At 39.7% G+C, this 143,271-nt stretch overlaps 5 protein-coding genes and 1 long non-coding RNA gene across 14 annotated transcripts; 2 read left to right on the top strand and 4 right to left on the bottom strand.

Moving 5' to 3' along the window:
* Positions 1 to 9,007: 9,007 nt before the first annotated feature.
* Positions 9,008 to 12,646, bottom strand: siva1 (SIVA1, apoptosis-inducing factor). Its single transcript, XM_066686697.1, has 4 exons — positions 12,424 to 12,646; positions 10,621 to 10,815; positions 9,639 to 9,792; positions 9,008 to 9,218 (listed from the first exon to the last, which is right to left on the bottom strand). The coding sequence occupies exons 1-4, from the start codon at positions 12,542 to 12,544 to the stop codon at positions 9,170 to 9,172; spliced, it is 519 nt and encodes a 172-aa protein (XP_066542794.1). The 5' UTR covers positions 12,545 to 12,646; the 3' UTR covers positions 9,008 to 9,169.
* Positions 12,647 to 14,843: 2,197 nt separating this feature from the next.
* On the bottom strand, positions 14,844 to 24,610 carry adss1 (adenylosuccinate synthase 1). Its single transcript, XM_066683718.1, has 13 exons — positions 24,346 to 24,610; positions 22,121 to 22,223; positions 20,517 to 20,579; positions 20,131 to 20,181; positions 19,975 to 20,041; positions 19,734 to 19,841; positions 19,558 to 19,639; positions 19,332 to 19,458; positions 19,091 to 19,245; positions 17,643 to 17,767; positions 16,805 to 16,902; positions 15,872 to 16,021; positions 14,844 to 15,705 (listed from the first exon to the last, which is right to left on the bottom strand). The coding sequence occupies exons 1-13, from the start codon at positions 24,532 to 24,534 to the stop codon at positions 15,653 to 15,655; spliced, it is 1,371 nt and encodes a 456-aa protein (XP_066539815.1). The 5' UTR covers positions 24,535 to 24,610; the 3' UTR covers positions 14,844 to 15,652.
* A 1,837-nt stretch (positions 24,611 to 26,447) lies between these two features.
* inf2 (inverted formin 2) lies at positions 26,448 to 65,145 on the bottom strand. Of its 5 annotated transcripts, none has more exons than XM_066673448.1 (23): positions 65,005 to 65,145; positions 44,619 to 45,041; positions 43,338 to 43,453; positions 42,799 to 42,958; positions 41,402 to 41,435; positions 41,129 to 41,270; positions 39,601 to 39,733; positions 38,770 to 39,510; positions 37,481 to 37,623; positions 37,331 to 37,392; positions 37,115 to 37,217; positions 36,897 to 36,982; positions 36,623 to 36,723; positions 35,518 to 35,588; positions 35,285 to 35,392; positions 34,972 to 35,042; positions 34,692 to 34,812; positions 34,132 to 34,296; positions 33,820 to 33,922; positions 32,621 to 32,773; positions 31,033 to 31,827; positions 29,058 to 29,139; positions 26,448 to 28,301 (listed from the first exon to the last, which is right to left on the bottom strand). In XM_066673448.1, exons 2-22 carry the CDS (start codon positions 45,016 to 45,018, stop codon positions 29,081 to 29,083), a joined length of 3,867 nt encoding a protein of 1,288 aa, XP_066529545.1. In that variant the 5' UTR covers positions 45,019 to 45,041; positions 65,005 to 65,145; the 3' UTR covers positions 26,448 to 28,301; positions 29,058 to 29,080. The 5 variants fall into 5 exon arrangements, with proteins under 5 accessions (XP_066529545.1, XP_066529543.1, XP_066529544.1 ...); XM_066673446.1 differs by having other exon boundaries at positions 26,449 to 28,301; positions 31,033 to 31,830; XM_066673447.1 differs by lacking the exon at positions 29,058 to 29,139 and adding an exon at positions 30,551 to 30,607 and having other exon boundaries at positions 26,450 to 28,301; positions 31,033 to 31,830.
* Positions 41,231 to 51,791, top strand: LOC136698748 (uncharacterized). 2 transcript variants are annotated; one of them, XR_010803328.1, is made up of 3 exons: positions 41,231 to 41,542; positions 42,836 to 42,886; positions 51,408 to 51,791. It is a non-coding gene; the product is annotated as an uncharacterized lncRNA (long non-coding RNA). The 2 variants fall into 2 exon arrangements; XR_010803322.1 differs by lacking the exon at positions 41,231 to 41,542 and adding an exon at positions 41,623 to 41,767.
* A 6,172-nt stretch (positions 65,146 to 71,317) lies between the features above and the next one.
* Positions 71,318 to 141,635, top strand: dnajc17 (DnaJ (Hsp40) homolog, subfamily C, member 17). 2 transcript variants are annotated; one of them, XM_066683667.1, is made up of 11 exons: positions 71,318 to 71,494; positions 78,774 to 78,843; positions 84,277 to 84,335; positions 86,724 to 86,811; positions 87,018 to 87,100; positions 89,508 to 89,622; positions 92,278 to 92,321; positions 98,207 to 98,284; positions 102,519 to 102,599; positions 105,583 to 105,711; positions 141,427 to 141,635. In XM_066683667.1, exons 1-11 carry the CDS (start codon positions 71,417 to 71,419, stop codon positions 141,547 to 141,549), a joined length of 948 nt encoding a protein of 315 aa, XP_066539764.1. In that variant the 5' UTR covers positions 71,318 to 71,416; the 3' UTR covers positions 141,550 to 141,635. The 2 variants fall into 2 exon arrangements, with proteins under 2 accessions (XP_066539764.1, XP_066539773.1); XM_066683676.1 differs by having other exon boundaries at positions 105,583 to 105,726; positions 141,427 to 141,475.
* LOC136708837 (cdc42 effector protein 3) lies at positions 117,634 to 126,872 on the bottom strand. Of its 3 annotated transcripts, none has more exons than XM_066683689.1 (4): positions 126,579 to 126,872; positions 126,090 to 126,211; positions 122,475 to 122,806; positions 117,634 to 121,787 (listed from the first exon to the last, which is right to left on the bottom strand). In XM_066683689.1, the coding sequence occupies exons 3-4, from the start codon at positions 122,803 to 122,805 to the stop codon at positions 121,489 to 121,491; spliced, it is 630 nt and encodes a 209-aa protein (XP_066539786.1). In that variant the 5' UTR covers position 122,806; positions 126,090 to 126,211; positions 126,579 to 126,872; the 3' UTR covers positions 117,634 to 121,488. The 3 variants fall into 3 exon arrangements, with proteins under 3 accessions (XP_066539786.1, XP_066539802.1, XP_066539794.1); XM_066683705.1 differs by having other exon boundaries at positions 122,505 to 122,806; XM_066683697.1 differs by lacking the exon at positions 126,090 to 126,211.
* Positions 141,636 to 143,271: the final 1,636 nt, after the last annotated feature.

The following is a 143,271-nucleotide window of genomic DNA, read 5'->3' as shown; positions in this document are numbered from 1 at the left end:
CTCACCCAGTCATTCACACACACACAAACACACACACCTGTGGACAATTTCACACACTCATCCAGTCATTCACACACACCTGTGGACAAATTTACCCACTCACCCAGTCTTTCACAATTACACACACACACACACACACCTGTGGACAATTTCACACACTCACCCAGTCATTCACACACACCTCCTGTGGACAATTTCGCACACTCACCCATTTACTCACACAGCCATTCCTCCTCTCCACACACATCTTTGGATTATGAGAGGAAAATAGACGCAGGTAACCCACGCAGACACAGGGAAAACACACCAAACTCCACACAGACAGTGCCCTGAGGCCAGGATTAAACCAGAGACCCCAGGGCCCTGGAGATGGGAGGCAGAGACACTATTTGTTGTTTGGAGAGAAGTTCTACATATCAACTTTAATCCAACTGTTGTTTTAGCATTACACTACTGTATATTTCATTAAGGTCCATATAAAATATGGGGCTACTACCTAACCATTCTGTCCCATTCTCTTACAGGTTTTGTGTTGTGACCTCTTGTTGGTCGAGAGATGGTTAAAGGACATATCCGAGGAGTGTCCTTGCTCCAGTGCACAGCTGTCACTTCTTCAACTGAGCCTAACCCATATTTATAGCATCAACATCACCGAGGCAGGCCTACCTCTCCCTCTCCCTCTCTCCGGGCACAGCTGGTCCCTACGTGATTGAGGGAGACACAAAGCCGCACGCCTGGACTTAAGTCCATCCAGCAGCCAGCAGGGCGGGGCGGGCCTTAAGGGGTCCCTGGCATGTGGCAGAGGGTAAGAGGAGCCGGCTCGGAAGTTACGAGCGTGACCTTTTCCAGTAAAACGCCAGGCCGAGAGGAGGCCACGATGAAAGCCTCAACAGCTGCAGCAGAGCCTTCATAAAAGAGCCTACAACTGACTGGAACATTACCATATACATCGAGAGGAGGGGGGCCAAGATAATGGAGAGTAACGAGTGAGCTAATTGTTTTGGCCTAAAGAAGAACAGTAAAAATGATGCAAACCACAGTCTGCCACTTAACAATGTGTGCTTTGGGTTAGCTTATTATCAGCTTGCCCTCATAAACATTCATTCATTCATTGTCTGTTACCATTTATCCAGTTCAGGGCTGTGGTAGGACTGGAGACTACCTGGAATCACTGGGCGTGAGGCTAGGAACATGACCTGGATGGGGGCCAGTCTATCACAAGGCACCATAAACTCACCCGGTCACTCATACACCTGTGGATAGTTTCACCATCTTGTCCAGTCACTCACACACTGACAACTGTGGGCGACACACACTCATCTAGTCACTCACAGCTTTGGACAGTTTCACACAACCAGTCCACCTACCAGCAGGTTAATTTTGGATTGTGGTAGGAAACCCATACAGACACAAGGAGAACACACCAAGCCACACTGAAGCAGGGCTCAAACCACAGTCCCAGGACTCTGGAGTTGTGTAACAGTGACCCTACCTGTTGCACCACTGTGACACACCCTGTGTCAAATATTCGTGATAAAACATTTTCAATCACCTTCACACTCTGGGTGCTCTGGTTTCCTCCTACAGTCCAAAAACACATGTTGGTAGGTGGAATGGCTACACTAAAGTGCCCACGGGTGTGAGTGTGTGAGTGTATGTGTGAGTGTGTGTCGCCCTGTGAAGGACTGCTGCCCCCTGCAGGGTGTGTTCCTGCCTTGCACCCTGTGATTCTGGGTAGGCTCTGCGAACCTGCACGGGTTAAGCGCTTGCAGAGAATGAATGAATGGTTGGAGAAGGCAGATGTGTAACAAGGTTATAATGGTTTGTCACTGGCAAGAGCCACAAAATTACAGTTTTATAGAAAGCAGAGGCAGGGAGTCATAAGAGATTACTATTCGCTTTGCTCTCTTTGGGTGGGTGGGAGAGGCTTCCAGTGCAGGTGTCTACCAGTTGATGTGACAGACCTGGGTAGTTGTCCCATGACATACTTGTTCTCACCCTCCCATTGTCAGTGGCATAGGGAGAGTTCAGCTAATATGTAATGTGGCAGGGGCGTGGCTACAGGTGCAATCATCTGCCTGCCCAAAGGAATCTGCCCATTCAATCAAATTAAATGATTGAATTAAACGAAAAATGTCATCATCTACGACCCACACCCTCTTGTTTAGCAAATTGAAGTCCGAACTGAGCCCCACAAAAACACCCCAGAATTCCCACCCAAATATGACATTCCAGTAACGCCTCTGTAATGGGGTGGAATTGGAGACGCCTAATGATTGGGTCAAAATTCAGCAAAAAATAAAAATAAAAAAATAATATTTTTCATAAAAGGTTACTTCTTCAACACCCAAAGAAAAACAAGTTACTCCAATGGATCAACAGATATGCTCCAAATTTACTTGGTATATAATCTGTTAATGGGGGCAGCATGGTGGCGCAGCAGGTAGTGTCACACAGCTCCAGTGAACTGGAGGTTGTGGGTTCTAGTCCTGCTCCGGGTGTGTTCTCCCAGTGTCCGCATGGGTTTCCTCCTGGTGCTCCGTTTTCCTCCCACGGTCCAAAAACACACATTTGTAGGTGGATTGGTGACTCAAAAGTGTCTGTAGGTGCGAGTCTGTGTGTTGCCCTGTGAAGGACTGGTGCCCCCTTCAGGATGTATTCCCGCCTTGCGCCCAGTGATTCCAGGTAGGCTCTGGACCCACCACGACCCTGAATTGGATAAGCGGTTACAGACAATGAATGAATAAATGAATTAATCTGTTTACACTGACTTCTAGAGTTAACAAGTTGTTCCTTCCTTACAGGTTTTGGCAATACATCAACAGCGAAGATATGTAATAAGTCACTGGCAAAAAAATAGCATACATAAAACCCAACCACAACTACTACTTTTCAAGCACTTATCCTTTTGACAAATGAACATAAAACTCATTAAATTTAATCTGATACTGTATTTGCTATCATCTATTATATTATACTGTAAACACAATAAAGTACCTTGCAGTCATTGAGGTTTGATACAGCTTAAAGTCTGGCCTAACTAAGCTGAAGAATTGTCGATAATTTTTGTGCCATTATTTCACTCTGAAATATAAACATGTTTACGGGGAATTTCTTAATGGTTTGACAAGTTTGCAGTCACTGCAAATCAAACAGTAATGTTTAGCGCTAAACAACAATGGCAATTTATCTCAGGGTACCTCTTGTCATTTAGTCACACCTGTATGTTTGGCATATAAACAACCAATTTTAAAATAAAAGTTCAACCTTAATATCTGCAGTCAAAGATGCATCTGTCCATGACGCCCCCTGATCAAATGTTTCCACAACATAAACCTAGTCTACACGTAAACTCACGTTTGTCAAGTGTGACTGCAGTCTTACCAGCTGCCAGTCATTTTGAACATTTCTAACATCCTCCAGCTCTGATGGATCTTCCCCTTCTCGTGTGGCAGCTTCTGAGTCAAACAGTGTGCAGTGTATCACCCTAGAGGAAAGTTTTGTTGCTCATAGGGTGCTCTGCAATGGGTCAGGAGACATTTTGGTGATTCTACTAAAATTCCATAAAAGAAAAAATGAGGCAGAAATGGGTTATGAGACATGAGAGAGATAATGGCAATTCTGAGCAGGTTGTGATTTTACTGAGATCTCCACTAAAACTTAAGAGGAGACACATGTGAGATCACTGAGGTCTTTATCTCAGGAGACACATTTGAGCAGCAGAAGACTGCAATAGTCTCCTTTGTTTTTCATTCCTAACTAATTGCTGTCTAGGAGGAACTGCAGAGACATTAAGGAGAGTTTTTGCCCTCTGGGACACTTCATTACAGTGATACTATTTAACCTGGAATTAATAGCCTAATTTGTTGATAACACAGGTTTGAAATTACTTTTGCATAAAGTCCCCAACACCTCTAACATGTAGCAAAGAAATCCCCACTGCTCAAAATAAAAAGTCTACAACAGCATCAATTTTTTCTCAAGTCAGGAACAGGAACAATATAAAGAGACCTACTCTAACGTTTTTACAGCTGTGGAAGGATTTTCTGCTGGAGTCGAGACCCTTCAGATGCCTCAGTGCTCTTACCAACTGCTTTTTTCGCCTGAAAATCAGAGCTGCCTGCAGACACCAACTGCTGCCAATCACTAGGAAGCACTTTGCCTGAGCAAGTGTGACTCCCTCACCGACACAGCCCCAGACTCAATTCATGCTGAGGGATTCTAATTGTGCTGATCTATGAAAATACATTTCTAAGAAACCAGGTCAGTTGCAACGCTATTTTTGGTAAAACTTTGTGAATGTAGCTTGTTGCACTTAATAAATTCACCCCCAGAAGCCAAATATTTTCAGTCCCCTCCAAGAACAGAATTGGCTTTATAGATATATAAAGAGATAAATAAAAACACAGATGGTGGCACACTGGGATTGCAGGTAGTGTCACTGCCACACAGCTCCAGGGTCCTGAGGTTGTGGGTTCAATCCTCACCTCTGGTCAGTTTCTGTGCGGAGTTTGGTGTGTTCTCCCTGTCTGCTTAGGTTTCCTACGGGTGTGTTCCCAACTCAAACTCAGTGTTTCCAGGTAGTGGCCATGATCAGGATAAAGTGGTTCCTGAAAACAAATGAACGTAATACAGACAGCATGAGCATATTCCACCCTGAGAGACTTCTTGTTTCCAATATAGATTCCGCCTTAAATGACTGCTGGTGTGATTTTTTTTTTTACTCTCATCATGGCTTCTTGCTATAATTATCAGTTCCAAATTCAAATATTACTTGTTTGAATATTTGACCTTTAACATTAAAGAACGGAGGGGGAAAAGACTAAAAGTGAAATGCTTTATTTTAACAGTAACAAACTATGTTGTGTGCTTCAGATAGAAGACATTTTCTCACAAGCCAAATAATGCTAACGGTTACCACTCTAAAATGACGACACTGAATCTAGTGTAAAACCCCATCTGGTCACCGAGTAAACCTCTAAAACTCATCTGTGTTCAACAAAATCCCCTTAAAAGTGTCTTACATGTAGCAAGCTCTATTCTTTTGCCTTCATTCGGTGCGTGTGAATCTATGAATAAGCAATAGTCCCTGCCTCTATTTTCACTTAGACCTCCACCACTCGCCTGCAGCTTGAAAGCCCCTATGCACAGTTTGACAACAGTTTCCTCAGGTTTATGATTTAAGAAACCTGGGAACACGAGTGCTAAGCCATGGCGTTGACTGCTTATTTCGCTCATGATATGTCTTATATAAACAACACCACACATAGAACAAGGTGAAACTCTTGATGTTTACTGGAGGACGTCTAGGAGTTAACGTTAGCTTTCGGCTAAACATTTTTTGCATTTAGCCTAGCCACTCGTATTTTAACTTGCCTTGAGCGCTTTTGAAAATGTATTTCTCAAACAAGTATACAGAATTTAATCATTTAACCAAACTAAACGCATTGAACTCGCCTTCAAATGAGTCAGCTAACTGCATTCTGACATCTTTTCAAAATAAATTAAGGTATGAGAATGACATTAAAATGTGAAAAATGCTTAATAAATGATGTGGTGAACATTTAAGGTGTGGGAGTGAGATATTCATTCATTCATTCATTGCCTGTAAGGGGGTCGTGGTGGGTTTGGAGCCTACCCTAGAATCACCGGACGCAAGGTACACACCCTGGAGGGGGCGCCAGTCCTTCACAGGGCAACACACACTCACACATTCACAACTGTGGGCACTTTAGAGTAACCATTCCACCTACCAACATGTGTTTTTGGACTGTGAAAGGAAACCGGAGCACCCGGAGGAAACCCACATCGACACAGGGAGAACACTTCTCACAGACAGTCACCCGGAGTGGGACTTGAACCCACAACCTCCAGGTCCCTGCAGCTGTGATGAGAGATGTAATATTTTATTTCATTCTGTTCCCACATATTGTTTTTCACACACCTTTATTTAGAAAGGATATCACAAGTAGGTCTCTAGTTAAAGAGGGTTAGGTTTCCATTAGAAACAGAAGCCTCTTGGCTTTGAAGTACAGAAAGTTTGAATGGACCAAGCTGCATGCTCTTGTTTAGTGGGTTAAGACACAACTGAATGAATATATAGTAACTGGGATGGAAGTCCAAATCTTGCACATTAACGTTAGACTCTCAGACATTTAATGTCCTGTGACTGGGTTACTATAGAGGCATGGAGGAGGGTCTATACGCATCAGTACATTTGTGTGTGTTGTTGTACTCTGTCTTTCCTTGTGGTACTGTCTCTGGAGAGCACTGTCCTGCATACAAAATATGCTGCAGGTCTAAGGGGTAAACTAAACTTAGAAGAAAAAGAGCTGAAGTGTTTGGTTTAACACTGATATATATATATATATATAATTAGGGTTCAGTTCCCTTCCTTGAGGTAAGCCCTTGGATATGAATACATGAACATTTGCCCACGTCTGTGGTATAATTGCAAAGGTAAGGTGCTCTGGAGTGTACGTAAAAAGACATCAATATAAATTCGGAACTTATAAAGATAACAAAAATCTGCAGTAATTAATTGTATTGTTGTTGTTTTTTTCCATCAGAAGAGTCTGGTTAGAGCCATGCATGATTTGTAGAAGTTATGTTGAGAAAACATCAATTTGTAAGACAAGGCATCCCCTATTACAAAATGAAAACCTTCCTTTTCGGCTTTTTAACAACCACAAGCCTTTCAGAAGCATAGTAATAAAACACGGACTCTATAAATTTCTCCCTCTGCTCTGGGGTGCAGATATTCCTGCTCATTATAAACCTGCTACATAAACATCAGTTTAGCAAGGTGAATACACACAGCTTTAGTTTACACTTTTTATTTATTTTTTTTTAAAGGAGCACTCTTATTAAGTGTCTGTCCCAGCCTGTCAGTAGGCCCTGGCTGGTGATAACTACTATCCTGAAGCACTTTCTCCTGGTTAGGCTCTGGCTGTCAGGATTTTTGACACTGTTTTCCCTTGACACAATAAGACACATGCAGTTTGTTACCAACACCATTTGAGAAGCAATGGTTTTTATTTTTTTCCCTGTTTTAGGAATAGTGTTGATTTAGATAGAACTAATAACATTGTTTATCACTATTATGAGTTCTCCTGAACAGTAAATTGCATAGTAATGTTAAAACAGAGCTGACATTGCCTTTGGGTCTAAGATCAGGCCTAATGCATGTCCAGAAAATTTTAAGATTTAATCCAGGACATTACTTCATTTTGTCATGTGTTGTTTTGCTTGCATTCTATGTATTAAAATGTCGTAGAGAACTGGAATAGGCGTAATGCACCTATTAGGCTCTAATGAATGAATGCAGTATCTTGCGCTAATCCTCGTAGCCTACACAGGTGCTGCCCTCTAGTGGCCATTTGAGTCATTACATGAACTCTTTGGAGCGCCCTCAAAACACCTTGAGGTTTTTAAACGGGCGTTTGATCTACATTTAATATGATCTTAAAGTAGTAATCTTAAAGCTGAAAACACCTATGCATTACTTTATGGACCACCTCAAATGTAAAGAATATCTTGTCAAAATATCGGTTTGGTGCTGTTTATCTTTTGAAAGCGGCATTCTGTGAAAACAGTAAGCAGTTAATGTCACTGTAACCCAAACAACTGAAGTCCAAAGACTAAGCGGTTTCTGACATCACAAACCTACAGAACTGTTTTGAGAGCTGCAGACAAATGCAAGATATTTGGGCAGAGAGGAGTCAGATCCCTGGACCTAAATGTTCTGAATGAAGGAGGAGGAGTAGAATTAATGCCCCACTCATTAATGTTCCTTCATGTGTCATTCTGATGGAGATTAGTTTTAGGAGTTTAACTGATGACTGGAGAGAGTTGTTAAACAGGTACAACACTAAAATGGCCCAATTTCTGAAAAATGAAACCTAAATGCTCTCATACACTTGGAGAACCCTGCCAATCCCATAACATTAGTTACCAGAACCCAGTCTTGGACGTCATGCTTTTTGAAAGCATATTTGATATCATTCATTTCCTGGAATTTTATTTTATTTTATGTTCAGGGATCCAGAGCCAGTCCAAGGACAAAAATATTGTCTTAAATAAAATGTATTTAAAAAAAAACTGTAATTTTTTAACTTTATAATAACAGCTTCTGAATATTTGTGATGCCCTATTGAGGTGCAACATTGGATAAGAGCCTCTAGCTCTGGGGTCAGCACTGCAGATACTACACTGCAAATTTTCAAGATAGATAGATAGGTAGTGGGGCGGCACAGTGGTGCAGCAGGTAGTGTCGCAGTCACACAGCTCCAGGGACCTGGAAGTTGTGGGTTTGATTCTGGTACTGGGTGACTGTTGGTGTGTTCTCCCAGTGTCTGCATGGGTTTCCTCCCAGTCCAAAAACACATGTTGGTGGATTGGCAACTCAAAGTGTCCTTTGGTGTGAATGTGTGTGTGTTGCCCTGTGAAGGACTGGCACCCCCTCCAGGGTGTATTGCCACCTTGCACCCAATGATTCCAGGTAGGCTCTGGACCCACCACGACCCTGAACAAGGGTTAGAGAAAATGAATGAATAGATAGGTAGTAGAAAACCAAAGCCCTGCCCCTCTGTCTCCACATTAATTTTTAGAGCACTGCACTCAAATGAAATACATTAGTCCCTGGAAGGGAAAAAAATTCTTACCTAGAAGAAATACTGCCCTAGCCCAAAACTAGAGGTTATTGTATTTCTCAGCTTACACGAGACCCAGAACAATAGCCAGATATAATACTGGGTCTCAAATTACAAGTCTGGGGTCAAACTTAGTGCAAACTCCAGCTCCCATTCACACAGAACCCCTTTCCATTTAATGACTGCCAAATACCCAACAGAGAGAGAGAGACAGTGAGGAGACTTTTTGAAAGGTAGTTTCTAACCCGATGAACTCAACCTGTTTCTGAAAGTGTTAACCCAGAACTCACACATCCCTTTGTGTCAAAACAAGCTCATGTATGAAACGATCCAAAAGTATTTATTTCAGGAAGCAAAAATTACATATGTACAGGAACACTTGAGTTTATACTCATAAAATGTATATATATATATATATATAAAACATTTACATAGTGGAATGAATTAAAAGTTATCACAAGCTGAAGCAGCACACTTCTAGCCAGCGACAGTAATGTCAAATATTAGTCCTATCCACTTCATGGAGAACAGCTGCAGCAGAGGGTTTTGTCATAGCGGTCTGTGTAACTGCAGAGACAAGAAAAACATCCAATCAAAACAAGCCCAGGCGAGTGAGCAGCCCTGAGAGATAAAGTCCTACTACAGAATTGTACCGAGTCATTTCCTGTTAGAAGTAGTAACTCTAGGACCTTGGACCATCAGGAATAGTGCCTCAGACTGCATAAAGCTGAACTACCCTTCTGTGGCCACCTACTGGACAAGTACTAAGTAGTATTTTCTGATAATGACAGTAGTGTCATTACTGAACCAGTAAAAATGGAGGAAACTGCACTGGGGCTGTTCAAAAAGCAGTATTTCAAATTTTAGCACTAATATATATGTTTTAAAAAGGGTAAGTACACTTTGTAACAGGGGATAAACTGATCCCAGGTCACCTTTCTATATCCGAGAGACACAAGTTCACACTCAAGCTGCAGTTTGACTTACTCAGTGACAGTGCATATGGAGCAGCAGTGGTTGGAGCAGCTGCTGCACTGCTGAGTGCAGGAGAGACACACAGGGCGTTCACACTGTGAGCACGGCCTCCTCGCTCCAGACGGCCTCTGGCACACGCTGCACACTGCGGGAGCGCTCGCGGAATCTGAGGAAACATCAGCCAAGCTTGTTTAGCGATGTATTACAATGTCACCGTTAAAGCGTCCCATAAAACTTCGACAGCAGCCTGACATCTGATTTCAGTACGGAGATGTCCATACAAGCAGAGAACAATCAGCTAATTTTTCCTTTTCCTAGACTGCTCAGCTGACATGGCAAACAATTGTGTGTGTATGTATGTATATAATCTTTTAGACCCTTGCATTTTAATAATTACCCTGCAACACCACTCACTCAAGTCTTCCAGAAAATGTAAAAATATGTTAAATATATAAAATTATGTAAAAATACAAAAATTCCAATTAGTTATTAGTTGTTGCTCCTCTGGATTTAATGTCACTTATGACGTAGGCTCCAGTAGGATCTCTCAGGCCAATCATCCACACTCCTGTCATCACTTGTGTGGTGTTCCCATTTTTTTGGCTAGCATTAGCAGCAAACATAACTGAGCTAGTATCCTAGCTCACCTTTGCACCCATGTCCCAGCCACTGTTCACTTAGCGGTGTACCATACTGTGGTGTTGCAGGGTACTCATTAGAATGCATTACGAGTTCAGACTGTTTAGTCCAATTTAACGTCGCTCTCTTCAGGATGGTGTTACTGCCGTTTTCCCTTCAGCTTTTTTTAATGTCTAGATTTTATTAGCTTTGTTGCATATTTTCAAGCCAAGTCTCACAGCTTAAGGTCTGTAAACACTAATTTTGACAGCAGACTAAATTGCATGTTTAGACTCATGAGCTTGGTCTCCACCACTAAGACCAAGACTGAACACAATGATAAATAATGGAAGGCAACAAATCCCCATTGATTTACCTGGAGCACACTTTGCTTTCTTTAGCTTGCCATCAAAGCCAATCAGAGTCTGTCCCTTGAGCAGCATTTGGTTATTTGTGGGCACATGTCCCTGATTAGTCATGTCCACATCAGAGCACTTGCCCTCTGCATCCACCTTCCAGATCCGCTCCATTACAGCCTTGGTTCCATTGAAGAGCAGGTTCTTGGTCTTTTCTGTAGAACACAGTGTGAGTTTAATTTACTGTTAAACAAAAGCTTAACACATTCTGGAATAAAATGTTTGAACAATGATTCATTGTTAAACATTAACAGTAAAGGTTAAAAGGGGTGTGCCCGCCTCTAGCGACACTCAGCAAAACTGTTAGCTAGATATGTCTTACATCCCTTACGTACTCATTCTCATTTCAAAACAGTAACAGTTTCAAAAACAGCACATTTTGCATTCTTTATGTTATTAAGGTTACAAAAAGAAATGCATTAGCTTATTTGTACCAACTTATAGTGGTGAAGGCAACCCATTTGCACTGAGGTTAACGGTTTTCATTCTGAACTAGGTTTCAAATGTGTGACAAGAGAGATCACTTAAAAGACTCTTCAAAATGTATCAGCAGAAACAGTTCAGTAGCAAATCAAAGAAGAAAAAACCATAACGCAGTGATTTGGATCATTTAAAGACCCCCTCCACGGAAAAATCAAGTGTTTAAACATGTTTATATTCCACATGGTGTTACTTATATTGCTAGAAGATACAATACGAAGTACTGAAGTGAGCAGTCAATGCCAAGGCTGAGCTTTGTTTTCAAGAGCATGTGAATGATAACTGTGTTGAGATAGAGAACGGTACTTGCTGCATATTCATAGAGCTGTGTGCTCTGAACAAAGATGATGGGGCTGTTGGGTCTATATCTATATGACAGTATTAAGGAAAAGAAATGTTTTGTAAATGTCATTTTGATGAACAGATATGGGTTTTAGGGGTTTAAATCAATGAGGGAAGCAGAAATTTAGAGATATACAAAGCACTATGACTAGTGTCTGTTTTTTTTAAAGTTCACCTATTACCAGAAGTTGTGTCGTGTATCCGGAACAATGTGCTGTTCTTCACTGAAGGCGCCCTCCAGCGGCCAAAACAAGGAAGCCACTACCGAGACAGCAACTCCGTCCTGGGGCGGGTTATTTCTAACGTTTTCTGAGAAGCGGTATGCCCTTGTGCTGATACTATCCGCTAAGACCACTCTTTAAATGAAATTCTCCCGTTTACAGCTCATCTTTGGCAGTTAAATGAGGAAATAAAAATGCATAGTGCCTATATTCACATAATAACCTATATTCACTGCTGAAGAAAACCCGAGGTTGCAAAACTGAATACAAACTACTGTGGGAAACAGTGTTCAAAATGCTTCTATATTATATATTATAGTAACCACATGTGTAAACGAGTATGTTTAAACTCAAGCTGGGTTAAATTACCCAGTTACTGAACTTCACGTTCCACCTTAAAACGAGGGCAACATTCCTAATACATTCTGGCGCCCACATTTAAGGTGGAACTGGAACGTCGAACGATAACCACAGCGTCGTCTTTTACTCGAGGTATTATCGCTCCCTAAATGTGTAGTGGAGTTTGTGCTGTGTGCAGTTAAAAGGACGCAGTGTTTTATTCGAGATTTACCCTGCAAATCTTGGCCTACTTTAAGACATAACATTGCCCAGACCATCAATAAATAATAACACATTCACAAGAGAGTATACGTGTGTATGTGGTTAAGTCCCGAGTCTTGCTTCACCGATGGGGGCTTAAAAAACAAACGTAGGTCTCACCGTAGACTTCCTGTCTGTATCTGTTCCCGAAAACTCCGTGAAGACTTAGCTCTTTCTCTCCCACATGGATCTTATACTGAGAAGAGAACGAGTCGCTGAACGGACACGACCTCTTTGGCATCTTAACCAGCAGGAGTACAAAAAGCAGCACGTTAAACAGTGAGTAAACAGCGCAGCGGACGGAAGAAAAACAGCGTGGAGAAGCTGCGCAGTTTCGCGCGAAATATCCTCGCTTTAATACAACTCTCCGAAAGTCCGAACTGAAAATACTCTACCGCCCCCTGGTGGCCCGGCATCGCAGAGTGAGCTGTATATCTTTCGGTATGACTCTGTAGCTCTCAGTCCCATTTACACTTTTAGCCTTATTCCCGTTATATATTCTCCCCTAAAGCGAGCTCTGACCCTGCTCCAGAGATTGCACTGAGAACTATCATCTTGGTAATGCACAATCCTTGATGTCATTGAATGGTGAACAACGGGAGTAAGTGTTCAAGTTGCCAGAATCTTGAAAATAGAATTGAGATATATTCAGCTCATACAAGGTTTTTGTAAATAAATTAATCAATGAGGCATTATTTGAAAGCATTTAAAACACCATTTCTTGGTCTTGATGAAAAAAAATACACTATAAAGAAAATAGTATACATTTTTAAGCAATAAATGAACATTAGTTATTAGTTGGATCAGACACAGCAGTGCAGCTGGATGTTTAAACACTGCCCACTCTTTGGTCCCTCTATTAGACACATCCGCCTCGTTGTCCCATCATGCTACTCACAGGACAATGGATGTTTTTGGCTGATGGACTTTTCTTTTGTATATTTTTGGACATTCATTGGAGCGCAAAATGGTATTGTATGGTGTGGTATTGTGAGCTTTTATGGGCCAAGACCCGAATCCTGTGGCAAAGGATATAACATCACAGCCTTGTGTGTACAAGACCGGAAAGTATTAGGGATCCATGTTTACAAGCTTACATCTTGTTTGGAATTTGTCCAAAATTTGGGTAAAAAAAAAAAAAATCTATTTGGCCACTAGTGTAACATTACCCACTCTTTCTCACATTAGAGCTCTTTGGTTCACAAAAATCTGAGGAAATTGCTCACAGCTGATTAGCAAATCATTCATTCATTATCTGTAACCTCTTATCCAGTTCAGGGTCGCGGTGGATCCAGAGCCTACCCGGAATCATTGGGCACCAGTCCTTCACAGGGCAACACACACACACACACGGACACTTTTGAGTCACCGATCCACCTACCAACATGTGTTTTTGGACTGTGGGAGGAACCCGGAGTACCCGGAGGAGACCCACACGGACACAGGGAGAACACACCAACTCCTCACAGACGGTCACCCGGAGCGGGAATCAAACCCACAACCTCCAGGCCCCTAGAACTGTGTGACTGCGACACTACCTGCTGCGCCACTGTGCCGCCCATTAGCAAATCAAATGAAGCCAAATCTGTGGGAGAAACTGAAGTAAAACCTCTTGAAGGTCAGGACTGTTTTCACCAGACATTATCTTGGGTGGGCCACAGTTCTGACTGAAGTCTGACTTACTATTAGCTTATTATAGGTTCAGCGCCTCAGGTAGTGCCCTACTCCCTTTATTGTGCACTGCGTAAGTCATAAAAAGACCTTTATACCTAAATGGTGCAGTGTGCTCAACAAAGCATAACTTGGTATTTCCCAATTTCCAACATCACTTGAATGAAGAATTTCCCACATATTTTTCTAGTAGAGCAGTAAATATGAAAAGTAACCATTGTTAATGGAGGAGAAAGTTGATGACACAGCACCTTCACAATTTTGGCACCTTTTATATGTTCCACTTGACGGTAGAACTAGCAACATGATTATTCCTTTTTATTTTTTTATTGCTTTAAACTGATCAAGACACTAAACTGTCAGTTTGATCCCTAGTGATGCCCTCTGAGGCCAGGAATCCAAAAGGGCAAAATTGGCATCGCTGTCTGGATGTGTATTGTGGTGCAGCTCTTCTCCTATCACACAAGCGTAGAGCTAGCCAGCATGGGCATCTGTTGGCTGATGTACCAGAACAGAACATTTGCTGATTTATAGACTCCAGCCAGCTTCTTTTGTGGATTCTGCAGTTCTGTGAAGCTGCATGGCACCAAATGCTGCTAGTTTGTAAACAGTCATCATCAAATCATTATCTTAAACCTTGAGAACTCCTTAAATTTGAAATCCTAAACCTCCAGTAACTGATGCATTATTAATGGATACCTTTCTAAGACTATTGCTTTTCTTCTTGTGGCTTGTTCCAAGTAAGATTCCCTTCAAGTGGTGCTATTTTGGGAAACCTTTGGTTTTTATTTGGACCTGTTGTTCAGACGACAGAGACTTAAGTTGCATCTGGTCTTTTACTGCAATCATTAGGGTCAATGACAGGCCAGCTCAGATAATCTTGGCAAAGGACAGTGGAACAGACTGTTCTGTCAGTATCTATTTCTGAAGCAGCTTCAGTGAAATCCTGTCTAGCCTAAAATCGGACATGGAAAAAAACAGCGAGAAACGTTTATTTAAGAGTAAACAATGTCAGGAAAATGACTGAAGCAAAACTAGAAGAGGCAGCAAACATCAACTCATACAATCTTCATGCAGTCGCACTCAAAGTGGCATAAATGTAATCCTGAGATTGCAGACATCATTCTGAAATGTCAGTGCTGACATGATAATTTAACACTTGACATGATGTCAGTAGATTAACTTTGAAAAACAAATGAAAATAAGTGTGATGATAATAATAATACCATAAAATAACCATGCAAAAGCTTATGAAACAGGGTCAACAGTACCCCTACGTTAAAATATCTTCTGCATCGAGTCACTTTCACACACAGACAATCAGACAAACACACACACACACACACACACAAATTTTACGTGTAAACGGCCTTCACTTTGATCCAAAAAACAATAAATTGCACAGTATCTGAAAGCAATAATGACAGGACCCCTGATAGCTTAACCCTCATCAAGAGAAAGGCTTATCAAGTGAAAGATTTCTTGTCAAATATGTTTATCAGAAAATTAATGCCAACTACTGAGACAAAATCTCACTCTTCTGATGCATTTAACCAACGGTCTCATGTCTACACACAGCAGTTGTAAATGACAGTCCAGATGCTGTGACATTAGTGAGATTGCCAGGGAGATTCCTGAGAGGAGACGCATGTTGTAGACTGATGTTCCTGATGACACTCTAGAACATCTGTATCATACATTCTCTGGACTTGCCCACGCCCACCCATTTAACTGCAAAGAGACAGAAACAATAACACCAGACTGAACAAAGCTTCTTTAAGAAGATCTGGACATATTTTTAAAGATAAACCAAAATAAACAGTTTTTGTATGTGTATTTGTATTCAGTGCACCACTATATTACACGCTTACAGCTCTGTCATGTGTGTTTGTCTTACTTGGAACACCAATGTGGTTCTCCACAAAGCGGATGTAGTTCTGGGCTTTGGGAGGTAGGTCATTCCATTTCCTGGCTGCAGAAGTGTCGGTCTTCCAGCCAGGGAAGGTCTCATACTCCACTTCCACCTTCTGCAGGACCTCCATGTTTGCTACGTGTGCAGAACACAAAAAAATGACAGAACAAAATCTGTTTGCATCTGGGGATCAGTTCGGCAACAATCAAAATGTGATGGAAGTCAGAATTCACAAGTTCTTTCTGTAATATACTGCATTTAACTGATTCTAGCCAATAGAAGCCCACATTTGCCTGAAGATGACGGACATTTTTTGAAAAATTCCTTCAATTTTATTTAAAGGCAAACAAGTGCTTCGCCTTAGATAAGTGAAGGCAATCAGCACTTCTTTTTGAGCTGAAAAGTTCACACATCAGAGGAAATTGCAAACCTGGCCATATATTAGCTGACAAACATTGGTGCTAGCCAGCATCATGAGCAGTCATAGGGGGAGAGTGGCTCTCCTATCGACCCAGAGAGCAAAGAAATCTGTTCTCTCTAGCACTCCCTGTATTGGCTGTCTGAGGCATCACCTAGATTTGAACTTGTGATCTTCAGGTAACCGGTCGACACTTAGACAGCTATGCCACTCATAACTGATAGCTGTAATATTTAAATATATTTATCACACCCCATCCCAGAAGTTAAAGTTGTGATTAGAAGATTTGTTTTTGCTGTATTTGAGCTCCAGTTTGTGAAAATATGCTTTAAAATATATTTAAAATATTTGGAAAATAAATACAAATGAGTTGTCGAAGCAGTTAAATGGTTACAAAATTAAGTTTGTGGGTCTTGGGTTAAGGAACACCAGTAGAATGATAGTGTTAAATGAATCCCTGAATGCCTAGCACTAGATAATACACATTTAGATTCTTTTACCTGGGAAATGTGGAATTCTTTTGCCATTGAGTCTGTAGGCAACACCCACTTTAATCTCATCCAGTACATCAAGGATGTCCAGTTTAGTTAAAGCAATACTGTGAAAAAGACCAACATTAATGCAGTCATTATTAATAAGCATGTGCTCTTTAATTTGAAGTTACATTTCAATGTGGTTGGACCAGGTTGGGTTAGTGTATAATAAATCTCAATAATAATAAAAAAACATCCATAATTTGAAAGGCAGATAAAACCTGTTATACTCTGAGAACTGATGCTTATTATGAACTTCATTGTTTTTTGGAAAATATTCACCAATGCTGAACAATACCTGCAACACTTTGTTAGAATCATTTGTGGAATAAAGCACAAACATATCCACTTCTGAAAACAGGATTTGTGTCATTCATAATGTTATCAAAGATGTGCAATTTACCAAGGGTACTAAAATTTACTGGTACCAATCAGGTCATTTTCTTCTTTGCCCAGAGAACATGACATCCATTCATTCCCATATATAAGTGTTGATTGTTGAGCCTCAACCGATCCTTCTTCATGAAGGTCTAGCTTATTCTTGATGCTCCTTTAATTCTCAGGCATGATTGCATTACCTTTTTTAAATGTTAGCATTTTAACACTTGATAAAAACATTTTGTAATCTCAAAATGCTCCCATTCAGACCTTTTTGGAATGTGTTGAAGTCAATAAAGTAAAAATATTAGACATTGTACTCTTTTTGTTTTAAAACAGGTCTGTGAGGTTTTACAGTTCTTTTGCATTTCATTTGCTGTTCCACCACTTCAACTGATATATTTATACACAATTCTAAACAACTCACGCTGTGAATCCATTGATCATGTGTGCATATCTGAGGATGACCAAGTCTAGCCAACCACAGCGTCTCTTCCTGCCTGTGGTAACGCCCACTTCATGACCTCGTGTCTGCAACAGCTCGCCAGTGGTCTGCACAGAGGACAACGGTCAGACATCTTAAGGAAGACGTCACTGATCTTTACAAACCTTTAATGTCTCAAGTGTTTGGGTTGAGGAGGATCATTGTAGTTTCCTAGTATTAATATCAAAACAGTAGCATCCATAACAATTTTGTGTTCGTAAGTGTTCTTAACATAGTAGGGCTTATCAAGAATCCGTTCTTATTGGTAAGGTCATTGTAAATCTGATCTTTCTGAGTACAGGCCCAGGCCTCCTTCTGCCCTATTCAGTAGTATGTAAAAAAGCCCTTAAACTATCCCAGATCAGGATTCTTATATTTTATGTGCTAAAACACATTAAATATAAGCCCATATATATATGGAGCCAACCCAGAATCACTGGGCACAAGGCAGGAACACACCCTGGAGGGAGTGCCAGTCCTTCACAGGGCGACACACAAACACACACATACATACATTCACTCACACCTATGGACACTTAGGTCCGTAGCAACCGGAGGAAACCCACGCGGACACGGAGAAGACACCAAAGTTCTCAGAGTGTGCTAATCCAGTGTTAAGAACTTAATTGATAACATTTCTCTTGTATTGTAGAATTTTTAGAACTTAGTACTTTAGTGGTATTTTAGAAAACATCACCTTTCACTTTGTTTAGAACAGAAAAAAGTGTTTTGTGCATGGGTTTAAGGTCAACCCTGGTTAAAAGGGCCACTGTCACATTTAGAAATCAAACCCGTGGCAGAGTGACAGAGCCTAAATTTATCTTCTGTTCATGTGATGGTTATTAGAGTACTGAAGTACTCTATGGGACAGCTGCTCCAGCAGGATAATCCCTCCTCTCTGTGATGTGTGAAAGTCACAAGTATGTATACAAGCACAGTATATACAGTACGGTATGTATGCAAGTACGCAAAGGTCATATGTAAATAGCCATATACTTGGGTACTGGACAAAAGTTGGCAATCACTGGTCATATGCATTTGCTCTATTAAAATTACTTAGAGTGGATTAAAATACTAAAATGTAGATACCAGAAGGTATTAAAACACTTTTATACAATCCCTTTTTTCATGTTCTTTCTCTTCTATGTTTCAAATATGAGGCATTTTGAATATTCATTTTATCACACAAAATGGACTAAAGTTTGGGAACACCTTTAACAATCTTCAACAAACTGGCGATTCCAAACTTTTAAATTTGCATATATATATGGGGGCCAAGAATATAGAGGTTGCCATTTGTTGCTTTCTGGGTTCTAATCTGTGTCAGCTATGATGGCATTTTGACACAAATGTGTACCTGTGGTTTAAGTGATGCAGACATGCGCTCTTACATTAAGCTGTTCTGTTGGGAAGGCCCCAATGCCCACTCTAGTGGTGTAAGCTTTCGACACTCCATACACATCTCCAATGTTTGCTGGTGGAATGCCAAGCCCAGTGCACACCCCACCAACGGTGCAGTTGGAAGATGTCACAAATGGATAGGTTCCTAGACAGAAGATATACATGGACTTTCTAAGCACGGTGCTGTTATAATGAAATAGATATAGCTCCAAGTCCCAGAGATGTCCGTACCAAAGTCGATGTCCAGAAGGGCAGCATTTGCACCCTCTACGAGGATCTTCTTCGGGGGTCCATGGATTGCATCATACATGAAATACACACCATCCCTCACCATGGGCCTTATTCTTTCGGCATACTCCTGTAATATAAACAAAGGTGTATTAGGCCAGAATGTCCTAAAATAAATACTGTAAATATACATGAGAAATAAGTGCAGAATTTCCCTAATTCAACTGACCTTCAGTTTTTTTAGTTCACCATCTATGTCCACTTTTAGAGCCGGGTACATGGACTGGTACTGCTGTACAAGGTTTTTGAACCTAAAAGAAGACGTAAAGAAACAGAACGTATCAGATTCACTCTCCTTATATTCAGAATGAGCTCATAAATGCTGGACCAAAGCTGTAACTTTACTTGGAAGAAAACTCTTTGAAATCTGCAAGCAGGTCACAGACGCGAAGTCCAGTTCGAGATGCTTTGCAGGAGTACGCAGGTCCAATACCTTTCTTGGTTGTTCCTATGCTGTTATAGCAAAAACAAACAAACAAACAAAACTTTATGAGTGTACCAGTGGGCCCAGCGATTCTTGGTATGTTCCTGATGTAGTTTAGAGTTTATTTAGCCAAGGTCTGAAATCATCCTCGTCATTGCTTACGTTTTGCCTTCTTGCGCTTGTCTCTGGACTTCTTGCATTCCATCCACAGCCTGATGGAAGTCAAATACTAAAAGAGAACACTTGCTTTAATCTATTTCATAATCACCATTATATTTAATATATTTAATATTAATTGTATATAAAATTCATACCTACCTATATGAGCTCTGTCAGATATGATGAGTCTTTTCTCCCATCCTTTCAAGCCTATCAAAGAAGACAAGGATGATGATGGTTAATATTATTATTATGCAGGCTCTGAAACAGAGAACATCAAATTAATTTTTCATTCGAGCTCCTGTCTTTGAGACTCAAATTATATAAAGAGACATCAAAGGGCTCCATGTGGCTCCACCTGCACAATGTAGATCGAGGCCCAGCCAAACACACCTGATCCACAGATGCCTCTCAGAATGGGACTCTAATTAAACACTACAAATGTCTGGTTTATCTCAGCTGTTTGGCCTGAGGACAAAGCAAGCATGTTGCCACTTTGCTTCAGCAAATAAATTCATCACATCACATCGCTGCCTCTACTTTACCTTTCTTCTCGTTTTTGTCAATCTCTTCAAATAACCCAGGAAGGTGTACAACTACTCCATTACCTGTGAGTGGAATAAGCAAGAGGAAATGAGTAAAAAAAGTTTTGGTTTATTTGAACTTGACAAGCCTTACAGACAACGAATGAGTGGGTGTTTATTAGTTCTTCCTGTTGAGAATACAGGAATCCATTTCAGATTTAGCAGTGGAGTGTCCCACTGAAAATGATCACTGATCATCAGATAAACTGACTTGCAAACCTTGCACCTTGATGACAACCGTGTTTCTTAGTTTCCTTTTTTATTACAGCCATAAAATGTAATTTCCACTTTCTTTGTGAGATCCATCAACAAATGCTCAAATCCATTTCCAGAAAAACTGGGACATATAGTAAAATGCTGTTGCAAAGAAGTGGCAAGTTTTGTTATTAACTAACTTGGTTGCATCTTGTAAATGTAAACAAATGTGGAATTTCTTACATGAGTTAATGATTTGCAAAGTGAGGATATGTATATATGTTTTTGGTGGATGTTTTTTTTAAACCATGATATATTTACATGTCACCAGTTCACCTGGTTTGGCTTGAATATATTTACAGGGGTGTTCAAAATTTTCTCTGTACATTTTTGTAAAACACATGAATGTATTATATTTCTATTTAGCTGTGCAATCACCCTTAACTTCTATACATTTGTTAGATCTAGCAATTAGCTATTCAATTCCCTTATTCAATCACTTCCTTATTCATTCATTCATTATCTGTAACCGCTTATCCAGTTCTGGGTCCCTGCAAGATTAGTAGATTATATCCATACAACAAAATGGAACACCCCTTGTCTAAATCTCTGACTTTTATTTTGCCCATCGCCACATTTAAGGCCACATTTAACTCACTCACACACGTTAAACTCACTCACAGCTTGGAATTGCACCTAAAGGGGCATTATTTTCAATTCACTCCTTCACTCACATTTAGGGACTGCTCCACAGTGACACTGTGCTTCACATCAGTGACACTTGGTGCCCTTGTTTGAATGTGTTGCAGATTACTATGTTGTACATTTGTTTATATTTATGAAATAAAACCACATTCAAAACATTCAAATTCATTTCTTTGTACATTTATCAGTTAAATGAATGATCAAGAGAATGAACAAATCACAGATTCTTGTTTCTATTCCATTTTACGCAACGTCCCAGCTCCTAAGGGAATGAGGTCTGTGTGCCTTTCTAATACTTACAAAACTTGAAATCACCAGCTGTCTATTACATTGTGTGAAAATGTAATGAGAAATGAATAAATGCTCCAGTTACCTGAAATAAAATATGGTTCAATTTTTTCCTTTTGTTGGAACAGTGTGTTAACAGAAGACAATCAGAGATAATAGTTTGTCTTCATGAGGATTTGGTCCAACAGCAATGACATTTTACTTGCAGTTTAATAAATCGTAAAATAATCCTTAGAACTCAGGAAACAAGTTTGCAATAATGAAAGTGTTTAACTCTGTATTTAAAATATTTTGTTTTTAAAGATATTTTTTAATTAAAACTTAAATAAATTAACTAATTTTCCATGTAGATGACTTGGCTAGATTTTGATACCCACCGATAAGTGATATGCATTTAGTACTGATGATGCCACTAGGAAGGAGATGGAAGTCATACTCTGTCCCTTCAACCACCACTGTATGGCCAGCATTGTTTCCCCCCTGCGAAGACACATACACTGAAATGTAATTTCAGATGCTTCAGAACGGTCACCTACAAAACTAAGGTTTCCTTGTGAATACTGTGCTGTCTGCAATTGTGCGTATGTCGGGGGAGTCCAGACTCTGCAAACTGTAGCAGTGGTATAATTTCCTTAAGTGATAAACATGCAAATAAGACTGTGCTTGCCGACAAACAGACTGGCATGCCCTTTACCCCAGCCCAAGGTATGCCCAAAGGAAAAGGGTCACCACCAAAGCAGTCAGCACTAACCAACCAGTGCTCAGAGTCTTCAGCAGCAGCATCTATTTTGAACTGCCTTTGGAGAGGGAGCTCACTTGCTGTCTGAGCTAAGTAAGTGACTTGGCCTTCTCACATGTCAAGCCTCCCTGAGAATGTGAGCCAACCTCTGTTGGGAGGGGTGAGGCCCAATCCTGTGACTGACCATGGGGTTATGAACATCCCCTTTGGAGTAAGCATGCAACACTCCAGATCTGAACTTTCCGCTGAACACAGTGAAAGTGTAAAAGAGACATCAGAAAGTTCAAAGGAATGGCAACCACAGAGTGAAGACTAGCCTTAGGCATCTTTTCCAACACAGGATAAAGGGGAAACATACCTGATTTCTGAGAAATATAATGAAGAACACAGAAAAGGCATGAAGACTTATGATTTGACACAATTAGCAGAAAACAGCTCAAATTATTAATGCCTGCTCTAGCTTTCCTTGTGATTTTTCTAAAACATTAACAATGAAATATCATAAATTAATCTGTTTTATCCAGTACATGGTTGTGATGGGTCCAGAGAATCACTGGGCACAAAGCAGGAACTTCCCCTGGAAGGGGCAATAGTCCATCACAGAGCATCACACAAATTAATGCACTCACTCACACCTATGGGCACTTCTGAAAAGCCAATCCACCAACATGTGTTTTTGGACTGTAGGAGGAAACAAGAGCACTTGAAGGAAACCTACACAGACACTGGGAGAACACACCAAAATCCCTGAGGCTGTGTGACAGTGACACTACGTGTTGCGCCACAGTACCATCCTACCACCACACATGATTTAACTTAATGATGCTTTACTCAGATACACCAAGTATTATATGGTTACTACATATAATGCTGGACCTCCTAGAAGACTCAGGAACAGTTAAGCAACACAATGACATTAATATAAATTAAGGAATATCACAATATACTTTATTAACACTGTATTGTATTTGATCTAATACTGCTGGATTTCTGAGCATATTCAATATAATTTCCCCAGCTGCCAAAATATTACACAGCTCTGTACTCAGCACTGAAGTATTCCAATAAAAGTAAAAATTCAGGGCAAAGGAACACAACTAAAAAGCTAAAAAAAAAAGTATTCTCACACAATCGAGATTTCATATCATTTTTAAACAGTGACTTTTGTGCAAAATTGTTATTATGCATAATAAAGACCCTTCCAGGTAATATCAAGACTTTAACCTTGTTAACATGTCCAAGTGGTGTTGTTTATAAGCTAGAATATCATGAGCAAAACAAGCATTCAACACCATACCTGAGCATACTTTGAAGCTGCAGTGTTCCTAAACAGTCTTAAACAGGCGAATTCACACAGCCAGGGCTTTTTATGTCATAAATCATAGGAACCAATCCTGTCAATATTAACTTTATCTCACATGAGCCTTTGTTAAACCTTATGTTTAATGTTATGTTTACGTAATATTTTTTCATTTAAACGTTGTTAAAATAAACGTTGCTGGAATAAAGTCCTTTTGAATAAACGTTACTAAATTTCCCTCAGTTAGCACTATAGCCTACGATTTTATCACTACATTTACTCAGTTAAACGTAGTTAAACGTGTAGAGTTAAACATTATTAAACACAATTTAATTCGATTTAAGTTACTAAACTAACCGTTATTAAAGATCATTCGGTTAAACGTCGTTGTTAATTTATAAGTTATTACGGATGTTAGGGTTCTTTCAATTAAACTTATTAAATTTCCCTCAGTTATACGTTTAAAAATATAGTGCCATCGCTCGGTTAAACGTTATTAAATGTCCCTAAGTTAAACGTTATAAACTTACTAACATTAATTCGTGAAGTGCTATTGACGTTACCTGACATCTACAGACGACGTCGGACTCGGTGGCGAGGAGGTCGACCAACTTCCCTTTCCCCTCGTCCCCCCACTGAGCGCCAAGAACCACGGTCACCCTGTTGGGGCTCTCGGTTCGGGGCCGCTTGCCCCCGACAGCGGGGGGGTTGCTGTAGCTCTTGTGGTCGTTGGCTGACCAGCCCGAAGACATGATGATCACCGATCTGGAGTTTGGACTCCCACGAATGAACGTGAACAACCTCTAGGTCCACACTCCGCCGCATACCTCACACCTGCTTCCAGACAGACCCCGCCCCCCTAAACCGGGATTGGCTCTCTCTCTCTCTCTCTCTCTCTCTCTCTCTCTCACTCTCTCTCTCAATCTCTCTCTCTCTCACTCTCTCTCTCTAACGGTTTTCGTGTTGATATCATTTTCGATTTTATTCGCAGATTTATACTTTAGTTTAACAATAATACTCTCGAAATCTTACTTTTGAATGGGAAAATAAACATTATTCTATATCACATATTATTAAAAAAATAACTATATAGCGATATAGTAGGCTATGTTCAAAATACTCACTTTATTTTCAAAGAATCACAGCTGTATTTTTAAATGTACAAGGTTTAATCAGCGAGGGATTCATGGTGTTTTTGGCAGTTTAGTGTCTGGTTTTAGCAGCATTTCGGTGGGCTCTTCAGCAGTTTTGTCCAGCTTTCTGGCCGTAGCTACGACTTGGTGGGGCAATTATCAAGCAGTGCAGTAATTTAGATAGCTGTTGGGTGGTTTGTGATGTATTTACAGTTGCTGTTTTTAAAGTAATTCCACCATACAAAAATGGTTCAAAATGTAAGGGACAGTACGTAGACAAGAAAATACAAAATGGCACCAAAATATTCCCATGCTCTAGACTCGTATGCTTCTTATATTTATAAGTGCGTCACAGGTTGGTATCCTCTCGGGGTTGGTAACCTTGTCTGACTGATTTACCGAGCGTGATGATTCTTTGTACATTGGGACAATTACGTAATCTCTGCCTATGACAGAGTTAAACCTGAGGGGGCGCTGCAGCGGTGGAACTGACCATTATAAAAATGCTATTTTGACATTTTGAAAAAATACTTTCAAATTTTACGCAGGCATGTAATATCGCGTTAACTCTTAGTAATACATTACTGATGTTAATTAAAAAATAGTATCAGTGTAAATACATTTTAAAGCTGTTTGGTTGTAATATGTTTTTAATATGTTCTATTAGTTGTTTGTGCTTCCTCCATTTATACTATCCATTATCATGCTCTTTTATATCCCCATTGGTTGAACCCCTCCAGTGTTAGGCTGGAGAGTCTTGGTCAAGGTCCACTCAGTACTTGCCCGTCTCAGTATCTATTTCGAAATCATTACTTTGACAAAACAGTGACTTTCTTGTTGAAATATTGACTTTGTTATCAGTCTATTATTTCTTCATTTTTAACAGTATCCTAATATTCCAGAGGTGGCTACAGTAACTTACAAACTCCACTTATAGAAACGTTGAGACAATTTGTAAAATGCAATAAAAACAAGAATCTGTGATTTGTTAATTTTCCTGAATGTGTATTGAATTGAAAGGTGCACAAAGATTTCTAATGTTTTCACTGATCAACACAATTGCATTTTTTAAGAAAACTAATTAAGAATTTTAGGACGTCAGATTCTATTCTAAATGTAAAAGACCATCCAGTCTTTTACCAAAAATAAACGCAAAACAATAAATGTGGTGGCTCTTGAAGCACAGACTCCAGCAGCAGTCCATTCATTGTGAATCTACCCCAAATTTTTGAATGTACTTTTCTTGACAATCCTTTCAAGGCTGCGGTTATCCCTGTTGCTTGTCCACCTTTCGTCAGATGCTTTTGTAATAAAGTAGGCTTATGAAATATTACTTCTACTAGTGTGCTACCAGAATAATAAAAAAATATCAAAACCATGTGTCATAAAGACTGCCTCATCAGGACGGCAAAGTGGAGCTGCATGACTCTATCTCAGAGTTCTGTGTTCCTGGTCCCTCAGGGTCAATACTTGTAAAGTGTTCCTCTATCTGCATAGGTTTTGCCCCATAATCCATTCATTCTATGTAAGTGCTTATCCAGTTCAGGGTTGCAGTGGGCCCAGTGGAATCATTGGGCGCAAGGCAGCAATACACACAGGAGGGGGCACCAGTCCTTCACAGGGCACCACACACACACCTACGGACACTTCATTCATTATCTGTAACCGCTTATCCAGTTCAGGGTCGTGGTGGGTCCAGAGCCTACCTGGAATCATTGGGCAAGGCAGGAATACACCCTGGAGGGGGCGCCAGTCCTTCACAGGGCAACACAGACACACACACATTCACTCACACCTACGGACACTTCTGATTCGCCAATCCACCTACCAATGTGCGTTTTTGGACCGTGGGAGGAAACCAGAGCACCCGGAGGAAACACACGCAGACACAGGGAGAACACACCAACTCCTCACAGACAGTCACCCAGAGTGGGACTTGAAACCACAACTCCCACAATTCAAACTAATCTTGTTGGTAAGTGGACTGGGTCTGTGTGGGAAATTGTCTATTGGTGTAAGCCTGAGCTTGAGTGACTGGGTGTGTGTGAGATCAAGGATGTCATGGGTGTGTTTCTGCTTTGCATCCCTTGATTCCATGTAGGCTCAGAACACACAGCAACCCTGATCAAGAAGAAATGGCTGAAGAAAATGAAGGAATACATGACTGTGTCATCAGCATTACATCGTAATGAACATAATAGTTTCACATAGAAGGAATAGACCAAGTATTTCAAGGTTATGCACTCTTCTTGTGGCCTGTAAAACAAACAGAGTAAACTACTTCAGCAAGTGCTCCAGTCCTGTCCTCTGACAACTATAAAACTCACTGTAAAAATATCTGTTAATGGGAAAGTCAATTCAATGCACAGAATACTTAGCACAGGAGAACAATGTCCACAATGACAATAACCACACCATGTTTGACTATCACAATCAATTGCTGTCTTTATTTCAGTAAGCACTTTGGATCCTTTAAACTAAAATATTTTTTTCATTAGGTCACATCAAACACTTCTATAAGGTGCCTATTATAAATAGTACATTGACATTATTAACAAAACAGATAGACATTATGGCACCAGTTTTCCAGACAGTTTAGCACAAGCCTAAAGGGTATTTGAGGTGGACCTGCATCACTGATTGTGTAATTCAGTCCAAGGTTAATATCCTTAAAACCATCTATGTAAGACACATTTATGAAATTCTGGGCTCTGAAGATTCACATTAATTATAATAAACCATAAATCAATAAACCATAGCCAAATATGGAATATTTCCATTTGTAAGTGCCACAACTACTTGAAACATCATACTGAAATATGACTACACTGTAACAAAGTTTCCTACAAAATACTGCATTATTCAATATACATACATCTATACTGCGATTCATCATAGACACATACACACTTTCAGTTCATGATTAAGTCATAAATAATCTGTGTCTGGAACTCTGGCCCATTTCTTTGCCATTCTGATAAACTCATGATAATGTCATTTTGTTTCCCATAATATGCCTGTAAGGTATGTAAACAGCCATTTTGTGCACCATTGTATTAATATCACGTACAAACTGGTAACTCAAAGAAATATTTGGTCAGAGCTCTAAAGAGCAAAAGTAAGCATTTCCAAAAATAATCTTTTTTGCCATTCCTAACTCAATATAGAAATCTCTAGCAATCGTCATCACTTGGTCCATCCACAAATGTACAAACACAGCCTGGTCAGACTGTTTACTGGTGTGTGGCTTCGTCCTTGTTCAGAGGGGAGTGGGTGAACAGTTAAAGGGTGCTGGATAAGCTAATCACAGACAAGCCTATTTGATTATAGAGTCTTGGGAGCAAATCTTCATCTCTTCCCTCGTGTTTTCCTTTTCCGGGTTCTTCCTGCAATAGCAACAAATTATAAATTAGTAAACTTATGTGAATTTGATTATAGTTTGCATCTCTGTAAGAAATTAACCCACTTAAATTAATCACTTATTTATTTTAAACAAAACATGCAAAAGCCTTGATCTAAAGCTACTAAATGTCTGAAGAATACAGAAGAGAACCACAATCACCACTTAATCAGATTTCTGTTCATCAGTTTACAGCATATTCTTAAGCATGTATAGCCCAATAGCCAACTCGACAGACAGAATATATAGAAGAATGCACTGGCAGGCAAGCAAAAATTCTTGTAAGCACATGTCATACACTGATGTTAAGCAAGTGGCTCAGTGTGTGGATCCTTTCTGGAGCCTGTATTTGATTAGTGCCAATTACTTGATTTAAGAAATACCTTGATTAAAATTGTTTCTCTATTATTCATCTCAGCAATTAGTTATGTGAATGATAACCAGCAACCAGATATCCATTATGACACAGCTGTGTTCAGCAGTGTGAAACCTTCCTCAAAAAAAGGTGCTAGCAGCTCTAAGAGTCACATTCCTTGGAGACACTGAAAAAGAGTAGACCCACACCAGCAGGATCTCCCAAGCACATGCATGTTTATAGTTACCTTTTTCATGCATATGAACTAAGTTACAGTATTGTTTCTGTAGGTCTAAGATGAGCAGCCAGCAGCAGAAAGCTCTAAGAATATTTAGATAGGCTTCAGCCAATGAAGTGTAAAACAAATATGTAAAGTAAAGAATATACCACTTAAATGTCTGTTACAAGCTTCATATTCTTTCAATGCCCATGTAGAGTCCAGGTAGAGCATCCTGAGTAGTTTGAAACCCTGCATGGGAAGTGATTGTACATGACTATGAGCCTGGTATGCAACTTTATACTGTTTTACACGGTTTATACTTTACCTCATTCAGTTTTACACTGTTTATACACATTATACTGTTTACTGACTCAAGTGGCATTAAACTGAATTGTCTGAGGGAAACATTTGCATTTTTCTTACATCACTTTCTTGCAGAACCCCATGGGGTTTTCAAAGCTTAATTTTGGTTTTTCTTTTAAGTAATTTTTTTAGTTTTTAAAAGCTATTTATTTAGTTATTTATACTTTTAAAAATGTTTTTACTAAAAACTGCATATTTGTGGCAGAGGGGTGGGTGGAGATGGAGGCATTTTCAATGAGGAGAAGTAAGGAATGAAGGCACTGGTTTATAGTTTTAGGGATTTAAATGATGACCATGAGGGGACAGGTACTGGTGGTGGTGGGGGGTATGTATACATGTATGTACATACATACGTTCGGTCACTGTCCAAAGAAAATCATGTATGTCCAAAATAGCAACTTTATAATATAAGGAAACCACCTTTTCTCTTTCAGTGGAAGTCAATGTATTGCTATTCAGCCATTCATCAGGAATAACAGCTGTTGTGTTCAAATGTAGTAAACTGAATTAAAAATTTTTTTGAACAGCAACTAATTTTAAGATTCATCACAATTAATTACATTATAGCCCCCTCTAGTGCTGAACAGAACCTCACACTGCTTTATTATTCTTTCCTAATGCTCATAATCATCACTGCTGTCCTCAGACTATCCATAATGGTTAGATTCTTCCTCCTAAAACCATCCATAAGATCTTAAACTGTACCTAGAGTCTACTAAACAGCTGTGACACATCATCTTGCTTTCTCAGAATATTTGTTATTTGTCTTTTTCTTCCTTCTGATGAACACACAGGATAAATACTATAAAACAGCGAAACATCAGTGTATGACACATGCATCCAAACACTTCTGCCGGTCGATTGCCAGTTTGCAGAGATGTTAGTGCAGACTTTACTTGATTCCATAAATGCCCCACAGTTATAACAAACACTTATAAGCAATCACATGACCCAGATTGATTTGTGACACAGACACCACAGTAGACTAGACGTTGGATTTAAAGATGAAATGGTGCAATACTCAGAAATGTGAGTTATCTCGCACAGCGACTCCAGATAACTGAAGTTCATGTCAGCAGACAAAGGTCTTCAGAGGCTTTGAAAATGTTACAACAGATTGATTACTCTCAGTTCCACAGACAGTGTTAATGAAGTCAGACGACGGCTGGTTAAACACACATCGGTACGCAGACAGGCCTTTGGTTAGACACGGAATGGAGTTGTTTATAAAAAAAGATGGGTTTGGACGCTTATCCCTTTGGTCCCTGTTAGTTACACATCCAGCGATGTGACCTACCTTACTGCAATACACAGCCCTGTTTATGCTTACTGTGTCCTTCGCTGTTACCCCCAGCTTTAGAGGGGCAAAGAGAGAGAGACACACTGAAGGACTGAATGACATTTATTTGTCTTTACAAACACTTTAGCATGTTTGTAACAAATCAAAACTTGATAGATTAGTTGGATGAAAAAAAAAAAAAAGTCAGTAAAACAATGAACAAACTTATAATAAAATAATGACGCTAGATTCTCAAATATTTGAGTTGCAAAACTTTGGCAAATTTAGAAATATCCCCTTTAGGTGAAATAATTATTTATTTTTAAAAATATAAAAACAAAGATCTTTTTCTAAATTGCTCTTCATATTTAGTTTCTGCAACTCAAAATATTTGCAAAATATTATTAAATAGCACTTATCAGCATATACACTTAATTTCAGACAGCAATATTCGAATACATGGTCTTTATTAGGATAATTAAAATGTGTGAATAGGTTACCTTCATTAGTGCTTTTCTTTTTTCCTTTGAGAAGTTTGAGATGTTTAGGCTGAGGGGTAGAGGGATTGAGGGGGGTGGGTTTATCTTGTGCTTGTGCTCCGTCAGGTTCACCACAACCCTGCTGAGTTTCATTAACACCAGGAGACGCTTTGTTTCTGTTAGCGTCGTCTCGGCTACTGCTTGAATGTCTCCGTTCATCCTGTCCTTGGATATTCGGGGACATTTCACTAATGACCTCACTTTCTGCATTTGCGTTTGTGTCGATAAATATGCCAGAATCAATATTCTTAGCGTTCTTCAGCGATGTGTCAACAGAACCACTTTTGTCTTTGCCATGCCCATTGTTACCATTATTATTATATTCTGGTACAGCTTTATCTTCCACTGCAGTTGGGGTCATAGGAGACACAAGGCTTTCTGCTGAAGGGCTTTGCTTGTCCACAGAAGTCTGAGCAACTTCCTTCTGTGCTGGAGCGTTTGAAGGCTGGTTTTCCTTAGTAATGATTTCATTGGGAATAGACTGTGGTCTTGTTTTCTCTTCTTTATGATCCTGATCTGGTAAAGGCTCAACTGGGGACTTCTCTGTGTGTTCTGGAAGGGGCTTCTCAGTGGAGAACCCTGTTTGGGACTCCTCCACTGCCTGAGGCTGGAGCTGAGCTTTACTGGCTAGAGGTGCTTCTTTTGGAAGGCTGGTAGGAGCAGCGCTGGCTGGATCTTTTGCGGCCTTCTCTTTTACCTGCGGAGGAGGGGAAGGGTCCTGGGCACAGACTCCTTTTTCTGCAGACTTGACACATGCTGCTGAGGAGCAAGAGCAAATAGAAATTTTAAGACATGAGGTGTAGCACACAATAATGAAAGTGTTATGTGAAGCTGAATGCAAAATTTGTGTACAAAAATTTACAAAAGTACAGACAAACAGACCACAACAGGGCTTAAGCTCTGCATAAGACATTGGCCAGTTTTTATAGATGATTTTATGTCTGTGTCAGAACACACATAAAAGAGCCCATTTGATATTTGAATGCTATGTAGGTCGAGGCAAGCGTGTGATGATTCTGGCATGCAGTCTGCACATTGCTTTTTGGTGAGATATAAGCAACATTAGCCTTGACACACCAATGAAAAAGTAAATTAGAAAACTTCAGATACCTGACATCCAAACTGGGGGTCAGGGGAAATTGGGAAAAAATATAATGTTTGGTCCAAATTACTGATTTTAAAAAGTGTAAACACTAAACTGGTAGGAAGCATAATAATTATAGTAAATATCAGCAAACCATTCACATATTAGTGCAGCAAAAGCAGCTGTGGCTGGTCAGAAGCAGCGAGAGGAAGCAGCAGCACTACTGGTTTGATGGAAGAACATGGGTGGTGCTGACCAATAGTCTGAAAACATAGCACCACTCTTCATTTCTCCTTCCTTTACAAAAGCCAATGAAAGAGCAGGTTAAATTGCTGCCCTTCTGCCTGAACATACAGTTGCTACTATAAGCAGTGAAAATGGGGTAGAGGGGATGAAAAAGAGGAGGGAACTTCAGAAATTTGGACTGAAGCCATGGTGGAGGGCTCCGAGTTGTCTTGTCCTTACCAGGCTGCCCGGTATCCCTACGTATTTCACTAGAGGGGGCACTTTCCGTTTCGCACCTGGGCCGGGTCTTTCTGAGATGGAAGCCCTTTCTGATGTCCGCCAGTAGATGGTCAATGATGCAGCCATCCTCTTGAGGTATAGCACCTCTTCTGACTGGAAAAACAGAACATAAATAATGATGTAGTCATAGTACATTGGAGAATAACCTGTGTGCAAATTTGCTAGGAGCACTTTAAGCGAGAAGAAAATGTATATGCACAGTTATTTAAACTCTACAATGCTCTGTCCAATTGGTCTATTTTTCATGCACGTGTCCCTTTGAGCCAGTCTAATGCAGAGGCAATCATCTCTAGTTCTTTAGTCCATTTTCAGGATACTCCATGGAAACCACTGCTCTGCACTGTCTCAAGTTTGCCCTGCCCCAACACACCTCATCTTAAGAGGGAGGGACATGTGACATGTGTCAGCTATATATCAATAAATCAAGAGTAATTTCAAAAACCATGACGGGAACCTAAAGCTGAATGCAGGCATTTTAAAGCCGTTTTCCCACCATGGTCTTCATCTTATATGTATTTGAGTTTTTCATGCAGTAAATGGGAAATATTGTAACTCTTCCCCAATTTAGCACAGTTCTAGGGTCTTAAATGTCCGTTACCTGCTCTTGTCAAAATACCACAAGGATCGACACAGCACAGTTCTCCCCTGCCTAAACATCAATGTTCAGAACAACTGGTTTCAGTTCTTGTTCTTTTAAAATGATAATGAGCAACAAGATGTAAGCAAACAGACGTTTCATCATTTTTCTTGGTTCTCTTATTTCTCTACTCTGGATTTTACTTTTTTTTGTTTGTTTTTTTATTTCTCTGTTCTTGTTTTTGCCATTTTTACTCAGTTCTCTCATTTCAATACTCCTTCACTTAACCCTGCCTGTGCTCTCTAATATAAATGTTTTTTTGTTTTTTTTTTGTGACAGGAGATATTCAATTGTGGGGCAATACAATTCTAATTACTCCATCTCTGATGTCAAAAGGGGAGCGCGTCTCCAGAATCGATGTTGGAAAAAGATATACAATATGCACTGTTTTACCTACTCCTCAACACAACTTTTAAGCTTGTCTGGAGAACATTAAGCACTGTATATTTATTACAGGTTAGACTGTGCCAGACCAGAAACTAAAGTGTCAGTGAGCACGCACTGATCTTGCCGTTCTCTCCTTTCTGTCGCTTAGATTCCTCTTCTGCCAGCTGCTGCTTCCTCTTCTCTGCTTTGGCAGCCTGCTCTTTACGGATCTTGTTCTCCTGCAAGAGAAAATCAAACCAGCAGAGAGGTCATCATGAAAGAAAAAAAAGCTATTTTACAAAGGTATAGGCAATTGACAATCCACTATAACAGTTTACAGATGCCGGCGGTTAACCAGGCAAGGGATAAAGTTTGGACATAAAGGGTCTTAAAAGTATGAGTAGTATGATGAATATAGCATTGACCTGAACAGACCAAACGGATTCACCTTTAAGGCTTTGATGAAAAGCCCCCGGAACGTCTTAATGGTGCCAAGGAGTTCTTCTAGAGATAACTGGGCAGTATCCTCACACAGATACTCAGCCAGGTCCCCTTTCTTCTTCTCTATATCAACAAAGCGTTCCTCCAAGGCTTTACATGCTTGAATGTTCTCCTATGGACAGAAGAAAACAAGAAGTTCTAGCCGTGACAGGGTTGAGGGCTTTCCTGTCTTTTCTTTAAGTGTAAATATAGAAAATGCGAATAAAACACGTTGGATGGACAATAATAAAAATGGATGAGGTAAAGAAAAGGTTTTACTATTAAAGCAGTAGTGAGGGAAAGACTGCAGAATATAAGACTCTCCAATAGAAAACTTTATAAACCTACATTTCAAATGTTATTTAATAACAAATAAAGTAGCGTGCTCCATGTTTCCAAGTTGAAACATGCTCATGTTTTTTAGGTTTTAATATTTTTCTTGAAATAAACATCACTCAAATAATTAAGGCGATAAAGAAGAATAAAAGTTAAAATATTAACAGGTCATGTTTTGCATTACGCACACACCTCGATAGCAGCTAAAAACTGCTCTTTCACATCTTGAGCAGATGAGGAAACCTTTTTCTCTGCGTCCCTTAAACGTTTGGACAATGAACTTGCCTCCCCCTGAACAGATTCCAGGTTTATCCTAAAAGAGAAGCATATGCTTAGACCAAAGAATCACCAAACATATTAAAAACTAGAAGTATTAATATAATAATTACGTATTTGATTCAGGTCCTATAGACCCAGGTATAACTTCATACGACTCCGTTACATGATCAGGGCTAAAACGCTAATACTATACCCTGCGGCTTTTTCACAGCTCTCAATGTCATCTGGCAGATCCAGCAGCTCAGGGTGGTTAAGCTCTGCCTCCTGTAATCACAAAATCAAACTGAAGTTTTAAACCCTAACACTTAACATCTTTGCAGTCTGTGTCCATAAATCATGCACGTGCCTCAGTGCAATAAATTATTCTTGATATTTAGGATACATTTGAAGTAAAATTAAATTAAATTTTGTTTTGGAACAACTTCTTACGTTAAAACAATTCCTCTGCCTTATAAAAGCAGTTAAATCAAAGGATATTTAAATGCTACTGTGGGATTTCTATTTACCTCAAGGATGTGATGTAAGAGTGTGATGCGTCCCTTGTTTGATTTGGTCTCAGTCAGCTTCAGGAGCGAGCTAATCTTAAAACCTTCAGCATTTCCGGTATGACTCCCCTAACCAAATAAGAAAACAACTTTATAGAATTAATTTTTAAAATATAAATAAAATAAATCAGTAAAAAAAAACAGACATTTCTTTCCCAATTAATAACCCGATCATTATATTATTTTGCTCTCACATAGTTGAGGAAGTTTCCCACATGAAGGATGAGCCTGCAGAAACTGGGCAGTAAAGTGCTCGTTCTGAGACCTGCAGGGGGCGACACAGACCAAAACTCATTTGAAAACAAACCAAGGATATGGGGAACTGCGCTCTAAGTAGCTGATTTAACTTCTTATTTTCCTGCTCTAAAAATGTATTAAATGTGATCAAATGTGAAAATCAGATGGAACAAAATTGCATGAAAGGCCATATTCTATTGCTGAATATATACAGCTTACTTAATCCTTTCTTCAGCACCCTGAAATAATTCAGCATTTTATGGTTTATCACAGAGATTCCAGTCCTGAACCATTATCAGTCACAATCCTTTAGGGCAGAGGCATGAATTTGACTGACAGATCTATTTTGCTGTGTTATATTAGCGTATATACTCCCATTTACACCAGATTCCAGATGTACACCATTTACACAAAAATTCTGTTTAAAATAAAAATAATCGTACAATATATTTAGAAAACACTTCCATATTTCAATAATTCTAACATGCAGCTGCCAGAATCGACCTCCACAAGGCAGTATTGGGCTTCCAGGCATAGTTGATGAACAGACTTGCTTTAGAAAATCTTGTTTGTGATTAAAGTGGCATTGACCAACCAACATCTTTATGAAAATCTAATTTAACACACTCCTTCGTATGTTAGGAAATTAGACTCCTCTTTAAATTCCTGACTTCACCTCAGCCTGCCCTCAAGGCATTAATCCATTAGGAATGTGCTTCCTGCCGCAATGCAGGCAGTGTCATTCTTCGAGAATGAATACAGCATTTGTTAGACTGATAATAGGGTGGCTACTTATCATAAGGATGCACATATCACATCGAAAACCACAGAGAATCTTCTTCCTAAAACAAAAAATTCAGTGGCCCTGAAGTTGTCCATTCTACAGTGCACAGCGGGAAAGACAAAGGGGGAGCTGTACAAAAAGCTTTCAGACTAAACTCTTCATTTCGCTTTCAGTGAGTATGAGTCAGCTGCCTCAGCTGTGGGAAAAAAAAAGCAATCAGGGGTGGAGAAGCACAGCCGAGGCCAAAACTCCCACACAACGCCACAGCTAGCACTCACTCTCGCATGCCGCCTCCACCAACGCCGCTTTAGGCTTCAGCATCTCCAGTACAGAAGCAGTCTCTTCACACAGTAACATGCACTCAATCCTTAGCTGGTAGCTGAATAAAAAGAAAGAGAGAGAGAGAGAGTTGAGTGGGCAGGTGAACAAGTGAGGTGAAACTTAAGGGCACAGTTAATGGACTTGTTAATCATGTTACTTCGCTATAAGTAAAAAAAAAAACGCAAAACGGGCTGGTTGACTTTACAGGAAGCATCAAGTGTAAGCCATTACCAGGGAACAGCAAGGAGTGCAAGGTAAAACCGATCGACATTGGCAAGTTTGTCGTGATCTCCCTGAAAGGAGTTCAAGTTGTCAATCTGCAAAGGGAGAGAGAAAAACAAACAATTTTATAAAAGACAGGTAAAGTCTTGTTCAGGCTAAGATCAATTACTTCAACAACCTCTCCCCATTTCATTTGAAAATATCTTTCCCTGCAAAACTTAACCAACCTCATGTTTCTCAGGAAGGAGCTTTAGAAGCTGCTTTAACACCTCAACATCAAATTTGGAACGATCTCCTTTCTGAATCATGCCCACAAAGTCCTCATTAGAGCTGTTGAAGGATTGAAGGGATAAAGTGGCTTAGTAGTAAAGAGCAAGACATTCAAATGGCAGGAGTCCATGTACACATTAATCTCTTAAAACCATGGTTAAAACATAGCCTACCATTTAAACTGCTTGAGGTATATATTCAGATTCAGGTTCTTCTTAGCATCAATAAAGGAAATCTACAAGACAAGAATATATTTTTTTAAAAGGCTGTAATATCACAAACTACCCGTGTCTGTCTGGTAGATAAGAAAGCAGGCCACAAACCTCTTTGGGTTCCTTCTTGACGGGAGCAGCTGGAGTTTTATCCTTGGGCTCAGCCACTGGGAGACTGAAGAGCTGTTCGATGCTGCTATAATCAGGTTCAAGAGGTTGGTCTTTCTGCACTGAGGCCCAAATACAGCGACCGCCTAATAAAGGGAGAATTAATTAAAAATCATTAAGGTCCAGTTAGAGAAAATTTTCTCAAGCCAAGGTCTTGAACATAATGTATAACTTAGTATGTTATATGATCAGTGCCATATCACGCATACTGAAGTAGCTTTGTAGTTATAGCAATATTGTATTTAGCTAACAACGCAATGTCAAATCAAATTACACTTTCAATTACATTTAAACATATTTTAAAAAGATTTATAAATAATTACAAATAACAAATACCTAAATAAAATGTAATTTTCTCATTTTAAGTAAAATTTACTAATAAAAAATTATTTTAGGGAAACATGCCTATTTAAATAAAACCCTAATGACTTTTGTACTTGCAGTTGACTTTACTGCTTTCCATAACCTGCAATATGATTGGCTCTTACTGCTGAAGGGTGGGACTTTATCCTTTAAAAGCAAACTGATTGGCTCTTTATGCTGAAGGACGTGACTTTATCCATAAACAGCATCCATGTTCAGCATTATGAGAATTTCAACCGATAATCATTCCCTTCTTTTTAAAGTTTCCACATCAATAGGGCTATTTTTAATTGGCCCCAGGACAGTGGTGTCTAAAGCCCTGCCCAGTGTGTCACTCATTCGAGTCACAGCGCTCATCATAATGCACAGATCTGATTGGCTGAGTAGCCTCAAGCGTGATATTTAGAAACACATGTGAAGAGTTTCCTGGACAGCTAAACCTGAACCTTAATGACTAGAAGGAGTCACACCACTTAAAACAAACACTCTGTTAAAAATTAAACAGCTCTTAATTGTTAATCAGTTACAGGTCCAGGACCGGACAGGACAGTGTCTGGGTCCGGACCCGGAACGCAGTCCGCCTATTTGTGACCCCTGGTCTAAAAGAAAAGGGATAGGGCACCTGAGACAGCTTGGTTTGCCTTGTGAAATCTGTGTGCAAACATGGAACATGGATTTTGTATTTCATTTAGGCAAACATATTTGCAAAGAGTATATACCACATATACCTAATTAAAGAGTAAAGAAAACACAGAAAAACAATCAGAAAACAAACAAACAAACATGCATTGTTACACAAAGCAGACCTACTGAAACTGAGTATATCTTTAGCTACATTCTTTCTCAACTCACAAATAAATCATCCTCACCTGTTACTGCTCTGGAGTTCAACTTCTGCCAGTTGAGCTTCTTCATCCTGAGGGTGGGATGGGGACCAGTTTTCACTGGTGCAGAGTAAGCCCTCCCCAGAGACTGAACACTATGAGCTACTATTATATCACCCATTCCATTAAAAGAAGGTGGGGGAGGTGGACAAGGTATGCCAGGTAGGGGAGGTGGTGGTGGAGGTCCTCCCATCCCAGGTAACGGTGGAGGTGGTGGAGGTCCTCCCATTCCAGGTAATGGCGGAGGAGGTGGAGGTCCTCCCATCCCAGGTAACGGTGGAGGAGGTGGAGGTCCTCCCATTCCTGGTAAAGGTGGTGGGGGAGGAGGCATAGGAACACCTACACCTGGTAAAGGAGGTGGTGGTGGCGGACCTCCAGGACCAAATCCTGGAAGTGGAGGTGGAGGAGGTGGGAGTCCCATTCTGGGTAGAGGAGGTGCTGGAGGTGGGGCACTCAGTGGTACTACAGGACAAGAAGCTATGCCAGGCAGTGGAGGTGGTGGGGGTGGTGGAGGAGGTGCAGTGGTGCATGGCTTCTGTGCAGAGCTGATAAGTGATGGTTGGCTGGTGATAGGCAACTTGTTCACATGTTCTTTCCCCACATCAATGAGCTCAGTCTGAATTGCTTTGTCCTTGAGGGAACGGCTGCCCACATGATAAGAGCCAGTGGCTGGCTCTTTGGAAAAGGCTAACCGCTGCAATATCTTCTCAGAGGAGTCCATTTGTGCTACAAGATATAAAGCAAATACACAAAGAATGACTTCTTATGTTTTCATATGACCTGCATTGAAAAAGGAATGTCCAGACATGAACTCACAATTCTGTGCCAGTAAGATGGCACGGTTAGTGAGAGTCTCCAGGGCCTGCCAAATATCAGCACGTTCAGGTCCCAACAGCAACAAAGTCTGAAGGATAGACAACAGCTGCAAGGAGGCGGGGGAGCTACTCACCTAAAAGGTAATGAAGCGAACAGAATCAAGCATTAGTTTCACAACAGGTTTCTTGTACCTCCGCTACCTCTAGAATTGCATGGTTCATGGCATCTTCCACACCACACTGCACAGGATTTCAGGACTCATTAAACACTCAGTTTGGAACATGTCTTACACATTTGGCAAAGACTTGAAAACTGAACATCCACTGCAATTGGTCTGAATAAACTGGCCTCAATTCAATGCCTATGTTAGTAAATAGAGGCAGTGAAAATACAAGAGAGTCTGATGCACAAGGTAAAGACCAAACACATGTATTTCTCAAAGCTAACAAACATTAAAACATTTGACTGTATTAAATAAACCTAACTTATTTTTCAAGAAAGACACTGCAAAGTCAGACCTGCATATCAGTAGAGTTTATTCCAGCAGTTTTAGATATGTACAGTATGTAAAGATTAATATTTTAGAGTAGACATAACTGCACCTACAGTACAACAGTCCATATTCCTGCAATCAAGGAACAAATAAAAACTAACCATTTAAAACAATTTATCACTTACAAATAAACTACAACAACATTTTCAGGGAAATCAGGAATCATTGTCAGAATATTTTAAATTATTTCTAATACCTTGTTCATGTTCTTTTTATTTTAAATACTTACTTTCTAGGCCAATACACGTGTGCATTTAACTTGCCAAGATAAAATTATTCAGTGTTCAGCCATCATCCACAAAAATCAGGGACTATTCAGGAAAGCATCTACATGCCTTTCCCATCTGGAAGCTGATAAAAAGGAGTATTCCCATAAGGGTATTTATCTGGGATCTTCATCTGTTTGGGGAGTATGTGCATGTGAGAAAAACATTCAGAATCTTCACTGGAAGGAGAAGTATACTCAGAAGAAGTCACTAGGGTGTACACTGTATTGCAATGCAGTTGTAGATTAGGTACACAGAAGTTGCATTCATTTCATATACCCAGTTTCAACTGTAAGCTTTTTGATTTTCTATTTATGGGGGTGGCCATGACCTAAAGGTTAGAGAAGCAGGCTTGGGACTGAAAGGTTGCTGGTTCAATCCCATGGACCAGCAGTAAAAATGTGGGTGGGGGTGGGGGGTGGTGGAACAGAGCTATCTCAAAACATCCACAGCTGGAGTGCTCTTCAGAAAGCACCTACACTCCAACTGGTCATACCTGGAGATGACTGACTGCCACTCTGTGTGTGTTTGTTTTTTCTGCCACAGATGGGTTAAATGTGACATATAATGTCTGTTATTAAAGTACACAACTGAACCATTTAACCATGGCTGTACTTTTCTACATTTACATTTTTGTACTGTTAGTGAACACAGATGTTCCTGTACAATACCATGTTTTGTTTTGTTTTTGTAGGCGAATCATGCTTACTTTGTTAAACAGGGTGAAAAAGACCTCTTGGTGATTGCTCATGTCAATGCCTCCATAAAGTCTCAGCAGCTCCTCCTCATCCTCCGCCATTGCTTCCTCAAACGCCTCACACTGGATGATCAAGTCCTCATCCTCCTGCTCCCTGAGTAAGACACACACACACAGAGGACGTGGTGGAGTGATGTTCAGTTAATTGCTTTAATGTCAATGAGTGTTGGAGGTTAACCAATGTCTACTATATCCTTATAATAAGGTGATATAAAAAAAACTCACCTCAGCTTTGGCAGAATATCAAGCAACTGTAATCCTGACAAACAAAACAAACCAATTTTCATGAGTCGTGTTGTGGCTCTGAGCCTACAATCATTCTCAGGAGCTAAACCTAGAAACTGGAGAGTTTTGGAGTTCACGAAGGTGAGTGTAATTAATCCTGATTAAGCAGCTGGAGACTTCAGCACAGCTGAACCTTGCTTTCACGACCTGCTACTAGGAAGGCGTCTTGAATTTAGCTAGATAGATTATTTAGCGTTATGTTTACTCAGCTCAACATGAATATTAAAGTTTTTTTTTAATAGTTTAACATTTTTAAACTTAATTTTTTTGTATACATCTATTTTATTTTACACTTGGAGCCGTTGGGTAAGTTACCGGTGATTTTATTCTCACCATATAAAATATAGTTACACTTCTAGATTTGAAACAAACGTCAAAAAAAGGCTTCTTGCTCCGTTGTTTCCTTTCCAAATTAAACGGTTTGGCAGTATGTTTTAACGCTCTATAAAATGAATTATGTATGGGCTTAAATATGATTCTTATTTAAACATCTCGTTCCACCTTAAATGATGCAGCGGTCGTAATTTAACTGGGGTAAACCTTAAGGTGGAATGACAAATTCGTAAAAGCCTTTTTTGTTTCCTATGGTCCATTTTTTTTATATATGTAAAACGGACAGCTACTTGATTTAAGGTGGAAAGAAGAATTCGACAACTTCGGTCTCCTTTGCAAGGTTTTATGGATAAAGTGTACTGTTAAACCATTTTTAATTTGGAACAGAATTATTAGCCAGTGCAAGCCTGAAATAGTCTGACAAACTCAATTAATATAAGGCTGAACACACATCGCGTTTAAAATATCCAGAAATTTTAACTGAACAGATTTAATATAACGATAACTATATAAAACATTGAATGTAAACTCCGCTCCATCTTTTAAATTCTGTTTATCGAGCGTTTACATGAGCTTTGCCTGACGTAAACACGGACTACTGACGTGCAGACTGACCAATTAAATATTTACAGAGAAAGTTAACGGCCAATAACGGTAGCGCTACAGTCAGACCGTCCAATCAGAAGATTTTAGGCTACTTCAACACCCCCTTCTCACTCAAGCGAACTAATCGGAGTAGGGGAGGTCGGGACTAGTTTGGGAACGAAACGCTTGTCGAAATTCTATGTAAGTTCTAGAAAAACAAAATCCCGGACATTTTTTAAGTCTAAAAAAGATGATATGTCGGGGGAAAAGAGGACGTCTGGTCACCCTAACAAATATTTCAATGTGGAACCATGGCACTGTGCTCATGCACATAGGTCTGCTAGCATATTAATACATCAGGATAACAAGGATAATTAAAATTGAAAGTTGAATTTAAGAAAAAGTATAAATGTGTATACCTATAAACTCCTTCCGCATTTTGTCTCTCTTCCGAAGGTCTTCTGTGCTGAAGATGAGGGCATTGATCACACTCAGCAGAGTCACCATGTAAGGGACATTATCTGTGCTTTCCAGCTCGTTCATGATCACACTGAAGCGATATTGCTGAGTCTTAACAGCCTGCCGCGTTAAAGAAACAAATTTTTTATTACTTACAAGGCCTGGAGGTAATGGGTAGGCTTTAATATAACTAATTAATTTTTCAGACTTTATGAAATCATAGTCCCTCCTGAAACAATCCAAAACAAAGTTCTAGACTAACACAAATGATTGGGTGTGCACACCTCCATATGTATTTTATTTTTTATTTTAAAGACTTGAGTTCACAAGAGTGACTCACTGGGTTGAATTCCCAGTAAAATCAATCCTAAACCAACAATAGATTTCCAACATTGAATCACCTTTTATGTTACAATGTAGTCCAACTACAACTCATTTTAGGCCAGGAACTCGGCGCATGTACAGAGACTGTGGGGATCTGTAGGTAAGCTACACCTGCCTTATAATGGTCCAGGGCATCCAGGGCCAGTCTGTGTCCCTCATTGGAGTACATGCTGAGGGCAGCCAGCAGCTCAAACACTTGCTTCTTCACCATAGTGTTGGAGGTATCCAAAGCTGGAAATCACCATAAAAGCTGTTTTAACTCTTAAAGTTCACAAAGGATGACACATGTTTTGGAGGATGAAATATGAACTTTGGACCTCCGAGGGGGTTGGGGGGAAATCAGCCAGAAATGTGATTGGTCTTTTTTTAAGATACTAGATCAAGACAAACCTTGTGTGTTTAATGAATGGTGAGTCATTTTTAACGAAAATATAACCATACTTGTAATGTTGATGCAAGCAATATTATCTACATAATTTCATAAAAGGAACAGCCAGTACAAGGAGACTCTTTTTCCTTTCAGACATACTAGTATATTTAAGATACGCCCGTGCCCACAAGATTCTTGTGAAATAGCAGGCTAAGACAAATTCCTAAAGACTGACCAAGTATGTTTAGCCTGTAAAAGGTTTAGGGCCTATGTGAAAACATTGTCAACTCTGTTTAGAGAAGAGCTAAGGCACTTGAACACTTGTTGTCCAGTTTAGTGAGGCATGTTTGTGTTGTGAAATATTCTTCTGCAATGTGATTTGGAAAATACAAAATGTTTCTACCACTAACTTGACCCTAGATACATTCATCTGAAACTACATCATAGGAAGAAGCATTTCCCTTTCAGGAGATACATAAACACATCCTGTTGCCTCATTATTTGTACTGACGTGCAATACAGAATATTTTTATAAAGCTACAAATGCATGCACATAAAGTGCAGCTGTTGCAGCAGTGTTAGACGTCATCATTCACTTGAACAATCTGCTCTAGAGTAAAATGAATGTTCTGTTGGTATAAAATATCAGGCAAATCTACACCCGTCTCATTGATCATTTCTAAATCATGTATATGACAGTACTAATGATTCTGGTAGTTTGACATTACACCATTGCATATTTTGTCAATCTTTGCCACATGTGTAATGATGGTCAGGGCTGGCCAGAGCTACTTTTACACTGCCACCATTTTTTTTTATACGCTTTATGGCACAGTATGGAGCCATGTTGTTGTTGTACTTAATATTTGAGTGGAGGGTCGGGTCCAGGACATGTCGAACATGTTACCTATGATAGTTGTAAGTGATAAATCAGCAGATTAATATTGGTACGTGTGGTAAACACTGTGTACCTGTAAACTTCTGTGTATTCAGATTACTAGGATATGAATGGGATTAGTGCTTTACCTTGTGATAGTTTGCGCACATAGCCCTCGTTCTCTACAATGAAGTGGATCCCTGTGGACGAGTTCATTACTGCCCTCACGCAGTTTACACATGTCAGCTGGAGCAGGGCATCTGCAATCCGCGAGCACCCACGCCCAGAGAGCCTGTCCAGGGCTTCCAGGAGGAGGTCCAGCCCTGAGAGCTCCAGGAATTGCACCATCCATGTTTGGTCACTGCCTTCAAGCCTCTTCTTTAGCCCAGAGTAGTTGACCACAGTGGGCACCTGCAGCAGACGAATGCAGAGCTCTGGATCTGCATTCTCCAAGTTGGCCTCTGGAGGGCCATCCGAGTCTTGGGAAGATCCCAGGCGACCCTTCAGTACGGCCCATTTCTTTTGGAGTCTGTCTGACTTGATTGACATGGTGGAGATGGTGGTAGAAGGAACTGTGGGGGGAAAAATGGATTGAGATCAGTTCAGCTCTCCAGTGTACATTTTTAACACTTTAAAATCTGGCTTGTGGGGCTTTGGTACCCACCAAATTTTTTTTTTTTAATTGAAGTGCTACTGACTGAGTGATGAGTGCTTTTGATCTGAGATTTTTATGGTTGATATTTTCAAAGGTGTATCTTGGGGGTACTCTTGCTATTTAGATTCACTAATCTGTGTAAGAATTATTAGTTTTTTTAAATGTACCTGTGAAATTTTATCGGGAAACTTAATGTGGGGTGGCCTCTTACCTTTGTAAACTTTATACAAACGTTCACATTTATTGTATTTATATAATTTTTTTAATCACTACATACTGGTGTATAACACTGGGTACAGTTGTAGTGCTATGTATCACAATTTGTACAAATTACTCCTGTTTTGAGCAGTATGATCATTAGTATGAAAGGTCTAGATGTCTTTGAATACATGCAACTGCACAAATTGCTATTTAATAACATCAAGTTGACACTAGAGCACCATTACAGCTTGGTTTCTGGGGAAACAAAGCAATGTTCTATTATTATGGTGAAAAAAAAAAATACAATAGTACTTTAACACTCTCAGCACAGCAATGTAGCCGCTTGTGTACGATGCTTCAGAACAACAATGTTGGTATCTCATTTTCAGAGAATAAGTATAATGTGGTATAAGTATTCATATTTTGTATCCTATAAGTGCAGAGAGATGTGTTATTGGCAGAAGATAATATTACACTTTAATTGACTGGCATTGCCTTTAGGATGCAGAAAGGACTAAATGATGCTGAATAGTACGGCAAGTAGAGGAAGTGACAGCTGTGCGTATTTGGTGAGAGACGGCGTAGGTTAGCAAGCTCTTCAGCTCTCCTCCTGCCAAGCGTCTAAAGACTTTCTAAATAGGCCCTGATGTACTGTCTGCGCCAGAAGATAAAAAGTGATGAATCCGCCAACAGCTCCTACAGACTAATTTTTCTACAAGCTCTTGTCTTACTACGTGTTGGCACTACACTGAACGATCACTGAATTAGGAACACCTACCTTGTATCTACACTCATTAGGTCATCAAGGTCCACCTTGTAGATGTAAATGGTTGTCCTTTAGTGCATCATTAGTGGACACAGGACGATGTCGCCTGGATATATTTGGGTGATCCGGCAGTGACAGTTTTTAAAGCTCAAGCAACAATGCTATGTCTGATCCACTCAAACCACCACGTCAGTGTCACTGCAGGGTGAAAATGAACATTCTGTAGCGGTCCTGACTATTGAAGAGCAGGGTGAAATGGTATGCAGAGAAAGTATGCAGAGAAACAGGTGACTGACCTGTAATAAGCGAGAATAGAGTCATTGCTTTTCTGGGCTTAGCACTGTAGATCTTTTTGGGAGAGTTTTTCTGCTTTAGTTATAAAGTGTTGTGGCCTAAGGTAGCTCTTAGTTCTTAATTAAAACACTGACATTTATAGGCATAGTCTTATTTTTGTATATTTTTTTATCTTGCTTTCAGTTAAGTTCAACACGTCTATTTATTTGGATAATGTTTTAAACTATTTATTAAATAAAATACTGTTATGTTCTTGTCATTATATTTCGATGTATCATCATAATTTATGGGCTGCTCAGTGGCATAGCAGGTAGGTCTGGGTGACTTTGGTGTGTTCTCCCTGTGTCTGTGTGGGTTTCCTCCCAACGGTCCAAAAACGCACGTTGGTAGGTGGATTGGTGACTCAAAAAGTGTCCATAGATGTGAGTGAAGGTGTGAGTGTGTGCCACCCTGTGAAGGACTGGTGCCCCCTTCAGGGTGTGTTCTTGCCTTATGCCCAATGATTTTGGGAAGGCTCCGGACCCACCGTGAACCTGAACTGGATAAACGATTACAGACAATGAATGAATGATCATTTTATAAAAATTAGTTTTAATCTTTCTGTTTGTGTCTTTGTTTTTGTCTTAAATTTATTTCTCAACTGTAAAACACTGGAATCATTTTGTACACAAAAAGTGTCCTATAAAGGAAATGTATTTTTTTATTAATATTAATACTGCCAAGGACTGTCTCCTACATGCTGAAAGCATCTTTTGTTGTCTTTGCAAATGTTATCCTTACAGGCTACGGCAGGCTCATGCCAGTTTGGTTATTTTTGCTCAACTCTTATGAGTGAGAGTTACCTAGAATTTAACTCATCAGTGTGGGAGTGATTGGGGGTAGAACAAACATGCCACAACATTTAAACCCTAGAGGGTACAAATATAGACTGATGGATGGGAGTGACTCAAGTGTAATGTCACATTCCAGCACAGAAACACCGCTGCAACAAAAACATACTTAAAGGGTCTGCCAGGGATCAGACAGGAAATAGATGGATGGGCCTTACAGTGTGTGAGAGAGAGGCTGTTTTATTTTATTTTATTTTTTTTTAATTGTGCATCTGTAACTTTGAAATATTGTAGCAAGGATCCTGAAAGCAGGATGGTTGAATGGTAAAAGTGGTTTGGTTCTTTTAATGTCCATAGCAGAAACAGAGAAAAAGATGTACTGAAAATAAACAAAGCTAGGCAAGCTAGGAAGACTACAAGGAAAAAACTAGGCTTGGAAACTACTCACACAATGAATACAATAACAAGCAAAACATAAGTCGAAGAGCAGTTGTATAGATATGAGGGGTGTTCAATAAATTCTCAGCATTGATATAATCTACCAATCCTGCAGGTAACTTTTTTATGGTTCTAGGACGTGACACTTTCTGAAGGTATGTAAATAAACTGTAGGCATATAGATTTGTGGTGTTGTGTCATGTGTTATTACCTAGTGCCTTGTTCAGAGATTTACAACCATGTTTGTAAAAGTTCCCAGGTATGTTTACTGAGATAATAATGGAGGACAGAAAAGCAAAATATGCAAGTCATAGACTAATTCTACTGCACATTTCTGCTGAGCAGCTTAGAATCTCAAGAAACATAAAAAGCGAGAGACGGCAACAGCATCAGCAAATCAGCCTAAAGCAGTAGAGCTGTATATTACTGCAGTTTGACCACAATAACAACTAGGGGGCGCTGCAGGTGTGTTCATGGGTTCTGGGTTGGGTCACTGTCTGTAAGGAATTTGTTGTTCTCTATATTTATTAATCTATTTATTTATTTCATTTATTTGACATGGACATTACAGCAACTTTGGGACTGTACCATACAATTACACAGTGTTTGTAGCAAAATTCTAATTTACAAAACCCATCCACAGGAGGTATTTTTTGGTTTTGTTTGGCCTTATTTGTTTAAAGAAATGGAAAAGGGGAAGAAAGGGAGAGGAAAAGAAGTGGGGAATAAATAAAAGATTTATTAGAATTAGAATCACTTTATTGGCCACTGTTCTTGCACACATGAATACGTTCTCTGCATTTAACCCAATCCGTGCAGTGAAACACACATTTGCACACACCCTAATGAACACTAGGGGGCAGGGAGCACACATGCCCAGTGCGGTGGGCAGCCCTAGCCACGGCACCTGGGGAGCAGTTAGGGTTAGGTGCCTTCAGCCATGACCTTCCGGTTAAAAGAAGGTTCCCTAACCACCAGGCCATGGCTGCCCCATGTGAGAATAAAGTTGTTTTTATTTTAACCATAATTTAATACCTCTACTAAAAACAGTAACATTGGACTGCATTTTCAACTCGGTGGGTAAACTGTTCCAAAGTATTGCTCCTCTAACAGAGAATGCTGATTGTCCCAAAGAGGTTTACGACAAGGTAATACGACAACTACCATTTGTTGAAGCCCGTGTACTAACACTACTAGTGCGCTCTTGTGTAAAACAAACCCATTAAGTAAAAGGGGAGCATGACCACACAAGCATTTAAAAATGAACTTTAAATTAGAGAAGATTGTAAAGCTTTTAAAACTCAACATATGTTTCTCCAAGGTGTGGTAATGATGGATTTTAATTGTCTGATTATATAAAGATATAATGGGTTTTAAAACTGATTGTGAGGCTTGTGACCAGGAAGTGATATAATAGGATAGATGTGAAAGAATCATAGCAAACATAAAGAGCTGAGCTGTGCTAAAAATAAACACTTTCTGACAAATCTAACAGTTGAATATTAATTTAACCTTTTAACAGATGTTCTTTGCTTGTTTATCAAATTTCAATTGTGAATCGAAAATAATTCCTAAGTATTTTGTGTTATCAACCTCCCTGTCAACCAATTTTTTTTCATCCTTACCATTTTAATTTTTCATTTTCATGGCATAAAGATGTATGTTTCATTTGCATATAGAGAAACACATTGAAATAATTTTTAATGTTGAGTGTTTAATGAGAAGACTCAAGCCATCCAAATACCGCATGTAATGATTCATTGTGCTGTTCGCCAACCGGTAGAACATCTATCAGGTAAGTTGTTATTATACATGCTAAACAACAGTGGGCTTTAAAACTGACCCATGAGGAATTCCCAAACTGCTGGGTCAAAGGGTGGACCCGAGGTACGAATCAAACCATTGTATGGAATGTTAAGTATATTAACATTTAGAAAGTTTGGATATCAGCATATTGGGGCGGCACGGTGGCACAGCAGGCAGTGTCACTGTCACACAGCTCCAGGGACCTGGAGGTTGTGGTTTCGAATCCCGCTCTGGGTGACTGACTGTGAGGAGTTGGTGTGTTCTCCCTGTGTCCGCGTGGGTTTCCTCCGGGTGCTCTGGTTTCCTCCCACAGTCCAAAAACACAAGTCGGTAGGTTGATTGGCGACTCAAGTGTCCATAGGTGTGTGAGTGAATGTGTGAATGTGTGAGTTGCCCTGTGAAGGACTGGCGGCCAATGATTCCATGTAGGCTCTGGACCCACCGTGATGCTGAATTGGATAAGCAATCACAGATAATGGATGGATGAATATTAGCATATTGTAGTTAACAGTATCAAAGGCCATTTTATGTCTAAGAAAACTGCTCCAGCAACATGGCCTTTATCCTAAAAACCTTTCATTTTCCCACTTAAATAACAATTTGCAATTACAGTTGTACAACAAATTGTAGAGTACGAGTCTGAAGCCAATCTTTCAGTGCAATAACTGATTTGTCTCTAAGTGTACTGTAAGTTGCTCTGCTACAATTTTTTTTCTAGTACTTAGAAAATCTTAGAGAAAACTAGGAGAATGGTAATAGCATCAGCAACTATTGTCTGCGTGGGTTTCCAGGAATCTCCAGGTGATTCACCATTGGCAGTGTGAAGACTGAATCCATGCCCAGAAAAGCCACATTTTGTTTATGTTGGTATATTTTATATATTTGTTTTAATCAACATTATTCATTCGTTTTCGTAACTGCTTCATCTTGATCAGGGCCGGGGTGGTTTCAGGGTCTACGTGGAATCATAGGGTGGGAAATCACACTAGAAAACATTCACAACATTCACAAATGGGGTCATGGGAGAAACTCCCTTCTGTTTTTATGTATTCAGACAATAGCATTTGCTATTTGTCTTATTTGGTAAACTGCTAGTTTGTATCGTACGATGTACGCCATCAGTTAACATTGCAAATTCATAAAATGCACTAGACACACGTCTAAAGGAAATGCCTCAAGCCCAGGTGTGCCGGAAAGTTCAAATAAAAATATTTCCTAGGTTTCTCTGATCAAAGAACTGCCTGCAGGGCCCTTGTTTTACATTGCACGGAATCCAGCTTTTATAAGACAATGGCCTTTCAAGTTACAAAGTATTTCATGTTGTAAAGCCAAATCATGTTTTATTTTGGAGTTCATCGGCTGAAACTCTGTCATGAAGCTTTACCATTGTACTGCATCTTAAAAATGACATAATGCTGTAAAATTCTCATTTATGTGCCGTATCCATCAACAAAGAAGGTGTTTACAATAATATAGAGACACTGACCAGACATAACAATATAACCTTTTACTTGTATCTACACTCATTGTCCAGCTCATTTGATCAGCTCTGTAGTCCATCTATGCCCCCCCCCCAACCGCCACAGAGCAGGTATTATTTCACTGATGGATCATTCTCAGCAATGCACTGACACTGATGTGGAGGTGGTTATGAGTGGATCAGACTCTGCTGAGTATGCAGAGCATCAGAAGGACTATAGTCTAATTATAGAACTACAAAGTGCACATGTTTGATGAAAATGTATGTAAAAACAAGGGGATATATACAGGGGAACATGTATGAAGTTTATAATGTGTTTCTGTCCATTCTACCACAGTAAGAAGACAATGCAAAGTCTAAAACGATGTGTAGCTGCTGCCAAGAGGGACAGAGATGCATATTTTGATTTTGAACATCAGCAAATATGCTGAATCTGAGCAATGAATGACATTTTTCTCACTTTTATAGGAATAAAAAGGGAAGATTACAGGGTCTCATGTGACAAATCATCACCTCATGACCACCCTTGTGATGTGCTGAGCCAATGTCAGGATGATGACTGTTGATGAGTTCAGAAATGGAAATATAATAAACTGTAATTGTACACTATGCTTAATGTTGAGAGAAAAGCTTTACCTTTACGTTTCTGTTTATGGCGTAATCTAATCCTGTGATTTTGACACACGCCTAGGATACAACACAGTCTGTCTTTAAGACAGTTAAGCACAGCTCTATATTTCCAGACTCTGGTACAGCTTTTGCGGTCAACCAAGACTGAGACTTTCATGGGGCCTCTTTCCATCGATTCAAGCACCCTCCCAGCTCCAAAGTAAACATGAACTAAAACAGAAACAGAACCAAAGTAGGTAATTCCTAATAATACCCACTCCTGAAATGGTCCATAATGGCATGTACTTCACTATTCCAAAGGCCTTCTGAGTTTTCAAAAAAAAAAAAAAGGCCTGTAAACACTGGCACAGAACGCATTAACTGTTTGACGTGAGTGAGGTTCCTCACACTGAATAGATAATGCTGAGTGTAGAGAGAGCTACACACTGTCTAGCGTTCCCTTATGGACAAACACAAAGCTCCATCCAGCCCAGGAATTTGTGATATGTAAACAATGTCCCATGACAGCATTTTACCTCCAGCACTGGCCCTAGATTTAAGCTAGACAATGGAGTGGTTATGACAGAATGATTTCACACTGCAGTCAAATGCAGAAATAGGCACAATACTTCCTTAATTTATAATATAACATACTCGACTAAATGTATTTTATTTTTAACATAAACATGCATCAGTCATCATAAGCTGACATAAACTAAACAGAAATCACAAACTGAATGGGTTTAATGCAGAGTTAAAGTGCGGTTGTACTGCTGTGCAGTGACTAAAGCATGTTTCTCTTTTCTCAATTTTCAATATTCCCCATGTCTTGTCACCTCATGTACACCCTGGTGAAATAGGAAGTCAAGAAAGACCTTAAGGCCTAAGAGTGTGGCAGCAAATAGATCCTTTCAAACAGAAGTTAGTTTTATTCATAAAGCACTACTTTCGTTAACCAAAGTGCTGGACATTAGGATAATCATGCACAAGACACAACTTGTAGAATTATTAAAAATATATAAATAGTAAGAGTTACATAAACAGACTAAAAAAACAAAATAAGTGAATAAAAATAGATATAAAACACAAACATAAGAGTGTGATTTCCACAGGTCCTCACTATTGAAATGCGAGCTTGAATAAGTATGTTATCAGACTAAATTTAACAACAGTGATGTTGTTAAGGTGTCTGACGAATAAAGGGAGGTAGCGGTTCCATATTCTCTGAGCATACACCTCTAAGCTTTAAACGAGCCCTAGTAAGAGCTAACAAATTCTATGTGGAGGATCTCAAAGCACGCTGTGTGGTAGCAGTATTCAGCATATCACTAAGATATGATGGTTCTTGACCATTAAGTGCTTTAAAACAAATAAAAGCACTTAAAACTGTATTCTGAACTGAACAGGACACCAATGTAGTTAGGCCAGCACTGGAGTAATATGGTCTCTCTTCTTGGTACTAATCAAAAAGTGTTTGAGGGAATAAAAATAAAGTATTCATTCATTATCTGTAAGCGCTTATCCAGTTCAGCGTCACAGTAGGTCCCAGAGCCTACCTGGAATCATTGGACACAAGGCGGGAATACACCCTGGAGGGGGCGCCAGTCCTTCACAGGGCAACACACATTCACTCACTTTTTAGTTGCCAATCCACCTACCAACGTGTGTTTTTAGAGGTGGGAGGAAACCCACACGGACACGGGGAGAACACACCAACTCCTCACAGACAGTCACCCAGAGCAGGACTCGAACCCACAACCTTCAGGTCCCTGGAGCTGTGTGACTGCGACACTACCTGCTGCGTACGTATTTAAAAGAAATAAGTGCATATATTTGTTGAATGATAAAACATGATACTAATGATGGTTGATTTTCATTCTTACATGGTGTAATAATTCTGCACAATGATGTATATAATGCACAATTCTGCACAATGGTGTCAATACTGATATTGAGAAACCAGAAGCTGACACCAGAATATCTCCCTTTTGTTCGGTTAAAATCCAACCGCAGACGAACCCAAAGGGAGCTTTCATGTTTAACTCCATAACAAGCATTTTCTTTTTTCCTGAGGGAACGCTGGACAGATGCCAGCTGTCAGTGCTGATCGCCCAGTTCCTCCCTCGCTGCCAGTCTGTGGGTGGTAATGCCTGCACAGTGTTTTTGCAGCTTCATAGTAGACAATACTCCATTACAATGGGAAATGACAGTCTCTGGTAGCATGCAGGCCTGCTTCTAATCTTGGGTTTGGGTGTTGATTCTGGCTGTAGTGTTGGGATTGGGTGTTGCCTGATCAAATTCAAATAAACGTCAGGATAATGTGCAATAGCAAAGTCATTCATTTAATTAAGTCTGCCATGTTTTTCTATTTCCTCAAGTTTAAAAAGCAGTTAGGATCCACCTTGATAGAACAAGGAGTTAATTAATAACAGAACGAAAGGAATTAAACTGTTTTATCTACTTATCTAATTTCCAGTCTCACACCTCACAACAGACAAGGCAACGCCGATGGTGAAAAGTGCCATCAACAGCAAGCATCCATGCTGTTCTCCCTGATCGCTCATACCAGAGGATTTGTGAAATTAGGCACTGCGGCTGCTTGGCCACTGACCAGAGAACACTTTGTGCAAAATACAACAATAAAATTCAGAATGTGTTGCTGCTTAGAATTTCATAACCACATGTCCTCTGCACTTCTAAAAAACAGAAAGGTACCAATTAATGCCTGGGAACGAGGAGCTGGCTCTTAGCCGTCTCCCTCTGAGAGTGTAGGTTGGCCCTCTCTCCAACCGAATCATTCAGCTGTCTGTTAGCTAACAAGGCAGATCTAGACAGAGAGCACTCTCCTCCAAGTGTGTTCCATGACACTGAGTGCGATTACATGTACTTAACAATCTTAATCCGGTTTCTACACTTATCTGATTATTCAAGTGGTCATGTAAACAGCATACTTCGAAATCTAATTATGAAATCAGTATGAGAGCTGGATTTTTGCTCAGTAATATGAATTCTCATTGCATATATAACCATACCCTGATTTATTTCATACTTCTCAGTGTGTGCATGCGCACAAACACAATCGGAGAGAGTGTAGAGCGACCAATACATATATTTGGATGTTCTCTCACCATTCTTTATCTGAAAATTCTAGGCTAGGGCTGGGCAATACGACTAATATTTATATCACGATATATTTCTTAGTTTCTTAGATATGATATAATATCAATATTGGTTTGAAAAATAAAAAAGTCACAGAACAATCACCAGGACAAACAAATAAGAAACATGACATCACTGACAAACCCAAACCTCTTGTCCTTGTCAATATTAATGTTTTTAAACTGACTTTAAAATTGAGTTCAATGAACTGACGGCAGTGCACTGTAACGAACGTCAGTGACTGATGCTGTAAACAATGGATATTGAAATATTGAAAATGTGTTTAAAAATCAAATCATTATTGAAACAGTTTATATTGCAATAATTGTTGATACTGAATTATTGTCCAGCCCTAATTGTACTAGTTACTCCCACCAGTCCTCGCCGCAAACATGTGTCTAGCAACTCTGGTCTCTGTATGTAACTGAAGGACATGTTGCATCCAATAACAGATGCTCATTTAAAAATGCTGTAGAGAAAGCTGTGAGAAAGGGAACGCCGCATAGTATTAGAATTCAAAAAGAAAAAATAAAAGAAGAAACATGGACCATATTTGTGTCCATGTTTACCAAAAGCAGCCAAATGAAGTTCGTCACATCTTTCTAAGGTATTATTAGATGCTGCACAGCAGATATCAGACAATCACCAGACTTTCCCCATTATCTGATTACCCAAGTGCACGTAAACATACTCAGATTACTCAAAAATCCAGTGTTGTGAAGTTTTTGGATGGTCCCCAACTGAACCAAAGCTCATGCAGTCAGTCATAGCTAATTTCCTACATTCAACTTCACACTCTGACACACACTCATTTCTGACTGTTCCCTGAACATTTCCATGAGTCTAGAGCTGTCACAAAAAATACAATATTGACTTATTGTACAACATATGGACATTTCCTCAATTATATTTGCTGACCTCAATATGACCCACTGTGTTTACTTGAATTTATTTGATTGATCTTTGTTATATTCCAATTACAATGCCTCATTATTCCTCATTTTTTATTTTTTGCTAAAATTCATTGCACTTCAAAAGTTTTTGCATAATTGCATAATTATGCTATTATATCATTGTAATATCAGTAGCATAAATGATATTAAATTGACAATAATATCGTTTATCACAATTATTTCTGAAATATATCAATCACAATGTCTACAGTTAAAGGCCTAATTATACAGTTATCAGCATTTCATATAAAAACCCCAAGATATGGGAATGTTCTCTGAATCTGGAAGTTGCTCTGCAACAAACCACTTCACATCAAACCACTATGAACAGAGATGCTCTTTTAATGATAGGTTCTCTACCCGTTACAATTTTACCCTAGACTCATGTGTCCAATGCCAAGAATCATGCAGTATCCTTTAATTTTGAGATTGCTCTTTGTAGGTGTGTCACCAGTGATTCTGTTTTCAGAGTTGCCTCAAAGTAGGGGGCATCCACACAGACTTCAAGTGCTTTCTGTTTTAAGGAAGGACATTCCTGAAAAGGGAAATGTGTTGCCATAACAAAGTTTTACTGCTTCCCCTTTTGCTCCTCACTTCACAGCTTGTGGTGACTTCATATCCACGTTCCTTTCCTGAAAAAAAACCTTGCAAAAACGGACAAATCTATAGCTAGTGCACATTCCTCAGATCAAAACTCCCTTAAAGCGAGTGCTTGTGTGAGTCTGCATTTTGCCAGCATGTTCCATAAGCCGTTTTTAATATCCTGACCTTGATAAAAGCCTCCCTGCCTGGTGAAGCTGACACCGCGCCAGTCTATGAGAGTGCAAACTCTCCTGGGTGACAGCCTACATTAGAACATGCCAGCATCATTCAGCCGTATTGTGTTTGTGATGAGTCCTATAAATATAAAAATGGACTCTGGAGTATTCCTTTTATAGAAGTAGAGGTGTAGATTGATATCAGTGTTGGTCGAGCCAGTTCAGGACATTCCAATGAGGACAATAAATACACTCATGCAACCTTGGTATTGTTTTACTGAAGGAAACGAAGGGGCGAACTTTACTGACAGAGGAAGCGTGTCATCCTTTGTGATGTGAGTGAACTCTAAAAGACACAGGCCATTTCACAAAGCAGGATTTCACAATTAGTCTTATATCGTATGCCCTAAGGTCGGGATTGACTAATAATAAGGCCTTGAGTCCCCTTCTTACTGGACAACACTGATTTTGATATATAATGATAAATCCTTTTTTCAGTGTATTTACACAATATTTTGGGGATCTGGAGATCCTACCAATCTGTGCTGTTTCTTACATAAAGTTTAGAGACTTTAGAACTGTGAAATGTCCTTGTCCAAGTCTCTCCATTCACAGCGCTGGATATGAATTCTTCTGAGAGCGCAAAGACAAGGTTAAACAGAGCAAGACAAACACAAGTGCAGCGATATAGGAGTACCTAATAAATACAAAGAAAATGAAAACAGAACTGAGCAAAAATGGCTAAACCAAAGCATGTTACAGATGTTTCATTAAGACCACTAGGGAACTGTGTTCACTAGTGGAAATGGTATATAATACACCCACTGTAAGTCATATGGCAAACAGAAAAAGCCCGCCTTATTAAATACACTGTTTGTTTTATTTCTGGGCTGTACATGATTCATGATCATCTTTCCTGTACATATCATTGTCCTCTCTTGATAGCGTAATCTGTCACAGCAAGCTTTGGCAGTTTCCTGTTAAAGTTACCACATGCACAGAAAAGTATCCACTAATTTGTTCCAGATATAAATACATTGCAAAGCTGAAGCCTGCTGCTCAGGCACATCACAGCCTTATTTACAGCTACACTTCTGACTCAGTCTAAGACGACGGTTCACAAATAAGCTTATAGGAACTACTGTATATTTGTGCCGTATGGCTTTCTTTGACTGGAACAGGGTTCTTATGCTCATACTCGTCTTGAGAAGAAGTTATATATGAGAAGAAGTAATATAATGTCAGATATCGGCACTAGTTTTCTGCCAAAGACCAGTACACCAGTATCAATATCTCACGTTATAGCACAAACGTGTAGTTTATTATTGGGAGTATCCCACATTTTGGTTATCACCGTTTAGTGTCAGATTTTAAAGGAGCACTAGATAAGAATTGTTATTGTTGCTCCTTGGGCTCCCTGTACAGTTGCAGAGTGTAATTCACTTTTACAGCACTCTCCTGAAAAAGTAGGTGGGGGGTTGGGGGTCATTGAAACATCACAAAGATTTTCTGCTGTCATTTTAAAGCAAGAATACTGCCTAGTGGTGAGTGTGTTGGTGTGTGTCGCCCTGCAAGGCACTGGTGCCCCCTCCAGGGTTTGTTTTCACCTTGTGCCCAGTGGTTCAGGTTGGGCTCTGGACCCACCACGACCCTGAACTGCATAAGTGCTTACAGACAATGAATGAATGAATACTACCTAGTAGTACTTTAAAATAAAGTGGACAGATGATCCTCTGTGTTTATAGCTCACAAATTATATCACTTTGTCACACTGAGGTTCCAGGTAAAATGAGGATTTGTCAAAGCCAGGCAGCAGGAAACAATGATAAATATGTGCATACCTGAATATAAAACTAATGTTATGTACCTGCAGCTGCCATTACAGTCTCTTCTTTCATCAGACTGTTTGATCTCTTTTTTCTCATTGATTATATTTTTTCCCTTTTTCTGGTAACGCTCTCCCATGTGAAGCCCTGAGAACTTTTAACACCTACACCAAGTAACGACCAATTAAACACACAGCTCTGAATATATTCTCTGTGAGTTTCTATGGAAATGTGTGCTCAGAGAGTGCTAATTATTGTATTCAATGTGTGGTGAGATCTGTCTGTTAAAATGCAGAGATTTCCATCTGGACAGGATTAAAATGATCAGATGATCACTGAGTTTGGTGAAAAACAGTAGGTAGGTCAGCCTGTACATTTCTGTGAGGAAGTTAGGGGGAAAACCACAGACATGGTTTATTTGGATGGAAATAAATTTACTTAGGACCCCCCCCCTCCCAAAAAAATTAAAAAGAATTACCCCAGCACCTATCTTGTAGGTATAGGGCTTTACTTCCCTTTGTCTCCTTTATAATTATAGTGTATGTGTTGTCATCTGTTTTGGGGGTTCCTGTATATTCCTAAGTCCTTTGATATGATAACCACACAATCATCTGGTTTCAGGAACTTGTGGTTACCAGCTTTCTCCCATGACCACCTGTGGTGAGTAAAAGGCAAAGGTCTTTGAGCCTCAGTACTTATATCCTCTCCACAATCTGGGACTTCATACATACTTTTCAAGTCCTTTTTTTAAGAAACAAACTGCCAGCAGACAACCACAGCCACAACCAAAGCAGGAACAAAATATCAATTTTGAAGGATAGCATTTTATCTTTTACAAAATACAGGGACAAAATGTCAAATTCCAAAAATGGTGTTCACTATAATGTTTGTTAACCACAGTCAACCATTTCCATGGGTTCTGTTATCATAACATATCCATATCCATCCAATGTAAAGTGGCACCTTCATTAATTCAAAAGGTCAGGAGCATGCACCTTCAATCCCTGGCTATTCCCAACCATCTATGGATAGAAATCAAATGGACCCTAACTGCTTTGTCCAATCAGTAGCATTACTGTCTGACAAAACCCAGGTGATAGTGTGTGACTTTTCTAACTGTGTTGACCTGTACATTATGTTGAAATCATTAATGGTATGCTCATGTAAACGTGCTGCATTTGTTTACATCTGTTTTAGATAGATCTCTGAATTCCGGGCCTGCCACACAACGCAAAACATAATGTACTTTGTGGAACCTCTTGAGATTGATGAAAACCTCCATGCTTCAAGGAGGAAAGAATAGACTGAGACAAAGCTTAAAACACAGCAGTGTCCCCCCGCCCCACCCACCCTTCCCTGACAGATTCGTTTGTGATTGCCCTGCCCTGTATTTGCTCACTCCATTGTTGTCATCAGCTGAACCACCCGTAAGTTCAACAGAGATTGCAGAATTTGATCCGGCTAAAGGGTGGACAAAGCCTTCCTGAGGTGGCAATGTCAGACAGGAAAAGATTTGGGATGACTATACAAAAAATTGTAACTAATGCAGATTTTTAAACATTTTGAATTACAATTACACATATTACAAAACACTTTAAAAGGTATGTGTACGCGTAATACTACGTATACCCATCAACCCAGCAAGAATCAGTTTTATAGCAGCAGAGTACTGATAGGCTGGTGTTTGGAATTGTTTGGAAATGTTAGTAACTCAGCAGGAATGGGAAACTGCAAAGGTTAGACTTGTTGGGAATTATTCCTGCAAGAGCTTGGAGAACACGGAATTGTGCAGAAATGTGCTCTTTATTCTGAGAGCGTGGCCATATACTGGAGTTCTGAATGGCCCTACAGGAAAGAATAGCATATGAGAAGATACATGTAAGGAGAACTCATGTCATCTATGCAATTTTTGAAGAGGGTGCCTGTCCTATAAATAGAGAGGTAAGTAGGGGTGGGCAATATGACCCTAAAATAATATATATTGTAAATAATGTATAAAAACACTGAAAAAATAATTAATTAATTCATCATCTGTAAGCGCTTATCCAGTTCAGGGTCGTGGTGGGTCCAGAGCCTACTTGGAATCATTGGGCACAAGGTGGGAATACACCCTGGAGGGGGCGACAGTCCTTCACAGGGCAACACACACATTCACTCACACACTCACACCTACGGACACTTTTGAGTCATCAATCCATCTACCAACGTGTGTTTTTGGACTGTGGGAGGAAACCGGAGCACCCGGAGGAAAACAATGAAAAATAGTTTTATTAATATCAAAAACACACTATTGAAACAAAATCAATGTTATACTAATATTAATTATAATATTATAATTAATTAAATATATTTAATATATATCAATAGTTTTACATGGTTATATTTATTAAGTTTTATTTTACTACAAACGTAACAAACATTTTTAAAAACATTTGCTAATTTTGTAAACTGTAACTTACCAAGATTCTGATTTTGTATAAAACAATAATGTAGCATATAAATCTACCACGCAATGAAAGTGCAGAACATTTTGTGTATATAAACAGCAAACGTAAACAATTATACAAAACGTAACCTTAAAACTTACAGCACTCTCCTGAAAAAGCAGGTGGGGGGTTGGGGTCATTGAAAAAATAATCACAATGATTTTTTGCTGTCATTTTAAAGCAAGAATACTACCTAGTGGTGAGTGTGTTGGTGTGTGTCACCCTGCAAGGGACTGGTGCCCCCTCCAGGGTTTGTTTCCACCTTGTGCCCAGTGGTTCAGGTTGGGCTCTGGACCCACCACGACCCTGAACTGCATAAGTGCTTACAGACAATGAATGAATGAATACTACCTAGTAGTACTTTAAAATAAAGTGGACAGAAAAATACACTTTGTTTATTAATATTCAGCAAAAAAATTAATTGTGTTATACTATCAGACACACACTTGCAGTCTTGTAAGACTTTGCTGTTAGGTTATGCGTGAATGTGGTGGAGTAATACTTGAATTACCTGAATACTTGGGTTTCATTCAGAGCGTCATTATTGTGCAATGGTGGAATGTTCTGCACGTCTCTCAGCGCATAACATTTCAGGGTCTAGAACTAACACATTCTTCCTTGTGGTATTCCTTTCCTTGTGTTTCACTTTAGATTATTCTGACCTTTGGTATTACACTCTTTTGTTTAATGCCCCATTTAGATTGGATTATTTTTTCAGGGACACGTGTAATAAATATTTTACAGGCCTCATCTGTGATTAAACTCTAACATATGGATGCCAATGAACACCTAGAGAATGTGTGAGTTTATAGCTCACAAATTATATCACTTTGTCACACTGAGGTTCCAGGTAAAATGAGGATTTGTCAAAGCCAGGCAGCAGGAAACAATGATGAATATGTGCAAACCTGAATATAAAACTAATGTTATGTACCTGCAGCTGCCATTACAGTCTCTTCTTTCATCAGACTGTTTGATCTCTTTTTTCTCATTGATTATATTTTTTCCCGTTTTTCTGGTAACGCTCTCCCATGTGAAGCCCTGGGAACTTTTAACACCTACACCAAGTAACGACCAAGTAACCACACAGCTCTGAATATATTCTCTGTGAGTTGTGAAAAAGTAACTTTAAAACTTCACAGTAAATAACAAAATAAACACATAATAATTGTTGTGCTGAGTCATTAAATAAACAAGTCAGATTATCATGATATTGATTTTTTTATATCATTTAAAAAATGATGATGATATTATCACGAACGATACGATATGGCACAGCCCTAGGGGTAAGTGACTTCATTTCTTCACTCTTGTCCACTTTATCCGCTCCACTGACCATATAGGGGCACTTGGTATCTCCACAATTACAGATTGTTGTATATCTGTTTTTCTGCATACTGTGTTAGCCACATTTTACCTTTTATCCTTCAATAGTCAGGACAGGTAAGGTAATATTTGAGTGGACACAGTGACACAGACAGGGTGGCGGCATGTGGTGCTGGCGTCAGACACAGCAGTGCTGCTGGAAATGCAATCTCAGTATCACTGCTGAACTGAGAATAGGCCACCAACCAAATATTTGCAGCCAACAGAATCATGTGTCTACTGATGAAGGGCTAGAAAACTCTAGCAGCACTGCACTGTCTGATCCACTCGTAGCAGCGCAACACACATTAACACACCACCACCATGTCAGTGTCACTGCATCGCTGAGAATGACCCACCACCTAGATAACACATGCCCTGTGTGGGTCCTAACCGTCAAAGAACATGGTAAAAAGGGCTAAGAAATTACGATAGATAGATAGATAGATAGATAGATAGATAGATAGATAGATACTTTATTGATCCCTAGGGAAATTCAAGAACAGATGGACTACACTCTGTATTTGCAGAACCACGAAGTATACTTGTATGGTCAGCGGGGCAGATAAAATGTAAAAGTAGTGTAGAAACAAAGAGGTGGCTTTAATGTTTCGGCTGATAGGTGTACCTTTAATATTTGTAAATTCAGAGTGGTAGCCAGTGATTAAATTGTTAAGTTATAAATGTAGTTTTAAAGAAAAACAGAACATTTTTAATCTTAATCTTGCTGTGTATTCACATAGATCCTGGGTAGGAGTACTACTGTCTGATTAGTAGTGCTTGGAACATTACACAATTATTATTATTATTATAATCACACATCTAGTATTTCTCTCTTTCTCAGCACGATCTTTTAACTGTAGAGGTGTAGTCGAGCAGAGCTGACTAATGTGCCCCACCCACAAAAGCAGAAAGTGACTTACTTATAATTCATCATATTTTAATAATGTCTCTGATCTAAACAAAGGGTTCTTCAAGGCATCTGTTTAACCATGAGTTCTATACAGAACCATCTGTATGGGTGGCATGGTCCTTTACATAAGGAAAAGGTTCTTCACTCTGATGGAGAATGTGGTGAACATGGGCTTTGTAGCAATTAAAAAAATATTCCATACAGCAGCACAAAATGCACTTCAATTTGAACAAGCTTGACATTGTAACAATACAAGAGCCCATTTTGTATCTATATAGAACCACTTTTCCAGAGTTTGAGCTACTTAGAAAGGTTTCCTGGTTTATTAGTATTCCGGCATTAAAATAGTTTCAATACTTAAAACGTTTTTCTTGCGCTGGCCATTAGACAGATCTAATCAGACAGTCAACAAACAGGTACATGTACAGAAGCTTTTGCACAGAGTACTCCCACGACCTCAGAGCAAGAATGCACTGATATCCATCACATAGTCACTCCCCCCCACCCCCATATAAACTATGTGGACAAATGTTTATGGACACCTGCTCCTCCAACACTGCTTTGGAGTTTTTTTCCTCCCTTTTGCTGCTGTAACATTGTCTAAGCTTACATTAGATACTGGATTATCTGGTTGGATATTATTTGCTGATGTTGGATTCTGGAACACAACTGCCACACCAGTTCATCCCGGAGGTGTTGGATGGTGCTCCATCACATCAGAGAACCGCAGCTCTATGCTCCATTACTCCATAATATTTGTGTCACTTTAAAGTAGCTGAATTCATTATTTATACGACCTACCAATATTTGGACAGTGTATTACACTCTGTACACATCAAGACAGCTTATTCACTGTCCCAGAGATCTTATAATCACATTTTACACAGATACAACGATTATTTTGGCCCATTTTCAGCATAGATTAACAGCACCTAGAAAGACTGCTCACCCTTGCTACAAAGGCCACTGAAACACCATATTAGGGCAAAATATCAGCTGCACTTTGCCGGTACCATTATTGGGCCAGCAGTGCTACATCTGTTCCAGAATTGGGCCAGATATGTTTTGAGATGTGGGGCAAATGAGACTTTTACAGCAACACTGGGTAAGATTTTGTATTGCTGCTCCGGGGCTACCTCTAGAGTTGCAGAGTGTAATTCACTTTTACAGAACTGTTCTGGAATGAAGAGGGGGGTTCTACCATGCTCCAAAAAATGCTTTAGTGCACATTCTGCAGGGAGGAGCAAGGAGTGGAGACAACATAGGCTATAATCTTCTTATTACAGGTCAGTGGAACATCACAAGGACTTTGAAGCTGTAATTTTAATGTAAAAATACTACCTAGGGTTGCTTTAATAGCCCTTTGTGGGCCACTTTTCGTTCACATGCAGTTTGCCAATACGGACATTAGGTCAAAGGTGGCCCAAATGCTCAGTGCTATCAGAGTGCCTTCCAAAAGAAATTGCAGGTTTGCTACATTCCTGTTGTTTCTTCACTTTCCTTTGCACAGTCGCCCAAGAAAGCCATAAAAACACAAACTCTGCCCCGAAAGGGTTAAACTAGCCGCTGAGTGGTGTTCAGAAGGGGAGGAAGGGGAGGAATCGATGAACAGCAGATGTTCTGTCCTCAGCTATCGCTGTTTTTGTGCAGACTGCTTTGGGTCAAAGTAACAGCTTCTCTTCAGACGATAACGGACATCCAAATCCCATTATTATCTAAAACAAAAGTCCCTCGGCAAAAAAGTCCCTGCAATTCACTCAGCTTTAGAAGCCTGCTCTCTTTTCGCTCCATAGCGCCGTAATAATGGCGAGCAGTGATACCTTAACGGATGATTTCGTTGCTATACACGAGGATTTTTAGGACTTAATGATTTGTAATCGGATACATCTCTTATAAAACCGAGTTCGAGCTAAAACTCCAGTCTGGAAAGCGTCGCCTCACATTCAACACACTTATAGACGATGAGTGGAGTGTAATGGACTCTCGTATATCCTACCTCTATTCCATTAATGTCCAGCAGTAATGTCCTTCACTGAAGGCTCTCTGGAGATGTTGTCCGTTTATTTCCAGCCTAGTGTCAGCTCCTCTCTATGACTCGGATGGTTTTGCTGGATGTGATTCAGCCACTGGTTCACACTCACAGGGTTTACACTGCAACATAGTGGGGACTCCGCCCATTACACAGGATTGGACACCCTCGGCTCTACAGGGTGGATGAAGCAATCTATCGAGGAGAAAGTTTCTGACGGTTCAGCTCTGTTGATTTCATATGATAGTACCTTTTAACGATAAACAATATATGCTCGAATTCCTGGCAAAATCTTGAGGCTCAAACCCAACTAAAATGTAGTAGAAATGTCACAAAATCCCTGCATACAATAATTCCTTGTTATTGTCTCCACCTCACTATTTTTCACGGTTGAGTGATGATTCTGTATTGGATTTACAAAGTATCATTTGAATATACAGTGACATGAAATGACATCTTTTATTATACAGTGATAATAAAGTCAGAAACCATCCAGGTAGCATTAGGATATGTGCCACATCTGGCAAAATTGTGGCAGTACTGGCCAACTGTCTGTCTACATGAACAAAAAGTGACCTACATATTACAGTGCTCTTTTAGCCCATAGCACAAAATAAATCTGACTAACCTCTGTCAAGTATAAGGCTGTGCTAGCTGTGGCAAACTGGATGAAAACCAAATATATGGGGACATATACTGGAATACATGGGTTTCCTTCTTAAATTAACTACATATTTTTATATTTAACATGTTTTGTTTTTAAATGCTTAACATTGAATTAGAGGCGGCACGGTGGCGCAGTAGATAGTCTCGCAGTCACACAGCTCCAAGTGACTGTCTGTGAGGAGTTGGTGTGTTCTCCCCGTGTCCGTGTGGGTTTCCTCCGGGTGCTCCGGTTTCCTCCCATAGTCCAAAAACACATGTTGGATGGACTGGCAACTTAAAAGTGTCCATAGAGGTGTGTGTGTCGCCCTGTGAAGGACTGGTGCCCCCTCCAGGGTGTGTTCCTGCCTTGCATCCGATGATGCTAGGTAGGCTCCGAACCCTGAACTGGATAAGAGGTTTCAGATAATGAATGAAAGTTATTGATTATACCTGTACACACACACCTGTGGACATTTTCACATAGACAGAGAGTGACCAAATATGAGGAATGAACCCAAAGACCCTGCAGATGTGTGGCAGGAGAATCGAAGACGCCTTTAAAAAAACAAGGAAAGGCCAACCCTGTGCATACTCGTACACCCAAAAACAATGGAGGTCTGCAAATACGGGAAAGACGTGGATTACTAAATATTTTAAACCAAGGTCCTCATGAGCAAATCCAAACAAGATAAAATGATCAAACTACACATTACTGGAAATAAAAAAAAAAAAACACCCACAGAAGTAACAACACAAAGGAGTCTTTTTTTCACTAGGGTTGCGGGACATGATGGGAACTCTTTGCATGCCTGCACTCCATGTGCATAACTTTGTTTTGAAAAATGCTTGGGACAAGATTGCATATCAAGTGTTGCATTCAATTCAGATATATCAACATTCAACCACACATGAACTACCTGCACTACAGTTTTAAATATGTTGGCACTAAAGTTTTTTTTATTATTATTTATACTGATTAAAATAATAATTTGTTGTTAGTTGTGATGTTATTTTCATGGCATCATGTGACACAAAATAAAAGCACAAAGGTTTCTGATTCTGTCATCAGGGAACATAATTCATTTTATTTACTTAAATAAGCAGCTCACTACTGACCACAAGTGAAATACAGTGTGAATTACATGTGAATTATTAGCTTTCATACAAATTATGCCACCATTCATTTTCAATGGGTAGTAGTGAAAAAATGCAGGGTTTGTGGGATAGTGGCCAGTTAAGCTGGCTTCTATTTACAAATTTATGAACTAACATCTGTTATTTTTATGGGCAACAAATTAGAAATTACCATTTTGTAAAGCATTGAATTTTACTTTGAATCTAAGATTACCTGGTTTTTGTGTAGTCAAGATATAATGACATTTTGGGAGATGGCCTTCCAATGTGAAGAACAAACTCACACCCTCCTCCACCACTTCGCCACACTAATCTCAGCCATGTGGGACTAGGCTTCACACACGCCCAGAGCTCATGCCCAAAAGACTCCTGAGTTCACCTCCCACTTGCCATCATCTGGTGTGTTCCATATTAGCAAAATTTGTTTTGGCAAGAGGCAGGCATTTAGCTTAGCCACAGGTCTGATCTGTCTCGCATATGAATGGCTCTCATTGTGCTTATAGCTCAAGGTGTTTTATTTCCTCACGCAAAGTGGTTTTACTCATTCATGATTTTTTTTTTTATTGGATCTGAAGCCATATGTGTGTCCACGTGTCAGCTTCCCTGTGGGAAATTCACTATGGCTGACTGGGTGGGTCTTGGTCCAGCCAGGCCCACTGTTACTATGCCCCTAGTTTTGTGATATTATAACATGCTTGAAAAGAGTGGACTGAGCCATATGCATGAGCCTGATAAAAATGTGAAATAATGGCACTGCAGACCTGCCTGAATCTAGCAGACTAGCGAGCATGTCCAGACATGTTTTAGTTGGTCTAACCCTTTTTAGTGCATTATGGCTGTCAAGGTCAGAGCGGCTAAGCTAGATGGACTGCTGGTAAAACAGTGGGCCAAGTTGTTTTGTTTTGTTACCCTTTAACTTACTCCATCAAGAACCCAGTAACTTTTTCTAGCTTTCCAAAATACGGCTAGCACGAGGGTTTCTCAGCTAAGAGCATGAGTTCTTTTCCTGTGTTAAACTTTCCCATCCTGTTGTTCTTTTATACATATCTGAATGACTGAATGACTTGAAGACCACCATAGCCATTTTATACTGACCACCACTACCAACAACAACAACATGGGCTGAGATTTAGATTGGATGAAGTTCACCTGAATCTTCAAGGCACATTCAAAGCATGTATATACACAGGATCTTTAAGATGATCTAGAATCTAATTTAATCTAGAATCTTCAAGGCATGTATAAACACCAGTAACCCACAACATTAAAACCACTTACGGTTTAAGTGAATAACATCACAGTTCATTACAATGGGGATTTGGAGGATCTGCTGCTAAGTTGGGGCTCCTGTCTTTTGCTTCTACAGCTGCATATGGCGAATACTTCCGGTATCGGTATCGGTATCAATATCGGCGATACTGGCCCTGTATTTACTTAGTATTGGATTGATACCAAAACTCCCGGTATCGCCCACCTCTACTGCTAACGTCTTGGTGCCAGATACCACAGGTCCTCCTCAGGGTCCTAAGTTCCTCAGTTCACATACTTTGCAAATGCGTTAGGGTTAAATTTGACCTGATTTATTTATAAAATATTTAATAAGCATTATCCAATATATTCAATATAAATGAGAAATTATCTTCAGAATTGCTTTATAAGCGCAACAAAACCAACTGTCCTCATTTTATTTCATTTCATAGGTCTGACTTGGCAGAGATCATTAAAAGGTCTGGGTAAGTTCTGTGCTTTGTGCAAAGATGTTTTGTTGCTGCATGCAGATTTGATTGTAAATATGTTTTGGGTCACGTCATTTTCAGGCTCTCATACAGAGCTGTGGAGCATATGGCCCTGGGAACATAGGAATGAAAACAATGTACTACAGCAGACTGCATTTTACAACAGGGCATCTTATTGCCTCACAATGCACAAAAACATTTTGTGTCAACTGGAAAATGCTGTAATAAAACTATAGTAAACAGAGATTTCTGGCACTTCTTTTTGGGGAAAGTAATTCTCTAAATCAGGACGAGGTCTGTGGGTGTGACAGCAGGGTGTGTTTAGTAGGCCAGGTAGAGAAATGTGATAGAGGTTCAGATAAAATCGTACCATGCATTCCTCTGTTGTCCCTTGTCATGCATTCCTCCTTTTTTCACTTTTGTGAGATACAGTGATCTTTATCTGTTCACACCTCAAGAAAAAAATTGTCTCAGGCAGCTTCCTTGATCAGGGAAGGGTTTGAAATACTTGTGTAGTTGATGACGGTTCTGACAGGAATTTCACACATACATGCAACTCAGTGGCGGATGCTGGTCTTTCAAGGAGGGGAAGCTCAATTTCGGCCTACATCATAAAATGTGTCGGTTTATTTATGCGTAAATTCTACCCTCCGTTCCTTTTCAACAAAATGATCTGTGACCCCGTCGTACCAACAAGGGACTTTTCCAGGGACTTGACTAGTGTCCTCTCAATGGCCAGCAGAGCTAGGCTGCTTAAACGGCCTTGGCCATGTGTGTCCGCCTGTGAGTGCTTTGTGACGGTGGAGGGGCTCAGCAGCACCCGCTGGACAGAAACTGCGATAGAAGTCAGAAAGTGTGATAGAAGTCAGTCTCCAAACACAAGCAGCTACAAAATATCCAGCAGAAATAGAAGCTCGATTTGTCGCTAGTCGTTTTTAACAAAGAAAATGCCGCTAAGAGGTTTAAGAAAGTCTGGTTCAACTCAGAACAGAATGAAAATGTAATGCTCCCTCGGATCTTTACACCAAAGTATCGCTGATTCGCTCATTTCGCTGTCAATCAAAAAGGGATTCAGCCTCAGACAGATCATCCAATCATCATGCAGAAGCTGAGCGTCCGGGCCAGGCGAGGCCCGCCCACTGCCCCATAGACCCCCAGAGACGCTGAGCGTCCGATGGGCGGGACAAAGCCCAGCATTTATCCAATCACTCGTCTCGTTTTCCTGCACTTCGCTGCTTCTCCATTGAACTCTGTGGACGCTCAGCGTCCTCACTGTTTAAATCACTGTTAATCTGCGCGAATGATTGAGAGGAAAGCCGTGTCTTTACCAGTGATAAGAGGCTGATTCTGAACAAAAGTTGAGCGCGTTGTAGTGTATATTTATTCAATGACATGTACACACAACAGTATATATTTGATCACTTATTTTTGACATTTTAGGGGAAGCTGAGCTTCCCTTGCAGTCTTAGAGCAATCGCCACTGATGCAACTTCATTCTTATGGAACATGCTGGGAAATACTTGTTAATGCAAAACAAATCTTGCAAATCTTAGAAATGACAGGACGTGATATTATGTCAGCAATGTATTACAACCCTAAAGTTTCTCTACTTCTGCCAAAGCAACATAGAGAAACACTATTATTCCTGCTTTACAATTACAGCTTCAGAATCACTGTGATGCTTCAGTAACCTGTAATAGGGAGAACAGAGCCTCTGCCATTGCTACTCTGGGATCAGAACTGTAAGAAACTGGACTATGTAACTTCTTGAGGAGGGTAAGAAACCTTCACTCAATTACTTCCCCCTGTGGGAGCCCAGGGGAAAAAAAATCTTACCCCGTGCTTCTTAAATAATACTCCTGAAAAAAACTTATCTGTGGACCGTATACTGGTCTGTATAAGCCCAAGGACATGCATTTATTTTCTTTAACCCCAGGGAAAATACATTATTGTCCTCACACATTGTGAAAGCAAAGATCGAACATAAATGTGTTTTATTTATTTATTATTTTTTTGATAACTGAATACCTTTTCAGAGACATTGAGAAAAAGTTCTTTTTTTAACATGTAAACTAAATTAAAAACCAACAAATTTTCATGGTACATTAGAGTTAAAAAACATTCAAATATCATGTCCTCTTAAGGTTTATCTACTGTTTTATATTAATTGATAAAAAAAGGTTATGTACTTGGAAAAGAGATAAATATGCTATTTTCATAAATAAATCAATTAAAATGCCAAAGGAGGATATGAGGGCAAATATAATTTAAGAAATTTGTAGGATATGGTCCCTTAAAGCTGTATTTAGGAAAGTTTATGAAGTACTGAACCTTTTTTTTCCACTAAATGTCTGGAAAAGCTAACTTTGTGAAAAAAATTACCCTTTGCTGCCATCTGCCGGATGTCTGCTGCTAATTTAATAAAATCTTGTTTTAGTTTTTATGAGTTAGTTATCTTGCTTGTCCAAACGTAAATTATTGTATCAAATATTAATGAAACAAATAAAAATTAATGATAATTGAAAATAATATAATAATAATAATAATAATAATAATAATAATAATAAAACATTAGCTATGGGGGTATTACACTTTTCACTTTAGCCAGATAAGCAAATATCAATATTGTCCGATTGGAGATCAGCCGAGGAACATTCCTATTGGACTATATCCCCCCCGCCCAGCAAACACTGTCGGTGCAGCCGTTTTAATGTCTTCTTAAAGGACTTTTATTTTGCTCGTGACGTCATTGACAGTGGCGGCTCTGAGCCCGGACGTTTTGACTGTAGTAACGTTAGAGATTTTGGAAAAGGTTTACGTTTAACGTTTCAGTTTCGTAAATTAAGAATTAAACAGACACAAACATGTCTTCAGCTAAAGAGCTTCTGCAGATGGATCTGTACGCTTTACTCGGAGTGGAGGGAACAGCCACGGAGAAAGAGGTGAAGTAAAACATTGGAGAGTTTCTTTATTAACATATATAAAAAAACACCTCGTTAAAGTTTCCGTTAGTTCCTGAGTGTTTATAATTTTGAATAAAGCCTCCCTCTCTTTTGACCCAGTTCTAGTCTCTTTATTCATTTATATAAACGCAGGTGTAGAATTAGAACACCGGTCAAATATTAAATGGCTCCTTGTTTCAAGTTATAAAACACTCACATACTCTGCCTGGCCAGAAGAATCACACAAGGGCTTAACGATATGGCCCCCAGGTATTATTTGGTTAGTGGATCATTCTCAGCACTGCAGTGACGTGGTGGTGGTGCGTTAGTGTGTATTGTTCTGGTATGAGTGGATCAGACACAGCAGTGCTACTGGAGATTTTAAACACTGTGTCCACTCACTGTCTGCTGTCACACTCCTACCTCGTTGGTCCACCTTGTAGATGTAAAGTCAGAGACAGTAGCTAGGGACTGTAGGGACTTCTGAAAAGGGAATTAGCTAAAGCAAATGTGGCAGACATGGGTGGTTTGAGAGGTTTAGCATTTGCATATCTCCAGGACCAGGGTTGATGGCCACTGAAGCAGTTTGTTTGTGGTTTTTAACTTAAGAGGGGGTAATGGTACATGAACAGTACATTAGGTGAAGGTTTTTTACTGGAAGCCCTGTATTACTCAGTTATTAATTTAAATATTTATATATCTCTTGCTGTAGATAATGTGAAACCAATATGGTATACTTGGTTCACACATGCTAAAGCTGTTAAATAAACTTTGAAAACAAATGAAAGCCAAAAAAAGTCAAATAAAGCAAATCTAATAGCAATTCATAGCTTTTTATCAATTGAGAGCAAAAGGATCTGGTGCCTTGCTTCAACACTTCAGCTATGGAGTTAAGAAGGGAAAGACACTACTGTTCTTTCAAGTCCCGGGGTCCCACACCAACACGTCACTATCATCACACTGAGGTAGAACATGTGAAACAGGACTTTGGGCACACCTGCTATGAAGCATCTTTTCTTGTTGCAGTGCGTTCTTGCCATCATGGCCAAGAGGGGGCAGTCCTAGACCACTAAATAAAACTAAGAGCAGCTGTGCCTGTGTTTCTAAATACAATCTGTATTCTGTGATTTAATAAACAAGGATGGAAATGACGCTCTCGGTTATGTTGGAGCATTTATCAGACAGTTTTGTTTGGTGTGGTACCTGAAACCTGAGCACCATCTGCACAAATGATGTTGCCTGTGTAGGGACATTGTGTGTTTGTTGTTTAAGTATTTTTAATGAAGTCATTTGTAAGGTGTCATACTTAACCTTTCTCAGGTTAAGATTTCTGATATGGTTTTCCTCATGTTTTTGTATGGTTTAGTCTTAATTTGGCCTTATTAAAATCACTGGAATATTAGTTTAAATTTTTTTTATTAATAGATTAATATATTACTAACATAGACTTAAGTTCATAGTGACAGTCCTGATCCAAAAAAGGTTTACAGAATATTTAGGATATATTTGAATCTTAAAATATTCCATAATCAGCAGGTGAGTTGATAACATGTACAACCCCAGTTCCAATGAAGTTGGGACATTGTGTAAAACATAAATAAAAACAGAATACGATGATTTGCAAATCCTTTTCAACCTATATTCAATTTAATACACTACAAAGACAATATATTTAATGTTCAAATGGATAAACCTGATTTTTTTTTTTTTTTGCAAATATTCACTCATTTTAAAGCCTGAAACATGTTCCAAAAACGTTGGGACAGGGGCATGTTTACCACTGTGTTACATCACCTTTCCTTTTAACAACACTCAATAAGCGTTTGGGAACTGAGGACACTAATTGTTGAAGCTTTGTAGGTGGAATTCTTTCCCATTTTTGCTTGATGTACAACTTCAGTTGCTCAGTATTTATGGGGTCTCCGTTGTTGTATTTTGCACTTCATAATGTGCCACACATTTTCAATGAGAGACAGGTCTGGGCTGCAGGCAGGCCAGTCTCGTACCTGCACTCTTTTACTACAAAGCCACACTGTTGTAACACATGCAGAATGTGGCTTGGCATTGTCTTGCTGAAATAAGCAGGGATGTCCCTGAAAAAAACGTTGTTTGGATGGCAGCATATGTTGCTCTAAAACCTGTATGTAGCATTAATGGTGCCTTGGCATGGGCACTAACAGAGATGCTGGCTTTTCAGGGTGTTGTTGATATATGGCTTTTGTTTTGCATGGTAGAGTTTTAACTTGCACTTGTTGATGGAGCGAAGAACTGTGTTCACTGACAATGGTTTTCTGAAATGTTCCTGAGCCCATGTGGTAAAATTCGTTACAGAATGATGTTGGTTTTTAATGCAGTGTTGCTTGAGGGATCAAAAGTCACGGGCATTTATTGTTGGTTTTCGGCCTTGCCGCTTACTTGCAGAGATTTCTCTAGATTCTCTGAATCTTTTGATGATCCTTAAATTCCTTGCAAAGTTGAGAAATGTTGTTCTTAAACTGTTGGATGATTTGCTCACGTAGTTGTTCACAAAGTGGTGAACCTCGCCCCATCTTTGCTTGTAAACGACACCCCTTCGGGGATGCTCCCTTTGTACACAATCATGACACTCACCTGTTTTCAGTTAACCTGTTCACCTGTGAAATGTTCCATACAGGTGTGTTTTGAGAATTCCTCACCTTTCCCAGTTGCCCCTTTTTGTTGCCCCTGTCCCAACTCTTTTGCAGGCCTCAAATTCAAAATGAGTTAATATTTGCAAAAAAATGATAAAGTTTATCAGTTCGAATGAACATTAATTATCTCGTCTGTGTAGTATATTCAGTTGAGTATAGTTTGAAAAGGATTTGCACATCGTCAAATTCTGTTTCTATTTATGTTTTACACAACGTCCCAACTTCATTGTAATATTTATTAATTCAAACCATAATTTTATTATCTTTTTTATTCAGTTGCTTCCTCAGTCTTGTTATGTGACCTGGTTATGGCTGATTCTGGTTTGTATTTAAATCTCAGTGTTTTTTTGAAGGATGTCTCCTGGGAGAAGGTGGTTGTGGGTATGCATGGATGAGGGAAAAAAGAGAATAAAATCACTAAAGAGCCCCAAGAAACTAAGCCAAAAGGCATGGTTTGTTGATGGTTTTAGGAACTCTGCTGCCAGAGACAGACAGTCTATAAAAGACACATGTTAGCATATTAGCTCCCCGGGCTATTTGGTTACATTTGTTTGTGGCCACAGAAAAAAAGCCAAGTCTTAATTTATTTCGTCTTAACAGCTGCTGGTAATTTATTATTTTTAAGGGCGTTTTAACCCGGTCCTGGCTCAGTTGGTACTGCATTTTCCTCAAATCTCTGGATTGCTACAGTAGCAGTTGGAGAGTCAGGTACATTTTCATCATAATATTCTGATTGCGCCCATGTTCGCTATAATCATGGTTGTTCCTCACATGTTTCTTGTGTGTTAAATTATACAAGATGATATCAGTAACATTTATGGCAACATTTTCTGGATGTTTATGACCCTGTGTGAGGCCTACTGCATTATACCATATATTCACTGACAATATGCTTAATATCAGAACTGCAGCCTCAGTTGCAAAGCTAGGATTTTCTTTACAAGACCTCAGACCTTAGTTAGCAACTCAGAACTATTTCTCAGTACACATTCTTGAGTGTTCTTGTGTTCATCTTCCACTGCCCAAGTTTCATTCCAGTATTCAAGAACACAAACACCAGGGGAATGCTGCGGACCAGAGACCAAAATGGGGAAGGTTCTTGGGGGAGGTTCTTGTCAATCATTTTCTTGCCCCAACCACTTAAATAACTGCTCTTGGCCACCGTCTGACATTTTTTGCCTCATAGTGTGGCTAAACTGCATTTACACTCAAGTACTTTTGGTACTGAGTTGGAATGGATGTGTAAAATAGGACTAATGTTTTGTTAGTGCAGCAAAACATGACTCCCTGTTAATAGCCTTTAAGGGAAGGTCTGTGACTGCAGTTCTCTATGGTTTGTTTACGTTCTGAAGTGCCATGTCTTTTAAGGTGGAATGGTATGTTTGAAGAGAAAAACGACTGTTGTTTGTGTGTGGCTGAAGTTTATACTGTTGATAAGTTTCTCTGTTTGAACTACCACAGAGTTGTTTTGTTTTGTAGTACTCTTAGTCTGTATACTTTGATGCAGTTAGCAGTCTCCTGAAATTAGGGTGGGTTCCTGCCTAAATAATCTGAAACAGCAAAAATAAGTCAATATTACCCACCAATATTACCCATATATTTGTCGCCTTTTTAAATTGAGTGTTTCCTGAGATGGTGTCTATGAACTTTTGGCCATAAAGTGTATAGCCCTAAAAATATCAGCCCAATAATCAAGCCTTTAGAGTTTAATACCAACACTCAGTTGTTCCATGTGGAATACATGGCTAACAGTGTCACGGTTATTATCAGTCATGTTATGGTTGCTTAAGCTTAAGCTCTGTACATAAATTACTAGGAATTATTACCTTTTATCTTGATGACATGCCAAGAGTCTTTACGCTTGTTCACTTTCCTTTTCTACAGTATCACAATCCATCTGCAAGTGCTCAGAAACCTCATGCTGAAACTCCAGAGGCTCAAGCTGACAGGAAATTTAATTAGTTTTCCTGCCTTTTGGGTGTTAAATTGAACCTGGGGTAAACTTACGGGTCATGCTCTTTTAGACCTTATCTGAGACATGAGAAAAATGTTTCTGAAGTTCGATATGGATCGCAGCTCAGACTGATTTAAGCAAGGGAGACTGCTATTTCCCCAAGAGACAACAGCCGATTAGCACGGGGGTAGGGAAGGTACGTGTAGAGTCAGTGCGACTCTGCTGGACGCTTACATGTACCAGGTGGCAGGGCAGGCCGTCAAACACTAATGATGTTTAGTTTAGGAAAAGCCCTCCAACTGAACCATGACTGGAGCAATCATTAGGATAAAGACACACGTGTGGTTCGCTTCTGCCAACTTCACAGAGTCATGGTTTTCTTTGCTGCTGCACAGGCGTCACTCATCTTCCCTTCTGGAAGATTCCTGTGCTTCAAGGAAGGACATACAGCAGAGCTGGTTGTGAATTCATGATTCAGATTTAACAGTTTGTGGATGTGTTTGCCTTGAGTACCATCAGTGTATGCCTCTGTTATCAGCTTTTCTGCTTTTCCACTGCAGGGTACCTACTCTACTATACTGTACTTTTGTTTTTGTTTTGCCATTATTTTTGCATTAGGTAAATATGGTACCTGTATCTGAAACAGGGTATTTTTAGTATCTGCTCGCTTGTGGTTCAAGCAAGGCGAGAAGGGACATGATGTGTAAACCTTGGTCAGAGAGACTTCCTGCACAAACTAGCTATATCCAAGGTACAATAGAGATGACATTAGTTTTTATCTGACACACAATGGCGGCTTGTAAAATTACACTGTGTTTCCTTTCCTAGGGTTCAGGGCAGACAAAAGACTCCAGAAAGATCTAAATGGTGCAACAAGGAATGAAAAAACTACACTGATCTGTGCGCACAACATGCAAATACACATTGAGTAAACAACATTTACCATCACAACTGCAGTTGCTGTGGTTTCCAAAGCTCAAGATTGCTACATTCTGGGGGAGCTGTGCTAATGGAAAATGAACCAGGGACCAAAAAGAAAATAGAGCTGAGTAGCATTCATACCTCTCCAACAGACCATGGTGTAATTATGCGAGCTGCCATTGTCCGTCGAATAAAAACCAGTGTGGTCACTACTGTAGGCTAGAGATTTTACAAATGGCTATTTTGTAATGCTGTCTGCATTTTGTCATGATTGACAAGTCTCTCTGGCCAACTGGCGCTCTGCAAGTTTTGGCCAGTCAACACTCTGCAAGAGTAGAGAGAAGCCTACTTGGCTTACTTGGAACCATGAGATAGCAGGTACTATTAAAGTACCCAGTTCCAGGTACCAAGTTTCCTGAGTGGAGCAGAGAAGAGTAGCATAGGTTAAATTTAATGTACAGTGCCGTGTAATGGCACTGTTCCACTGCATGCAACCTATGTTTTCCATGTTTTATTATGCAGTAAAAAGTGCACATTTATAGTATTCTACTGCTTTAATTGTCTGGAACTGAGTACTAATTTATTAGTACTGAAATGCCACAATGCTGGCACTAACAGAGAATATTTGTTCCTGTATTCTCTGTAGCTAGCTGCTCTAGAACAGTCAGAGGAATCCTTCTGATGAATGCATCTGAATTGAAGACATGATGGGTAAAGCATGCGGAGGATTGCAGAGCCACAGAACTGTGCCTCTTCACCACAGGCACCAGTGAAGCAGCAACTCCTCTCAGACAGCTCTCAGCAGGCTTTGCCTCTTCTGCTTAGCAGAAGACATTTGTCTAATCAAAAGCATATTGTCATTAATGATGCCAATAAGGACCGGTCCACATTCCTCAAAATACTGGGAACGTTTTTTTTCCCTCATGGTTCTGGTGGTCTGCCATTTAAAATAAGCATTTGGACTTCTTTTAAAAACATGAGATTTGCTTCATGATGGAATGTTTAGAGCTACACACAAGTTGTTACCATGTGTATGGGAAAGCGTGCTTAGGGCCTTGCTAATAATAACAAATTGTGCAACAGGTAGTGTCATTGTTGCATAGCTCCTGGGTCCTGGTGTCCTGGGTTTAGTCCTCACCTCAGATCACTGGTGTGTCCTCCCTGTGTCTGCGTGGGTTTCCTCACTGTATGAATGAATCTTATCGACTTGATCATTTGCTGTTGTTTGCTGCAAATCTAGTGTAAAGTGTGACTAGTGATAATTGTGATCTGCGGAAAAACACTCCACTGTAAAACTGTCCTGTCTCATGACATTATCAACTTGCTGTGAACCTTTTCCATCATCTACCACTTCAAAACTTCCATAACCATTTATGTTATGTTTTCCAGGGGACCATCACCCCTCCCACATTAATGTTCTTTGCTCCGCTCTTTTCTTGCCAATAACTGCATGAATAACAATGGACCCTGAATTTTGATCACAATCCCATTTGCCAAGAAGCATACAGTGGCTTGGACTTGTTCCAAGAAAAGCTTTCGTGAAAACGTTTACTGATCTTGTGATAAGATATGAACATGCCATTCAGAGCTGAAGGATATGGAGGGGGACTTGTGCTTCTTGAAAAGAATAATTGATGTTATTACAATCAAATCAAGCGCAACAGAATGCTTATTTATGACCCCAATTGGCCCTTTCTAAATTACGGTTGCTTTCAATCTTCTTTTTCTCCTTTAGATCAAGAAATCATACCGACAGAAGGCCTTAACCTGCCATCCAGACAAAAACCCAGACAACCCAAAGGCTGGTGAGTATACGTTTTTCATATTCAGGTCTCAAGTAAGGTGACTGTCTGTGAGGAGTTGGTGTGTTCTTCCTGTGTCCGTGTGGGTTTCCTCCGGGTGCTCTGGTTTCCTCCCATGGTCCATAAACACACGTTGGTAGGTGGATTGGCGACACAAAATTGTCCGTTGTCCCCCTACAGCGTGTGTTCCCGCCTTGCGCCCAGTGATTCCGGCTAGGCTCCGAACCAACTGCAACCCTGAATGGGATAAGCGTTTACAGAAAATGAATGAATGAAGTTTCTCAAGAAACTCAACAATCAAGATGCTCTAAAGGTGTTAGTAACTTTTGTGAAAGAACTGACAGAATTAGACCTGAGTGTTTTCTAAGGATGTTACATAATATGCTGAGCCAATGTTTGATTCTCTGTTACTGTCAGGGGCATCTTCACACTTGGGGTTGGTTGGACATTGACACCACCAGATGCATGACATGATCAATATCTATCGATCTGTTGTTTTTACATGGTTAATAATTGAGTTGTAAACATCTTAAAAGACATTAATAATAATTTTTAACACAGAGGTAGAAATGGTGAGAGTAATCTTTTTTTTTTTTTTTTTTCAGAGAACTAACTGTCAAAGTAAAGAATAAGGTACGATGAGGAAATCATCTTAATTTACAGCACTGTCCTGAAATTAAGGGGGGTGGTTTCCTACCCTTTTCCAAATGTTACATAGTATCCTTTCTGCAGTGCTGAGCCCAGAGTAGCATCAACAGAAGCTCTGTCCTCCCTATTACATGTCAGTGAAGCATCACAATCATTTTAAAGCTGTAATTGTAAAAATACTTCTCAGAGTTCATTTAAATGTATGATCCTGCTGACAAAGTGTTTGGATTCACAGCTGAGATTGTACAAGTAGGTAGTGCATCTCCCCCTGCTTAAAAGAAGGGGGATCGGAGGGTATGTTCCAACTATAGGGGGATCACACTCTTCAGCCTCCCCGGTAAGGTCTATGCGGGGGTACTGGAAAAGAGAGTTCAACTGATAGTTGAACCTCGGATCCAGGAGGAACAATGCGGATTCCGCCCCGATGGTGGAACACAGGACCAGCTCTTTACCCTCGCTAGGATCCTGGAGGGTGCATGGGAGTTTGCTCAACCAGTCTACATGTGTTTTGTGGATCTAGATAAGGCATTTGACCGTGTCGGATCCTCGGGATATTCTGTGGGGGGTGCTCTGGGAGTATGGGGTACTGAGCTCTTTGCTACGAGCCATCCAGTCCCTGTATAAACAGAGCCGGAGTCTGGTTCGTATGGCTGGCAGTAAGTCTGACTATTTTCCAGTCAGAGTTGGACTCCGTCAGGACTGCCCATTATCACCGGTTCTGTTCATAATTTTTATGGACAGAATTTCTCTGCGTAGCCAAGTGGCGGAAGGTGTCCGGTTTGGTGGTCTCAGGATTCCATGTCTGCTTTTTGCGGATGATGTGGTCTTGTTGGCTTCATCGGGCCAGGACCTCCAGCTCTTGACTGCCCCGGGGCAGACCAAAAACACGCTGGAGAGACTGGCCTGGGAACGCCTCAGTATACCCCGGAGGAGCTGGAAGCAGTGGCTGGGGTGAGGGAGGTCTGGGTTTCTTTACTCAGACAGCTTCCCCCGTGACCCGGTGAAAAATGGATGGATGGATGGTAGTGCTACTAAAAAACGAATATATGCTTTTATGTCTATGGTAGATTACATGTTCTACTGTCTCAGCTATGGGTTCTAAAGGTTCTAATGAGTTGCATTCATTATAAGTTACATATTTTACAGGTGGTGGCTATATTTTGGTGAGAGGAGATTGAGAGGAAGTGATATGTAGTCAGGACGGCACAGTCTCGCAGCAGGTAGTGTCGCAGCAGGTAGCTCCAGGGACCTGGAGAATGTGGGTTCAAGTCTTGCTCCGGGTGACTGTTTGTGAGGAGTTTGGTGTGTTCTCCCTGTGTCTTTGTTTCCTCCGGGTGTTCTGGTTTCTTCCCACGGTCTGAAAACACACGTTGGTGGGTGGATTGGTGACTCAAAAGTGTTCATAGGAGTGAATGTGTGTGTTGCCCTGTGAAGGACTGGCGCCCCCTCCAGGGTGTATTCCCACCTTGCACCCAATGATTCCAGGTAGGCTCTGGACCCACCGCGACCTTGAATTGGATAAGCGGTTATAGATAATGAATGAATGAATGATATGCAATCAGCAAATTCTGATGTTTGTGCAAGAAAATATTTGTAAAGGAATGAATGAAAAAGTATTTCTTTTGTTTTTTAATGTAATTTCACTTAAGCCCCTTATGGAGCCATTCCAATGTAGTCAGGCTGACATATCCCTGCCATTGAACAATCATTCTCATAAAGGCCTGCAGCTACAGTGCTCAGTGGTTCAGACAAATCAAGCCAGGCGGGTTCACTTCTTGTACACCCCCCTCGGCTCCCCTGGGATCCTCTTGTGAATGTACACAATAGGCTTGGACTCGTTCGGAAAGACAAATCTGCACCTTGGACAGGGGAGCCATGTGGCATGTTTTCGATTGAGGCTTTCGTGGTCTCTGGACGCTGCGGCTGAGTCCTGATTAAGTCAGAAAAAGAGGCAAACGAGGGGGTACTGGGGGTTCAGAGCTGAACGAGACGGGCTGGCTTTCCCAGAAACGAAAGCTGAGAAGGCTGTGGAATACGCGGCCTCACATGCATGCTATTTAAGCTCTCACACGACAAGGGGAAGCCGTGGATAGGGGGAGAAAGCCAAGAAGGGGGTGAGGCGAGGGTCACGTTGCGCTGCAGACCTCCCGTCGCGTGTAGACACCATACACAGAGCCGATGCCCGAGGCTGGCCTGACGCTCACAGCGCATTCTTCCAATCTACTAGCATACGTTCTGATAGACTGGGTACCTTTCAAACATCAGCAGCTGGACAGATGTGCGTGCGGCTCGTCCGTCTCCAGGAGAAACTGGAAATGGGAGAAGCTTGTTAGTGGGGAAGAGAAATGGCAGTTGTGCCAGAAGCGAGTCATTAAGGGTTTGCAGGAGAGTGGGCTTCCGGGAGTAGAGGTGGGGGGTGTTCTTATGGAACCCCTCATGGTCTGGGCAGTTAGGATTAGCATTTTAACTATATTTGGGATTTGTATACCATTTTAAATAATAAAAAAAAAAACGAATTAGATTTCTGTGGAGTAAAGCAAGGCGAGGTAGTATTGCTAACATTTAAATTACAGCTTCAAAATCATTGTGACGCTCTACTCACCTGTTATAAGGAGAATAGGGCCTCTGTCATTGCAACTCCTGGCTCAGCACTACAGGAACTGCACTATGTAACTTCTGGAAGCAGGCACAATATCAGCCCCCCCTTCATCTTGATTTCAAGACAGTGCTGTAAAAATTAATTACAGCAGCAAAAACAGCAAATTTTTCCATAGTTTGCTTTCAATTCAGATGATTACAAAAACTGTTGGTAATTTTGTAGTTAAATGTGGTTCATTCATTATCTGTAAGCGCTTATCCAGTTCAGGGTTGCGGTGGGTCCAGAGCCTACCTGGAATCATTGGGCGCAAGGTGGGAATACACCCTGGAGGGGGCGCCAGTCCTTCACAGGGCAACACAGACACACACACACATTCACTCACACACTCACACCTACGGACACTTTTGAGTCGCCAATCCACCTACCAACATGTGTTTTTGGACTGTTGGAGGAAACCGGAGCACCCGGAGGAAACCCACGCGGACACGGGGAGAACACACCACACCTCTCGCAGACAGTCATCCAGAGCGGGAATCGAACCCACAACCTCCAGGTCTCTGGAGCTGTGTGACTGCGACACTACCTGCTGCGTCACCGTGCTGCCCTTTAATTGTGGTTAATCACAAATTAAATTTAAAATTTTATTTGCTTATATTTGATCTTAAAGTATAGGTTTTGATAGAAGTATTTTTAATATTATTATTATTATTATTATTATTATAAAAAATTATAAATATGAAATCTATATAAAAGGTTTGTCTCATATTTGTTGTAGCAGAGCATCCTCAATACATAGAGCAACAAAAATGAAAACATTTGGGAGAAGAATTTCCTTTTTCTCACAGTAACCAATAAACCACAGCAAAAACATTTTGGTAAGGTGACAACAACCACTTGGTGTAGATGCCAAATAGTCATCCGAAGAATACTAGCCATTTAATTTGCTACAGTGACCATACAAAGCCAGGTCTCAGAACTAACACCCTACGTGAATTAGAACCAGTCTAGAGCACCATGGCCTTAGTACTTACAAACAGAAGTAAGTAAAGGAGTATTCAGTGGAATCAGCAGGATCCAGTGTCTTTTTTTATGAATCTCTTTAGCAAACACATCCACAAACATGCACACCCTTTAATAAGACAAGTCATTGGGCAGTCTTCTGGCGGAAACATCTTGGGTCCTGGCGTTAATGTAGATGTTACGTTGACATGTACCACCTATCTAAACTTTGTTGCAGACCCAGTACACCCCTTTATAGCAGTGGAATTTCATAATGACAGTGGACACTCAGCGGGAAAATGCGCCAGACACACTGCAAACATAGTTCCGGGATTGTTGGAGGAACATGACCAAGATGTTGACCTATCCTTCAAAATGCCTAGTTCTTAATACAGTCGAGGAAATCAGTTCCAATCTATCAATTTTTAAACAAATAATTTCTTCTTTAACTTTTTGGTTTCGTTCCCTTTTAAGACTGATATGTGTTTTTGAGCCCTGTTTTGACTGGCTTTCATACGTCAGCGGACAGACTGATGTGCGTGCTGCCCGTTAATCTCCAGGACAAACTGGAAATGAGAGAAGCTTGTTATTGGGGGAGAGAAATGGTTTTCGTGCTAGAAGCAAGTCATTATGGGTGTGCAAGAAAGTAGGCTCCAGAGGGGGGCTTGCGTGGGACCGCTGATTGTGTCAGCCCCTCCACAGGGCTTAATGGCCATGCCAGGGGGGCTCCAGGTTTATGTGGGAAAATCGGCAGGGTGTCATTAGAGGAAACAGCTTTCGTGAGACTCCAAGCACTCTTGTTTTAACTCCGGAAATGTGAGTAAAAGGGAGCCCCTCACAAATTCATTGCCCGAAGTACAGAGCCCTCTCATTATAATTATTGAATATCCCACTTTCAACTATGAACACGCATATCTGAGCTCTGCTCAGGTTTCACTGAACACATCTCTTTCTGTGTTTGGGTTTCTTCATCATTTCTCTGTTCTTAATTTCTCCACACACTGCCCTCCGTCCCTTCCTGGGAAACCATCATTCAGACGTGTGGCCTCGACTGTAGATTTCATGTTTTTTTTTTTTTTTTCCCTTCCGTGCGAAGGCGAAACACAGGCATGACTGTTCTTAAGATTCTTTGTGGAGCTGTTCTGTGTTTAATAGTATTGTGATTGTGTATTGTTGTCTGTCTTACACAGCGGAGCTCTTCCACCAGCTCTCACAGGCCCTTGAGGTGCTGACAGATGCTGCAGCAAGGGTAAGACAGAAGTCATGTTTTTATTAGTGGTGTCAATCAAAACAATTTTAATACAAAACAAAGAAAATTGGACACAAGCTTTAATTGAGAAAATTAGAAAAGTGCAGGTAACAGCTCAGACTATAAAACATCTCCATATTCTGGCTTCAACAACAAATGTGTGGAGTGAGAGACTGTAAGAGTGAGTGTTAGGAGATTTAATCCATATTTCAGCATAATAAGAATATAATCTGCTTTGTGAATTCCGCAGTAGCAAAGTTGCGTTTACATCTCCTAATGAAACCGCTAATGGCTTAAAGACAAAAAGGGTTTTAGCAAATCTCATTGACACGAATAACACTTCTAAAATGAAAATTTATGGACACAAACCCAGTCGGAAAACATGGGATAAATTGAGAGCAATGTGTTATGTAGTGTGCAGGCACTTTAGAATTGTCACACCTCCTTGCCCAGCCTTGTGTGTTCCAGTCTGTTTATGTGAGAGAGTAAAAACAATGTTAAACAAAGTCAAAGAAGCACAACAAGCATGGAAAAGTTTGTCAAAAACAAGCTTCAGCTCCATGCTCCTCACCCCTGAGCTCTCACTCTGAAGTCAGCTGTCTCGTTCTCATTTAAAGGAATAGTTGCTGAAACAGGTCGATCTGAACAGGACTGTCCAGGCAAGGGGAAAATGGTGCTGTGATGTTTGACCAAAGCATGTCACAAGTGTTTTGATAAGACCCCTAGAAATGGGGTATAGTATTTCCGCTTTAATATATTCAATGACTTTATATCATCTTAGGTTTTCGTTTGTCAATGTTCATAGGGAAAAAACCCAGAAAAATAAAATGAAATCCACTGAACGTTACCTGACTGAACCGTTGTTCCTTTACTGTGGGTCCATCCTTCAATCAAGTTAATCCAATGTGCACAAGATGGGGTAAATACTGGTTATATGACTGCTCTCTTTATCTTAGGGGCCATATAGTACTTTTGTCTTATTTTCTTTGCCCTCAAGGTGCACTTATACATTTCGGTCGGTTTGATTTTTGTTTATGTGATCATTTTTCAGACTTTAAAATAAACAGGCTGGTTCTTTTTCTGCCTCTAGGACTGATATTTGTCAAAAATACTCTCTACCGATTGACTGCCTGAACTGCTACAGGAGCTAAACTGCTGTAGGTTCAATAGGCAGATCAATACCATTTTTTGTGAAGGAGCAAGTGTGGTTTTGGCAACTTAGTTTCCCTTTAGGCCCTTTAAAAACAACAAGCAAAGTAATTGGTCTTTTGTAATAATGTTTAAAAAACAAGACCAGGAAAACCTACTTCTGCCAGACGACCATCAGCTTCAAAGCATCACATAATGATATTTCATTATGTGGAACGGGTTCCTTTGGGACCAAAATATACATATTTTATCCAAAAATATAGAGTTTTGGTTTACATGATTTAAAGATGGTGCTTTTGATGTTGGCGATCAGGAATGTTGCATTTTAAAGTTTAAATTTTAGGCTAATATTTCTTTTTCATATAATGACAATTGTCATTGTTAATACTATGCAACTGTTACCATAAAATGACAAAGGAGCTGGATGATCTGAATTTAAAATGACAAATGTATGTTAATTAAACAAAAACGCTTTTAAAACTTGTGTACACCTAATAATTATTTTTTTTATTGGTCATGATGTTTTAAAAATAGAATTAACACAGTCAGTCCCTATAGTGAATGTGACTGTCAAGAAAAAACATTTTGCAAAGTGACAGTGGTGTGGCCCTTGAGGCTGAGGATGGACTGTTACAGTAACTTAACAGCTAAAGTTGTAAGGTTATTAATTCAACATGAAACAATCTAGCCCAATGTTTAATATCCACTACGATGTGGTAAAATACAGTAAAACACCTTCCACATCTCATTTGCATAACGCTGCTTCCCCACCTGTCATTTCTGTGAGCTATAATAGGCAGATTAGAAGTCACTGTGCCCCTCTGTGAGGTACTCCTGTCCATACACAACTCTCATGAGAGCCCCAGACACTCAGTGAGGCTCCAATGGCAAAAGCCTCTTCTAGACCAGATGCAGGCCGGTCTGGCAAAAGGGAATGAATGTAGCTTTTGTATGGTTTGGTATACAGTCACACACACACACACACACACACACACACACACACACAGGCAGATTTAAACCACACACTTATTTCATCAAATCAGATTTTAAGTCAAGAACAATCGCAATTGCCAAAAACTAGGAATCACAGTGTGTGTAAAAGTGATTTGTGGTAATGTCACCTCTGTTTTATGTTTTAAAACATGAATATTGTCTGCTCATAAATCAAGATCAGGTTTCATTAAAGCCAGATCATCATACTCTGTTCTTTGACTCTCCGTTGTCCCGTGTTTGCTACAGGCTGCCTATGACAAGGTTCGAGCTGCCAAGAAACAAGCTGAGGAGAGAACCCGGAGACTAGATGACAAGAGGAAAAAGATCAAGCTAGGTGAACCATGCATTGTCTCTTCGGTGGCCAAACCACACAACCATCCCTCTGTGGGCTCTGTGCTTTTAATGGGATTAGACTAGATCAGGGCAAATTGTACAATTAGCTCAGTCTGCCTTACAGTGGTGGATGCATTTGGACTGTGTTTAACTTGAACTATGCTGTGTGTTTTGCATGTGTGTGTGTGTGTGTTTGCAACTCCACAGACCTGGAAGCCCGTGAGCGACAAGCTGAGGCAGAGGCTCAGAAAGTAGAGGAGTTCAAAATCTCCAGAACATTAGAAGAAGAGGTACAACAATAAGAATTCGTGAACCTGCCAAATAAATATACATCATCTCTTTCCATGCTCATCTATGAGACTATTTAAAATAGAATGAATCCCAAGCAGTCCAGTCATGTGTTATTTATATTGTAAGCGTCAGTCCCAATGCCAACCTGGGAATTCAAGAAACATAAATGACCTTGCCTCCTCTTGCTCATCCCATGTGTCCTGCTCAGTGTGATGTTAGCAGAGATAATAGCATTGACGGTTAGTATTGTGCTTAAAGCATACTCAGCTGTTCTAGTAATTGTTCCATTGATAGCTCCTAGTTCCATAGATGTCTCTTTTGATAACTGATTTGCAGCTGCTGCCATGTTATTATTGTGCTTGTACATAGAGTTCAGAGTATTATTTACAAAGCAAAACACGTGGCTGATAACAGCGATATGAGTAATGAGAGCGGTGAGAGCTGAAATCACTACACTACACAGTGCTTGCAGGAGAACTGTGAATAAAACAACACAGTTATCTGCAAATAAAAACAAATCATAGGGTTTGAAGACTGGGAACTGCATACTGAAAGTAATAAACATATTCAGAAGGGTGGCACAGTGGTGCAGCAGGTAGTGTCGCAGTCACACAGCTCCAGGGACCTGGAGGTTGTGGGTTCAAGTCCCACTTCGGGTGACTGTCTGTGAGGAGTTTGGTGTGTTCTCCCCGTGTCCGTGTGGGTTTCCTCCCATGGTCAAAAAACACACATTGGTAGGTCGATTGTTGAATCAAAAGTGTCTGTAGGTGTGAATGTGTGTGTGCGTTGCCCTGTGAAGGACTCCCCTCCAGGGTGTATTCCTGCCTTGCGCCAATGATTCTAGGTAGGCTCTGGATGCACCACGACCCTGAACTGGATAAACAGTTACAAATAATGAATGAATGAAAACATATTCAGATAAAGTGTATTTTGTTCACTTGTGTTGCTTTTCCATTACATGGTTCCTACTTAACTTTGTTAGGCTGTACTTGGCGTTTTTGCTTTTCCATTAGGCAAATTTGGTACCTGGCCCCAGCAACCAGGTAGTTTTTTTTTAGTCACAGTACAGCTGTGGTCCTACACTAGCCGAGTACAGACAAAAACGTGTGGTGTAAACCTTGCAGAGCACTGATTGACCAGAGAGACTTGTCAATCACAACCAAATGCAGACATCCCACACATGCAAACAGTTTCTGAAATCTCCAAGCTACAGTAGAGAGCATATTTGTTTTTATCAGATTCACAATGGCAGCTCAGAGATTACACCATGGTGTTTTGAAGAGGTTTGAATGTTCCTTGGATTGGTTTCTCTACGAAAGAATCCAGAGCAAGCTGGATGGTTCAACACAGAATGAACAACTACACCAATCTGTCTGGACAGGTGCGTGGTGAAAATGTGTTCAGTCACAAAAAATAACAACAACATGAGCAAACAATGCTTAATGATACCGCTGCAGTTATTGTGGTTTCCAAACCCTGTTAGAGACTGTTTTGCGATGTCACCAGCTTCATTTCGGGGGAAGAACTTGTCTAGTGGAAACCTACCAAGTACCAGGTCCCAAAAAAGCATATAGTGTTGAGTAGGTACCATGCGGGGGAAAAGCCCCAATATATGTCTAGAACAAATTGCACAGCTTTTTATTTGGGGAAACATGTAAGTGAATATGATACGTCAAATTTATCTCCACCAAAAATGGGAATAACCTTTTTTAAAATTTAAAATTTTTTATGTTTTTGAGAACGTTAATTTATACCATTTTTACCATGAGTTTTATCATGATATAACTATCTACCCATGATTTCAGTCATAAGGCTTATCCTCTACCTCTGGTTCTTCAAACCTTTACTATATTTTCCTTTCACTTAGGACTTAACAGTCCTATTTCTTTAAAAGCCATGCTGAGTTTTTATCCAGCTTTGCCTGGTTCTCTAGAAGCCTTGTCTGTTTGATTTATATCTGTCTCAGCTGTGTGTACATGAAAGACTTTTACACCTGATCATAACATGTCACCTGCCAGCTCATTAGGGAAAGGAACAGTATCGGAATAAGGTAAAGGATTTTATGCCATATGCTCGTAAAAGCATTTTGCATGCCTGTGGTATGAAATCTTGATTTAATCTTCATGTGACTGAAGTATGTTTAGGGTTTATGTGAGTAGGAAAAGGCCTTAAGCTTTGACAGCCAGTAGGTGGCAGTGTTCTATCTTAAGAGACAGAATCCAGGGTTACTGTAGTTCACATAGTTTAGAATAGTTGGATTTAGGGAAATTCTTCTATACCTTGTCTATAAGGGTCTGGTTTGCATTGTGCTGGTGTGTGTTTATGTGCTGTACATTACTTGTGTGTGTTTTTGCAATGGAGCGCATCTCTTTACTTCAATGTGTTTGTATGTGTGTGTTCACACAGATCGCCCGGTTAAGAGAGGAGGGCTCCAGACAGCTGCAGGAAGAGCAGAGGCTTATTCGAGAGCAGATCCAGAGAGAGAAAGAGGGGAGGCTCCAAACAAACTCCACACACACAGGTACCTTTTCCATTTGGAGCCATTTGTGTTATTCTTATACACTAAATATTTATCTGTCTCACAAAGGCTGTGAACTAACTAAGCATATTTATAGATCATATTATTTTCACGTACATCATATTATATCTTTTAACAGGAGATACAAACCGGATTCCAAAAAAGTTGGGACACTAAACAAATTGTGAATAAAAACTGCAATGCAATGATGTGGAGATGGCAAATGTCAATATTATATTCATAATAGAACATCGATGACAGATCAAAAGTTTAATCTGAGTAAATGTAACATTTTAAAGGAAAAATATGTTGATTCAAAATTTCACAGTGTCAACAAATCCCCAAAAAGTTGGGACAAGTAGCAATAAGTGGCTGGAAAAAGGTAATTGAGCATATAACGAACGACTAGAAGACCAATTAACAGTAATTAGTTCAATTGACAACATGATTGGGTATAAAAAGAGCTTCTCAGAGTGTCAGTGTCTCTCTGAAGCCAAGATGGTAAGAGGATCACCAACTCCACCATTGTTGAGCAGAAAGATAGTGCAGCAATACCAGAATGGTGTTACCCAGCGTAAAATAGCAAAGACTTTTACGTTATCATCATCAACTGTGCATAACATCATCAAAAGATTCAGAAAATCTGGAACAATTGCTGTGTGTAAGGGTCAAGGCCGTAAAACTCTACTGGATGCTCGTGATCTCCGGGCCCTTAAACGTCACTGCACCTCAAACAGGAATGCCACTGTCAAGGAAATAACAGAATGGGCTCAGGAATACTTCCAGAAAGCATTGTCAGTGAACACAATCCACCGTGCCATCAGCCGTTGCCAGCTGAAACTTTGCAGTGCAAAGAGGAAGCCATTTCTAAGCAAGCTCCACAAGCTCAGACGAGTGTGGCAAAGTGGAAGACTGTTCTGTGGTCAGATGAGTCACGATTTTTATGGAACACTGGGATGTCATCCGGACCAGAGAGGACAAGGATAACCCAAGTTGTTATCAACGCTCCGTTCAGAAGACTGCATCACTGATGGTATGGGGTTGCATGAGTGCTTGTGGCATGGGCAGCTTGCATGTCTGGAAAGGCACCATTAATGCAGAGAACTATGTTCAGGTTCTAGAACAACATATGCTCCCATCTAGACATCATCTCTTTCAGGGAAGACCCTGCATTTTTCAACAAGATAATGCCAGACCACATTCTGCAGCAATCACAACATCATGGCTACGTAGGAGAAGGATCTGGGTACTGAAATGGCCAGCCTACAGTCCAGATCTTTCACCTATAGAGAACATGTGGCGCATCATATAGAGGAAGGTGCGACAAAAGGCCCAAGACGATTGAAGAGTTAGAGGCCTGTAATAGACATGAATGGGAGAGCATTCCTATTTCTAAACTTGAGAAACTGGTCTCCTCTGTCCCCAGACGTCTGGTGAGTGTTGTAAGAAGAAGGGGGGATGCCACACAGTGGTAAAAAATGGCCTTGTCCCAACTTTTTTGGGATTTGTTGACGCCATGAAATTGTGAAACAACATATTTTTACCTTAAAATGATACATTCTCTCAGTTTAAAGTTTTGATCTGTGATTTGTGTTCTATTCTGAATAAAATATTAGATGTTGGCACCTCCACATCATTGCATTCAGTTTTTATTCACAATTTGTTTAGTGTCCCAACTTCTTTGGAATCCGGTTTGTATTAACTGGTACACTGAAATCAAAATGAGCACATTTTTTAACAACATTAAAATTTTGGACAGAGAATACTCACAGAATATTTGAGAAGTCTGGACTGATATACGCTATATTTTAATTAACTGTTTCACACTTTACAATGTAAGGAGGATGAATTCAAGTACATGAACACTTACTTTTTAAAAACTCTTCAATCTACTTGTCCTTTTCTAGTCTCCTTCATTCCATACATGTGCAGAGAATGAGTAACTGAGGGCAATGAAGGATACATCATATGCATCCTTGAAATTGTTCCGAATGTAGGCTGCATTTATAGGCTGTATGGAACAGCCTTCTATGGTGTAGTGCCCTAGAAATGCAGTCGAGCCTAGGCTTTGTATGGCAGCTGTAGTGTCAGTCAGTGAGTGAGTGAATGAGTGACTGACTGAGTGAGCGAAGGAGTGACTTTTAAGCCAGTTCCATGTGGTATTTTGCATCAAGAAGTGATAATTTGCCATTCCTTGCAGATTAGCCGTTCACCACTGTTTAAAAGGAAGAGCAGAGTTTGAAGTATTTGCCCTGACCATCCACGTCAAGTTTGGTTAGAACATTTTTTCTCAGATATTTGTGGAATTAGGTTCACATTTCATCGTTGTGTTTCTCTTAGTCAGACCGCTTTTGGCCCAGATTTTACCCTTCTTTAGTTTACTTTTAATAGCTGGGCAAATGACTCTTTTGCCCTGTGATTCCACGTACGGTCTGGATCCACCGTGGCCCTGGACAAGATGAACTGGTGACAGAAAAATTATGAATGAACTTTTCTAAATATGGACCTGGAAAGTTGAGGCTGATATGGCATGTGTCGTTTCTGAAAAATAAAAATGCACTAAATGTCTCTCTCCCCTTTTTCCTCTGTTTCTTTTTCCCTCTCTCCCTCCTTCTCCCTGTCTCTTTCTGTGTGTGTCTCTCTCTCCCTTCCTTACAGGCACATCTCAGCAGGGCAACAAAAACACCACACCTAAATTAAAGGTAAGTTTACCAGATCTCTTTCTGACATCACATTGTGTTCTACACTGATCAGCCATGACATTATGACAGCCTCCTTATTTCTATACTCACTGTCCATTCTCTCAGCTCTGCTGATTATACAGGAGCACTTTGTAGTTCTACAATTGCAGACTGTGGTCCATCTGTTGCTCTGCTTAATTCATTAGCCCAGTTTCACCCTGTTCTTTAATGGTTAAGACCCCCTCAGCACTGAAGTGACTCGGCCCACTCTATTTGAAAAACATACCTTGTAGATGTGTGTTGGTCGTCCTTCATCTAGTCTTTCATCAGTATTCAATGGACACTGCCCAAACGATGTGTATTTTCGGTTGGTGGACTGTCCTCAGTCCAGCAGTGACACTATGGGGTTTAAAATCTGCTTGGCATTGCAGGGTCTGATCCACTCATTCCAGCACGAGCCGTTAACACACCACCACCACTACATTAGAGTCACTGCAGTGCTGAGAATGACCCACCACCCAAACATACCTGCTCTGTAAATGGTTCTCTGGGTGTCCTTGTCATTTAAGAACAGGGTGAATGGGGGCAAACAAAGTATGCAGAGAACTACAGAGTGCTCCCCTATGGTCAGAAGAACTGAAAGAATGGGCAATAAGTTTACAAAAAAAAAACCAATGAGGTGGTCATAATTTTACTGTTGACTCTAGTGACTGGCATTGTAGACAGTTAAATTCCACACAAATACAAAATAAGACCTTATTAAGTGTAGTTTTAAGTAAACAATTTAATGAACCAAGTTTTATCCTTAATTTGAAAGAGCAAGAAACTGATGAGAGAACGAGAGAAAACCTGTACCAGTGGAGAGAAAGCCACAGATTCAGTTGATGTAATGGTCCTTACCGTTCGTGAGGAGCTTTTAGCTGCACATTCAGTGCTTGTCTTGAATCATTCCCTACATAGTTCACTAACTTCACATGCAAGTCATTACTGTGGGTTTAAAACAGAGCACAAAATGTTTAAAATTAAATTATGCAGCCTTGAGTCAATATGGATATATATGCTAAAATGCCCTGTTTGGCTGGTTAAATCAATTTGAGATTATTATATTATTATAATTATTCATTCATTCATTCATTATCTGTAACCGCTTATCCAGTTCAGGGTCGCAATGATGGATACATTGGGCGCAAGGCAGGAATACACCCTGGAGAGGGCGCCAGTCCTTCACAGGGCAACACAGACACACACACACACACACATTCACACACACACCTACGGACACTTTTGAGTCACCAATCCACCTACCAACGTGTGTTTTTGGACTGTGGGAGGAAACCGGAGCACCCGGAGGAAACCCACGCGGACACGGGGAGAACACACCAACTCCTCACAGACAGTCACCCGGAGCAGGAATCGAACCCAAAACCTCCAGGTCCCTGGAGCTGTGTGACTGTGACACTACCTGCTGCACCACCGTGCCACCCTTATTATAATTATTTGAATATAATTATAGTTTAGGCTGATTGCTTTAAATTTCATACCAATATTTGACGCAACGTTTACAGCTCAGTTTATTTATTTAATAATTTATTACCCAAACTGTTGTATAAAAGCAATAGAACACTCGAGGTTGTGTGTTATCCTGAAATAACAGTACGGCTGAGATGGACTACAGCCATCTGCATTAGAGCCATGCTGTTATATGGCAATAATGCACTCCCTCTCATTTTCTATTGCTTAAACATATTACAGCTTGAAGGAGATTTAACATTTATTTGGTGCTGTCATGAGAATAATAAAGATAATATCTGAAATATCCTAGAGTGTAAGGAGTATGTTAGAGAAACAAAGTTCTTGAACAGGCTGTGTATAGCCTGGATCTTTCCCACTTTCTCTGAAAATCCCCCTAAATGAAGCTTCTCCCTGCGTTCGTCCTGTGTCCAGCCCAGTCGTTAAGGGAGCCCTAACTGTGTAAAGGGAGTGCTGCTTTATTTATTTTTTATTTTTTGGAAACCATTGAGTTTATCTTATTAAGGGCAACATTAGCTAATGTCTATATTCATTTAACTGCATTAATACATTCTTTGGCTGTCCAAAGTCTATCCCCTAAAGAATCAGTGACGTTTGTGTGATTGTTTAGAGAAAATAAATACCAGAGTAAAATTTTCAGACATCTCTGGGTCATTTGTCATTTAATTGCTTGCGGTTTGTGGGGAATGTTCACTCTAGATATTTTCATGGAGCTTCCTTGCTTGACGGCTAAAGAGAGAGTGCAGGTTTTATTTATTTATTTATTTTCACCTCTTATAAGCATATTGTTTCAAATATATTAGTGTTTAATAAGATATTATTGAAACCAGCCAGACTTGTTTCCCTTCGCCGAGTCAGTCAGAAGGGCTGCCTTATCGCAGAACAAATCTTTGTCATTATTTTTCTTGAACAGTTAATTAATTTTGGGAAGTGCCTTGAGTATCAACATTTATTTCTGTTGTATATGGAGCCAGTAATCCTTGCCTTTAATTTGGTTTATATGGCTGCTCCAACATAAATCAAACTCTCAGGGGCAGGTTCTTTCTGGTGAGTTGTGAGAAGGTCTGACGAAAACCATCATTTACAGTGACTTAGAAAAATGAGCTACGAAACCCCTAGCCTGACCATCTCGCGTGAGGTTGTGTTATTTTTCGTGAGAGGGCCTTTGCTTTTTGTTCTGGAGGGGTGAAAAAAAGGTAACCCTTATTTGTAGCTATAGGGTTGTATTAAATGTAATCTACTGAAATGCTGTGAAGAAAGTGCCAAAAAATCCCAAGACATGACTCTCAAAAATGCTCAGAATTGTGTTTAGGCTAGAAGCATGTTGCCTTGGCTCAGCCTGCTAGACTTCTCTCCAATTTGGGGCATCATTCATTTTCAGACTTCTTGCAAGGTCAGTGGGGAAAGAAGATATTGTCAGGCATTAAAAGCATGGGAACAGTATGCATAATGTAAAGGATGGTGATAATTCATAACATAAAATGTATATTTTAATTATCATTGTACAAGTGAATGGTGCCTCCTCATTTAAAGTACCACTATGTGGTGTTTGTACCTTAAATTTACAGCTTCAGAATCATTGTGTTTCTTCACTGACCTGTAAAAGGGAGAACTTAGATTTTGTGATTGCCATTTCAGGTTAAGCACAGCAGAAACCTCACTATGTAACTTTTGAAAGTGGGCAGGAAACCAGCACCAATTCCTCTGCCGTCCCCTTTCAGGATAGTGCTGTAAAAGTGAATTGCCCTCTAAAAATGGAGGGGGAGCCCAGTAGCAAAAATATTACCTAGGGTTGTTTTAACCCATCCATAACCCATCCATAGAAGTGAACACTAGTCACTTAGTGCAGTGAGCACACACATTCAGAGCGGCAGGCAGCCATCCCAGTGAACAGTTTGGGCTCCTCAGCTGTGGATGTTGAAAGAGGAGACAGTGCTATTCCTTCATTCCCACTCACCTTCAATTTTTTTCCAGTTGTGGGGATTGAACCAGGAACTGTCTGGGCCCAATAGAGTCATGCTTGAATATTTAAATAAACCATTTTTTAATTAAATTAAATGGGATCCCATATTTTTAAGTCATGGCAAATATAAGTAAATAAATACATATAAAATAAATTTACTCAGTTCCAAAAAGTTTGCCCTTTGAGAAAACTGTGAATAGTGGATTAGCAAGGCAACTAGCATTTTATTATTGTACGTAGTTAGTGCAACATCACATTCTTTTAGCTATTTTTTATTTACTTCTTTTATTCCATTATTAAACTTCATATTATTTAAATTTTTTTAAATATACAGGAGGTCTTCGGGTTACATCAGTCCCGAGTTACGTTTCATGGTTACACATCTCCCATTTACTGTATAAAGCCTTGTTTCAACTTAAGTGGTTTTGCGTCGTAAACGTCGTAACGCGAACTTCGTGTTTGTTGTGCGCTGCGGAAGAATACACTGTTACGTGGCTCGGGACCGAGGAGGATAGGTGTTAGGGTAATGTTTACAGTATGTTATTTACGTACAGTATGTACGTTTGCTCAGACTTACATCGAAAATTAGTTTACGACGCGATGTAGGAACAGATTAACGTCGTAAGTCAAGGACCCCCTGTATTTTTAACTACTTGTTTGCACTGATCAGGAGTAAGACTCCCAATTTGATTGTATATTTTGTACAATGACTATTAAGTCATTCTCTTTTATTTAATATCTGTTTAAAGAAATGTAATGTCTTTGACGAAGAACTATTGACTATGTGAACTTCAGCTATGTAAATGTTTGTGCAGGGAGATCGTCAGGTCATAATCTTTACTATGTACTTCGGGATGATCTGGAACAGGTGCACATGAGCTACAGGTCACCATTGCTCAATGCCAAGCTTTGAGTGGATGGAGATAAACCCTTCCAACAACGGGTTGTGGAACAGTGCAACTGCATTCTGAATACCTTTGCGATGAGTCGGAGCAGTTTTGTGATCCAATACTAATCATCCCACATCAGGACCTGGCCTCACTAATGCTCATGTGGCTCCCTGCCTCACAGAATCCTCAGAGGAATGCTCTAACTTCTAGTGTACAACCTTTCCAGAAGAGTTGAAGCTGCTACTGCTAGAGCAAACTGGAGGACAGATTGCCCATTAATACCTTTTATTTTGAGAATTATGATGAACAAGTATTCACATTAGGGTGGCATGGTCGCGCAGCAGGTAGTGTCGCAATCACATGGCTCCAGGGACCTGAAGGTTGTGGGTTTGTGTCCCGCTCCGGGTGACTGTCTGTGAGGAGCTTGGTGTGTTCTCCCAGTGTCCACGTGGGTTTCCTTCGGGGGGTCCGTTTTCCTCCCATGGTCCAAAAACACATCGGTAGGTGGATTGGCGACTCAAACGTGTCCGTAGGTGTGAATGAATGTGTGTGTGAGTGTGTGCCACTCTTTGAAGGACTGAGGCCCCTCCAGGGAGTGTTCCTGCCTTGCGCCCAATGATTCTGGATATCAGAATGGCACTGGACCCACCGCGACCCTGAACTGGATAAGCGCTTATAGAAAATGAATGAAAGAATGAAATGCTCACATATTTCAGATGAGAATTTGGTTGTACGTTGTGCCAGAATTTTTACAGGCCTCCAGAACATTTAGGTACAACTAAAATGTAGGTGTGTGGTTTTCAAAGATGCCAACCATCCACAGTGTACTCGAAATGTAGACCTGTAAAATGTAGGGCTCATTTCAGTTGATCAGTTGCAGCAGATGATAAACCAGAACTGGAGATTGAAGTTAATGAGGATGCATAAAAGCCGAGTTGCCACAAAACACATAATGACTGACCGATCCACAGCCATATAATTTGCCTCAAAGACTCACATGAGAGTCTATAAAGGACTTCTCCTGCTGCTCTCCACATTTCCTCTTCCCCTGCCAGTCCAAAAGTCTCATTGGCAAATCTTTAACATGCGTCTGTAAACCTGTCTGGTTACTGTTAGCGCTTCATTAAAACATCTGGTGGTTAGCAGGTTGAGTCAGTGCTGGGAACGCCACAGGCTTCAATGTCAATTTAATCAATTTCTTTTTTTTCTGGCTCTTTCTCCCACCACTGCAAACACAGAGTAAGACTCCAGGGTTATGGTTTATTGAGTGGGTTTGGGTTTGGTGAGCTCAGTCTCTATAAAAAGTCTCAGTGCCTCAGAGCGCTGCTCCCTGACCTTTGTGGGCTTATTCCATATTTATCTATGCAGGCCATCAGGATGACACACATAGTCCTGAAATTGAGTTGATGCATAGCCGCATTGACCTCTTCACCTGTATCGTGTTGGGTTGACTTGATTTATGAAGCATTTGCAATGCATTCTGTGGTCCCTAAATTTCCCTTGTTGTTCCATCTCTCTTTCAGCTGAAGTGGAAGTGTAAAAAGGATGACGACACTAACGGCGGATATTCTCAGGAGTTTCTTCAGCGCCTCCTTCAGAAGGTGAAGCTAGGAATTATTTCAGCATATCCCAAACCTATGTCAACAAGGTCTAGGTGTCTGACAGCAATTGTTTTAGTGTGTCTTAAGTCAGTCCCTATTATATTATTATGTCAAGGGATCTCCAGGTTGTTAAAGATTAAAAATAACAAAAAAATAATAAGAAAAAACCTTCAGTATTCAAAGTTCTTTAAAATTGTTCAGAGTAGTGGTGATGTGAATCAGTTCACAATAGCTATACCCATTATGTTAAAAAAAAAAAAAATATATATATATATATATATATATATATATATATATATATATATATATATATAAGTGTGGAGGTTTCCCTCTCTCCTCCTCTGCAGTGCTGAGCCAGGAGTAGCCATGACAGAGAGCTATAATTTTAAGCTGTTGCACAGCTCCAGCATCATGGGGTTGTGGGTTCGAGCCCAGCTCTGGGTGACTACTGTGAAGAGTTTAGTGTGTTCTCCCCTTGTCTGTGTGGGTTTCACCTTGTCCACGGTTCAAAGTCACACATTGGTAGATGGATTGGCTTCTTAAAAGTGCTCATAGGTGTGACTGAATATGTTGCCCTGTGAAGCACTGGCGCCCACTCCAGGGTTTGTTCCCGCCTTGGGCCCAGAGATCCCAGGCAGGCTTCGGGCCCACTGTGACCCTGAACTGGATAAGTGCTTACAGATAATAAATAAATTTTAAGTAAAAAAAACTATGTAGTGTTGCTTTAATCTTTACATTATAGCCCCTGGGAACCAATTTTGAAATATTGTGTTTTTTTAAATATAATTCTAAACTTATATGTGAAATGTTCAGCAAAGTTTAAATAAAAACACAAAATCCAGGGGCCCAACTGTCACAGTGGTGGTACCTATTGCGGTCACTTTTGTATCCTCAAGGGTTTCACATATTCAGTACTTTTAATTAGAGTTTCTTCTCTAGAAATGATGTTATGATTATTTTACGCAGTTTTACACAGTTCTGTAAAGAAAGATTACATCCTCTTTTCCAGAAGGAGAAATACATTTCTGTAATGTACTTTTAAGGAAAACAACTGGGCTTGAAAACTACTGCTGTGCCTTTTAAAGGTATATTTACACTATGTGTACATTTAGTGACCATTTTTAAAAAGTAGCTTTTGAGTCCTGTTTTTGTCCACTCTTCCCTGTACACGTCTTATGTTCTAGTGTTTTCCCAGTTAGTTAAAACAAACGGCAGCTTGTCCAGGGTCCAGGCGCATTTTAAGAAGTGTGAGAAAGTGTCCTTGTGTGTGAACGAGCTGTTTTCCGCCCTAATGAGCCCAGCCCCGTGTCCAGCGCCCCAGGTTTCAGGCCTGCATGACATCAGCTGTTTAAGCACTTTTTATTTTGCTCCCCCCTTTGTGTGAGCTCCATTAAGTTTTGTAGCAGCGAAAAGTGCCGAGGGCGCATCAGTACCGTGTAAAAGTGCCGCACGCCACTCTTGCTTGCCCGCTTCACCAGCATGTTTACCACTGCCAGGGGAGTTGCTAGGAAATGTGCTCTTCTCATGCAACTCCGCAGCTCCGTACCACCCCAGTGCTGCACCTAATCGGCTCCCAGGCCTTCTGGCAGAGATGTAGATTTGTTAGTGTATCGGCCAGGACTCTCGGCGGCAGGCGTTGATGATGTCACACCCACTGCTGGACTCACTCGTGTCTCAGAAGGCGCAGTGGAGGTTTGGCTTCAAAAAGTGTGGAATTTACCTTTGGAAATGAAAGACAATGAAGTAATGGTGACCAGTAACTCGTGATACCTTGAAACGCTTTGCTGAGTGTCTGTATTGTCGGTGCTCCTTGGGTTAACTGTGTAGGTGTACAAATATGTTTTAAAACATTTAAAACAACAATATATTTAATCATCAAAATGTTCTACATCGTTATACATCACCTTAGGCCACCTTTACACATTTTTCACCTTTACACATTCCAGCAGTGAAAAAACTTTGCATCCATTGGAACAAATACTAATCAGAAAGTGCTCTGTCTGGACTAAATGCTGGACACTCCAGAAGGTCACAACCAAGCACATGTAACGTTTCCTTGACTGACTTAGCAACGTGGGGACTAGCCTTTATCAGAGCAAGCCTTTACCAAGCAGTTTATCAGAATGCAATTCTTTGCCATAAATGGGTATTTTTGACTGATTTTTTGGTTTAATTGCAGTAATTGTTGTGTATAGCAATTGTAATGTAATCAGCATTAACAATTTCACTTGGTTCCAGATGTTGATATTATAGCATGCCCTTCATATACCATTCATATCTTCTGGATATACACAATGGGTTTTTTCTCGCCCTCTTTTCTTCATTTGGGGTTGTCATAATAAATCCACTTTACATCTCCAGTCAGAATTTTCCACAGGGACATTCTCTTTTTTTATTGTATAGAGTTAAACACTACATAACACAGTCATCCTTATTCTTCAGACTCAAATTTTCTTCCTTTTGAATGTTTCCCAGTTTGTTGAGTTACTCAAAATTGTTCAGCAAGCCCTTTTTGTGTTTGACACAAATCTTTATTAAACAATGCTCGCAATTTAAAATTTTTAACATTAATAGGGGCACTGTTAGGTTCATGATCACCCATACTTTTGTATGCAATGTTATCCACAAGAACAGAACAAATGCACATGTATTTGAAGCACTTTTTCCTTGATGGAACTTGTTTGCCATTTTGAAACTTTGTAGGTTATTTTATTATATGACAGTTGTCATTTTTCAAACCATGCAACCGTTAACATAAAATGACAAAAGAGTGGAAGAATGATTAAATTCTCAATTCCAATTGTACAATACACAAAAAATGCCATATATAATCTAGCACCCTTTCCATATGTTTCAATCTCAGAAAAGCTGTGTATGTGAAATCACAAGTGTTACATCACTGACTTACTATTCCCCCCCCTGACAATAAAGTTATAGTTTTTTTGGGGAGGGTTAAAGTTAGGTAATGCTGGTATAAGAGGAACAGACGCCAATCTCTGTTTGGAAAGGTCCTCTGTATGTTTTGGACCTTCAGCATCTAACCATGGTCAGCTCTACTCCGCTTCCCAGCTCTCCCTCCCCAAAGAAAGCTTTGGAAATGTTTAGCTACATGAAATAGGGGTCTTTTGGGAGTCCTTTCCTTTGTCACTGTTGGCAAGGTTCTCGTCCTGAGTGTCCAATTGCGTTCATGCCTTTTCCTTTTCCCAGCAAATGAACGTTGATTCCCAGGGACTTGAGATTCTCAGAAACCATTTTTCTCCCCTCTGCTTGACGTCCTGTCTTGGGTAATGTCTTAATAAGCCCTGCTCAATGGCAGGTGACATCTTGATACAGTGCTTATTGGCCAAGTGATCCCTGCTTGGTCTCCATTTAATGACTCAGAGCCAACAGGAATAGCAGTAGACAAATTGAAAGCTCCATCCGAACCAGTCCTCCACTCGTTTTCTGTGCAGGTTAGAGGTCATTTAGTGAACCAGGCCAAACCTACCATTACTCCCTAGTCTAAATCTTCCTGGCAGGCCTTTGGAGCTGAGCTGTGTTAATATCAGCCCCTGTGTCCCAAGAAAGTCATGACTTAGCTCTTTCTGCTGTTAGAGTAAAATAAGTGTTTCCTCACACTTTACAGTTCAGTCTTAAAGTAATTAATGCTGTACTCCCTTAGTGATTAATGATGTCTAGTCAGAAGCACTAATGTGAATTCTAAGCCAGAAAGTGAAGTTAAAAGACATCTCCCATTCTGACTCCTGCATGAACTTAACAGACATCTTCATAAATGCAGTAATATTTCTGTTATACTGTTCTTTTTCTTGCAGAAGCCATTTTAGTTAAACAAAGTGCATCAATGGGAAGATGCTTGTGGACTTGTTGGAAGCATTTGCATTTTTTGCATGAACGGTTTTTAAAATATGGTCAGAGCTTCCTGTAAGTTGTGGTAATAAATAAAGGCTTGTCGTATTTTAGGAAAGAAGCAGTAGTGGTTTCCTTTGTGGTAACCTTCCATGACATTTGCTCTGGTTTAGTTTGCTTATATTTTCAACACAGCATGAAAACAGATGTCATTAGCTGCAAGACATACCTGCAGATCCTTATCTACTCTTAGATCACATTTTTTGGAGCCATGGAGCTGTATTTTTTTTATTTATTATTAAATAAAAATGTTTACATTATTTAATGCAAGCGAAGTTATGATTTTTATCATTTAGGACTTCTTACATTCCTGTTTTCTGTTTTGCAGTATGGAGATGTCTTGAACATTGTAATATCCAGTAAGAAGAAAGGCAGTGCTGTTGTAGAGTTTGCAACTGTGAGAGCAGCGGTGAGTATTGTCAGAAATGGCATTACATTTATTCTCTGCATCTAGTTTATAAAGTGAAAACTTTATAATTTCCATTGACTCTGAATTTGTTCCTATATCTGAAATTCTTGACAACAAAACAATGACTATACACCTCTACAGTCATGGATTGGGGAACAGGGTCAAGACAACTTTTGACCCACCAGCTTTCAGAGTAGGGGAGAGATATTCATTGGGTAATCCAATTTCTCCACTTGCCATTAACACTTAGCTTTCCACTCAGTTTTGCCTATGGTGTCGGGAGTCTCAATTCTGCTTTAGATAGAGGGGTAGGGTGATGTGTTAGGGCTATAGTCCTTCAAAGTTAGATTTTTAAGAGGCATAACTTTGTTATGAATGTCTTGTGAATCACTGGCTAGAAGACTAGCCGACGAACAAACCCACAAATGTCCCTCAGTATTTTCTCTTTTAAAGGGAACATGTAGGACTGTGGGGAAACTCTGTTCTCTCTGGTTTGTTCACGTGCACAAGCTCTGTCTTTTAAGTTGGAACGATATGTTAGAGGAAGAAATAAGGACAGATGCCTTTTGTCTCCCATAAGTCGAGAGAGAGAAAGCCTAGCATACTGGACTGAGACAATTTGTTTTTATTTACAGACACTGGGGCTAGGTAAACACTTTAGTTTTTTTTATTACAATCGTGAACGTCGCCTTTAATGGGTTTACTTTTACAAAACACAATCATGTTGCTCAGGGAATACATTGAATTTTGATGTATTTTATATATATAGTGGAATCTCTACTAACAAACGCCTATACTAACGAACTTTCCAAGATACGAACCGGGCATTTAAATATTTTTTGCCTCCACCAACGAACCATGACTCTAAAAACGAACCTGAGACTCCACCGATCCGGCGGCTGGAAATGGCCACTGACCCCAATGGGAGTCTCCCAGCGCTCTCAGACTTGAGTTAGCTTTTAAGATTAGCAAATTGTAGTTTTAGCAATTTAGCATTAGTGTAAATAGCAGACATCGATATTCGTGCTAAATTAAGCCGTATCTGCTCTTCGTCTCCCCACATTCACTCGCCTACTCTCCGTTATTCCACCCACCCCCCACCTCCCGTCATACAGCCAGTGCCTGTGTTACTCCTCCAGCCAGTCGTCACGTCTTCAAGGTAGCGATGTGTAACCACTTAAAACTTTATTTCTTTTTTTATTACTGTTACCACTGTATTTCTTTTTTATTTTTAGTAATGCTACATGTTTTTTTTTACTAATTTGAGAGTTTTGTAAACATATATCAGTGCAAAAAGGGTGAATTTTGGGGTGGGCTGGAACACATTAATTGCTTTTCCATTATTTTAAATGGGGAAAATTGACTCGAGAAATGACGAACCGGTTCACGGAACGGATCAAGTTCGTAGGTAGAGGTTCCACTGTGTGTGTGTGTGTGTGTGTGTGTCTGTGTGTATATATATATATATATATATATATATATATATATATATATATATATATATATATATATATGCGTATTTGATGCCTTGGAGGAACGGACTGGTGTTTCTAATGGAGACCAGAACTTTATTTACTATTGTGATATATCTGGCTCTCTGCATCCTGGGCTTTTGCGTGCTGGAACTCAGACTCTTGTGGGCTGTGCCTGCTTGTGTGGTTACCTCCCCAGGGAACATGGCTGCTTTGCCATTAGAACTGATTCTAGCTGCACTCAGGGCTGACTGAAGGCCTATTGCTAGCTCAAGTTCAGCACAGGCACCCTCTGTCACACTGCACATAAACATTCAATCAGCTTGACATTATTTTGACAGTGACATTTGATGACAATAGATCTTGCTATAAGGTTAACCCCCCCACCCTTACCATTATTAAAAACACATTTCGTCTTTTTTTTTTCTTCCGTTTTATGAAGTAGCCTTGAAGGATTTATGTTGTACTGCAGCTGGTGTTATGAACTTGGGAAGTGGATCCAAAGGATTTTTATGAATAATAATGAATTTTATATTGAATGTATTTCTACCCTTTATTATCATACCACATAATGACCTCCTGATTAAAGGGGACATATATTAAAAAAAAAACTCACTTTACTGTGTCGATCTGGAGCCTACCAACCCACAAACTGTTAAAATAGGATAACCATATCTGTGTTTGTGGACTGCCAGAGTCAGTAAACATTGGATTAAATGAGCTGTTCTAATTTTCTGCTGTTCCTTAGGCCAAATCCAGGCATGTCTAGTTACAGCGCTGAACCCAAGAGCAAAGGAGTGTTTAAACGGTGTAAAACAGACAGGGCCAGTGCAGAGAAAACAGAGCAAAAACAAGAACAGAAATGAGAAAAATAATGAAAACAGTGCAAACAAGAACAAGAAGACAACAGTTAAAACAGTTTATGTGCTGCATGCAAGCTGTATGTGGCTCATTCTCATTTAAATGGACATGCGCTGAATCTGGCTGGTTAGACAGTGGGATAATGAGGTGGTGTTTGGTCCTTGTGGTATTTTGACCCAAGCATGTCAGAGACACTTTATTAACACCCTGGGTAACTGTGTTGACTTGTGGGAAAGGGGTATGTTATTGTCACTGTTAATATGCTATTGGTGGAGAGAGCATGACCTGCTGGAACCCCTGGGTCTTGGTGTTGATGTTTGTCACCTTCCTAAACGCTATAGACTGAGTCCTGTCTGTCATGGCAATGGTATTCCTATAGCACTGCCCCTTTTGGGCAGATAATGCTTCCTGCCACACCGGTTGGTGCCAGATATCACAGGGCACAATGTAGAGATTATTAAGCCTCTCAGGTCAGTGATGTTTTGTGGCACACACAAAACTAGCAGAATATTAGAGAGGTGGCCATATTATTTGGGTGCAAATTATATAATAATGGCAGAAGAAAGTTTCTTTATTTCCTGAAACCTAGTTTAAAGAATGTTTATTTAAAGGAAATTGGATGACCTTACACTTTCTGTACTTTCTTTCAGGAACTGGCATGCAAGAATGAGACTGGCTTGACAGGAAACCCTCTAAAAATGGCCTGGCTGGAGGGACAGCCTGAAACTGCTCCTACAGCACCCTGTCACACAGCATCTGGGATATTTAGTCCTTCGATGGTAAAGTAACCCAAGGTCTCAGTTTTGACATGCGTGCAGTTTTAATGTACATCACTTATTCAGTGGTAGGTATGAGCTATAAGTTGTACAAATAAAATTTAAAGCATTTTTGTCTTACAACTGTTGGTAATTCAGATTTCAAACATTCTACTGTTTGTCGATTTACGTCAACTGTTGTGCAGTATTAAAATGAAAAATGTAATTTTACTCAACCTAAAAATGAAGTATAATATGCTATGGTCACGATCACTAACTTCGAAATCAACATCTTTAAATCTAAACCAAAACTCGCAAATACTTTTGGATACAATATTATCCCCAAAAAATGAACAAATCGAGGCACATTCTTTTGTAGCGCTTTTCCTTGATAATTTATTTTCCAATTTTTTGTTGAATGAAATTAAAACTGTCAATTTTAATAGTACACAACAATTACCATAAAATGACAAAAGAATGTTGAATGAATTTTGAATTTAAATAACACGTTACAAAATGCTTTAAAACGTATTTGTACACCTATGAGTGACATTTTAGACTTATGCCGAAGGGGACAAGTAATCTCAGTTCGCCATTTATTTAGATCCACATCTGTATACATAATAAATAAAATAATATATAAAACGCATTTATTTGAAGCAAAAAAGTCATATTTATAACCTCTTAATAATGCGCAAGATGACACCCACCGGGCATGGCACCAAATGCACTGACTGTTTTTTCCAGCTCCACGTGAATGGCCGTTCAGTATTCAGTACTGCGGTGTCAGACAGTGTTTCTCATGTATGTTTTCAGTCGATGCCAGCAAGAGAAGTTATTTTCACATGAAGTGCTGCTCATTGGTACAGTCAGGAACAACATGAAGAGGTTACTTACGTTTACTTGTTTATAATCTAGATTTAACCCTTTACACTATGCCAATCATTGATTGAAGCTGATTTCTTCTGATGGCAACACATTGAAGATGGGCAGCTCGGCACTTGTCTCATCTTTGGGAAATCTATATTGTTGACCTCTTCAAAATGCTGATTAGCTGGGGTTGTGGCTGGAGCAGAAAGGAGTGTAATGCAAATGAACTGGTGCTTCGGTAACACTTGTCTGTTCGAACAGTTTCATTGGCAACACAAGTCTTTGGCTTTTTAAGGTAGTAGTCATCAAGTGTAATGGGTATTTTAGCCATTTCTATTCTCTCTCTCTCTCTCTCTCTCTCTCTCTCTCTTAAAGATTGCTCTAGAATTCCAATAACAGTGGTGTACATGTAATGTGCCCTAATCCACAAATAGAGATATTAGTCACTATTAGTCAATGTATGCTTGGCAGACTTCTTTCTACAACAATGTGAAGTGGAAATAACTTGGATGAAGGAGTTTCTCAAAATGTCCAACGTTGGTCTGAAAAACCTACAGGTGAATGTTCATTTGTTAAGGATTTATGTGTCTTTCCTGCCTTTTGATTCTTCCATAAATCATCGATTCTGTCTACATCATCTCTCGTAATCCTCATCTACATCCGTTCAAATCAACCTTGATGCTTAATGTTTATACAGAACATTGTATAAAGTGTCTGTAGCTCTGGCCTTGAGTCCAATAACATGTTCTCTGCCCTGTTCTCCCTTTAAGAGGAAAAGCCTTTGACGTTATACTTTCACATCTTTGGGCAAATGTGTCTGCCACACTTGTGTGCTCGTTGTGAGGCTCCTGAACAATGTGTTTAGGGAAAGAGGGCTTGGGTTTGTTTGGTTTGGAAGGCACTCCGTGTGCACGTCTAACAGCTTTGCGGACCCCCAGCCTGCCCCTCATTAAGGCTGACCCAGCAAACGCAGCTGGAACGTGAGAGGGAGAGACTAGCGGCATGTGTAATGGATGACTGGCACGAGAGGCTGCCTCATACCGACGCCCCCCCTCGAGGCAAGAGTTAACCCTACGCACTCTCCTTCTTTCCATGCCTCTATCTGTCCCCATGCTCCCACTACTGCCTACGTGTAATCCCATTGGCGACTGGACGGTGCCAAAGGCACAGCTTGAAGTAAACTACAACAATCTTGCAAGAACGGCACTACAGAACCTACAGACCATGGCTTCAATCAGCTTTAATTAATTTCCTTATAATATACTTCACATTTTTACGTCCTACACAATTCTGTACACCCCTGTAAAAGTGTCGTTATTAAAAAAAAAATGTAATGTACAGTTTCTCCTGTGGCTAGGAAGTCATGGCATAGCATTGGTTGTACAGTTGTTAAAGAGCAGTGGAGGTGGAAACAAAATAGTAATCTGAAAGTGATCTGAAAGTTAATCGTGTTTTCTTTTTATTGTTTATATCTGGTGATGTCTCTTTTTAAAGTAATGTTTGTTAGAAGTCTATGTTCAAGTCAGATGGCGTGATGTCAGAGGATTCTTAGATCACTTCTATGAATATATCATTGCACAAAAAGGCAAGGAATTTAAGACTGTGCATTTAACATATTTGTGGCAGTTACACAAACAAACAAACACACACACACACACACACACACACACACGCCTGATTGCCGACACTAACTGTACCCGGGGAGCAGCACTAGGGAGAGCAAAACACCTTGGCCTTTGGATCATCTGCACTTGACTTTCATACACAAATGACAGCTATTAAGATGTCATGCGAGTGTACTGTTGTGCAGACTATATATTTTATTATTATTTTACATTAGCCATTAATTAGGTGTTAAAAAATTCAAACATTCTATTGTTTTGTAAAATTGTAATTTATATTACAGTTTTTACATAATATAAACCAACATTCTTCAATACAATATTATCCCCAAGAAGAGAACAAATAGATAAGCATGTTTTGCAGCACGTTTCTTTGCTGGAACCCATAATGAATGTAGTGATGTAAAAATAATTTTAGCACCTATTTGAAATGACGTTATTTTTTGTTGAGAAAAATGAAAACTGTCATTTTAATACTCCGCAACAGTTACAATAACATTACAAAAAGCGAGGGAAAGAATTTTCAATTAAAATAATATGTTAGACAACAATGCCCTGTGAAGGACTGGCGCCCCCTCCAGGATGTATTCTCCCAATGATTCCAGATAGGCTCTGGACCCACCGTGACCCTGAACTGGATAAGCGCTTACAGATAATGAATGAATAAATGAATGAATGTTAGACAACAAAAGATTTAAAAGTAATTTCTTAACACAATAGTATCAGTTTTGTAAATGCCCAATTTTTTTGTAGATCATAGAGATTGTTAAAGTGAAGGTTGTGGATTGCAGGTTTCAAATTTGCCTTGTGCTTTTTTTTAGTTTGCTTTTAGTTAATATAAATACATGTCCTATGAGCATTATCTACAGTAGCTGATCTTAGCAATGCTGAAAACGTCGAGTTCAGTAGATGTGACTCTTAAATGCTTCAGGGCTTTATATTTATCATGAATGCTGCAGGAACATAGACTTCAGGACATGTTTGCAGCACTACAAAACCTTGATAAAGTCTTTATTTCTTTTCTTCTTCTTCTTCCCCCGAGATGTTGATGAATTTCCGACCCAGCCTTTCCTTCTACAGAGAGGAAGACGGGGAGCATGTAGAGGTCATGTTCCAATCCTCAGGATTTGCCGGAATAATACTCATTAATGTTATTATGCCGACTGTTTTCCCCTGTCAGTATTGAATACAGATTTCTTCATCATTCTCTGGGTTCCTGAGAGGCTAGCAAAGGAAAACATCATCATAATGCAGTAATTTTCACTTTAGCCTCCAGGGATGGAACCTCACACTGAGGCCCATGCCAGAGAATGGAGACAGGGGGGTTGGGGGGGCATGCAACAGTTTCTTGTGAGGTGAATATTACTAATGTTGTCCAGCAACTGGGCCAAGGTCACCCCTAACGGCCTTGGAGGTCTGCCGGAGCTGCTGCATATCCCATAATGCCTGTGTTCCCTCAGCTCCTCACGTCATCCCTGATTGCAAAGGAGCGCTGGTGTACTATGTGTTATTTTTTCCTCCCTTATGAGTTCCCCAGTCTGAGATTTGCGAGAAAGACATTTTTTAACCTGTTACAGAAAATCCCCCCCCCCCCCCCCATTCAATTTGGAGTTTTTGGAGACTTGAACAATAAAAGTAGGCCGTGCACTGTAACGGCATCTGAAACGGTCATCTGTGCCAATGATTGTTATGTTATTGTTTCAGTTATGGTTAATACATTTGCATAGAGAGGTAATGTTAGTTGGGGCATCTGATTTTAATTTAGTTCTAGTCTTGGTCTTTTAACTATAATGTGTATTAGTTTAGGCTCATTTTAGTCATTGAATTATTCATTCATTCATTATCTGTGAGCGCTTATCCAGTTCAGGGTCGAGGTGGGTCCAGAGCCTACATGGAATCATTGGGCGCAAGGCAGGAATATTCCCTGGAGGGGGCACCAGTCCTTCACAGGGCAACACAGACATACACACACACACACACACATTCACACCTACGGACACTTTAGAGTCGCCAATTCACCTACCAACGTGTGTTTTTGGACTGTGGGAGGAATCCGGAGCACCCGGAGGAAACCCACGCAGACACGGGGAGAACACACCAAACTCCTCACAGACAGTCACCCGGAGCGGGAATCGAACCCACTCATTATTGTTAGTTTTAATTAACAGATTTAAAAGCAATTTTACTTAGGCCATTAAATATACAGTGCCTAGTTTTAGTCATGTATTTTTAAAGGTTTTACTATTAAAGAAGTATTATCTATTACTAAATTTGTTGATAAACTGTTACTTACTAAAATGACTAAACAAAATTTATAAAAGTGTTAGATAAAGTATAAAAGTTTTAGTAATAATTGTTGTCTTCAAATTATTTTTTAATTTAGTTCTCATCCAGTTTTTGCTGTGAAAAATAGGTTGTCAATGAATATGTTTCATCACAGTTTAATTAACAAATTTTACACGGCCTTTAGGGTTGTGTCCCAAATGATAGAACCATAAATGAATTAAGAGCGGAGGGTGCAGCTTTTTCTGCTGTCTGATAGTTACCTTTTCTCTTTTGCCTGAACATGTTGTATTTCTTCCTTTTCTCTGGAAATGCTATTTGTAGACATAAGTTCCTTGTACATTTACCGATCCAGTGATTGATAATGGAGAAGTGCACCATCCCTATGGCAACTCTGCTGCCCACACAGAAACTGTTGGAATATCTAAGTAGTTGTTGATTCTAGGAGCAATTCCTGTGGATGTATTCGTTCGGGGATCTGTGACATGTAGGCAACATTTTATAACTTATGCCCTAATTCTTCTCTAGTCCCTCTCTGTGCCATCTTTATCTTTACACAGTGAGATTTATTTTGGCTCCCTCTCTTTAGTTGTTCATATTGCATAAACAGGGATAGAATTAATGGCTGTTTCCCGACACCCTCGTCGTGTAATAAATCCTCGTAATTTGGACAGGATTTAGTTTCACCTTCTTACTTTTCAGAATGTGTTGCAGCTGCACCATAAATTCTTGTGAATTGATGGTTTTTGAATAAGTTTTCCTGAGAAATACGAGGCTACTGGCTCATTTTTGGATTTTATTATACTGGTGTCATTTTTCTGTCATAGTAGAGTATGCATATTAATTGTTTTGGATACATGCAGGAAATCCATGGCCTAAAACTGTTAGTCTGAGTGAAGCTTTGAACTTGATATGGGGCTGGAAAATGTAACTTGTTTTTTCTTCGTAGCCTAGTGACTTATTCACTTTTAATAGCTCTTTTTTTTAACTGAATCTACCTTAAGTGTACCTTATGGTATTAAAATACTTTACAGCATGGTGGCAGTAGACAATGACTTGGGGTCCTGGGTTCAATGCTTATTTTGGGTGACTATCTGTGTGTTTGGTGTGTTCTCCCCTTGTATGCATGGGTTTCCTCTCACAATCCAGAAAAACATATTGGTAGATCGGCCATGCAAATTCGCCCGTGTGTGTGTGTGTGTGTGTGTGTGTGTGTGTGTGTGCGTGCAATGCCTTGAAATGGACTGACTCCCTGTGCAGGGTGAGTACCTGACTTGCATCAATTAATTCTAGGTAGGCTCCAGACCCACTATTAAACCTGATCAAGATGAAGCAGTTAATGGAGATGAATGAATGAATTATATTATTATTATTATTATTATTTTATCAAGCAATGGTGGTTTTATATAAAGGACAGCTTGCATGGTAATTGCTTTCTGCTTACAGTCCTGGGGCTGGGTTCACAAAGGTGTTGTAAAAAAAGAAATATTCTTAAGCGGATCTTATTTTTTTTCTCTTAGCTTTTCTCCGTAGAAAAATTGTATTTTTTAAAAAAGACATGTTCTAATCTAGCGGCACGGTGGTGCAGCAGGTAGTGTCGCAGTCACACAGCTGGAGTGGTGTGTTCTCCCTGTGTCCGCGTGAGTTTCCTCCCACAGTTCAAAAACACACATTGGTAAGTGGATTGGTGACTCAAAGGTGTCTGTAGGTGTGAGTGAATGTGTGTTGCCCTGTGAAGGACTGGCGCCCCCTCCAGGGTGTGTTCCTGCCTTGCGCCCAATGATTCCATGTAGGCTCTGGACCCACCGCGACCCTGAACTGGATAAGCGGTTACAGATAATGAATTAATGTTCTAAACTATTTTATTAACCTTACACACACTGATTAAAAGTAAAAATTGAGCTTAAAGTGCTGTTATATTCTACACAAGCAAAATGATTGCAAACTGGAATCTGTTTACTTTCCTGTTGGATATTTTTTCCGCCATCACTTATAGATTTTCTTCATAAAAAATGTTTTAATGCTTAGTTTGATCCTGCCTTTTGTCCATTTTGCTTCCCGCTCCACGGATTGGACCTAATACCTGTAGTAACGGTCAATTAAGTTTAGAAAGTGTGTCTTGTGGCATTTGAAATCTGTAAAATGAAGCAGAGAATATATAGAACTTATAGAAATTCTTAATATTTGAGAAAATGGCATGGAAGAATATTCTTATAAACTTCTTAGTGTTGATCTTAAAATTCTTGGTCACTTTTCTTAGGAAAACATTTATGATTCTAGCCCCTGGTCTTTGCTTTATGTTATCATTTTAATATAAACATACACCATCCAGCGGTACTGTGTTTAATAATGACTGTTCCTAATGGAATTGTTCAGAACACTAAGGTGTCTTGGTATTGTGTCTTTGTCATTGCTTTATAAAGGTAAAAGTTGGAACATTTTTCTTCCGTGTCAAATACATCAGGGTTCCCGCCAGACACAACATGAACCAGATGTATCTGCTATTTTGAGAATTTTCCTTTTTCAGCCATATCTATAGGCCTCAGCTGAAAAGTACATTCTTCCCTCAAAATAAATGCACGCTGTGTCTGATTTGGGCCTGTTATGATGTTGGCAGGAACAGTTTGCTCTGCTTTCCCTAGACAGTCATCTAAAATGAATCAGTCTTCTTGGAAAGGCCAGAAGGCTGTGGAAGGCCTTATGTAGCAGATTGGACAATTGGCATTGACATTTAATCAGTTAATATTGTACTGTGGTTCATAGTGGGAATTTTTGTGCAGTGCGTTTCCTCATGCATTATTCATTTTTGTTGGTATTCTGATAACACTATTGTTTTTCATTATTAGGATCAAATATCTTTGCTTAAGGCCATGAAAAATGCTGTGAGTGAGAGAGGAAATCTGTGAGTTAGTGCATCAGAAATGTACTTTGACACAGCCCAGTACTCCCTAAGTGGTATCAGATTTAAAAGAGGTCATTTGGACAGGGAGAAATAAATCCCCTATGAAATAATGTTGCATGTTTTCAGTAGCGTTGGCTCACACTGCCAGCCACAATTACAACTATGAAAGGAATGCCTCAGTTGTCAAAACAATATGTTGGAGAAAGTAATGTAAATTTTTAGTGAGAAGAAATGTATGTTTTTATATGATGGAGTGAGATGGCAGGTTTCTGGTATTCAGGGTGATAGCAGAGAGGAATTCTGGAGAGAAAGTGCTCCCAGATGTGGTCCGGGGTACCTCACAGTTTAAAACGTCTGGCTTGTTGCGCAGTGCCAAGATAATTTGTCTTCCAATTACTGTCTCTCTCTTCTCACATCAGCCATGTGAGGGTTGGGCTCTCTGCCTTCACGTGAGTCCACAATCTGGGGACCTTTTTCATTTTATTTTATATTTATTGTACATAGCGACACGGTGGCACAGCAGGTATTGTCGCAATCACACAGCTCCAGGGACCTGGAGGTTGTGGGTTTGAGTCCCGCTCTGGGTGACTGGTGTGTTCTCCCTGTGTCTGCGTGGGTTTCCTCCGGGTGCTCCAATTTCCTCCCACAGTCCAGAGACACACGTTGGTAGGTGGATTGGTGACTCAAATGTCCGTAGGTGCGAGTGAGTGCATGAGTGAGCGTGTGTGTTGCCCTATGAAGGACTGGTGCCCCCCTCCAGGGAGTATTCTTGTCTTGCGCCCAATGATTCCAGGTAGGCTCTGCACCCACCGCCACCCTGAACTGGATAAGACATATACATATATGTCATGGTATAAGAAAAGGGCACACAAATATGAATATTTAAGGTTTATTTACCAGTTTTTCACAGTGCTGATAATACAGACAGGTCAAATGAGCAAGATGAATGCATTTTTTCAGTCTATTCTTTGTTAAAGCCATGGTTAAATGGTTTTCATTACTGACTTTTTCTTGCCCTTTTTATGAAACAATTTTAAAGACACCATTTTAGTTTTCAGATGTTAATATTATCCTACTCTTGTCCATTTGCTAAGCAGCTTTGTATCAGCACCACCTAAGTGATTCTTCTTAGGTGGACTGAAATATATGAAAGAGGATTACAGATACATGTATTGTGTATTACTATTTACAACTAAGTATTGCAAACCTAGTTTTTTCCCTTCTCTGATGTTTTTTTTGTTTATCAGTTATCAATAACATTGGGTCCAGACCTGAACCAGAGTCTGCTTATTGGGTACCGCTGCTCTAAGGTCTGCTTGTGTTGTACGATGACTTAGTTTGTATATTGTTGCTCTCAGGACGCTACCTTGTATCTCCACACTGCACACACTATGTTTGTAGACTATCTGGTCTCTTCTGAACTCATGTTCAGTTTCTATTTCTGTGACTTGTCTTATGACAAAGCTTTTAGAATTAGAGGTATTAGGTGAACTGAGGTAGTACAAGTGGTGAAATCTCATTGGACAGATGTTGCAATCTGCTGAAACAGCACCCACCTACATGTGATTTTGTATTGTAAAAGGCTCATAAAGATCATTATCTTTCTGCTCTCAGTGCTATTCTTTCATATTAAGTGCACTTAAGGCTTGTAAAGTTTTCCATATGTCTTCCATTGTGAGCCACGCCCCACCTGAGTTCATCTTGTCAAATAAGGTGACTGGGAAATCCTCTCTCATGCTGTGTATGGTTGTGAATTATAAATAATAATAATAATAATAATAATAATAATAAAGTATCATTTTTAAACACATTCAAGCAGTGGTAGAATTAAATTTATTTAAAGTTTCTTTCAGAATCATGAACAGTCAAAATAGTGTGGCCAGTCCAATTATAATTATTCAGCAGTTTTTAAGAAAATACTAGGAACGTAATGTTAATTGTGTCTAGTATAACAGGTTTACCACAGACATTTGCAACAGTCCTTCCCAGCACCAAAAACCCAATGCCTTTGTTTGATTGCATATATCTACTTCCTCGTCTTTTTTGTTTTTTGTAGCAAACACTCAAATGAAGGGGAAGTATGTGTATAACTGGCAGTTTTTTCTGGACATATACAATGGTAAATATGGTCACATTAATTACTGGCTTCTGGAGCCAATCCAATTTTCGAGAATGTTTGCTACATCCAGCACACCAAGACCCCAGAATTGCCCAAAAGTAGGTCAATAAAGGAACACTGACATTGGTGTTTTGCAGGCTAGGCTAAAAGTTAATTCAAGCAAAATTGCAGGTCCAGCTATCATGAAGGCTAATGTCCATACTCTGAGTAATAAACCAGATCCAGTTGCTGCAGATTGTATTGCTTACTCATACACCATGAACTGAACTGTGGACTGCTGTGAATATGATCTTATATCGCAGGGGTAATTAATTAAAATGTTTTAAGTTCATTTAATTTTCTCAAGCCAAGGTCTGGACCATAATGTATAACTTGCATTATGATCAGTGCCATATCCTGCATATTGAATTAGCTTTTTATGTTGCTAACAACTGAATGTCAAATCAAATTACACTTTAAATAACAAAATAACAAATGCTCTAAATAAAATGTCCTTTTCTCATTTTGAGTAAAATTTACAAATTAAACAATGGTTTTGAAAAATAATTAATTAATTAATTTTAATAAATTCCCTAATGACATTTGTAGTTGCAGTTGACTTTACTGCTTTCCATAATCTGCAATCTGATTGGTTCTTATTCCTGGTGGGCGGGACTTTATCAGTTAATAGCAATCTGATTGACTCTTTATGCTGAAGTACGGGACTTTATCCGTAAACGGGATGCATGTTCACTGTTATGAAAATATCTGGTTTAATGTTTCAAAAATGTCCCAAAAGAGATTTTATCGTGTCCCTTGGGCTATATTTCCTGGCCCCAGGATAGTGATGTCTGGAGCCCTGCCCCCTGTGTATCACTCATTCGAATCACAATTCGATTAGTCCAATTTCTTGGATCGCTAAACCTGAACTGTATTGACTAGAAGAGTCAACCAACTTACAAACACTCTGTTAAAAATTAAACAGCTCTTAACAGTTTATCGGTTACAGGTCCAGGTCCGGAGCACCTGGGTCCGGACCCGGGCCACAGTCTGCCTATTCGTGACCCCTGTTCTATCGGTATCGGGTCCGATATTGACATTGTACATGCATTGATTATCAGACAGACAGATGGGCGATCCATTTACTGATCCATGTTTCAGTCACGATCTTGCACTGGATCATGAACCTGCCATAACATAATGTAACTAGACACATCACAGATCCATATTTCATTCCACATCTTATCACGTACCTGCAAGAAACTTCAGACTGTAAATAAGGTCCTATAAATGGGAAAAACAGAGGTTATTGTCTGTGTGTTGGCCTTCAATCTTCACAAAATGGTGTTTTGGTGTTTGTGGGTTTGGTAGATGTTTGAAATGGAATGGAGCTTTTGGAAAACTGTGTGTGTGTGTGTGTGTGTGTGTGTGTGTGTGTGTGTGTGTGAGAGAGAGAGAGAGAGAGAGAGAGAGAGAGAGAGACTGAAGAGCCTAAGTCTTCTGTTTAAGGAAGAATGCTATTAGCACATGAATGGAGAGAGAGTGAAGAGTGAAAAATAGGAGAAAGTGAAGAAGAGTCTAAATATGTTTTTGAGTCATTTAGCGCCCTCGTGTAGATGTGGGTATTTTTGAAAATGCAGTTGGTGTGGATAACGCAGGGTTTGGTAAACAGACAAAAATTTCAACATTTATGTAGCCAATACTTTTTGCTGTTCTAGTAATAAATACTATGCGATCTATTTCATTTTATTGATGGTTTTATCACTAATGATTATATTAGAGTAAAACCAGTTCTTGTTTCAGAATCTGAACCAGTGTCGGCAGTTGTGTGTCTGAATCGGATCAGAACTGAAAAAATGTGGATCGGCTCATCGTTACTGCTTATCTGTGGATTTCAGTTTAGTTTTAAGACCTTTAGATCACTGGTAATAAGGTTTATTTTAGAATAACCAAATATGGACATGGCAAATCTCAGCTCAGTACGCAGATATTAAATTAAGCCTTTGATGTGGACTACTTCTAAATTATATTTTAAATTTTAAACTGAAGTAGGATAGTGGTGATCAGTGTCTCATATTTTGCTATATCATTGTTGGTTTATGGCAGCAGTGCAAGAACAAATTATTTGAGTTTTTTGGAGAATCTGTACTTTTTCTTGTTTATGTGTGCACTCTGTGAAATTTTTGTGTGCAGCTGCATTTCAACAGCTTGAAATGTTTTTCAGTCCAGGATAAACTGGTGGGTTTGGTGTTTTGTTTATATAATACTTAAAGTGATTGAAAGAATAGCTTGGCCTGCGTCTAAGCCAGTCACGGATGCTTAATGATTAGTGAATTATGAAAACCAAGCAGGGGAATATTTATCCCTTAAATGAATAGGTTTATTTTAAGATTAAATAGGAGTATGATTTTAAAAGATATTTAATTACATTTTTGGATTTGTATTTAGATGCAAACCAGCTCATGGACCTTGCTTGTAAATTGTATTACTTGTATACTCACATAAATAAATACATACTCAGTCACTCACTTTAGTAATTTCACCAGAAGGGGTGCTATATCTCACATACTCACATTAAAGGACTGCTTCACAAGAGGGTGCTATTATGCTTCCCATCAGTGACACTTGGTGTCCTTGTTTTCCTTAACTCAAATATGAAGCATCAGTACTTTTTCCCAACCCTGCACAAAGGTAAATATGTATTTGGCACTTATAGAGGAATGAGAACATAGTGTAACTTGGGCAGCCTCTTGGTTCCTGATGGCCCCCTGTGGTGATATAGCCCCTCGGTGTGGCTCACTGATGGCATGGGGCCTGTTTGCCTGTTTGTTCAGCAGGTAGTGTTTAAACTCTCATCAGGAGGAAGGCTGCTAATGGACGGCTCTGCTACCCAGCACAACGTCGCAGCATATGTGGAAGTATCGTATTTCCCCACTTCACTGCACACGCCATTGTGGAGAGAATGGAGGTTTATAGCTATAAAAATAGCAGTGGGGCAGTAAGTTTGGACTCATAACCTGGCTCAGGTTCCGTGGGCTCATTACTGAAAGCAGAATGTGCCATTGCGTAAGACAGTTGGCACACCATTGGGGGCCTCTGTGTGTTTTACTTTTCTTGGAGTGCAACTGGAAAAGAGTCTGCATGCTCCAGACTGATATTGCAAAGGACATCTCAGAAATTCAGGATGGTAAATTCAGGGTACCTGCTAACCTATCTTTTAAATGTAATAATAGGGAATTTTCACTGCCACTGAGTGTAATGGATGGTTCCACTGCTCCTCATCCTCCATCCTCCAGTCATGTTTGGCACTGTGCATGATGATTGTAAGGTCATGTGCAGTTGCTCAACAATGTCCCAATTCATTGTTATTTGTGTTTCTACAAACCCCATTTTCAGAAACGTTAGGACATTGTTCTGAATGCAATAAAAACAAAAATCTGTGATTCATTAATTAATTCTCTTGAACATTCATTTTCCTGACAAAAGCACAAAGAAGATTTTCCAGTGTATTCAACTTGATAATATTGTGTAAATAGAAACACATATATAAATTGACGCCTACAAAAAATTGAGACAGAGGCATGTTAACCACTATGTTAAAACACCTTTGCTTGTAATTACACTGTTTAATCATTCCAGAACTGAGGATAATTGTTATATTTTTGCATGTAGATTGTTCCCCTTTCTAGCCTCATACAATACTTCAGCTGCTCAAAAGTTCATGGTTGCTCTTGCCTGATTCTCTTCTTCATTGAGTGCTATAGGAAGCAGGTCTGCATCCTGACAGACTCTTATGTCTTTTATATTCACCTGCTTATAGTGTAATGCAGAGCTGGACCGCCATATACGTTCACTATGCACGTTGCGTAGGGCCCCGCACATTAATGAAGGCCCTCTCGTCTCAAGTTAGGGAGAGTTTGTGAATAATCAGATGATGAAGAGAAACTATCCTTCAGGATATGAAAAGAGGAAAACAAGACTGCACAAGACTGAACTGTGGAAACAGCAGTCAGGTAAACCCGTGACTGTTGTTCTCGAGGTTGGATTGTTAATAAATCATAGTCTACGAACATAGCCACAGATATATATTTAGAGGTGGCGTGCTACTCTCCACAACTTTAAAAGGCTTGCAGTGCCACAGTGTCATTAAACAAACTTTGAAGCTGAAAAGTGAAAATATAATGATGTTTAAACTTCCTCAAACACACCAGTACAGTCTAAAATTTGCTTACTATTTTATTCGACATTAAAAAATGACGTGCTAAGTTGAGTTCTTTGAAGTTTCAGCTCCACCTTAAATAGAGATTCACACAATCACACTAACACCTGCATATTTGACGGTTTCGTTGCACCTTAAACAGTGAAGCAGTTACAGGTGCCTGAACAAAACTGCTGCATCATTTAAGGTGGCACACAGCTACAAGCATGTAAACGGCTACGTTTGCTTCTTTTTCTTCTCTTCCACCTGCAGCCGTTACAGGCTCTGACAAATGCTGCCTAGGATGCTGGAGGGCCGATGTTTTTTATATTGTTTTGTGAATAAATATTGTTTGTTTTGTACCTCATTTTGTTCTGTATATGGCGGGCGGTTTATTCTGAAGCAAAAAAGTGAAACTTTCAGGTCTGAGGGCCCCAGGAAAGTCTGGAACGGCTCTGATATAAAATGCTTCAACACAGTGTGACCTGAAGTTTCTGGAAACTTTTTGCTGTGATTTTTGCCTCTGTTCCAACATTTTTGGAGTGTGTTGCAGGCATCAAATTACAGATTTGTTTAACACTTACAAATTTGGTCAGTGAACACATTGGAACTGAAGTTGTACTTTTGTCAGCTTTATAAGCATAAAAAAGAAAGAAAAATTCACAAATTCTTTTTTTGTTGCCTTTTACAAAATGTTCCAACTTTTCTGGAAATGAAATAGTTGTGTTTGAGTTGAGTTCCAAAATAGCAAGTGCAAATCTCATTCTTGCAGATGTGTGTTCTAAATGGATATCTAAGTTTCCAAAATTCACAATTGTACAAAATCCTTTAGAACTGTTTTTTCACCAGTAAGCATTTGCAAATTACTTGATATAAGTCTTATAAATGTTCTATTAAATCTGATTTTCATCATTATACAGATCAGAGTAATTAAAATCACAACCCAGATACAACAGATGTTCCACTCTCCTTTTGCTAGAAATTAAGTAAGCTGCCAAAGTGGAAAGCTGTTACATTGTCTATTAGTTAACTTTCAGTGATTACAAAAACCCAAATTGGATTCTGATTTAAAATTAAAAACAAAAGAGACCTATTCTTTTTATCTCAGAAAGCACAGACAGTGTGAATTCCATGCTGCGTTCACATTTTCTACAGGTCTTTTAAAACATTCTGCTAATCAAACAGTTCTTTTAGGCTTATCTAACATAGCCAATCGGTATGCTTTCATGTTCTTAACTAAATAAACAGGTCTACCTCAGGGCAAAAAAAAAGTCCTTTACACAAGTTCAGGACCCAACAAGTCCAGCAAATGGAAAATTATATCTCATGAAAGAAACATGAAAAATGTATTGGCTGCAGATATTTCAAAAAAGATCCCATGCTGTTTTTTTGCGACAACTGAATAAGGAAGCCTTCCTTACAATAATAAAATCTCAGCCAAGCTGCTTACTTATTAACCAGGTTCTGGAACATACTTGATGTGCAGAAATGTCTGGTCAGTTTCCTCAAAGATGGGTCTGTCTTTAAAATCTTTACTTTCTCTCTAGTTGTGCATAGTCCACGTGAAGTGAAGAAGAATGTACAAGGGCTTGGCAGAAACTCAGACTGATAACTCAAAAACACAATTAGCAGTGAGTTCTTGCTTATCCTTGAACAACTAAAGAATTAAGTTGTATTATAATCCAAGTAGATTTGTTTGTTGCTCTCCCAAATGAGCCTTTTATTGTCCATTTATATGTATTCCATCATCACGTGACCTTGTCAGCGTTGGCATCCACAGTCTTAACATCACATCGCCTGGTCAATATAAGTGTCCACTTCTCTTCTACTAGTTGAGTTTGTCCATTACTTGCAATACAGCATCTAGAATAGAAGGTCCCAGGTCCAGGCTGAATGAAAAGTTTGTATCCACCTCCGGTTGAGATTCCTCAGGAGCGGTCTGAGTTGAATCCCTGCCAGAGCTCAGGCTTCCTCGGCCAGGATTCTGGCTAACAGGGGCCTGTTCTGCAGTGAGTTCATACGCTTCTTCGTCAATGTCCTCAGTGTCCAGAAGTGGCAATGAGCTGTATTTTTTGCGTCTCTGAACTGAAGGCAGGCATTGAGAGTCCTGGTCAGTTTCACTGTGACCTAAGGTTCAGGGATATGGCAAATGTTAATCATATTACTTATCACATTTTTAAGTTTGAATAGAAAACAAGCACAGATTAAACAGTAATGACGCATTTAAGAATTAAGGAATTTAATAAAATAATGGCATTATAAGTACCCTAAGAAAGGTCTATCACTAGAACACCATATGAAGCATTTTAAATTCATACTTACTATTGAGTTAATGATATTCATTTTTTTTAAATTACAAAATTAATTTGTTGACCCTTCATGTTTGCACAACCTGCTGCCCTTAAGTATTGACTGAAAACCAGCAGGAGCACTGTAGTTCTAAAATTACAAACTGTCCATCTTTTGCTCTGCATACTTTGTCTCAATTTCACCCTGGACCCCTACCAGACCACCAAAGTGCAGGTATTATTTGGCAAGTGGATCAGTCTAAGAGCGTCACTTGTTAGTGTGTGTTGTGCTGGTATGAGTGGATCAGGCACAGCTGCTGAATGATCCACCAATCAGAACATAACCTGCTCTGTGGTGGTCCTGTGGAGATCTGGATCATGGAAGAACAGGGCGAAATAGGACCCAAAAAAAAGTATGCAGAGCAACATATGGACAGCAGTCTGAGATTCGGCAGTGAGTGTAGAAACAAGGAAGTGAACAATGTTATGGCTAATCAAGGTGTATGTGGTCTCCTTAAATACATACACTTGTTTAGGATTGCAGACATTTGCCCACCATTACTTTGTCCTGTCACAGCTTCGTCTAGGTTAAGGCGGGGAGGTTTTGGAGGGGGTGCGCAGGCCATGAAGAGGTTTTGCTCACTCTGAGAGCTCTGAAGCAGAAGACTTTGGCCCTTCTTCAGGAAGGAGAGATCACCAAAGCTGTCCCTGTTAGCGTCTGTACCGATGTGAGCAAGGTGCCGGAAATCCGCCAGTGGAAGGCTAATCATATTTACTGAAACTACCTTCCTTTTTGATGATCTCCTTGGCCACCTTCCAGAGGCAGATTTGCCTTCAAGCGTGGTCCGTAGTGGCATTCTAATGAATGTAGTCAAAACAAAAACATATGGCATATTTTCAGAGATTGGTAATGATTCAGTTGTTAGTTCCACATGGAATACAGCAACACAACAGATGTAGGAAAACCCTACACCATCTATATTCTATGTACCTTACATATGGCGCTTTTCCATTGCATGGTAGGTACTTGGTCCTGCTGGTTTTTTCACTAGGCAAATTTGATGCCTGGTACTTTTTTAGTACCTGCTCATTTGTGGTTCCAAGCGAACCAATTAAGGGCTAAATGTGATGTGTAAACCTTGCAGAGTGTTTGCTGATTTGCTAGAGAGACCTGTCAATCATGACAAAATGCAGATGTTCAGCACACACTATCCATTTGTAAAATACCCAAGCTAGAGTAATGATCACATTTGTCATTATTTGACAAAGGCAGCTTGTGAAATTACACCATAGTCTATTGAAGAGGTTCAAACGCCCCATGGAATTGTGGCCACAAAATATTCCAGTGAGAGCTGAATGGTACAGCAAGGAATGAAAAACTGCACTTATCTGCATGAACGGATGCATGGAGTTCTGTTCCATGCCAAAAAACTAAAACAACATGGGATTACAAGATAATTAAACAATGTTAACCTTACTATTGCTGTGGTTTTGGTGTCTGAACACGTGGTTCCCGTTAGAGATAGTGTTTTGCAACGTCACAGGCTAAACTGCGAGTGCGAGCTATGCTAATGGAAAAGCTACCAGGAACAAGCGCATAGAACAGAGCAGAACCAAGCAGAGTCGTGTAAGTGCCATGCAGTGGAAAAGCACCAGAAGTGTACTGTACATATGGTTGCTGTAGGCACGTGGACACTGCTCACCAAATACAGTTCAACTTTCAGGGAAAATAAGGTAATATCAGGAAGTCAGTGATAAGCATATGCGTATACACTCTTCAAGGTGGTCGGCCTGTTCCACTGTTTACTCTGTCCTTTGATCTGTCATTATTTAATCTGAATCTGAATCAAGATAATGGTCATGCACAACAGAAAGAGTTCAGACAAACGTCTGTGAGTTTCAGCTCTTATAGAGGAAAAGTCAGCTGGGATTGCAACATGTTGACTTGTCTGGCTTAATATACCCACTTACTGTAAATACTGTCAGAGCCTTATTATGGTCTGAGCTCTGGGATTATGGTAATTACATGACAGTTAAGAGACCTCTGTGACTCTTTCATTTTATAAAGGCAGTTTACAGCACTAAAATAACCATAAATATTCTGACTTTGTCCCTGTCACTTTATTGTATGCACATGTACCTGCAAAATGGTTAGGCCAAAATGACAGGAAACCACTTGGCAGCGGTTGACCAGTGGACAGTTGTGTAGACTGCAGATTTTATGTGTTGCTGACCTCCTGCTGCTTTGCGCACATTGGGTCCGCTTTCGTGACTCAAAACACTCACTGTGCAAATGTGTACGGCACGAGAGAAAACAGGTTTTGTTGGCAATAAAGTTTTTTATCGGCACTTTAGTAGCAGCGGGAGATGAGGGAGTATGGACATTACAGCATTCCTTTTCTAGCATGTAAGAATTAGGGAGGGAGGGGAGATGCCTGTTTTAAGGAAGCTTTAAGGAAATGCTCATCTTCCAAGTCCATGTTAATGAAGACCTGAACCCACCTCACTCTGCCAAGACACCTCACACACAGCCTTTCTGAAAATACACATCCTTTTCCCGCTATCACATTGCTTTCCTGTAATCTCTGATCACTCTGGAAAAGCACTTCCAAAACTCAGTTCCAACAAAGTTGGGAAAGTAGGTAAAATTCTAATAAAACAAAGAATGCACTGATTTCTAAATCCACTTTGACCTGTATTTAAAAAAATATATACAAATACGAGAAGTTACATGTTTTATGTTTTGTGTAAATACACAATCATTATGAAATTGATGCCTGCACCGTGTTCCAGAAAGTTTGGAAAGGGGCTTGGAATCTGGGCAAATTTCAGTGTATAAAAGTCAATGAGCCAGATGCAACAGCAAATGCCCAGTATAGTTCACTGAAGGTAAAACAGTGTAAACGTACATTTAAATATACAACAGTGGTTTTAACGTCCAGTTGTGTTCCCTAAAGATTCTCTTTACATGTATTCACTTACATTTTCTTTTCCAAAAGGACATGTGATTGTTTATAAGCTTTCGTTTTGGAACTGTGTAAAATATAATACAAGATAAAAGTCCTGGAGCTAAAATAGGGTGTATGAAATAAATGCAACTTAAAAATCTAGTACAATTAGATTCACACAGCAGGTATGTGCTGAGTGCTTATATCTGATTTTGTGACCAAATGAGAACAACAAAATATAAATTAAAGATGTAAAATAATTTTTAAACATGAACTGAACCCCAAAGTCTGTGATTATATATTGGCCAGGCATATGAATATTTCTTTCAGTCTAAGGGCAAATTTGCCGGGTCTCTTTCAAACATGGGTTTCCAAACAGAACAAGAGCTTACAGATTGAGTACAATTTTTCCATGACTCACATTTGAGCAGCTTTGATACCGACAAGAACAATGTAAAATTTCACACAAAAAAACCCCAAAATGCTTTGACCAGGATTTTTCCATTTTCTAAACATGCTTTGGACCGAAGTTGAATAAATCCTCAACGTCCTTGGATTCACACAAAAGTCACCTGAATTCTGATCTGGCTGTTCAGACAGAGCTGTATTGCTACAAATCAGATATGGATTGAATTTCAGTACCACATGAAAATGGCCCAAATCCAATGTAAAAAAAAAAATCAGATTCAGTGTGATTTTTGCTGTTCATACAGCCCCACAAATGACACTTCTTTGTCACTTAAGAAGAAACTGATTGGATTTGGAATACTTTTACCTGCAGTGTGAACGTAGTCTAAAACTACTGAATATGTACCCTTGAGGATAACACAACAGTGACATATTTGAATGACATGTTGAATGGGAAAAAAGCTAAAAGTTCTGCTTTTAAAACTGTAAAATTAATGTCTACACGTGACTAAAACAGTTATCATATAATAATAGGAAATGTAAAGTACTACAGCATTAAACATACTCTGGTCACCACGTTTTGAGAACATGCTTTAAAGTTCATCGAATGTCAAGTTTCTGTGATTAAACAAAATTTTCATACTGTCCCAAATTTAAAAAATGAGGTCATGATGTTGGACTTTAAATATTCTTAGGAAAGGTTTGTAGGTTAGTCTTGTAGGTCAGTGTTTGCAAACTGTAGAGTAAAATGTAATAGTGACTTTGATATTCAGCTTGACTCTTACCTTGAACAGTTTGTGTTTGCTGGGTTGTTTTCCCAACGCCCACACCCCTGTGATCAAATTGAGCAAAGCTGAAAGCAGCAGACACTTGAAGTGTTTCTGATTACATGATGGGACTTGTTGGACTATAAAGCATGGGGAAACACAAAGAGAATTCTTTGACACTTGTGACTATCCTGTCTCACGAAGAAATACATAATCATCAATGAAAAACATCTTTTGAAGTGAATTTTGATCGATTGGGGCATGATTTTTCCACCCTTAAACATCAGTCAGTTAGTATGGGTCATTTTAACCACACCTTAACGGCATCTCGGGAAACATGACAGCTATCCAAACCAACTCAGCAGCCCAATAGTGCATATTAATTAGCAGACACTTGTGTTGTCAAGCTCATTACATTGACCGCACACTGACAATATACTACACTAGTTTCTGACTTGCACTCAGTGAATATGATTTCTTTAAAACAATGACAACACATGTTCTTACCTTGGTCTGATGTATCTTTTGTAGGAAGCAGGTTCACGCTTCACTGTGGTTAGCACAGTAGAATGTCTCCACAGTTCATAGTCCACCCTGGATTCAAAAGTCTAAAGTCAGGTGTGACGGTTAACTGTATTGTGTGACAGTTACTAAGGTGAGGTCTGAATAGAAGGCGTGTCTACTTGAGCAGGTGGAGTGATATTTTTTTCTTCTTTGCTCTCTGTGGTTGCCAGACCTATTGAATCAGATTTTGTTTGCTTTGTGATGACATCACATACCCTGCTCCAGTACTGTAAACTCTTTGCCTCACACCGTTTCTCTCTCTTTCTCTTTCTCCATCTAAATCTATCAGTAAACTACTGCACACTCCTGTAAAAGTTGTGTCCACCGGGAACCCCACGCCTCTCCATTTGACCCAGCCGTGAGGGTTGAACGATTACTAATCTCTGTGTCATTGTCCGTCTCTGCTGATTTCCTGTGCGTTGTGAGCTTTGCTAAAGCCCTCCCCAGCCTAAGCTTCAGCAGTTTCGAGTTGAATAAAGGAGGATGCTTACAGGTTTAGAATGATGGCAGTCACTCGCACAGGGACATGTACAGGCTAGCCGGAGTTGCACAAGTTGCTTTTCCACTGAAAAACCTGTTGCTCTTCCAACTCTCACGCCCACACACTGTATATTCACATTACTTTTCCTTTTTTGTGAAAGGAATCCATACCACTTTGTGAACTACTGCTATGAGATTTAAGTGTTCCTCTATTGGTGCATTTTAGAATATTGGCAGCATACATTGCAAGTAACATGTAGTTATTATATAAATTTTTTTACCAACCAGTCTTGTTCTCTGTTTTTCCAAACAAAGCTAAGGTTCACCAGTAAGTGCTGTGTGGTTATAGTGGTGCCACTTGCTTTAAAGCATGAAGCACTGGCCCTCTGTAGTAAATGCAGAAGGGGACATATACCCCTTTAAAATAAGGTATCCCAGTTCCATGGGGTCTTAATAAAAAAAGTTGTGACATTAATTTTTCAAGGCGATGTTCACGATTTTAATCAAATACATTTTTTATGATATTCAGGAAATGTTTTCTCATTATTTGCAGTCTATTTGTCCGCTGGAAAAAGATTCGTCATTTGTATGAATCCCTAAATGTCAGTAAATGGTTCTGAACTGACACAAGACCAATCTCTCCCTCTGTTGCCCACCCAGAAACAGCTGAAAAATGGCATGTGGAGGCATTTGGATGGTGGAGATTCTGCTAAATGTTGAAACGCATGAAACACTGATGAACACTTTTCTGTGTAAATGTGTTGATTATGGCACATTCTTTTTAGCTATTACAGCCCAAGTTCTTAAACTCGTTTCTTGCTTGTTCATTCAATTTTCCTCAAACTGTCAACCTGCTCGAGCTTCACATCTGGGGAGGAGGGGGAGGAGGCAGACAGCTCTCTCCACTGTTTTGAAACTGTATTATAGTTCAGATTTTAAACGCTTGATGTCAATGTTACAGATTGCTCCTTTAACAGTGTCCAGCACATTAAGAAATGCAACCTGAAACACTATTAAGCAAGAAGAATGCCATACATCCATTGTATGCGGAAATGCTGATGACTTCTCTGAACCCAAGCTCATCTCAAATGGTCCCAAAGTCAGCAGAAACACATTTATGCTAAAATTAATAAATGTATTCCCTGTTTCAATTTATTATATTCACTGAACAGACACAACATTATGACTAACTTCTTTATGCACACAGTGTCCATTCCCTCAGCTGCAGTGACCATACAAGAGCACTTTGTAGCTCTACAATTACACACTTGAGTTCATTTGATGCTCTGCATACTGTGTTTGCCTGCTTTCACCTTGTTCTTTAATGGTCAGGATACAGAGGACCACCACAGAGTGTGTATGAAAGGTGAACCAAAGTATGCAACAAATAGACTCCAGTCTGTAATTGCAGAACTACATAGTGCTCTTGTATAGTCAGTGGAGCTGAGAGAATGAACAGTGAGTGTAGAAACAGGGGGGTGTCATAAGGTTATGACTGATGTATATATCATTGTATATATACAATATATTATAGTTGAATGCTAATTTCATATTTGTTCTCAGAAACTGTAGATTACCTATAGCTATAATAAATACATTTTTAGGTCAGCTTAATTGACCAGATTCAAATAAAAGACATCAGTAATGATGGCTACTCCATTATGAAAGATCAACAAAGAGTGCAGTGCAGTGCTGTTTAGTTTTAAGAGAATGCATTCCATCATTAATTTGAGGCCAGGCGTCTGTCATCTGCTTGTCAAACACCACTCAATGTTGTAATGACTCTGGGATGAACTGGGACCAGGACAAATGAGGGGATGTCTCAACCATATTGTTCTTCCAAACTTAAAAATGACATGAAATGGTCCTACCTTCCTTTTACAGTCTGTTCTAGGACATGGTCCAAATGTTCACGAAGGGAAGTCTTTTCGAGCATGAGAGCTGAACCGTGTTTATGATTGTCATTTGGCCCACAAGAGCTTTCATACTCGTCCAATAAACAGTTGCCCTTCCCTCATCTCCTTCAAAGGGAACAGGTCTTCCTCCCCAGATGCAATCACTCATGCAACCGAAACAACATCGGCCCTCATCATAACATTTACCCACGACTGGAACTGCACGTTTCAACAGCTCTCATTCCCCTTCCTCCAGCCCTCCCTACCTTCCCTTCCCTTAAACTCTGATTTTCATGCAAGTGGATCATCAAGAAATTGATGAGGCTCTTTGCTATCTGGGGGCCTTGTGACCACACCAAGCTTGGGGTTTCAGCAGAAGGCAAGGTGGAGCTGCTTTTATGTTCTTTTTGGAATGCCTCTTGGAGTCTTTCTTGATTACTCTGGCCTTTACTTACAAGGAGGATAGATTGTGGAGTGAGAGCTTTGCCAAGCTCAGGCTCTCGTTGGTTTCAACAGTCACGTTTGGTACGACTTTGTCTTCAGCGCCGGGATGTGGGATCCCAGTTGCTTCAGGAAAAGTGTTTCCAGATCTGGCTTTGGGCAGTATTCGAGTTCTAATCGAGGCCTTTTGTGTATATTCATTTGAGTGCTTCTTGCGGGTTTGCTTCTAATGGCATCATCTGTAAATACAAACAAAACGACAACTGCTTTGTCTGACTGGGCCTGTGTCCTCTGCATTTACTTTGATTTCTTCGTGTTGTCTCTTCAAGTTAGCGTCAAGAGAGCATGGATTTCTTCTACCATCTGTTAGATCATGAATCATTGTCTTGTCTAATGGATCGTGTCCAACACCAATTCAGATGTGTTGCAGCCTTTGCACATATAAAACTGGGAAATAACTCTTGGCCCTATGAAGACAGTTTAAGCAAAGTTCACCATATTTAACACATTTCTGAAGTGCACTTTATCATCAGCGATGTCAGTGTGATGTGATATGAAGTGAAGTTTAAGAGTCTCCATATAATATCTGGCCGTTTTTTCCTTATTGTAAAAGTCTAAAGATGAAGTTGTCAACATTCATGCTGCCGGGACCTCTAGGGAAAGACTGGTACTGTTTGCTATTTGATGTGGCCAAGAACCATTCTATAACTGTAAGAAAAGTAAAATAGAGAAAAATAAAAATGGTATGAGTGGTCTGATCCACTCATGCTACATTTATTTTTCTCATTTTTACTTTTCTGGTGGAGGTTTTTAAACACTGTGTCCACTCACTGTCGACTTTGTTTGACACACCTACTTCGTTGGTTCACCTTGTCGATGTAAATTCAGAGACAGCAGTTCATCTGTTGCACAGTGTGTGTTGGTCGTCCTCTAGTCCTTCATCAGTGGATACAGGACATCATCCACAGGATGCTGTTGGCTGGATATTTTTGGTTTGTGGATGATTCTCAGTGTAGCAGTGACTCTGAGGGCTTTAAAATCTCTCAAGTAGTTTGATTCACTCTTACAAGCACAACACACACTAGCACACCACCACCACTTCATTGTCACTGCAGCACTGAGGATGATCCATCACCCAAATAATACCTGCTCTGTGGTGGTCTTATGGGAGTCCTGACCATTGAAGAGAAGGGTGAAATGGGGATACGTATGCAGAGAAACCTTAGAAATACAATGTGCTTTTGTATAGTCAGCGTAGCTGGTAAAATGATGACTGTAGATACAAGCTAGGATTTTCTTATCCAGTGATCGTTCAGTGTATATTTAATAAATATATTATGAAAAATTACCCACACTATGAAACGTGCACACCCAGTTGGGTTTTTTTGTGTGCTGCTTACTTAGACCGCACAGATTTAAGAGTTTGCCCTGCCCCATCCTAAGTCTCTCTACTCACAATGTTGGACCCAAGTGTAACAAACAAAACAAGGGTGGAGAAATAAGTATACTGGATTAAAAACTGCAAAAATCTGATTGGAGAAGAAAAACAACCAAGTGAAAATGGCTAAAAACAGAGCTTCTGCTCTTCATTCCTCGCTCCTGACCTTTTGGGCTATTTAGACAGGGTGAATCTAGTGCTGTGGTGTTTGATCCATGTATTATGGACTACAAATATTTCATCAAGACCCCAGAGAATTGTGATAACTTGTGGAAAATAATATGTCCCTTTTAATGAATGATCTTATTGCTTTGTGCAGTTCTGGAATGAGTGATATATTCACCTCCTCATGGCTCCTGGCAAGAAGCTGCTGTTCATTATTAGATCAAGTTCCTAATGCTTGAGTTTCCTTGGTGAGTCAGAATGCAGAAATAAACACTACTAAGTGTTTGTTAACCACATCGATGAGATAACAGTTTGTTTACACATCTCAAGAGTAAATTGGACATTGCTATTTCTCCATAAGACAGTGTGAGTACATGCCTAATACCTGGTACCTTTATGACAAAGTACAAACTTTGCATTGTTCATGACTAAGATTTGACATGGCATTTGATGGTATTTACACTGTATGACCAAACCTGACCATCCAACATTTGTTATGATTTTAAGGGTACTAAATATCCTTATTGCATCTTGCCATGATAATTTTGAGTTCAGGTACTGATGTTACGGATGAGTATATTCCAACTGATCTCAGAGGTAATGGATGGTGATCCTTCACCCCTGCTCCACAGCCTAATATTGAGGTTTAAATACCTGTAGCACACAATTGAGATTGAACATAGTAATCTTTGTCTCATGAATATCGTCTGTCCATTAAGGATATACCCTAAATCCATAACTTCACTACGTACACCTCCTTGTTTGTAAATCATTGTCCATTTATCAGCTTCACATACCAGATAGTTGCACTTTGTAGTTCTATAATTACAGATTGTAGTCCACTTGTTGCTCTGCATATTTTGATAGTCCCCTTTAACTCAGGAAACCCAGAGTATAACCACAGAGCAGGTACGATTTGGGAGGTGTGTTGGTGTGTTAGTGTGTGTTGTGTTGTACAAGTGGATCAGTGTTGAATGTAAATCAGATTTGTGGTCTACGTATAAACCACTTCTTGAAAGCTTTCCAAACATCCAGACTTTCTACTGGTACTCCTCTTAAAATGGAGTGCTTCGCTGTAAAGAACCCTGCAGTGATAAGAAACAGTGCTGTATCTTGTTTGCACCCCTAAATCCAAATGTATAAATTTGAGCTTTGGAAATGTGTTGAAACGTAAGACATGCCAAAAGGAGCTGAAGATAAGCTTGGCTTACTGACTATTTCTCTCAGGGTGAGCCCAAGCACATCAATCAGAATGAGACAAGCAGGGAGTCCATGGCTTTTGCCCTGCCTGTCGTTCATATTGTGTATTTGCTTTTCTTAAAATATCTTTGGAGGAATTTGCCACGCATCTTTGGGATCATTCCATACATCAATGTTACACATTATTCTTCCCAATGTTTTTAAGTTCTGCCAGTGCATTCTTTTATTTATTTTGCCCTTAAGCTTAGCACGGCTGCCATCTTACCTGTTTGTGTACTACTCCCGCTTGAGATCACAGTAACGTTCCTTTTAAATGTACAGTATTTCACAGATTGTTCTTTAGGAAATAGGTAAACATATTTACACTATTTACACTGATCAGGCCTAACATTACAATTACTTTTTTTCCCCATATTATCTGCTCCACTGTTCTCATAGGTGCACTTTCTACCTAATCTGCTATTTTATGACCTACATTGTGCTTTGCATAGTGTAGAGGGAGACATTTGAGTTTGACCTGGATTCTCGGCATAGTAGTAAAAGCAAGTCGGTTGTCTTTTTTTGCCTTCTCTTCCTAATCATGTACAGTCAATGAGCTGTTTGCTGAGCAAAATGGGATGCAAAATGTATTAATATTTAGACTAGGTTTAAAGGTAATATCTACAATTATGGGGAACTGCAGTCTTATCTGGTGTGTTTATGTTCAGAAGCTCCACGTCTTTAAATGTGGAACTGTAGGTTTGCGGAGAAAAATAACCATTGTTTGTATGCGGCTGAAGTTTAACTTGTCTGTTACAACAGAAACTCATTTGTAACTCAAGTTGTTTAATTTTGTAGCGGTCTGTGTTTACTTTCATGCAGTTAGCAATCTCCTGAATTTAACGACATTTCCACCTTTAGTAGTCTGGAACAGCAAAAGTCAGTTAATATTACCCATCTATGGAGCAGGAATAGAAGAATATACTCATTTCTGCCCCTGCTTTTCAATGTTGGAGTTCTCTCCATTGTCTAAAAACCTCCAGGTGTCTATTTTAACTGCTGTGAGCAAAGAGAGAGAAAGCCTAGCATACAATTTTTTTAGCCATTTACTGACACCAGGGTTTTGTAAAAACATTATACTAATTTCATGCAGACAAACCGACCTGAGAGCTAGCAAATGGTAAGGAAAGATCATCAGAATTTTATAGAAACTTTTTTTTTATTACAACTGTGTATATTACCTTTAAGATGATTCACGTGCTTAAGGTATCTTTTTTTTTCTTTTTTTTTTTCAGTATTTTCATCAGAAAATGTCTTGGATTATGTAGATCACTGGTTAAGAGGAAAGCTGTGGACATTCTGTTTTAAGTTAAATTTATTTTGAAATTAATTATATAATCTCAGTTCACTGTAATAAACCTCAGCAACACAATAAGTCACATCATTAACTTTGATATTCCCTGAGCATTATGTATGTTTTAACCCCTCATTGTTAAGGTCTTTCTCAGAGCTTTCCGTACACTCTGCTCCTCATTGACATTATCAGACTTTTCACAGGAGCAGAACATGCTAATCCCCGCCTCACAGGCTTTAGCTTGTGGCTTTATTGCTTTACAAAAGTGGAGGAAGTTGGTTTTCTTCCACAAACACACAGACAGCAAGCACAATATTAGGAAGTTGTGTTTTGAGCCACATGGTGAAGTTCACCACTTTAAAATCACTGTTAGGCCCCTAGCTGTCCCCCATAGTCATTGTATTCTTTTTCTCTTTACATAAAGCCTCCTTTTCTCTCATTGTGGGTTCTGAGTTGGTGCAGTTCTCAGGCATGTGGCCGCCTGGAACTGGTGTTTGTTTGAGTTAGTGAGGAGACTGGGGCACACATTTCTCTTGTACATATCGCTCTCTTTTAATGATCTCTAAATAAGTGTTTGGCTGCCATTAATCAAGTTAGCCACATCCTGCTGACAGCAAAGAATGAGAGGAACCAAGAACAGAATTAAGAAAGCAGGTTTGCAGGCTGGAGTGGGGCTGTTGGAGAGGAAAGTCTCTCTTATTCTCTGTGTTTTATTTTTCTGAGGGGCTTTAAAAGTATTTTTTTTATCAAAAGTACCTTTTTTGGCTCTGAATCTTTAGGATTTCCTAAACATGTGAATTTTCAAACTTGTCATTGCAGTAATGATGATTGGCGTTCATAAATAAAAATGTTAAGCCCTATTTGAATGGAATAACTTTTATGGGAGGAGCTGAGATAATGCCATTTTACCATAGGATGCCAGTCATTTTTACGGTGGACTTACACTGGATAATAAATCTTGGTGTAAATTATAGACGGGAGTGGCTACTTGATTGACTGGTGATTTTAGACTGTCACTACTGTTCTGAGAACATTCAACCCGCAGCGACCTTGTGTTCTAGAACTTCATAAACAGTAATGGGTGTATTATTATTATATTATATTATATTGTATTATTATTAGGTGTATGAATAACTTTTAAAGCATTTTTTTGTGTCACGTATCATTGTAATTCAAAATTCTAACTTTTTTATAAACAATTACAATAACAATTTTTTGTTTAATAAAATGACAAAAAAGCAGGAGAATGTTTAAATTTTTAATTAAATAGATGTTACTCAAAATACGCTCTACAACTTATTTGTACAATTACTATAACCATTTAATGGTAGTAAATAAATAAGTTGGGTACAATGTAGACTGCTATTTTGCACAAACACAAAACGTACATATATCTGCTGGACGTTTCACTCCTCTGTGTGATCCTTTAGGAGGTCTTGTGGATTTGAATGTGGCGCGTCATTCAATGCCTGAGGTTAGCCACGTACTTGAACGACTCATCAGATTTGTACCATACATTACATCACTGAAGCTTCCTGCAGCGTTCTTGAGAAAACCATGGCAAAACTCCTTTCCCACAGGATATGACAAAATAGTCACCCACACGTCAATGCGCACAGGATTAAAGTAACCTGGGGTACTTTTTTATGGTTGTTTTACAGTAGGTGAAATGCTCCAGAATTTTTCCTGAAATGGTCAATTTAGACAAGAATCACTGAGGTATATAATTGACCCCATTCCACAGGTAAAATTAATCCTGTTCAAATACAGCTTTAATAGTACAATCCTAGAGAAGTGGACAAAGTAAAATCCCAAATTCAAACTAGTTTGAAGATACCTAGTGCCATTGCAGTATGTGTTTAGTTCACACCAAAAAAATTAAAAACTGATGTATTAAATGTGGCAGGAGTATTTTTAAATATGAGTTATTAAAATAATATGATTAACTGTGTTGTTTTTCTTACTCTGTTAGCTCATGAAAATTCACTATGACAGCCTCACAAGAATGTGTTGGATCCATTTAGAGGTATGTTTCTGCGGTGGCCCCGAGTTCACCTCTAAAAACCAGCAGCAGTTGCCGTGATGTTGAGTGACAGGATTCAAATACATGAGCAAGAGAGCACTTCTCGAAGAGGGGCCCTATCCTCAACTCCATGATTATTTATGAGGAGAAAAATAGCTCTCTTCACTCCAGAGCACTTTAGCCTTTTCTCACTTTCAGCAGATGAGAGAAACGATGAAATATGTTGAGGGCTGAGGTTGTTCTGGTAGTCATCTTGTGGAGTCATTGCCCTTGCTTTCTGTTGCTCTTCGTTTGTCAGCTGCGGTACACACACCTATCCGCATATTCAAGGCTGTGAGGAGGGCTGCGGTTTGATGGGTTCCAGTCTAACCTCTGTGTGAGCTGTGAGGTTTGAGTTGCTGTCTGGAGATAAGAGTGTGTGTGTGTGTGTGAGAGAGAGAGAGAGAGAGAGAGAGAGTGAGGGGGATGGAGAGAATAGGCCTCAGCCTCTGCTTTGTCATTAATCTGAACAAGCTGTGACTCAAACAGAGACGGGAGTCTGAATGAAGTGTTTCAGTCTTGAAGCATGCCTTGCATGATGTAAGCATTATGAAGCAGGCCTCAGGCGCCAAGCATCTACTTCCATATGAAACACACACACACAACCAATAGATTCAGCGCTCAGCCTCAGGCCAAGCACACTGCACTAGGGCTGAGTATTTCTCATGATATCACACTAATGACGGTGCATGTGTCATGATTTAATATAAACAATGTGGCTAAACACATGAAAACAGCAACTTGTCCAACATTTTTTCTGAAGTGTGAATAGGGAGGTTTTTCCTCTAGATAGGAACATTGCTGTGAGGATTTGATAATTTAGCCACGAAAATATTAATAAAGCACTGCTGTAGAAGTATGATAAATGTATGGTAAATGAACATCCAGAATGCATTCTGTGTTAAATATGGTCATCTGGATATTATGTGTAAAAAAAAATGTTTACGTTTCTATGTAACATATAATTCTAATTCAAAACTCAAAAGGTTCTCCGGCTCTTTTTTTGGTAACTGTTACGATATATAAAAAATGACAAAAATAAATAAATAAAATAATTAAGTATTAAATATCTCTAACATCGAAATTCCCATCTTTAAATCGTCTAAACAAAAACTCACACGTACGTTTGGATACAATATTATCCCCCAGAACAGCGCAAAACATTGCACATGCTTTTAATCTTTATTTATTTATTTTAAAGGAAATTACATTTGTCATTTTAATACGATGCAGCATTAGCTGGAGAATGTCTGAATTTTAAACGACAAGTTTTGACTTATTTTTTACAGTGTATAAAAACTCAATATTGAATACAATGTCTACAAATTCTTTTGTGGTAACAAACCCATTAGTATAACACAGTTAGTTCCGACCCTGTGATGTGATTGGCTGAAAGACATTACAGGAGTGCCAATATTACACGATAAATGGTACTCCTCAGGTATCAATCTGCAAAATACATGTAACCTGGCAACAATGACAACGCTTACAAGACAGCAACAGAGAATCGGTTCATTTTCCGTTTGCGTGCCTTAAAGTAAGCTAAAGTAAAGAGTTGTGGCGCAGTGGACCGTTATCTGCTTTCTGATTTGTAAACAACAGAAAATAGGAAATTAATGAAAAAGTAAATAGCTACGTCTGTTTGGTTTCTGTGATTGTGTTTAACTCGAGTCAAGGCACGTCTTTATTCTCCGTTTGTTCTCGTTCACCAGCTCAACAGCATGACTCTAGAGCAATACTCCAAAATACTCATTTTTAACCTGGCATTGTTTAGTGTATGATATATATATATGTAACAACGATCTGGAGCATTTTTTTATTGGACAGAGAGAATATGTCCATTATAGCTGAGTTTGAGAACTGAGAAATGACCCAGCTCTACTGCAGACACCTGTGGAGATGCTGCATGTTGGTGACACATTCAGAGTTAGTAAGAAGCAGACCGCAGTCTCTCCACTAATGCAGCGTACAGCCGACCATCTGGCAGGGGAAACCCTGAGGGTGAGGAGTGACATCATCGCTGCTCATAACTCAGCCCTACACTGGTGTGGACGGACGAGCTCCGCCGTGCCACCCAGCCTGTTTTCCTCTGTGTGTTGTGGCCGCTGGGGCTTGTGTTCTTGCGGTTTCTCGACTTGTCCCCGGCTGACCGTGTTTGTCCGGTTCTGGCGTTGGTGTCTGTTCTGACGTGAGTGTTTCAAAACAGAGTCAACACGCTGTCTGCACGCAGGGAGATGCACCTCACAGCCTGTGATGACATCACCAGACTCCCACATGTAGAGTCAAATTCAAAAGTTTGTTCTATAGGTCAGTCTCTGTGGGTCACTTTTACATCAGCTTGTAGGACGAGCCGGTTAAGATTAGCAGGTAATATTTTGTTGTGTATGTGAAGTTTACTAACAAACAGTACAAACAGCAACCCACAAACTGTAAAATAAGACCACCAGTTAGTTTTTTGTGACTCACTGTCCACTCATTAGACACATATAGGCGCAAAGTCAGAGATAGTAGCTCATCTTCTAATCGTCTAGCTCATCATCAGTGGTCATAGGACACTGTTAGCTGGGTGTTTTTACTTGATGGACTTTTCTCAGTACAGCAGTGACTTGAGGGTTTCAAAAGCTACAGCAGCACCGCTGTGTCACTCGTACCAGCACAACACACACACACTAACACACCACTACCATGTCACTGTCACTGCAGTGTTGAGAATGATCCACCACCGTATCAAACCTGCTCTGTGGTGGTCCAAGCTGGCTAACAAACTATGCAGAGCACACAGATACACACACACACACACACACACACACATATATATACACACACACAAAGTGAAAAGAAGCCACAGACACTTGTTGACAAACGTTTGCGCAAGCCATATTTTTGTTTCATTTTCTCCCAATATTAGAATTCAGCAAATGAACAGTAATTGCGCAAGAAGTGTGTTTTCTATTGAGGATGTGTCTTTACAGTTTGAAAATAAACATCATTTGACCTCAGGCACACAAACATTTGGATATGACTGTAAACTTACTCACACACACACACACACCTGCTCTGTGTGTGAATCTTTTACTAACACTGGGGAAGATGAAGGACTCTGCTCCAGCATTGTCTCTGTCCACTAGAGGGCACAGTGGAGCTGTGATGGAAGTGAAGACAAACTTTGTAGGGGAAGAAAAGGTTGGCAGTGTGTGCTTTTGTTGGGTTTAATTGAAGATGCAACAGTTGTTTATTTACTTAATTGAGCTTGCGTGATGTTTGGTGGTTAGGCTGTGGACAAGAGGCTTGAGCTCACACGAGAGGAATGCTAATGGAAGCTCTCTCCTTCCTGCCCCGCACCAAGAGCATTCTTCTCCCCCTTACTCTTTCTCGCTCTCTCTCTCACTCTATCTCTCTGCCCCCTCCATTTTTTCCTGTCTTTCCCTCTTCATTTTTTTCCCTCCATTTGCACATCTCTCGGGTGAATGCAGGAGACCCCAATCATCTCTTCCAGATGGTTTACCTTTGAGAAACAATTTGTATCTTTCGTTCATTCTCTCCTCTGCTTTTCCAACTATTCACACACACACACACACAAACGCACACACCAAAATAAACCCCCCATTGCATTCCAGCTAACTTTCTTGTTAAGTGAATGCATCTTTGGCGCTCCACAGCTGCCTCATGTATTCCTTTTTTTTTTTTTTTATTTATTTATTTTTTTAGTCTTAATCTTTTGACTAAAATGAGCCTAAAATTTATACATTAATTATTGTTAGCTTTAATTGACGAAAACAAAAAAATATTTTAGTCAGGTTTTAGATCATTGAACAATAAATAAATAAAGCCATGATTTTATTAACTTTCATAATACCTTGAAAATGTATATATTATAGAAAACATTAACATCTAAAATGATTGAAGGAATATGGCCAGTTTTTTTTTTCCAAATATATTTTGCTTGGATTTAACATTAAGATGTTAATTCAAAGGGCACTGCATACTGAAGGAGTTAAATACAAGAGTCTACAGATCAACTCTATGAATCATTGGCCAACAGTTGATGCGGGTGACTCGAAAAATCAATTCTTCTTCACAATCCTGCCCAGACACTCTTGTTGCCTTGACAACAGCAAACAGACAAACCCTGTGTCTGAAACTGCTCTCTATTAACTATTCCCTATATTGTTCACTATATAGTGCACTATTATAGGGAACTGAATTCAGGAGGATAGTGAATGATTTTGAACACTACCTCATGTGGGTTTTCACCAAACAATGGTGTGGATTATGGGTAATCTGACATCTGCTAGTGTACATTTGTTGTACACTACTTTTTGCAGTGCATTGTGGGATTGTGTGAGTGCACTGAATATTGTCCACTATGTTTTCGGACACTGCTACAAAATGGTGGAATCCTAAAATAGTACACTATATTGTGAATAGGGCAGAGTTTCAGACACATGGTTCGTCTGTTTGCTGTTGTCAAGGCAACGAGAGCGTCTGGGCAGGATTGTGAAGAAGAATTGTTCTTGCGATTTTCAAATCGGAAATGATGATGAAAAGTGCAAAATATTTTGTCAAAGTTCTCGTCTTCAGAATTATATTATATTATTTTATATGTTAGTTCTCGTCTAATTTTCCTTGTCAAACATGGGTCGTCAACGAATATCATAGTTTTTGTAAATTAAATTAATAATGCCTCTGAACAAAGATACATATGTCCTGTATTTTATTGACATGTATTCAGTTACCGTACTACATTGTTTACCCTCCCATGCTTAATATTATTAATTATAATTATTGGCAGCCCTTTGAGTAGGCTCAGACAGGCCAGCAATACATAATCCAGTACTTTGTGCACTCAATACACACACAATAATATATCAAATTTAACATTTAAATCTGTGCTGAATTTGAGAAGAAAGGGTGACGTCACAATATTTAAAAGGAGCTGTGTCAACCTGTACATGATTAAAGAAACTGATCCTTAAATTCATTTGTGGCAGTGATTCATTTAGGAAAATGAGATATTCAGGTATTGCCCCATATATGGGCCCTTTTTAAGGGGTTTATTGGTTAGAAAAATTGACTTCACAATGTTGTTGGGGAAGGTGCAAAGCAGAAATGGAAACATGAGACTTCAAACGGGATGAATTGGAGTAATTTAAGACAATTTATCATGTTCTGATATAGTGTTTTAGTGCATGGACAGGACAAGCTATAGACAGCTTCACAGACAAACTTTTTTTAAATAATGATACGATGATATAATAAGTCATGCATTCTTCACTTGGTTGAGAGAGTCGGAGGAACAAATCAAACATTTTTGCAGCCTAACCTTTATCGATATCATCTTTTTAGTGAATTTACCAAATATGATACATGCTATTTATACACCCTTACATCAGTTATAAACCTCATTTTATCCCATAAAAACAAACACACCATTCTATTTTAATTCACTGCCTTTTGTGCCTCATTTAAAATTGGTTGCAAGCACTAGTTACATGGAAAAAAATATTCTTAATACATTAGAGCCTTATAACAGAAGGCTGCATCTAGAGATACACTTTGTTGACCAAACGGCCTGAAATAAAGCACAGGACTTTTAGTTTAAATCTGAAATATCTTGCTCTAGAAAGGACATCCACCCGTTTACCTGGAATCATTGGACACAAGGCAGGAGCACACCCTGACACCCTCACACAAAGAAAACATGTCCACAAAGATTTTACCGGTTTTGCGGTTCCTTATAACCCACTCTCTCTTTCTATCTGTGTGTGTTTGTGCAGAACCCTCTGGGCAGCGAGCGGGATTATGAAAGCCTGGTATTGATGCGTATGAGGCAGGCTGCGGAGCGACAGAAACTGATCGAACAAATGCAGAAAGAGGACGAGGAGGAGGAGGAGGCCTGACCGAATCGCTGACCAGCTTCACTTCCCCAAGAACCATCTTTAAATACCGCTTTTAAGTTCCTGTTTTTACTCTTACAGTAATTTAAGTCCTTGTAAATCAATAAAATATTTTCTTTGGTAAAAGCTGGTGAGCTGGGGTCACGTAACTCGAAGTGTTCCGAGGGTGTGTCTGAGCAGAAAAGGAGATTTACATTAAAGAAGCATGCAGCCCTGGCCTGCAAATGGCTTCAATCAGTCGGCAGGCGGCCCGAAACCGCCAACCATGTCTCTTGGGGTAATTTTTTGGACACGGAGTTCATTCTTGTCCAGTACTGAAGTCAATTAGCGCCGCTCTGTAGACAATATCATGAGCCGGTTCTGCAGGGTGAAGTAAACATGGGGCTTTCATGGGAACAGCATTAGTGGAGATGATGAAAGGTGAGGGGAGGCTGCAGGCCCTCTGTAATAACTGTGGCGGTTATGATGATTGCTCTTCATACTTTGTGTATTGGAGGCTGTGGCCCAAATTGCACACACACAGTTGCAAGGCCAAAGTCCATGATGAAAGGCTTAGTTTTGGGTGCTGGCCTTGTTGTCTTACACCTTCCAGCAATGGAGAATTATTTTTCTGGGCAGCTTTTGACTCCCTAAAATATTACAGATTTTTTAAATTTTGTTTATTTATTTATAGCCTTATTGTGACTTTTATATAAAATAGATGTAAAGAGATAAACAGTGTCTTTGACGAAACCCAGATATTCTCAGTTTACTTTTATTTTCCGCCCTGGTCCACAAGTTGACACACATCCGAGGGTCTTAATTTAATGTTTGTGAAATGCTTTGGTCAAAATACCACAAGGATCTAACACCACAGCACCATTCTCCACCATGAAAACTTCCCTATTCAGAACAGCCATTTTAAGCCCCTGTTTCTTTAAAAGCCAATGAGCCACACAAAGCCCGCCCCCAAGTGAACAACAGTGTTAATCGAGGCACAAAGAAGCTCTTGATTTCAGTGTTTTGCTAGGATCTTTTATTTCTCCACTCAACCTACATGAACGACTGAATATACTCAGAAGAGGGGTCAGTAAAATTCGAAAGTCTCTGCACTTAACATTAGAAGTGGAGCAAAATCAGAACATCTAATTTTTTTCCTGTTTTCCTGAGTTTCCTGAGTTAGGCAGCCACCAAACTGGTTGGTAGGTGCTCAATATACATCAACAACGTGCACAAGCATTGAAAATGTTATCTTTTCATAGCATGTCCCCTTTATAGTCATCTGCCAGAAGTCAGTCCTATTTCACCTCCCAGAACACCTGAGTCAGGTAATCAACTGCTGTAAAAAGTCACCAGAACACAACAAAAAGATGAGGGTTTCCTTGAAAAAAGCCTGGTGTTGATTAAAAGCTTACATGACCTCACCATATATTTGTCTACAAGCAGAGGATAGAATGAGGTCACAAAAAGAGAAACCTATTGTTATTGCTTTGAATAAACTGAGGAAAACCATTTGCCAAACAAAAGAAGAACCATGGTTTGATGTGAAATTCTCCATTTTAGACAAAAGTGAGAGTCTGGAGATAGGAACCAAACATCTTTTCAACATCATTGTTCAACATTACTTTGACAAAGTTCTTCACTGGTGGTTTTGGGTAATAAATACAACAGGCATGAGTGTCGTATAAATAATCACCCTTAGTTTTTATCACTACCACTGTAAGGAAGTGCAAGCTCATATTATAC

This window comes from Hoplias malabaricus, chromosome 1 (genome assembly GCF_029633855.1).
Source record: "Hoplias malabaricus isolate fHopMal1 chromosome 1, fHopMal1.hap1, whole genome shotgun sequence".
Classification (NCBI taxonomy): domain Eukaryota; kingdom Metazoa; phylum Chordata; class Actinopteri; order Characiformes; family Erythrinidae; genus Hoplias; species Hoplias malabaricus.
The sequence above is the reverse complement of the archived record's forward strand: the minus strand, read 5'-3'. Positions and strand labels throughout refer to the sequence as shown.

What these genes read in the sequence shown, in the direction of transcription:
- adss1 (XM_066683718.1), bottom strand. Translation starts at nt 24,534, where the DNA reads ATGTCTTCGGGCTGGTCAGCCAACGACCACAAGAGCTACAGCAACCCC. An exon ending in GTGAACTAAAAAAACTGAAG is followed by an intron (nt 19,459 to 19,557) that starts GTCAGTTGAATT and finishes TTTATATTACAG; the next exon opens with GAGTATGCCGAAAGAATAAG. An exon ending in TCCCAACAGAACAGCTTAAT is followed by an intron (nt 17,768 to 19,090) that starts GTAAGAGCGCAT and finishes TCCTCTGTGCAG; the next exon opens with ACCACTGGCGAGCTGTTGCA.
- siva1 (XM_066686697.1), bottom strand. Translation starts at nt 12,544, where the DNA reads ATGCCAAAGAGGTCGTGTCCGTTCAGCGACTCGTTCTCTTCTCAGTAT. An exon ending in GAAAGCAAAGTGTGCTCCAG is followed by an intron (nt 9,793 to 10,620) that starts GTAAATCAATGG and finishes ATGTTTCCTCAG; the next exon opens with ATTCCGCGAGCGCTCCCGCA. An exon ending in TCCATATGCACTGTCACTGA is followed by an intron (nt 9,219 to 9,638) that starts GTAAGTCAAACT and finishes TTGTCTCTGCAG; the next exon opens with TTACACAGACCGCTATGACA.
- dnajc17 (XM_066683667.1), top strand. Translation starts at nt 71,417, where the DNA reads ATGTCTTCAGCTAAAGAGCTTCTGCAGATGGATCTGTACGCTTTACTC. An exon ending in GAACAGCCACGGAGAAAGAG is followed by an intron (nt 71,495 to 78,773) that starts GTGAAGTAAAAC and finishes TTTCTCCTTTAG; the next exon opens with ATCAAGAAATCATACCGACA. An exon ending in GGATATTTAGTCCTTCGATG is followed by an intron (nt 105,712 to 141,426) that starts GTAAAGTAACCC and finishes GTGTTTGTGCAG; the next exon opens with AACCCTCTGGGCAGCGAGCG.
- LOC136708837 (XM_066683689.1), bottom strand. Translation starts at nt 122,805, where the DNA reads ATGCCACTACGGACCACGCTTGAAGGCAAATCTGCCTCTGGAAGGTGG. An exon ending in GTCTGCAATCCTAAACAAGT is followed by an intron (nt 121,788 to 122,474) that starts GTATGTATTTAA and finishes CCTGAACCTTAG; the next exon opens with GTCACAGTGAAACTGACCAG.
- inf2 (XM_066673446.1), bottom strand. Translation starts at nt 45,018, where the DNA reads ATGTCAATCAAGTCAGACAGACTCCAAAAGAAATGGGCCGTACTGAAG. An exon ending in CATCTTACTGGCACAGAATT is followed by an intron (nt 39,511 to 39,600) that starts GTGAGTTCATGT and finishes TATATCTTGTAG; the next exon opens with CACAAATGGACTCCTCTGAG. An exon ending in GAACTCCAGAGCAGTAACAG is followed by an intron (nt 37,624 to 38,769) that starts GTGAGGATGATT and finishes TCCCTTTATTAG; the next exon opens with GCGGTCGCTGTATTTGGGCC.